Below are 144179 nucleotides of genomic sequence, written 5' to 3'. Positions count from 1 at the left end.
TTTAGGCCTTGCTAAACCCATAACACTCCACCCCTTATTCCATACCATATTATGTCACTCATATCTCAAATCTATCTATTCTCCGTACTTGAACAGTCCTTGTTCTTTTCAGAGCCGTCTTCCACCCATCCAGATTGTAGGCTTTAGTCCATTAGGATGGGGTGGATACTTCAGGCAGGAAAAGCAGTCAATCATTGTGCACCAACACCAGCTTAGCTGGTGTTATTTTTTTCCCCAAGGTTAAATCTCCTTGAGGTACACACTGGAATTGTCTCATCCCCTTCTCAGGGGTCTCCATACTCCTCACTGGGGTCTCCATCCCCTTCTCAGGGTTTTTCACAATAGCTAGCAAGCACATGTTTCACAATTGTGGATAACCTGGGAAATAGTGTCCATGATTAAATCTACCCCTCGGTCTCGTGCCCATCTATAGGGGGCATCATGAGACCTGAGGCATCATGGGCCCATCAGGCTAGGAACAACTCTCTCTTATATTGCTAGTCCAGGTGCGATGTTCCTCATTAGCTCGGTTTTTGGGCACAAGAGCATCTACATAGCGAATCTCCACAGATTCTACTCAAGCAGCAATCTCTTACCACATATCAGCAGCCCACATGGACCTCTTCACGCTTCCAATTAGTCTACTTCCATCAGTCTAGCCACCTCCACAGGGCATTGACTATCATCTACAAGTCAGTTTAGAGGTAAAGCCTTGGCCACCTCTCTGGTTCAGCAATGTCCAATAGACTCAGTTGTCCCTCTCTTCCTCCTGGCTGGAGGCAGGGCAGCTCTATTGCTGTTCTTGTTTTTTTTTCCAGGGTCTCTGCTTAAACTATGTGGACAGCCTTTTTACCAACTTTTGTCTGTTTTAATAGTCATACCCAGGCTTCAAGCTTAGAAGTAGATTCACCGTCCTGCCTCCTCATGTCTTCCCCCTGGTCACACAGGAAGAACCACAGTTCACCATGTGACCCACACTTGGAGTTTGCTCTCCATTGGGGTGGGGCAGGAGAGAAAGACTGGTCTCTTGGGCTGTACTCATATTCTCGGGGTCTTGACACAGGAAAGGTGTCTGAACTCAGAAAGACAGTCAAAAGAAGGGTTAACCCAAGTATCCAGCAGCGAGAAATCATTGTTTATGTTATGATTTCTCTGTGTACTCAAAACATACAGATATCCCAGGTATATTTACAAAACAATTCCTGGGAAACTCGCCAAGATCCTGGGAGACCTGCCAAGGTCCTTGGTCAAAACTGGGCAGAAATACCAAATTATCTCTGTGTTCGGCTGAGCTAGCAAAATGCCAAGTGCCAACCACAGAGTCAGAGCCCCCCCCCCAACTCTGAGGGAAAGGGAGGAAAAAACCCCTAAAACTAAAACTTCAAATGGCAAACCTTTTATATTTACACAGAAGAGAGAAAATTAAAAGCCAAATGCAATATATACAAAGATAGGAAGAACCAACAAATAACTCCACACTAAGTCACCCAAACAATAATACAGATTTCACCACCCAGACCCATAAAACACCCAAAAGACACCTCCCAAGAGACACCTGGCAAGAGAGGAGAAAAAACCAACAAAGAAAAAAAAGTTTTTACTTCCCAAACTAGAACAACTGCAAGTAGTGGTGAGGCCTATCGCTCCCAGCACAGTGATAGCAGGTCCACTCTGCACTCAGCCATAAAGGAAAAAGAGAAGTAGGCACCTCCTATACCTTCTTTTATACTTGATTTGACATCAAATGATATGAAATATCTATTTGTTTACTTAAGTCAGGTGATGCTTGTCCACTCTAATCTATGTAATACTATCTGGGCCTACTAAAATTAAGGCCTAATCTAGGCCTAGCTAAAACTGAGGCCAAAACTACCACAATCTGTTGTAGACTTAAGATCTTGTTCCTGAGTAAACATGAGCAGTTCCAAATCCAACCTATTATGTGTAAAGTTGGGAGTGTCTTTATATATATCACATTTATCTACATTGATCAATGGCAAGTTGAACACGAGTCAGCAGTGCCCTGGAAGCCAGGAGGGCCAGCTGTGTCCTGGGGTGCATCAGTGTGGTAGTTTTGGCTTTAGTTTCAGTTTAGGCCTTATTTAGGCCTCAGTTTTAGCAGGCCTTAAAGGATGTGACATAGTTTAGAAGGGACAAGCAACATCTGACTTAAGCAACCAAAGAGGTATTTCATATCATCTGACATCATTAAGAAGTGTCAAGGGGTATAAAAAGAGAGAGAGGAGGAGTTTCTGTCTCTTTTGGTCTCTGCCTCAGCCCCCTGGAGGACATGCTGCTCTGACTACTGAGATTAGGCCTTGCCGCCATCCGCACTGTGTTTATCTAGGAAGGTGAACATTTTCTTGTTAATTTTCTCTTTTCTCTTTCTGGAGAGGTTTCTCGGGATGAGTTTTTCGGAGGTTTTCTGGGGTTTGGGTGGTTGGAATCTGTATTATTAACTTGGACGACTCAGTGAAGGTGTTATTATTTCTTTTCACATTTGTATACATATGTATTATATCATATTCTGTTTTAAATTTTCTTTTCTTCTGTGTAGATATAAAACCTTGCCATTTCAAAGTTCCATTTCTAGGTTGTTTTTTTTTCCTCACTCCCTTTACCTGGGAGGGGATCCTTTGACTCTGTATTGGGCAGTTGGCATTTTGCCAAGCTAAACCATAACAATCAGACAAAGCATCTTGAATACTGTGTGCAGTTTTGGTCACTGCAACACAAGAAAGATATAAAGCTATTAGAGAACATCCAAAGGAGGGCAATGAGGATGGGGAAGGGCCTTGAGGGGAAGCCGTATGAGGAGTGACTGAGGTCACTTGGTCTGTTCAGCCTGAAGAAGAGGAGACTGAGAGGAGGCCTCATTGCAGTCTACAACTTCCTCATGAAGGGAAGAGGAGGTGTAGACACTAATCTCTTCTGTGGTGACCAGTAAAAGAACCTGAGGGAATGGCCTGAAGTTGTGTCAGGGGAGGTTTAGTTTAGATATTCGAAAAAGGTTCTTCACCCAGAGGGTGGTTGGGTACTGGAACAGGCTCCCCAGGGAAGTGATCACAGTCCCAAGCCTGCCAGAGTTCAAGAAGTGTTTGGAAAATGCTCTCAGTGTGACTCTTGGGGATGGTCCTGTGCAGGACTAAGGGTTGGACTCGACAAAACTTGTGGGTCGCTTCCACCTCGGCATATTCTGTGATTCTGTGATCTGCCACCTATACCTTCAATCACTGTCTCAAAGTCCTATTGTAAAGATAATAAGAGATTGTCTGTGACTGCCAGACATTGTTTATTTTAGCCTATGCTGTTAGTTTCCTTGAAATAACAAAACTTTGCCAAGTGGTAGCTTACAATTTCAAAAATTAATAATTAAACCCTAGGTATTCTTGTGAGATTTCCAGTACAGTAGTCTGACTTTGCTGATTAATCAATTAATTGTAAAGTAGTCCCATAGAAGCTTAGATTTCACCCTGTCACTGATTCTGTTTGGCTTCAACTCAATGACAAAGCCTTTGACATTCTGCTAATGCCTTAAGATTTTTTATATACTTGTAGATTTTAATATAGCTGTATAGTTTCTCACACTTGAGGTAGCAGCTAACAGTTTCTAAAACCCTTTCTCACGGTTTGTGTTACATTCCTGAATTTCTGTTTAACGGCCTTTTCAAGGAAAAAGGTTTCAACAAGGACATCTTGTTTGGGACACATGCACCTGGAAGATGTGATTGTAGTCAAAGCAAGATAGAGGGCCCAGAACCCTTGGAGATGTTGCCTCAAATCGAGCCAAAAAGCTTTCGAGACAATATTAGTATAGGGAAAGTAGAGAGCAGTTCTTTAATGAAAGCTTTCAGATGTATGAGGTATATAGGCGCATGTACAGTATAGGGTTCTTACAAATTTATAACTACTTAATTATCATATCTACTGTCTTTATCCAACCTGAGAACCTTTTACCCCTGGTACCACCCTGGTACCATCCTCAGAACTGCCCTGCTGGAGCGTCTCCAAGGGTTCTGGGCTTTCTATCTTGCTTTGCCTTGTTATTCTGGTCCAGGTGCATGCGTCCCAAACATGATGTCCTTGCTGCTATCTTGTCTATTGAAAAGACAGTTAAACAGAAATTTAGGAATGTGGCACAAACAGTGAGAAACTGTTAGCTGCTACCTCGAGTGTGAGAAACTATACAGCTATATAAAAATCTACAAATATATAAAAATCCTAAGGCATCATTTCCCCCTTAGAGACTTGACAAAAATTCTATCTTGTCCAGTCTCTACCACTTAACATCATAGCATAAAGATGAGAAACAACTATAACATCAAATCGCACAGCAAGCTATTATGCAAACAGTAATGATAAATATAACTAATATAAACAGTTGTTTTATCCAGGTCCAGTTTGGTAATGGAACACATACATTTTCAGGCTAGTGAACCAAAGACAAATTTGCAGGTGCAAGCTGCTGACATAAGAATGGAATTTGTCTACACACCTTGAGCTCATCACAGAAGCAAGAAAAGAAGCCTGCAAAGTCCCGCGGAGGAACACACTTAAGAACTCTTTTTATAAAGTTAAAAATATGATAATAAGACTGCTTGGATCCAGCAATTTTATAAAATATATATTACTTAATATTTAGCTATAGCTGTGTGATGTTAGATGGTTTGCATGATGTGTGTAGGTTTTAGAATTTTGTAACTGTGTGGAAATACAGTCCCATGTAAAGCTCTTCTTGTAGTTAGTGTATCCCTGCACAGAAGAAGATAAAAAGTGTTAATGTAAACATAGTTCAGCCTTCTGCCCTTTTGTCACCATTTCTCAAGTAACTGTAAACTATGACGAAGAGGACCACGAAATAAATGACCAAGGAAAACCTTAAAATTAGATGCAGTCAAGTGTTTTATTTAACAATAGAGGTAGAAGCCTCTTAAAGCCTCACTAAAGGAACACTGTAACCAAAGCCCAATGAGATATCTTCAAGAGTTACCTGATATAGAATTTGAGTTTGTTTCCAAATTTCAGTCAAATCCTTCAAAATTCTTCTGCTCTGATCTATGTAAGAACAACAATTGAGGGAGTTCATGATGGTGCACATGCCTCCTTGTGAGGTTAGAAAAAACTCAAGAGCCATTCTGTTTTGCAAAACCACCTCAGACAAGCCATGAACTTCTTCTTGTAAGGCCATGATTGCATCTAAAGTATGATTTTCATTATGTTCAATAATGGCTGAAATATTAATAATTGCTTGTAACCGAGGGAGACAGGTTTTTGACCTGCACAGACGACTCCACAGGAGTTAGCAGCAACAGGCAACTTTATTCATACGCGCATACACTTATATACACCTTTAAAACTGTATTCTGCGGCTGCTTGGCACTGATTATTGGCTAACAATGCTGTTTACATTACAAAACTTCTTGTAATTGGTTAATTATGTGCATCTGCTGAGAAAGTCAGCAGCAGCCATTTCTGATGTCCTTAATTAGTTTTTAAAGTTACATTACAATAATTTACATAGGCAGTTCAGCATGTAGCTTGCTTTTTAAGTGAAATACCATATGAAATATCAACAATTGCTTTCTCCAATTCAGTTACTCCTAAAGAAGGAAAAAGAGCCCTAATCACACTGTGAAAAGTCATTGGACGTTCAATAAGAGGTTTGCTGGATCTTTTTATCCTTCTTACATAAGTTCTTATTCACCCCCTTTGTTTTTCAATTTGATCAAATATTGTTATGTTTGGGATTACAGCCCCAAGAGCATAAGCCCAGTCTTTATCAAAGGGCAAAGCTTTCCATGCTTCATTTTTGCAAATCCAATACCATCCTGAACCCTGCAGGGGAATTATTCTCCAGGGTGTCTGTGCCAATTTTATTACCATTTTTGGTGTTAGCCTTATTTTAGATTCAGTTTTATGACAGTACAGATGGAGAATGATCTTTCCTGTGACATTAACAACCATGCAGGGTTGTGCATAACTTTCTTGGTCTGGAATTAAGCTGCTTAGGGCAATAGGCTTGTAGGCCTTAGTGACTCGTGTCCAACTTCCAGATACTAAAACACTTGAGTGATCATTGCATTTAGGGTCCTTATTAATGTTTGTCTTGTTCATTAAAACACCAATTAAAGGCCAGTTGTTATCTTCCTCAATTGTTGGCATTTGAGTATATATCCAACAGTCATTTTTGTGAAGAATTTTGGATACATTTTGAACCAGAGCCACATGGAAATTTCAGTTCCAAACCTGTATCATGTTTACCAGATGTGTACATAATTGTGCTGGTTTAAAGGCAAACTGGCAGGAGAAATGAACCCAACACAAAAGAGGTTATAAGTCAGAGTTACAATTTAATAACAATATTACAATAAATGCAGTGGCACAGAGATAAATTGGTTTTAACCCACAAAACCCAGAAGTATGACCCAGCACCCTGGGGCACAAACCCCATGTGGTTCCCCCAAGTCCAAAGTAAAAGGCGTTGAAAAACCTGTGCTCCCCCGAGGTCTTCAAACCCCCAGATTATGTACCCTCAGGTCCAGGTGGGAGCACTCAGTCCCTCCCCCAGGGCGGGGAGTCACACAATGGGTGATCTGACTCCGTGAGTCATGGGGTATTTTGGAATCGTTGATGGCCCATTAGCAGACCCGCCCCCTCAGGCTGGGTGTGAAGGTGCTAACTACTCCCTGGAGGGGAGTTATCGCAGCTCTTATCTCACAGGTGTCTTTCACACCCAGCTCACATCCCAAGGAGTCGAGTGTGCCCTGGGCAGCTGCTGCAAATGGTCCATTGTTCTTATGAAATGAATAGAGGGGGTAGAATACATAGCTTTGGTCACCCCCACACAATGATAAACTGGTCCCACCTGCTGAACTAGTACAATAACAAACACAGAAAGAATAGTCTAAATTATGGCATTGCTTTCAGAGTACGATGAGTGCGTTCCACAATGACTTGGCCCGTGGCAACATGAGGGATTACCAGTAACATGGGTGACTCTCTGACAGAGGTTGACCGAGGGATGGCTCCCCATTCACAGCCTCTTGGAGACCGGGCTGGATGGTGTGAGCCCTGATGCCGGTGGCAGAAACCACGATGCGATTACTCTGAGGGTGTAATGGTGAAAAGTACTTATTCAAATCGACAGAGGGTTTTTAAGGCTTCTAGGGGAGGGCCCCAGGAAGTGAGATGTGATTGGGTAAGGGCTTGAGTGGAAGGGAGTGGCTTGATTACTCGACTAGCCAATGGGGAAATGGAAGGATCAAAACCCAATAGGAAGCCAGGGATTGGGGAGGGACGGGTGAGTCAGCTAATGGGGGGTTAGGGGAGAGGTGGGGCTGGCTTTCTGGGCAGGATGGCATGGCGCTGACCAGGGAAGCCACGTGGGTACTGCATGTCGGGGAATAACAAAACTTAAGGGAAACCCATACAATAAAAATGCAAGTCCTGAACTTAAAACTTAAGCAGTCTTTAATTGGTCTGATCCTGAAGGGCTACTGTCATGGTGATCTCGTTTCTAAAGGTGTTCTTTCCACGATTTGTAGTTAGGGCTTTCTCTCACAACTCCCTATTCTTGCAAAAAACACAGCATCAAAGGGGCAGTGTAAGAAGGGCCATTATCTGTTTTGATGGACATTGGCATGCCCATGACTGCAAAAGCAGCGAGCCAGTTGCTATAAGCACCCTTAGCCTTTTCACCTCTTCTTGCAGATGCATGAACATAATCAGAAAAAGTCAACTGTAACATGTAAATATTTAAGAGTCCCAAAGGAGGGTACATGTGTGATGTGACAGCAGTTTGTCACAATTCATTACTTGAAAGGCCCAGCGGATTAATTCCTCTTGCTGTGGGTAATGAGGTAAGTAGCTGACAGTCAGGGCAGGCACAAACAATATCTCGTGCCTACGTTTTTGTTTAAAAAAAAGTATTTCTGTAAAGGCAAAGCATTTTGATGATAAAAGGAATGAGACAGATGTGCCTGTTTAAAAAGATTTGATACTACAACTGCCATGGTTAACTGATCAGAAACTGAATTTCCTTCTATGATTGGTCCTGGTAGGTTCATATGAGAGCAAATAGGGCAAACAAAATAAGCATGTTGATGAGAACATACCAAATAAGGCAGGCGCATAAACCAATCAAACAGCAATTTGTTAGAGAATTCTTTGATAAAAGAATCTCCAATCCAGGCGATGATACCTACTTCATATTGAGAATCACAGACAATATTTAAAGCTTGCTCACTAAAAAGCTCAAAGGCTTTGATGGCAGCAGAAAGCTCAACAATCTGAGTCGAGGCTGAAATCATAATTACTGCTGACTGCCAAGAAGGACAATTGTTAGGTTTCCACACTACAGCACCTTTTCCAGTTTTACCTGAACAATCAGTAAAAGCAGTGATGGCATTGGGTATTGGAGTCCTGGAGCAGAGGACTTGTGGTTGAAAAGGTAAATCAGACAGCAATTGCAAGTCTGTGGAAGCTGAAAAACAAGGTCTCCTAAAAAATCAGCAAAAGCAGTCTGCAAAGATAGAGATTGCAAAAGAAAGCCATGGAAAATATCCTTCTGGAAAAGCAAATAAATTACATCTGGATCCAAGCCAAGTAAATTCTGGCACCGCTGGTGAGCTTTATGCACTAAATAAGTTAGCATATCCACAGTTGTAGTTAGTGTTTTAGGAAATATGTGTGACAAAAAGACCCATTCTAGAATTATGACTTGTTTGTTTTCTGTAATCCACTGTTCTATTAGAGCACAGAATTGAAAAGAACTATGAATCACAAAAGAGGCAACTGGCACATTCAGGTGATGGCGTCCTGTAAAAGCAATATGTATTTTATGGATGACCAGTTGCAGTGCCTGCTGGCTTACTTCAGTGATTTGACAAGGAGATGATAAATCAGGATCACCATTAAGCAGATCAAAAAGAGGGGATAATTCTTCTGTAGTGATACCGAGCTGAATCCAATTAATGGTGTCTAACAATTTCTATAAATCATTGAGAGTTTGGACATAGGCCTGAAATTTTATAGAAGAGGGGAACGCTGTAGTTTCAAAAACATTCCAGCCTTAATATTTCCATGGGGATTCCCAGTGTACCCTTTCAGATGCAACTTGTAACCCATAAATTTGCAGTGATTGCTATACCACTGTAAAAATCTGCTCAACTGTTACTGAACTGGCTGCTGCTATTAAGAAATCATCCACGTAATGATATATGTGAGCTTTTGGGAATTGCTGTCTTGCTGGTTGTAAGGCAGAATCAACCACCATTTGACAAATTGTGGGGCTATTCATCATGCCTTGAGGTAAAACAACCTACTAGCAGTACTGTGATTAACATTATGGACAGAAAAAGCAAACCTTTCACTGTCTTTGTCATGCAGCAGGATGGTGAAAAAACAATCTTTTAAGTCAAGAATGATCATGTCCCAGGAGTCAGGGATAAGCATTGGTTTAGGAATACCTGGCGGCAAGGCTCCCATGGGTTGAAGGACCGCATTTACTGCCATTAAGTCTTGTAATAATCTCAATTTTCCTGACTTTTTTGGAATTACAAATAAAGGTGTGTTCCAAGGACTGGTGGATGTGATGCCTAAAACTTCTGGAAAAGACTCTCAAAACAACATTCATGGAGAAAGATAGAGAAGTACCTTTATTTAGAAGCTTCTAGGTGCATACCATGAGGCATGCGCACACATGGTCAGGGATGTTACATTTTTTATAAACTTCAGTAAGTAGTGTATATGTTATCTATAGCCAACCCAGGTATCCTAGTTACAGTGGCTAGGACCAGGTTATCACACAGCACCTTCAGGATGGACAAGGGATTAGATCCAGCCAGCATGAGTTTTGCAGGGGCAGGTCCTGTCTGACCAACCTGATCTCCTTTTACGATCAGGTGACCCACCAGGGGGATGAGGGTAAGGCCTAGGATGTGGTCTATCTAGACTTCAGCAAGGCCTTTGACACGGTCTCCCATAATATACTCCCGGAAAAGGTGGTAGTCCATGGCTTGGACAAGTGTACTCTCTGCTGGGTTAGGAGCTGGCTGGAGGGTCGGGCCCAGAGAGTGCTGGTGAGTGGAGCTGCATCCAGCTGGCGGCCGGTCACTAGTGGTGTTCCCCAGGGGTCTGTGTTGGGTCCAGTCCTGTTTAACATCTTTATTGATGATTTAGATGAGGGGATTGAGTCCATCATCAGCAAATTTGCTGATGACACCAAGTTGGGAGGGAGTGTCGACCTGCTGGAAGGCAGGAGGGCTCTGCAGAGGGATCTGGATAGACTTGAGAGATGGGCTGATTCCAACGGGATGAAGTTCAATAAGGCCAAGTGCCGGGTCCTGCACTTTGGCCACAACAACCCCATGTAGCGCTACAGGCTGGGCACAGAGTGGCTGGAGGGCAGCCAGGCACAAAGGGACGTTGGGGTACTAACAGACAGGAAGCTCAACATGAGCCAACAGTGTGCCCAGGTGACCAAGAAGGCCAATGGGATCCTGTCCTGTATCAAAAATGGCGTGGCCAGCAGGACCAGAGAAGTGATCCTTCCCCTGTGCTCTGCATTGGTGCAGCCACACCTTGAGTATTGTGTTCGGTTCTGGGCCCCTCAGTTCAGAAAGGATATTGAGGTGCTGGAGCGGGTCCAGAGAAGAGCAACAAGGCTGGTGAAGGGACTGGAGCATAGGTCCTATGGGGAGAGGCTGAGGGAGCTGGGGCTGTTTAGCCTGGAGAAGAGGAGGCTCAGAGGTGACCTCATCACTGTCTATAACTACCTGAAGGGAATTTCTAGCCAGGTGGCAGTTGTTCTCTTCTCCCAGGCACTCAGCAATAGGACAAGGGGGTACGGGCTTAAGCTCTGCAAGGGAAATTTAAGTTGGATATCAGAAAAAAATTCTTTACAGTGATGCCGTGAGTGCCCCCAAAAACAGGACTTCGAGCCACATTAGTGTAGGGTAAGATAAAAAGTAATGGTCCTTTAATATCACAGGCCTGTGGCCTGCAGGAGTACATGATGACATGCATGTGTCCCAGTTCTTGTTTCCATGGCTTTTATAATAAGATCCTTCCAATCATTGCTTTACACATTTCTCAGTCCAGCCTCAGTCCCACCCCTGTTCCACCCCCTAGAATTGGGTCTGGGGTCATTGAGACCCTCTGTCTTCATCAGCTCCTCTTCCTCAGGCACACAAAGGTCCTTTGGAGTTCATCCAGTTCTGACTTCTGGGTCACTCTTACCTGTGTTTATGTTTTGTTCTGTAGGCCTTCTGATATCCTTCAGCTTTACCTTGGTAAGGAGTCTAAACAAGATTAATTAACTAAAGGAATTTGAGCTCCCTGTTCTGGGACAGGGGTAGCGATAGAGAGGCATTAAACTGTTAGAAATATTAACCCTCTAAAAATCTACAACTACTGTGTTCCTAAAATCTACAAAATGTGAAAATCAGAACAAAAACCCCTTCGGCAACAACAGAGAGAGTAATCAGGCATTGGAATGGGCTGCCCAGGGAGGTGGTGGATTCACCATCCCTGGAGATTTTTAAACGCAGATTGGACATGGCACTGAGTGCCATGATCTAGTAAATGGACTGGAGTTGGACCAAGGGTTGGACTCAATGATCTCGGAGGTGTTTTCCAACCCAATCGATTCTATGATTCTATGATTTAATGACAGTATGATCAGGAGGTGGGACCTTTAATGAGGTAAACCCCCTCTTCTCTTTTGTTTATTTCCTTCCCCCAAATACTGACAAATTCTAAAGTTATGAGGAGTCTGAAAGAAGGAGGAAAAAGATGATAATTTTGTTTAAAAAATGAAGAACAATATAGAACAAACCAAAAACCAACAATAGCAGAAAAAATGTCACTTAGCCACTTCCCTCCCCCTTGGTTAAAAGGAGAAGAACTTGGAAGATTATTTCCTAGTTACAGTGGCCAGGACCAGTTTGTCACTGTGGGTGCAACCAAAACTATGATTTCTACACCCTCTATGTAATTTCTGTTGAACTGTTAATAATGGATTGTCTGCAGCAGCTGCCCAGGGCACACCTGACACCTCAGGCTACAAGCTGGGTGTTAAAGAACCCTGGGAGACAGAGGAGTGTTTCTGTCTTCACACCAGGGACTCTGTCATGATAACTCTCCTCCGTGTAGTCATTAGCACTTTCTCACCCAACCTGAGGGGTCATGTCTGCCGATGAGCCATCAAAGATTCCAAAAATATCCCATAACTCACAGAGTTAAATCACCCATTGTGAAACTCCTTGTTCTGGGGGAGGTACTGGGCATTCCCACATGAACCTAAGCATATATAATCTTGGGGTTTGGGGACTTCTGGTACCACTCATCAGGTCCAGAGGAGGGCCAGAACCTCAACAGGGCTGTGACTGCCACTCTTGACAAGACTGCGAGCATCATCCTCACCAACAGGTTTTCCTTTACACTTATGGGGCCCATGTGGCACTCAGCCACACTTATTTCTGCCCAGGGAAATGAGGCAGTTTGCACTGCACAAACCCCACTTCCCAGCACTAATGCCAAAACAGGTGTATTTATACAATTACAGTACATGATTACAACATTTTGCCATACATATTAATTTATTATATTATGTGATTAACATATTCATGCTTGGGTGGTACATGGGTGTGCCTTGAGGAGGAGTATTCGAAATCCTTCTCTTGGCATCAATTCTTGGGGTGTTCTTCCTGGTTTTTGGCCTCATCCTTTTCCTCAGTCTGAACTCAACTTTCTTTCATAAGTGGCCTCCGCACAGAGGAAGAGAGGGGAGGTGTCCCCAGTGCCCTCCAAAGCCACTTGATGAAATGAAAAAATTGAACAAGAAAATCTTCTTCATTTAGCTAAGGTGTTGGAATATGGAATTCTGCTTATAGCAAAAAGGGCTAGAATTCACAAACAGAAAGCCTCGGACAACAAAGACTGAAAGAAATTCTGTCACCAAGAACAGAGAATGCCTAGTGATGCTCAACTTGAAGAAAAAGCTGTCTCCTGCCTTGAGATAAGGATGAGCTCTGGAATGAATGTTATCAGACCATGTTGTAAACCTTTGCTCTCTTCCCCTCATGTAAATCCCTGGGATAATGAACAGTGACTGTCTGTGTAACTTGGCAAAGTATTGTCTAATTCTCTAATTAAAATAAGCCCTCCCTAGATTACCATAACCCTTCCTCCCTATTAGCATGTGCTGTCTCAGAGACCTTAAATTGAGTTTTGAGAGTGTACTAAAGCATTCCAGTTTCCATCCCCAGACTGGGATCATGTAGCTTATTGACCTTCACACTAAGCCACAAAATTATCCATCCCAAATTTTTTTATACCATCATGCTATATAGGATATGAACTTTCCAACAATACACATACATGCATTATTCCAATTATATAGACATTTACAAATATGTATGAATACAGTCACAGTGTTATAGATGGTTAGGTCCCCTTGAGGTATATATTGTGTTTTTCCATCTTTCTGCATCACCCACCAAGTGCAACATGATCTTTGGGCAAAAGTAATCCCACAAACAGGTTTGCCTTTTCTTGATGCAGGACTAATCCAAACCGTTTTTCCTAACATACCTCTCAGGTGCACTATGGGGACTTTATCTCCATCTATGGTGTGAGGAGACTCTGATTGGCAGAGTTGGCTTAGTTGGTAGAGCCTCTAGTGTTGACTGAGTAGCTGTCCTAGTTCAGCAGGAGGAACCAGCTAACCCTGTGTGGGGATGATCAAAGCTGTGTATTCTACCCCCTCTATTCATTCCCCAAGGTCAATGGGCCATTAGCAGCAGCTGCCCAGGGAGCCATTATCACCTTCACACCCAGCCTGAGGGGGGCGGAGCTGCTAATGGGCCATCAACAGTTCAACACCCCCTGGCTCCCAGAGTTAATCACCCATTGTGTGAGTCCCCGCCCAGGGGGAGGGACTGGGTGCTCCCTGAGGGTACATAAGTGGTGGGTAAGAAGACCTCGGGAACTTCTCATTGGATCCAGAGCAGCAGCAGGACCTTGACAGGAGGAGATCACCGCTCTCACCCAGACCACAGCCCTCGCCTGCACCAACAGGTTTTTCTTTTCCTTTTGCTCTGGACTTGGGGGAACCACAGGGGTCTCAGCACAAGGGCTAACAAACCCCCTTGGGTTTGTGCCCCAGGACACTGGGTTATATTGCTGGGGTTTTGTGAGTTGAAAGCAATTTCCCTTGTGTGTCAGTGTTGTTATTGTAATATTATTATTAAATTTTAGCTCTGACTTATAATCTCTCTCGTGGTGAGTTCCTTTCCCCTGCTGGTTCACCTTTAAACCAGCACAGTAGCCTTTGCTAAATGCTGATCCCAATGCTTGAAAGTCCCCCTACCCAATGCCTTCAAAGTAGTTTTCAACAGTTTGTTACATGGTTCAACCTTCCCAGCAGCTGGTGCATGATAGGGGATATGATATATCCATTCAATACAATGCTCTTTAGCCCAGGTGGTAACTAGGCTATTCTTGAAGTGAGTCCCATTGTCTGACTCAATTGGTTCTGGAGTGCCATGTCACCACAGGCCCAGCATGGTGTCCTGGGCAGTGGAGTGAGGCACAGAGTACGTTTCCAGCCATCCACTGGTTGCTTCCACCATGGTGAGCACATAGTGCTTACCTTGGGGAGTTTGCGGCAGTTTGATGTAATCAAACTGCCAGGCCTTTCCATATCTATACTTGGTCCATCGCTCACCATACCACAGAGGCTTTACTCTCTTAGCCTGCTTGATTGCAGCATGTCTCACAGTCGTGGATAATGTGGGAGATAGTGTCCATGGTTAAATCCACCCCTCGGTCTCATGCCCACCTATAGGTGGCAACTCTGTAAGGGTCAAAGAACGGACTTCATTCAGAGGGAAGAACAAAGACAATTTATTGTAAAAACTTTCAGTGTAATATAGGGTTATTATAAATAAGAGGCTGGTTTTATGTTAAACAGGGGAGGGTCCATACTAACTAAGGGATTACTGTTTATTTTATTCTGAGGAGAGCAGATATCCAAAGCTAATCCATTATTCATGAACACAAGGCAGAAAGGGACAATGGATGTTTCGAAACAGGTTTTTGTACAGAGCAAGGAACACACACAAACTACATTTCTTTTCAAATGCAAAAGACAGGTGTCTTGGGTTTAGCCCAGCTTTCTCCCGCCAAGCCCGGAATCCCCAGACTGGGGAAAAAATCCTGAAAAGACGGCAAGAACTCAAATGAAACCGGACTGAATTAATGCATATGTATATATTCTAACATTTATCACTACACATGTAATTGTACCCACCCAGGGGTCTCCAGGGAAGAGGGGAGAAAGGGAAAAGGGGAATGGGAATGAGAAGGGACAAAAACAAACACACAACAAACAGAATACAATCAAAGCTTTGAAAAAACCTGACAAGGATACAGTCTCACCACCCCAAGGGACAGAACCAAGCGAAACAAAAGATCTCCGTCTAGACCATCTTCTGCTTCCCCGTGCCTCCCTTGAAAGCAGCAAACCTAAAACTAAACTCCTCCCTCTTGTTACATGGAAAGCACGTGTGGAATACCTACATAATGCCCACTTCCCTAGTTACCACTGGTTACTAAGGAAGCCTGGATCAAACCCACCACATTCTCCACCCCTTATTCCACACGTCTTTCCCACACAACACTTGTATTCTCGTGTTTTGTTATTTCCCGTGCATATATACATATGTATGTATAGTTCTTATGTAGTCCTTCGAGGCAGATGTCTCATCGTCAGGGGTCGGCACCAGCATCAGTTCAATTGGATCCATTGCCTTTTGGTTACAGTCACTGTTCCGAGGTTAGGACTGGTTCACAGGTTTGGGCTGTCTTGTCGTTGGACATCATGGGATACCAGGATCAGCTTCGTTTGGGTCTTTCTCATCTAGTGTTCAGTTTCCTGCAAAACACAACTCGAAGCACATAATTAGTTTTTCCCCAAGGCTAGATTGCCTTGGGGCACACACTGGATCTCCCCATCTTTTCTCATCACCCATCAGGTATTTCCAGACCCTTGAGCAAAAACAATCCCACAAATGGATTTCTTTTGGCCCAAGGGAGAAGTAATCCAAACAGATTTCCCTAGCATGCCTCTCAAGTGAATCGCTGGAACTTTGTCTCCATCTACCATGTGGAGGGATTCTGCTTGGACAGGACCAGCTCGATTGACAGAGCCTCTGGTGTTAACCAACCAGGTGGCCTTGGCTAAATGCTTATCCCAATTCTTGCAAGTTCCTTCACCTAGCGCCTTTAGAGTTGTTTTTAACAGTCCATTGCACCTTTCAACTTTTCCAGCAGCAGGTGCATGATATGGAATGTGATATACCCATTCAATACCATGCTCCCGTGCCCAAGTGGCCACTAGATTGTTCTTGAAATGAGTCCCATTGTCCAACTCAATGCGATCTGGAGTACTATGCCTCTACAGGACCTGCTTCTCAAGGCCCAAAACAGTGTTCTGGCCTGTTGCATGTGATACCGAATATGTCTCTAAACATCTGGTGGTTGCTTTAACCATGGTAAGCACATAGCATTTACCTTGGCTAGTCTGTGGCAATGTGATATAGTCAACCTGCCAGGCCTCTCCATATTTATACTTGTCCCAGCGTCCACCATACCAGGGAAGCTTCAACCTTTTTGCCTGCTTAATGGCAGCACAGGTTTCACAATCGCAGATAACCTGGGAAATAATGTCCATGGTTAAATCTACCCCTCGGTCTCGTGCCCATTTATACGTTGCGTCCCGGCCTTGGTGGCCTGAAGCATCATGGGCCCATCGAGCTAGGAACAATTCTCCCTTCTGCTGCCAATCTAGGTCTACTTGTGACGCCTCAATCTGTGCAGCTCAGTCTGCCTGTCTGTTTGTCCTAGTTCAGCAGGAGGGACCAGCTAACCCTGTGTGGGGGTGATCAAAGCTGTGTATTCTACCCCCTCTATTCATTCCCCAAGGTCAATGGGCCATTAGCAGCAGCTGCCCAGGGAGCCATTATCACTTCACACCCAGCCTGAGGGGGGCGGAGCTGCTAATGGGCCATCAACAGTTCAACACCCCCTGGCTCCCAGAGTTAATCACCCATTGTGTGAGTCCCCGCCCAGGGGGAGGGACTGAGAGCTCCCTGAGGGTACATAAGGGGTGGGTAAGAAGACCTCGGGAACCTCTCGTCGGATCCAGAGCAGCAGCAGGACCTTGACAGGAGGAGATCCCCGCTCTCGCCCAGACCACAGCCCTCGCCTGCACCAACAGGTTTTTCTTTTCCTTTTGCTCTGGACTTGGGGGAACCACAGGGGTCTCAGCACAAGGGCAAACAAACCCCCTTGGGTTTGTGCCCCAGGACACTGGGTTATACTGCTGGGGTTTTGTGAGTTGAAAGCAATTTCCCTTGTGTGTCAGTGTTGTTATTGTAATATTATTATTAAATTTTAGGTCTGACTTATAATCTCTCTCGTGGTGAGTTCATTTCCCCTGCTGGTTCACCTTTAAACCAGCACACTGTTATTATCATGTTCCTCGTTAGCTCGACTTTTAGGCACATGGGCATCTACATGGCGGACTCTCACATTCAGTTTCTTTACTCTGCCAGCAATGTCTTGCCACAGATCAGCAGCCTAGATGGGTTTTCCACTACGCCTCCAATTCATTTTCTTCTGCCAGTCTAGCCATCCCCACAGAGCGTTCGCTATCATCCATGAGTCGGTGTACAAGTAGAGCTTTGGCCATGCTTCTCTTTCTGCAATGTCTAGGGCTAGTTGGACAGCCTTGAGTTCTGCAAACTGACTCGATTTGCCTTTCCCTTCGGTGGCTTCCGCCACCTGTCGGGTGGGACTCCACACAGCTGCTTTCCACTTCCGGCTCTTTCTTGCAATACGGCAAGAACCATCGGTGAAAAGGGCATAGTGTGTCTCTTCATCTGGCAGCTGATTATATGGTGGAGCTTCTTCAGCGCGACGTACTGACTCCTCTTCTTCCTCTGCCAGACTGAAGTCCCCACCTTCAGGCCAATTAGTTATGATTTCTAAAATTCCAGGGTGATTCGAGCTCCCAATTCTAACACGTTGCGTAATCAAAGCAATCCATTTGCTCCACGTAGCATCGGTGGCATGATGCATAGAGGGCACTTTTCCCTTGAACATCCAGCTTAGCACCGGTAGTCGAGGTGCCAGGAAAAGCTGTGCTTCGGTACCAATGACTTCTGAGGCTGCTCGTATGCCTTCATACGCCGCTAAGATTTCTTTCTCCATAGAGGTGTAATTGGCCTCAGAACCCTTGTAGCTTCAGCTCCAGAAACCAAGTGGTCGCCCTTGCGTCTCACCAGGCACTTTTTGCCAGAGGCTCCAGGAGGGACCTTTATCTTCAGCTGTGGAGTAAAGCACATTCTGTACATCTGGTCCCGTCCTGACAGGTCCAAGAGCCACGGCATGTGCAATTTCTTGCTTGATCTGCTTGAAAGCCTGTTGTTGTTCAGGACCCCACTGGAAATTGTTCTTTTTATGGGTCACAAAATAGAGAGGGCTCACAATCTGGCTATACTCGGGGATGTGCATTCGCCCAAAACCTATGGCTTCCAGAAAAGCTTGAGTCTCCTTCTTGCTAGTCAGTGGAGCAATTGCTACAATCTTATTGATGACGTTTGGAATCTGGCGACATCCATCCTGCCATTTCACCCCAAGGAACTGAATCTCTCTGGCAGGTCCCTTGACCTTACTCTTTTTGATGGCAAAACCAGCCTTGAGGAGAATCTGGATAATCTTTTCCTTTTTTGAAAACTTCTGCTGTGTCTCCCCATACAATGACGTCAACGATATACTGGATGTGTTCTGGGGCCTCACCCTTCTCTAGTGCAGCTTGAATCAGCCGATGACATCTGGTGTGACTGTGTTTCCACCCCTGGGGCAGTCGATTCCAGGTGTACTGCACGCCCCTCCAGGTAAAAGCAAACTGTGGCCTGCACTCTGCTGCCAAGGGAATGGAGAAAAACGCATTAGCGATGTCAACAGTGGCATACCACTTTGCTGCTTTGGTCTCCAGCTCTTACTGGAGCTCCAACATATCCAGCACAGCAGCACTCAATGGTGGCATGACTTCATTCAAGCCACGATAGTCCACAGTCAATCTCCATTCTCCATCAGATTTGCGTACAGCCCAGATGGGGCTGTTAAAGGTTGAGTGTGTTCTACTAACCACCCCTTGACTTTCCAGCTTCCTGATCATCTTATGGATGGGGATCACAGCATCGCGGTTTGTCCGATATTGTCGCCTATGTATGGTTGCAGTGGCCATCGGTACTTCTTGATCTTCGACTTGGAGTAGTCCCACAGCAATATGGTCTTCCGAGAGGCCAGGAAGGGTAGACAACTGTTTGGACTCCTCTTCAATCACCGTGGCTATGATGCCTTGGATCGCGTTTCCCTGTGAAAAGAGACACACTGAAGACAAGTTAATGGAGAAAGATATAGGATTTTATTAGAAGAAGCTTCCACGTTCAAACCCAGGGGGTTTGACCCTCAGGTCAGGAAGTTACAGGGTTTATATACCTGCTTTTAACATCCAATCAGAATTCTCATTTCTCTTTAATGCCCACACAAAAGTTCTGCCAATCTACCCCCTTCGTCATGGGGGGCATTTGGGCCTTCTCCTGTTGTTTGTCTTCTGTTATCTTGCAGGTGTCTGCTGGAAAACAGCTCGGCCTTGACAAGGCCTGCCAGCTCATGAGAAAGGCACTTTAATATTCAGACTTAAGATCAGAGCAACTCAGCAGAGACTATATGATTCTAAAACCTTCTAAAATTACATTAAATTCTTAGGCATCAGCTACACCAAAAGCCCACCGGTACCCCTTCAGGTCATTGAAGTGTCCTCTTTTCAAGTAGTCCATACCAAGGATGCAAGGGGCTTTTGGCCCTATCACAATGGAGTGCTTTTCCCATTGGTCTCCCATCAAGCTCATGTTGGCCTCTACTGCTGATAATTCTTGAGACCCCCCGGTTACTCCAGAAATAGAAACAGTCTCTGTACTCTCATGTTCTGATGGCATTAATGTACATTGGGCACCAGTATCTACCAAAGCTCGGTATTTCTGAGGATCCGATGTGCTAGGCCATCGAACCCACACAGCCCAGTAAACCCGATTATCATCTTGGTCCCTATGTAGTCAGGGTACAACTCATCGAGTGATGCTCTAACCTGGGTCACTTGCACCATCTCCTTCTTTTCTTTTGACACCCCTCTGCTAGCTTTTGGATGCACCCCTAGTTCTTTTGGACATGCCCCCAGTCCTTTTAGGTGTGCCCCGCCTCCCGTGACCACCTCTTCCTCCCTAGCAGCTGCTCCTTCCACTATTGTAACCACTCTTTCCTCCCTTGCCGTCGCTCCTTCCATTGTCATAGCCGTTTCTTCCTCTCTCGCAGTGGCTCCTTCATCCATTACCGCTCCTTCGTCCGCCACTGTTCCTTCGTCCGCTACTTCTTCTGTGGACAGAATGGGTTTTTCTTCTTCTTCCTCTTCTTCTTCATGTTTCAATCACGGGGATGGGTCTGTAGGTTCTGCAGTCTCCTTCATCCACGCCTTCTTCTTTATGGGAGCAATGGTAATCTTCGGTTTTGTAGCTCGAGTTTGAGTTCCCACAGAGCAAGCGGAAACTGTGCTGGCTTTGACTTGGATCTGGGTCTCAGAAACAGCATTGGCCTCATGCTGTGTTTGGACTCCGTCCTCTGTGGATGTGACGGGAACATCACTGGTCATAGTAGGGACGGCATTGACTTCCTGGTTTGTAGCGTGAGCCCCAGTTTCAGAAGCAGTATTATCTTTTTGCTGTGTTTGAACTCCACTTTCGGTAAACTGAACAGGAACATCATGAGTCTTGGACAGTGTATTTTCATTTCCTGTTTTGGCCTCATCCCTTTTAAAGTGGTCCATGGCAGATCAATAAGCACTAGCCAGGCCCCAACACAAGGCAGAGAATCGCATATACAGATCCTCTTAGGAAAAACACCCTTCTGATAAATGGTGGGCCAGCTCACCAGAACCACACACTTGTTTTGGCATGAATTCCCAGTTAATGGGAGGTGCCAAACGCCCTAACACTTTACCGAGATCCAACCAGGCCCCATCCCACCCAGGGACTGGCCTGTCCGAAGCTCTTCCCAAAGTCCCAGCGAGTCCCTTTGAGACATGACCTTTCTTAGATCTAAAACAGAGGAAGCCACAAAACACCAGCATCATTCTTCCAATTTTGAACAACAGTTTCATTACCTTCATAAACACTAGTGTTGTCACAACACGATTTAGGTAATAATTGGAACCAATTGTAACAACAGGAATCTCTTTTAACAGGCCTTTAATGTCACAATTTAGGGAAGACTCATATGGGTGACCTTCTTCATCTGGACCTGGACGCTTCCCTATGGGAGTTCCCAAAACAAGCACAAGTATTGCCAACATCAGCACACAAAAAGGTAGAATGACTCTTAACAGGAGGCCTTTCACTGTAAGAGGCCGTGGTGCCATGCCAACTTTGGGGTCATGGTTAGAGCGACCCCCTCTGATTCCCCTGAGGTAATTGCCAAAAAAGGTTTTAAGTGTTCTGCTCATTGTTTACTTTATCCTGACCCCTCTGTTCCCAAACAAAAACCCTTGTTTATATCAACAAAGTGCTCTTGGCTGCTTTCCCGGTGATTGTTTTGTAAACAAAATTTTAGTTGGCAGTTCTCCCTGGACTCTGGCAGCATTCCCAGATACTGTTCTGTAAACAATAGATTGTTTACAAGATGTAACCTGAGTTTGGCTGTATTCCCAGGAATTGTTTCCAAAAGGAAACCCAAACACCTGAAGAGCTTACCCCACTTCTGACACCAAGAAATTAGTGTCTTGGGTTTAGCCCAGCTTTCTCCCACCAAGCCCGGACTGCCCGGACTGGGGAAAAAAATCCTGAAAAGACGGCAAGAACTCAAATGAAACCGGACTGAATTAATGCATATATATATATATATTCTAACATTTATCACTACACATGTAATTGTACCCAGCCAGGGGTCCCCAGGGAAGAGGGGAGAAAGGGAAAAGGGGAATGGGAATGAGAAGGGACAAAAACAAACACACAACAAACAGAATACAATCAAAGCTTTGAAAAAACCTGACAAGGATACAGTCTCACCACCCCAAGGGACAGAACCAAGCGAAACAAAAGATCTCCGTCTAGGCCGTCTTCTGCTTCCCTGTGCCTCCCTCGAAAGCAGCAAACCTAAAACTAAACTCCTCCCTCCTGTTACATGGAAAACACGTGTGGAATACCTACGGAATGTCCACTTCCCTAGTTACCACTGGTTACTAAGGAAGCCTGGATCAAACCCACCACAACAGGAGATAAGCGACGTTTGCAAGCTGGATTAAGCCTTATCGTGTGGGCAGCTTTCCTGTGTTTTGGTGTTTTTCAGTTTTGTCTCTCAGCACAACTCTTCCCTGATGACCTGAGCATTCATGGGCCCATCAAGCAAGGGACATCTCGCTCTTGAGCTGCCAGTCTAGATCTACCTGCGACACTTTGGCAACTCTGTCTGCCTGTTCATTGTTGTAATGTTCTTCATTTGCTCAGCTTTTAGGTATATGTGCATCTACATGGCGGACTCTTATGATCAGCTTCTCTACCCGGGCAGCGATGCCTTGCCACATTTCGGAAGTCCAGATGGTCTTCCCTTTATGTTGCCAATTGGCCTTCTTCCATCTGTCCAGCCACCCTCATAGCATGTTGGCCACCATCCACAAGTCAGCGTAGAGGTAAAGTCTTGGCCACTTTTCTCATTCAGCAATATCCAAAGCCAGCTGGACGGCTCTGAGCTCTGCAACTTGACTTGACCCACCTTGTCCGTTGGTGGCTTCTGCAACTCGGTGTGTGGGGCTCTATATGGCTGCTTTCAATTTCCTGCTCATATCCACAATGTGACAGGAACCATCAGTGAAAAGGGCATAACACTTTTCAACCTTTGGTAGTTGATTGTATGGTAGAGCTTCCTCAGCATGTGCCACCTGTTCTTCTGCTTCATCTGCCAGGCCAAAATTCTCACCTCCAGGCCAATTTGTAATTATCTCCAAGATCCCAGGGCGATTAGGAATACCAGTTTGGGTGCCCTGCGTGATCAAGGCAATCCACTTACTCCATGTAGCGTCAGTGGAATGATGCGTGGAAGGAGCCTTTCCTTTGAACATCCAACCCAACACCGGTAGTCGGGATGCCAGGAGAAGCTATTCTTCCATGCCGATCACTTCTGAGGCAGTTTGAACTCCTTTATAGGCTGCTAGAATCTTCTTCTGCATTGGAATGTAGTTGGCTTCAGACTCTCTGTAGCTTCGGGTACAAGTGGCTGGTCTCAAGCCTCCCCAGGCACCATCTGCCAGAGGCTCCAGGAAGGACTATTGTCCCTGGCTGCAGAGTAGAGAACATTCTTCACCTCTGGTCCTTTCCTGACTGGCCCAAGGGCTACAGAGTGAGGAATCTCCTGCTTGATCTGGTTGAAGGCTCGTTGCTGTTCAGGGCCCTACTGGAATTTGTTCTTCTTGAGTGTTACTGTCCTAGTTACAGCAGCCGGGACCAGTTTATCACTGTGTGGGTGTAACCAAAACTGTGTATTTTACACCCTCTATGTCATTTCTGATGAACTGTTAGTAATGGATCATTTGCAGCAGCTGCCCAGGGCACACCTGACACCTCGGGCTACAAGCTGAGTGTTAAAAACCCCTGGGAGACAGGGGAGTGTTTCTTTGTTTTCTCACCAACGTGTGACAACTCCCCTCTGGGGAGGCATTAGCACCTTCACACACAACCTGAGGGGTCATGTCTGCTAATGGGCTATTAGGGACTGGTACAATAGGCAGCTGCAATGACCTAGACCATCAAAGATTCCAAAAATATCCCATTACTCACAGAGTTAAATCACCAATTGTGAAACTCCCCGCCCTGGGGGAGGTACTAGGCATTCCCACCTGAACCTGAGCATATATAATATTGGGGTTTGGGACTTCTGGTACCACTCGTCAGATCCAGAGGAGGGTCAGAACCTCAACAGGGCTGTGACTGCCACTCTCGACAAGACTGTGACCATCATCCTCACAAACAGGTTTTCCTTTACACTCAGTGGGACCACATGGCACTCAGCACAGGGGCTAAAAAACACCATTCTGTTTGTGCCCAAGGGTGCTGGGTCATACATCTGGGTTTTGTGGGTTAAAACCAATTTTTTTCTCTGTATTATCATATTTATTGTAATGTTTTAAAGTAAATTGCAACTCTGACTTGGAATCTCTTTTGAGTTGGGTTCATTTTTCCTGATGGTTTGCCTTTAAACCAGCACAGTTGCAAAGTATAGTGGGCTTACAATCTGGCTGTATTCCAGGATGTGCATCCTCCAGAAACCTACAGTGCCCTACGGATCAGTCCATGGCAGATAGTGGGGCTGTGTTTCCACCCCTGGGGCAGTTGGTTCCAGTTGTACTGGATGTCCCTCCAGGTGAAAGGAAACGGTGGCCTGCACTCTGCAATGTCAATGGTGGCACCACTTTGCTGCCTCAGACTCCAGTTCATACTGAAGCTTCAGTATGCCCGGCACAGCAGCACTCAACGATGGGGTAACTTCATTCAAGCCATGATAGTCCACAGTCAATCTCCATTCTTCATTGGACTTATGTACAGGCCAAATGGGGCTGTTGAAGGGTGAGTGAGTCTTGCAGACCACTCCTTGGCTCTCCAGCTTGCAGATCATCTTATGGATAGGGATCACGGAGTCTCAGTTTGTGCGTTATTGCCGACGATGCACTGTTGCAGTGGCAATTGGCAACTGCTGTTCCTCAGCCTTTAGCAGGCAACACATTCAAGTGTTTAATCCCTTCTGTCTCCACTGCAGGTATCTGAAAAGCCCGCTGATGCTGTAACAGGGGGGGTTCTAAGAGACACCAGGAAGTGAGACAAAAGCGCTGTTGAGAGGTTAGCAAAATAGTATCTTTATTACCAGAAGCGGCTAAGCAAGGGGAGTTTTGAGAAAAAAGAACGAGGGAGAGAGGAGTGAGACCAAGGCAGTAAGCCCAAACCTGTAAGCACCCCACTTACCAAGGGGCTATTCACGCAGGTTGCCTTACTGACCCAGAACACTTAAAATCTCTGGAGAAAGAAGCAGGGACTGCAGTCTCTAGGAGCCAGCTGGCTCACAGCAATAACAAGTGTCCCCGTTATTAAGAAACAAGGGCGCTTTGTGAAGCAAAACCAGCAAGCAACCAGAGCACAAGTCATCTGCTCTTAAAATACAGTCTGCAAGTGACATCTGACCGGGCAGGTGCGGCCAGCACCACCCAGTCAGAGGTCTCTGGCTCCACCTTCTTGTTATGTAAGGGTCCCCCATCTGCACATGTGTGCAGGCATTGGAATTCCCCCCGAGCATGTGTATAATCACTCTGAGGTCTCCAGAAAATGGGTCTGGGGGCAGTCTTCCTCTCCCTCCTCTTCACTTTCTCCTCCAAATATCCTCTAACCACTGTCAGTGAATCAGAGAAAACCAATTATCTTTAGTTTACAAAGAGCTCTGTCTTCAAGGGCAAAGCTTTCCTCTTATCAATGCTTGATACCAGTAGCTCGGTAGGAAAAACATAAACTTCTTCCAGGTGGCCGGCCAAAAACACAGACCAAAATGCTAACATTTTTAATTCCCGATACAGATGCCTCTTTGGATATTTGAAATACCCATTCTTTAGGTAATCAATACCCAGGATACATGGGGCATCTGGACCAGTCACAATGGGGGGTCTCTCCCACTCCTTTCCTATCAAGCTCACTTATGCTTCCACCACTGTCAGCTCTTGAGAACCTCCTGTCACTCCAACAATTGAAATAGACTCTTCCTCAACATGCCCCGATGGCATCAGAGTGCAGTGTGTACCAGTGTCAACCAAAGCTTTGTATTTTTGTGGGTCTAATATGCCAGGCCATTGAATCCACACAGTCCAATAGACACAGTTATCCTGTGCCTCTACCTGGCTAGAGGCAGGGCCCTGCTAATGCTGGTCTTGGTAATCACGGCTTTCTCCCTGTGAGTACATAGAGGAAGTCCCTTCCAAGAGATCAGACATGTTATTGTCCCTCCAGTTCTGTCTTGGGGTTTGCCCATGGGAGCCTGGGGCTACATCCAACCTTGTGGAATTGCTCTGGTCATTTTTCCTTTTAACTCCTGTGCCCGTGCTGATAAAGCTTAGGTGTGTTTTCTATCCCATTTACTCATGTCTTTCCCATGTTCACATGGGAAAACCCACAGGTTGCCCTGTGTGGTGTACCCCCTAGCCAGGGGATGCCTGTTCCGGATAGCAGGGGCTCCAGTTTGCACTGATGAGACATGGACAGTGCTCTCTTTAAACTCCTCTCTGAGTTTTTTGGGGTAATTTTTAACTTTCTCAGTTAGTGCCCGGAGGTCCTCAACTAATTTCTCTAAAGAAGAGATATGGGCCCATACTGGGGCATGGACAATCTCATTATATGTCCTGAGTTTACTCATCATAGCACCCACTGTTTCTTGGTTTTCCTTCCAATGTATTGTTGCCAGGAAATTAGTATGTATGGGTGTGTGGGGCGATGAGCTGATAAAGCCTGATGGGTTGAGGGAAACGCCTCAGCCCCCCTGGAAGGGTGCTCCCAGCAGAGAACAAAAGCTTTCAAACTGATGAGATTAACAAAGGGTGGAGTGTTAAGAAATAGCATGGCCTCCTTTTGCAATATCTTCTATGACCACTCAAAGGAGCCACCTCACCTCAGGGCATCTGCATTCATCCCCCCAATAGATTGACTATCAGTCACACAAACACCTGGATAAGAAAAAAAAAGATAGAAGTGCAGTTTAACTGCAACTTGGGGAGAAAAACTTTCCACCTCTGGGAGGGCAACCTGAGAGCTACCGTCTCCCCCATTCCATTAATATTGCAGGGGTAAGCCACAGAATTCTTACTTTACTTTTCTTATACCTTATTAGTTGTGATTTGCTATAGCTCCCTGGGTGTATGCGTGTTAATGGGAAGTGGCTATATTTTTCCTGTTGCTTTTTCTTTTGGGTTATTGTGTTTACTGGTGGTGTTGAACTGTTGTGTTTCTGTTTAATAATCTTGTTAGTTAAGTTTGCTATGGGAGTGATATACTGCTGGGGTGGCCCTTGAAATGTGTGTTGTGCTTATGTCTTTGGGGGGGTATTTTGTGCAATCCTGCAGCTAAATGTTATCACCAAGTAACCCATATAGTCATTGTCACATATTTGTATTAATAAATGTTATTTCGGGAGCTATCATGAGAAAGGTTCTTTTCTCTTGTTGCTATTAAGTGTGGTCCTCATAGGGGAGTCAAAATCTTTCCAGCCTGTGTTCTGTCCAGAGTTCGGTGGGCAGTGCTGGGTTCATAAAGTTTTGATTACTCCGAGGACGCTTATAGCCATAATTTCTCCCTGGCTGAAGTGTGGCTTCATATCAGAGGTCAGAACCCCTTCCAACCTGTGTGCTGTCAGTTAAAAGACAGTGTTGGGGTACATAAGGATTTGATTGTCTGGAAGCGCTTATAGCTAATAACTTTTAATTAATACAGTTAAGACTAGAAATCTTTGTATTTCTGTCTCCCTCCTCCCTTTCACGTGACAGGGTGGCTCAGCGTGTCCGAGGTTCTACCACATCTGTGATGTACATTTGACCTTGTCAGGGTCGCTATTGGATTGCATGTCCCTTATGAAAAGTATCTCTAACAGTACCATTTCTCTCAGGCGTTGGATTGCTTCTTCTTAAGATTATGCCCCTGCCGGTCGCCTCTGTAAACAAACCTGTCACGCTTCTTAAAATCTGTGTCCAGACGAGGTAAGATACACGTAGGTACCCCCAAAAACACCAGAGCAGGGGAAAGAATCCAAAACCATTTATTCTGAAGTTGAGAATGCTAAAAAACTTACAAAGGAACCTGAACCAGCAGCAAACAGCGCTGGGCCTGAGAAAGACATGCCTCCTCTTTTCTTCCAGGCCTCTTATCTTCTCTGTCCTCCCCCCTTCCAGGCCCTCTCCACTGTGCCTGCCTGTAACATCTGTTTATCTCTCTACACTCCAGAGAGAGAGACCGCATCTTTCTCTGGATTGCAAAAGGAGAAGGGAAAGAAAAACATCCAACTATTTTTGAGAAAAGGACTCTAAAGTAAACAAACTTTCGCGGAGAGAAAGGACTTCACCAACAAGCTTATGAAGTTTATAGTGAAGACCTTTTATTTCACACAGCACACGGTTTATATAGGGTTAGAGGTACATCTTATTGGCTAAAAAGGTCTCACCCCAACACCCTAGAACTTCTAACTGGTTAAAAGCCTATCTCTCACAAGTGCAGTGTTTGTATTATCTCATCCCGATGTTTTGAGGTCCATGTCCGGAGATCAGGAAGGCAGTTGAGACGTTCTCATGAAAACACTTGCAAGGAGTGACCTTTGCCTACCGGAGAAACAGCAGGTGTGTGTCCTTGCAGGCTGAAGTATCAGCATGATTCTCACGGAGCTAAAGCAGTTTGGATTGCTCAGAAATTAACTTTTTGCAAGCAATCTCACAACAAATCCCCTCTTTTTATTTTGAGCGATCCAAATCTGCTTTTACAGACTTGTGAACTATAATAATAAGACAAAGAAAAATATCAAGCAGGAAACCAAAGCAGCTACAAAAACTAGAAACATTAGGCCTTAAGCTAAAGGCTGTGCTGAAAACAAGGGAAAAATTCAGAAGAAAAACAACTCTATTTATCAATAATGTATGCCTAAAATACTTATCTAAATAAGTGGTAAGTTTCTTTATTATTCTTGAGATTATATTCAACTCGCTATTTAATATCTTGGTCCAAATATTCTGCTGAAGCTGAGTGTTAGCAGCAGAATGACTTGGTGCAATTCTAAAAACGTGTGAGAAACACTAACCCTTTTAGGCATTGCCTGTCGCTGTGGTATTGCGGTTCTGTTTCCACGGCTTGATCCATTGGGTCAGCACCCACCGAGTACCAGAATCTGTGAGTAAGCACACGTATCCACGACCAGTAAGTTTAACTTCTGCTGGACCTTCCCATAGTCCTGTCTGGGGATTTTTAAATTTAACCAAGATTTTCTCTTGAATGGTTAAATCTGAAACCAAGGATTTACCATAAATTAACATTGGAGGTTCTACTCTGTTACCTGTGAATCGCAAGTAGTTTAAAACATATAGGGCTTTATGAAGCCTTTCAGCAAGCATACTCCCCCGTTCCCCCCCCTTTTGTTTTAACAACAGGTCCTTTAGAGTACGGTGTGCACGTTCAATCATCGCCTGACCCGTGGGGTAGTGGGGTATGCCTCTAGTGTGCTGAATGCCCCATAAATTACAAAAATCAGCAAAGCGTTTGGAGCCATATGCTGGACCATTATCTGTCTTGATAGAGTGAGGAACCCCTAAAACAGCAAAACACATGTAAAGATGTTTGGTGACATGTCTTGTTCTTTCTCCTGTCTGTGCAGTAGCCCATATGGCCATGGAAAAGGTGTCAATACACACACGAAGTTATTTCAAACGGCCAAATTCTGGAAAGTGTGTCACATCCATCTGCCACAATTCTAAGGACTGTAGTCCTTTAGGATTAACTCCCACACCTAGGCCTAGATCTAATCTCCCACAATCAGGGCAAGATTTTACAATCCCTTGAGCATCATGCAAGGAAATGTGAAACTGTCGAGCTAACACCTTTGCAGACTGATGGAAAAAGGAATGGGATTGCCTTGCCTGGCCAAAACTGTCCAAGGGAGGACCAGTCCATGCTGGGGCCGCTACTAAAGCATCAGCTCTGTCGTTCCCTATAGCAAGACTCCCTTTCATTAAGTGGCTACGCAGGTGGTTAATAAAATAGGGTTCAGTTCTCTGGTTCAGCAATTGTAACAGATGTAGCAAAAGCCCATGCAATGTTGTGTTTTTCACCTCTCTAAGCATAGCTCGTTTCAGTCGTAGAACAACTCCTACCACATACAAGGAATCTGACACAATATTTACCGGTCTGTGGTGCCAAGTTTGAAAAGTCCACACTACAGCTTTAAGCTCCAATGTCTGTAAGGAATCCTGAGGCTGACCCTCAATGATGTTCTCATGCCACTGGCCATCAGCAGTTTGCCAAGTACTAACAGCTTTATGAGATTTCTTCCCTGCATCAGTGAAAACTGTTTCCCCTTCAACAGGAGCCTCAGATAATTTAGGAGCTTGCTCAAAAGCCTGATCTTGCAATAAAGCAAGCAGCTTGTGAGGAGGATAGTGATTTGTAATCACACTCCCAAAACCTCTGAGAGCCACCTGGAATGGAATTGAAAGTCACAGTAACCATTCCAAATAACTTTGCACAATGGGAACAATAATGGTCTGAGGATCTAGACCTGATATCTCCTGGCAGCGAGCTCGGCCCTTAACAATCAGCTGAGATAACAATTCAATCCGAGGCATAACTGTCTTTTTGGGCTGGATTGACAAAAATACCCACTCTAGCACCCTCAATGGATTAGAACTAGATTTCTGCCATTGCGTTATTAAGGCAAAAGGATGCTTTCTTGTCTCCAAACATTCCTCAGCATCTCGAACTTGTCCTGAGTTAATGACCATCAAAATGAAGGGACAGCCCTCTGCCATACGGGCAGCGTGGCAGTTCTGAATTTTTTCCTGAATCGTTTGAAGTGCTTGTTTCTGCCTGCGGCCCAAATATCTGAGATCCCCAGCCTGTGTAGAAGTACCAAGTAGGCGAACTAATGGCTCCAGATCATGACTGGTAATCCCACACAGAGTTCTGACCCACTGTATATCTCCTACCAATCTCTGAACATCAGTAAGAGTGCGAATTTCCATTGAAATGTGAATCTTTTGTGGCTTAATAGATGACCTTAATATCATCCATCCTAAATATTTCCAAGGCTCTGTTCACTGAATCTTCTCAGGTGCTATTGTCAGACCCCTGCGGCCTAACTGTTCTGTTACCACTTTCAAGACAAACTCCTTTCTAAGCTCCTTCCCTGAAATCAAAATATCATCTAGATATTGGTAGATCAACAAATCTTTAAACATTTTCCTAACAGGTTCAAGAGCCCATGCCACAAAGGTTTGGCACATGGCTGGAGAATTTCTCATGCCCTGAGGAAGAACAACCCAATGATATCTCTTAGCAGGCTCAGCTTTGTTAATAGAGGGGACTGAAAACGCAAACTTCTCAGCATCATCTGGATGCAAGGGTATGGTAAAGAAACAATCTTTTAAATCAATAATTAACAAGTCCCAACATTCAGGAATCATTACAGGTGAAGGCATTCCTGGCTGTAAGGACCCCATATCCTCCATTACTGCATTGACTGCTCTAAGGTCTTGAAGCAACCTCCATTTACCACTTTTCTTAGGGACAGTGAAAATTGGAGTGTTCCAGGAACTTGTTGATGGAACAATGTGACCTGCAGCCAGCTGTTCTTCCACTAACTCTTGAACCAAAGGATCATCGTCCTGCCTGGGTTTAGCACATTCCACATTCGCCAACTGTTGCCAATTCTTCATAAAGAGCAACAAATGTGAGGGAGACAAAATCAACTCCGCCAACTGCTGAGTATCCTGAGGGATCAAGACATCCCCTGTAAAAATATACCTAAGCATCTGCTGTGTCATTGGAGCCTTCAAACCATTCTGAATAACCGACTGCTGCGTCTTTTCTAACAATTCCCAATTAAAGGGCTCCCAACGCAACCCAGCCGGAGTTGCCACAACCAGGAAAGCAGGAGGGATCAACTGGCCCTCCAAAACTGCATCACGGATAACCCCTCTAAACTTCTGAGAGTGAGCAGCTGCCTCACCTGAGCCTTCCAGATTAACCAAATTACTAGGAATATCGGAAACCGAAAGCGGCGCGATACGGACAGAGGGAGGGGAGGGATGGGGGGGAAGGGGGAAATCCACCGCACGCGGAGCCGCGTCGGGAACCAGAAGTGGATTGGACAAACCCGGAGAGTGCAAAGCAAGGTCACCAAGTTTAGTAAGAACCTCTCCCAGAGCAGCGCTCCAGGGAGAATCTTGTGAAGGATCATCTTCCTCCGCGACGGAGTCCTCATCGTCGGAGCGAGGCAAAGGTGGAAACCTACAACGTGCCGACCTCAAAGAGCGGAGACGCGATGAACGGGCCATGGAGTCCGACGAGCGGGATCTGACCGCAGCTCGGCACGCGGGCTCACGAGGAACCCTCCATGAGGCCTCAGCAGCAGCGGGACCAAAAGGAAACCTAGCAGCGGCGGCACACGGGGCAGGATCGGGTCCGGCGTGACGGAACACAGTCCCAGCAGTAGCAACAGAAGCGGCAGGGGTGGCGGAATTGGCCGCGGTGGCGGGAGCGGCGGCGGTGGCGGCGGGAGCGGCGGCGGTGGGAGCGGGTGTGGCGGCAGCAGTCCCGGCAGTGACAGCTCCGGCAGCCGCTGCGCCTGACGCGGCGGGAGTCTCGGCAGAAGCGGCAGCCCCCGCCCCAGCAGCCACGGTCCCAGTCCCAGCGGGCAACATGGGGATGTCAAGCACCGTCCGGTCACGGAATAGCGCACCAGCAGCCGGCTGAGGTAAGGGAGCAGCGGGCAGATCCGGGGGGGCCGACGGAGACGGTACAGGGGTCCCGGCACTGGCAGCCGCCTGCGACGAACTGTCCGCTTGAGTAGCCTGTGGTGTAGACGCCGCAGTCTCACCCCCAGCTGTAGTCCCGGCCGGCAAACTCACGGGCAGCGCGGCACCGGAAACCGCTGAAGCCTGCCGGGCGCTGGTTCGAGCCCGAGTAGAAGGGACCGGCGCCAGGAGGGCAGGCGTGGGCAAACGGGTGGAAAAGAGTCCCGAAAAAACTGAGGAATTCAAACTGGAGGCGGACTCACCCGAGCCAGAAGCAGAGCCACCAGGCAATAGTGCCACAAACGCAGCGGCGGCCACTGTTCTCTCGAGCTTAATTTCGGACAGAGTGTCCCTCACCAACTTCCAAGTGGCAGCAAAACGGCCTGCCTCCTTCTATCCAGCCCCCTGTTCTTCCTAAAGGGTCTTGCCTATAGCGTCCCAAGTTTCAGGCTCAAATAAAGCGCTGGACTCGGGGAAAAAACCTTTTTGTTGAGCCCAAAGCAACAAATCTTTAAGATTCTTCGTATCGAAAGCATGTCCTGTCGTAGAAAGGAAATACTGGAAGACCTTAACTACTGCTGCCTCTTCTGATGACAGCGCAGACCCCATGTCTTCCCCCAGCCGCCCGCTCACCTTAAAAATGAAGCGGGATCCGTAGGCGACTCGTAGTCGGTCGCGAGGTGCGCACCTCTTTCCTCCTGGCTTCCGCGGGCTCGTCGCGGTCCTGCCAGACCACCGGGGCAGTGGTTACTGTCGGCCAGGCCTTCTCCACCGTCCTTCCGTGTCAATACTGCCTCTTCTTAAGGGAGCGGGGATCGGGTTAAGCAGCCATCACGGGAATTTCTTCCTCTTAGTCCGAGGGTATCAGTCAGCGTTCAGGGCGCCATTTAAAGTAAACAAACTTTCGCGGAGAGAAAGGACTTCACAAAAAAGCTTATGAAGTTTATAGTGAAGACCTTTTATTTCACACAGCACACGGTTTATATAGGGTTAGAGGTACATCTTATTGGCTAAAAAGGTCTCACCCCAACACCCTAGAACTTCTAACTGGTTAAAAGCCTATATCTCACAAGTCCGGTGTTTGTATTATCTCATCCCGATGTTTTGAGGTCCATGTCCGGAGATCAGGAAGGCAGTTGAGACATTCTCATGAAAACACTTGCAAGGAGTGACCTTTGCCTACCGGACAAACAGCAGGTGTGTGTCCTTGCAGGCTGAAGTATCAGCATGATTCTCACGGAGCTGAAGCAGTTTGGATTGCTCAGAAAATTCACTTTTTGCAAGCAATCTCACAACAGGACTCTTAGGCAGAAAATACTTCCTAAAGCAAAAACAAGTCCTAACTCCTCGTTACAAATTCTTCCGAAAGGGTATCTACTCTTACACCAGAAATGAAGGGGTTCTGACTCCCTTACAAACCCCTGGTTAATACCCACATTCTGAGAAGGGGATCCTAAATACCTTGCTTTGCTGCTGTCAAGCAGTGCATCTCTGCCCATAAGGTCCCAGACTCAAATTAGCCAGGTCGGAATGGGTTCGTCTGGTCGCCAAGTGATGTCTTTCTGAAGGTTGTGGAGATTATAAAATGAAAGGGATTCAGTGATTGTTTCTGGGTCTGCTGTTTGTGAGGGTCTCGCCTCCCCATTATCATCCACTGGGCAAACTGATTTGGTCTTTACTTTCTCTTTTGGATAGGGACAACTTCTGTTGGTTTGGGTTGTCCTGGTTTTGTTACATTCTGAGTGACCATGGTGTCAGGTGTTTTGTCCTCTTTCTTTTCCTCCTGTAGGTGCTGCATCAAAGTGAGCAGCTTTCAGTAGGCAGTGGCGAAAGCTCCGCGTGCAATCACAAGCTGCCCCTCCATAGATCTACCACATCACTTTTCCCTCACTGATCTCATCACCTTGACAGGGTCCTGCAGTTGTTCAAGGGTGAACTTCCAGGTCATTGGAGCAGAAACATTGTCCGAGAACTTGACCATGTCCTCCCACAATCCATGCCACTCAAAACTATCCATTTCTGGGGTGGTCTTCTAGACACATTCCTGACAGATCTTGGTCCTATCTTCATACATGAGAGAGAGATTAATAATGCAAACTGTTAAACATACAAAGAGTAAGGTATCTCTAACATCTAGAGGGAATTTAAACTCTTCAAAAACTGTTGTGGAGGACCTGAAGGAGAAATGGGTGAAGGAATGGGAAAAATGCTCCTCTGCCTTTCTCCCCAAAATTGTGTGCCATTATCACTAAATCTCCAAGGATAACAGCTTAGGTTAGGGTAAGAAAACAATCCTGAAAACACATTCCAAAGGAGACTTATAGGCATTGAATTTACAAGCCCACAAATCCAAGTTACGAACTGAAAATTAGCCACAGCTACCTTGGTTTTAGAACCCATTTTGAGATTAACACCTATGAATGGGAAACATGTATGCAGGAATACATGCCAAATAAACAGGAATAAATCAAACAACATGATGCTTTACAACTGTCTTGGTTTACTGACAATATGTCCCAGGAGGTGGGACCTCCGATGGAATAGAAACTCCTCACCCCTAAAATTACAAGGTGTTCAAGTGAAGTATGAAAATCAATAACGGTTTTACTAAAAAAAAAAAAAAGAACAAATCAGAACAGATCAAAACCTAAACAATTACAGAGAAAATATCAACTAAAACCACTCTTTCAGTCTATGCCACTGAGGTGGCAATGCAGTCTTGATGGAGGTCATGTGCAGAGCAAGGGTTGTGGTCGTGTTTCGCTATGGCGGACAAAAGGAGCACAGGTCGCAGGTGTCACACACACAATAGTTTATTATATCACACCAAAAAGAACATAAAGAAGGGAAAAAGAAAGAAAATAGAAGCCTCTCACTAACTACAAGTTACACAATATATATTGTAAAATCCCACCCATGGTCAGCTACCACAGGTTCCTGGCAATGTCCATAAACTTTATTACAGCTTCTAATTGGATGTTACTCACTGTCCAGATGTACTTTTGTTTAATGAGAAATTTCTCTCTCCACATTCCATTCCTATGCTTGCTTCTCTCAAATCCTCCTTACCTCACTTTGTTTTAGTTAGCTGCTAGTTTTCTCACAGAATTAATTATTCTTCGCTGGTCCCATCTGGTACCAAGAGGTACCAGCCTACCTTTAGGCCTGGAGAGCTGCCTGCAGCCCCAAACCCTTCCTAATTCAAAAAACCTTTATAATCCTCACAAGTGTGTGTGTGGGGGGGAAGTACTGGTACGTGGACTGGTGGTGAGGGATGAGCAACGGCGGTGGGCAGTGGTGGTGGGCAACAATGGCAACCATGAACAGCAATTACTCCAAGGTGGTAGGAGCAGGGCTTCAATTGGTGGGAAGCAGTGGCTTTTGGGCAGAGGCACCGGCAACATCAGTAGGAGCAGCACCGGCAGCAGCAACAGCAACAATGAATGAGAGAAATCCCACTTGGCATGGGAAGTGCGGAGCTGGGACACGGGCAAGTCTGAGCAGCAGGCCAGCAGCAAGGCAGGTGGTGTGGGGGGGGGGGCAGCAGTTAGGCAGTTCTGGGCAGTGAGCAACCAGCGAGTTCATCTGAACTACAGCCCCAGGAGCCAGAGACAGTTCTGATGGCACCAGCAATTTTATCCTTCCTAAGTTCTTGTGGCACTTCTCACGGAAACCCTCACCCCTCCTCGCCCCTCTCCCCACACAGGGGAAGAGAGGGGAGGGGTGCCCCGCACCCTCCAAAACTACTTGATGAAACAAAACAATTCAACAAGAAAATCTTCATTTATCTAAACCACAACAACCACCTAGATAGGAAACATGCACTAAAGGAACAGGGAAATACACAGAGAAGATGCTCTGCTATCAATTGACACAATTTAAAGCCACAAGTGTTCAGGCATTTGACACTGTTCTCAAAGCCTCAGCCCTGGAACAACGTCAAAATTAAATTAGGCTTTTCTTTGGAGGGGAAAGGGTTCTGAAATGTCAGCTCAACACACTCAAGTTGCCTAAAGGCAACTCAAAAATAATTTATACGCCTAGGTGTTTACATCAACTCTGATTTTTGATTATTTGGTGTAGGGGTAGATACTCTTTTTCCAGAAGATTTCACTATGAGGAGACAGTCACTTAGGAAAAGCTTTCCTGCCAAAAGAGAGACATCTTTCTCAAGACAGTTTTGATGTTCTCTCCCCCTGCATTCCAGAGAGGCTCTCAGATTCTCTGATATGTGAGGAGAGAGATAACGCTCACAGACATGTTACAGGGCCTCCATGGCCTGGAGAGGGTCGGAGTGGGCCAGCGATGATAAAGCCTGAGGAAGAACAGGTGGTTTGTTTTTTCCCAGGCTGTGCTTTGCAGCCTGGTGAAGTTTCCTTTTTAAGTTTTTAGCATTCTCAACTTAAGAATGAACTTTCTTGGATTCTTTCCACTGCCTTGGTTTTTTTGGGGGTACCCGTGTGTATCTTACTTCACACTTGGCTTTTGCAATACTATGAAAATCAAGCTCAGACAGAGCTAGTGTCAAGAGAGAGATCAGAACCCAAGCTCACAGAGCCATAGTCCAAACTTAAGGCACCAGTTATACACAGAGTTTTTCCAGCTTCACAATACAGATAAGCAGCTGGCTACCCATACTTAAAGCATCTCCACTCAAGTACTCCCTGCTTGGCAAGTATTTTATTTTACAAAACAGCCTCATTGAAAAAAAGATTCACTTTTCATTTGTACTTTGGACATCAGTACTTTGGCAGAAGAGAAGAGGGATGAAGTTACATTCCTCATGTAGCACAGGCATTCCGCATTAAGATGCTTGAGCAGGCACTGGTCAGATTTTGAAGAGCAGAACAGCAGTGGAATAAGTCAGAAAAGCACTGGATTAAGAAACAGGAGTAGGATAAGGTTACTCAAGAACTGACAAAGGCATTTAAATGAAATACAGGCAAGCAAATGTTTCAAATGCAGATAAATTCCCTTGTGCCACTAAGCTGTGGCTGAAACAGCAATTCCAGGAGACAATATTTTAGTAGTACTAACAGAAGTTAAAAAAAAGTGACATCTACACAGATTGAAATGGCCTTGCATGCAGGCAGCACCACAGGTCTACAGATGTCTGCAGCGTCCTTGTACACTTCTTGGAAGTTTGCACCAAAAAAGGGGTACAGTCAAGGTTATTAATTATAATTTTCAAGGCAAAGCAAGTAATATTGTCATAACTGAAAGAACACATACAGAAATCCATGGTAAGGGGACTACAGAATTAGGTCACCCAACTGGTTCAAGTTGCAACCTGCTCATAAATGCAATGGGAGACTTTCACCCAGACAAGTTGCTCTTATCTGTTTCACAGGTGAAAGTAAACATATGAGCTAGTAGAATGCAATTTGATAGTGGTAGGAAAAAGCAATTGCTTTAATTAACTTGATCTGGAGTAAAAGTCTGTATCACTAAACACACAGAGATCCAGAACGTTCACAACAGGTGTATGAGAAGGTGTTGTGGTTTCACCTGTCAAAATGCCAAGTATTCACCACAGGAAGGCAGCCTCCCCCCCCCTTCCAAGGGAAAGGGAGGAAAAAAAACCCTGAAATTGAAACTTAAAACAGAAAGGGTTTATGTATTTACAAAGAAAAGGGAAAATTAAAAGTAAAATGCAATATAACACATACACACAAAGGTAAGAGATAACAAACAATTCTCCACCTCTCCACTGAATAGCAAAACTGAACCACTCCGAACATCCCAATAAGGCTAACCTCTTGAGAGATACCCAAACAGAGAAAAAGCTAACAATGAAATGTTTACTTTCCTGAGATAAAGTAGCGATGGGGCGTCAGTGATGCCTAATCCTCCCAGAACAGCACAGCATGTCCACCCAGTACCACGGCCACGAGCAGAAGAAAGAAAAACTCCTACACTGTTGTTATACCCCAGTTTGCGTCATTTGGTATGAAATATTTCTTTGGTTGCTTAAGTCAGGTGACAACCTGTCCCTTCTAATCTACGTAGCACCTACCAAGGCCTACTAAAACTAAGGCCTGACTACGCCAAACTACCACAGGAGTGATTTTAACATCTAAACTACACCTTTCCAGCCACAACATGCAGGACACTTGTGCCATTTATTTCAGTGGATTAGAATGACTCCTAACCTTTAACAGAAAATATAGACAGCAATTAATAAAACAACCAACCATCATGAGAATTAAAAGTTTTATTAGTGTAATCGCATATTAGGCAAATGCAACACGCATGAAGCTTATTTCTTAGGTTCACAAGTTCTACCAATACATTAGTCTAGTGTAAAACTAGTATAAACTAGTAACTGCTTTGCCAATTTTTGAAAGGTGTCTGGTACACATTTCCAAGGCTTAATTTTTTGGTATTGCTTCTATGCCCTAGTCATTATGGCATAAAAATATCCATCACTATCATCAATTCAGCCAACAGATTAAAAGCTGTAACACTGGCCATATTTTTGTTCTCAAAGCTACCACTAGCTGTACTTACAAAGTGCAGTACTAGTGTAATGGACGAAACAATGAGAAAAACAGACAAAGGCAATCCCGCTACTGCCACAATAACAAAAGAATGACAGACAGCTAGATCACAAGCTTGCTAGTAAGGTGTATATTTTTCAAGTCAGAATAACCCTTCTATACATTTTCCTGATCTATCCCCAACCCAGACTTATTTGTAGACTATATTTCAGAATATTTTCAATATGGTACAGCTGTAGTGTCCAAGGGTTCACCATAACATGCACTGTCATGAAGAACCTAGAAGTCCTCCTTCGCTGGTCATACCTCTGCAACCACTATTCTAGAGGTTTTGCAGAAGCAACTACTTTTAATAACAAGACCCATTATGACATAATGAATGTGTATGATCTGGTATGCAAGTAAGCTATACAAAGCCATACAGATCAGAAATTTAAATTCTGTTACTGAAATATGTTAAGAAGCTGCATCTATTTAAAACCTATACGAAAGAGCAGTTTACCTTGGGAAAGGATTTTGCAAGGCATTTGGCTCCAACCTAATGATTTTTAGTAACATCTGTTAAATGAAAAAATATAGATGTAAGGGGTAAACCAATAACCTTGTGTACATAATCCAGTATCCAATGCTATGGTAAATTCTCATTCCATGAGAAAGAACACTGACTTCGATGATTCAAGGTACAAAAAAGTCCCAAATTACATCACTGCCAGCAATGCTTCTGGCATCAGATGCATCAACTCAGATAGGCATGGAAAAGTATATTCCTAGTCTGATGGATACTCGGAATTTATAATATGAATTGATTTTAGGCCCCGTTAAGTATATAAAGTGTCTTGAGATTCATCTGTGAAATCTTAAGACATTTCTTTCCCTTCCAATTGAGGGATTTTCTTTTTCCTTAAGAAGGTAGCAAAAAGTTGAGCTTTTCTACAAAGAAAGTCTGCTTTTTTTGTTTAGGACAACTCAAAAACCTTCTTATAGAAAAAATATAAAAGAATAAGGGAGTAGAGTCTTGGAATTTTATGAGAGATTTGCCCCAGTCAAAAAAACCCAAACAACTATTTATGGGAACTAAAATGTAGAACAGCACAATATTGATATTTGAGATCATGATACATTACCTGTACACACAGTTATTCATGTTATTGATAAACTATCAGGGCACTCAATTGTATACCCAATAAAAGACCATTAAGAGTCTTGAGAACAGTCCCATCTTCCTTCTGAATAAGACATTTCTATACACGAAATTTTCACCTAGTATCAGAGTACAGGAAACAGAATCCACAAGGTGCTTTATTTGATGAGACCTCAAGTGCTGTTTTAATTTTTTCTTTTTAAAAATATTTTTGGATAGTAAACAGTTCATGGGGACCTCACACAAGTACTATGACAGACGAACTGTTATATTAAGTCTGTTGATTGGATTCAATATTTAGCCCACTGGTAGCAGAGGAAGGAGTTTTACGACATGCTGGAGCAGCGTACTGAAGGGGAACCCATCTGAGTCAATACTTTGTCCAACCATTGTAGAGGTCCATTCAGATGAAGTTCAATCCAGCAAGGAGTGCTTGTTACTGTTTGCCGCCTAGAAAATAAAGAATAGGGAAGTCAGAAAGCAGCTTTAGCTGCTATAAAGTTCATCATATGATCAAATCTGTTTCCATCCATATCTCATACACAGAAAGATATAAATCCACAGCCATTACCGTAACTGTTACTAATTTTTTTCAGACACTCTTTGAAGAAAAAAATCCCCCAAAACACTCCACATCTGTAAGACACATCAATAATTACATACTTGTCTGTAATACATCGAAAATATTCCACTGGGTTTTTTTGGAGCAAATGACAAAATAAATGTATAAGTAAACTGCTAGATATTGTCAGAAACACTATGTCAAAACACAGTGTGTGTTTATACTATGCTGATGCTATCTCAAAGGAACACCAAACTTTATCTCTGATTTTCTGTAATCTTACACTTCTACCTGTGTTTTGTACTGTAACATCCTCACGCAAACAACTGAAGTAAAAATTTTGTTTCCCTTGTCTTCTATATAAACTTGCCTATAATTTTTCACAATAGAAGGTCTTAATTAAACACCATATAGCAAGTCTCAGTAAAGTTGAAGGGTTGATAATCAAAAAAGCTTCATTCCCTCTCCTATATATCCTTGTTTCAGAGACCTACTATTCAAAAATTTTCCTTTTCATCTCCAAAGTAAAAAAATCAGTATTGGACATACTCTGCTTGAGAAATCCTGTTATTTCACTGTACCCACTCCAGGCATGGGAGTTTTCCCAAACTAGACTAACAAGACTACTGTTGCTAAGCCAGTTTTTCCTAGTAATTCTAGCTATCCCAAAGTCAAAGCATGAAGGCATTAAGATTCAAAGGCAGCAGATTAGTCAGACACACCCAGTCCCTTCATTTTTATGGTTGGCACTACAATTCTTCGCTTTAAGGAAATCTGTTTATGTAAATGGAGAAACTGAAAAGGCAGAAAGATTAAGCCACTGAGAAGATGAATTTCCAAAGTTTTCTGTGGTTTCACATTTTCTACGAGAAGAAAGTAGCTGAGGTCTGTGCGCTCTCAGCACTCTAAAAAAACTGTTATCTTAGCCCTAAATGCCTATGCTGAAACAGTGATCCAATAGAATAACAATCTAAATCACAGGAAATATAATTCCATTTACTCTAGAATCCTTTCTCAAAGAAGGAAGTTCATTATTCCAATGCTGTTAACTCCCCTACAATGTGTTCCACAACACATTTCCTCAAAATTTTATAACTGGTTCTGTTCAACAACCCTGGCTTTGCACTACACTGTCAGAAGTTAATAAAATAGCGACAGTCGCTTAGAGGCTGTCTCAAAGCTAAAACTCAGCCTTTTTTACACACGGATTTCCAGTTCACATATCACTTATAAGCTTGGTAAATAAATAAAATGTACCACCTTGCCACACCTGTGCATTTACACACATACACATAGAATGTAAGTAATGCTTTGGCTTCGCCCAAGCCTGTTCTGTGAGAAACCTTTTGACATAATGATGAAGCACAAAAGTTTTAACAAGAATGATGGATTTTACAGTGCTTCCTGGTCTATTTTGACATTTCAGACTACATTAATTTAAATTCAAGGTTGTGTTTGCAGGAAACACATTCTATTTCTCAGGTTATCCATGACTGTGAAACATGTGCTGCAATTAAACAAGCAAAGAGAGTGAAGCCCATGTGGTATGGTGGACGCTGGGATAAGTATAAGTATGGGGAGGCTTGGCAAGTTGATTATATCACACTGCCACAGACTCACCCCGGTATCTCAACATCAAAGCAGCCAGGTAAGAATCTATTTTAATTCTCGTACCTGGGCTTTGAGCTTAGAAGTAGATTCACTGTCCCACTTCTTCATGTCTATTGGAGAACATACATTTTCACGCTAGCGACCCAAAGACAGATTCACAGGTGCCAGCTTCTAAGATAAGAATGGAATTTGTTTGGAGACCTTGGGCTCATGCAGAAGCAAGAGAAGAAGCCTGCTAAACTCCGCGGAGGAATACATCTAAAGAGCTCTGTTTCAAAGTTAAAAATAAGTTACATAAAGACTGCTTGGATCCAGCATTTTTATGAAATACATATTACTTAATATTTAGCTATAGCTGCGTGATGTTGGACAGTTTGTATGGTGTGTGTAAGTTTTAGAATTGTGTGTAACTGTGTGAGAAAATAGTTCTAGATATAGCCCTTCTTATAGCTAGTGAAATCCCTGCACAGGAATGGATAAAAATTGTTAATGTAAAACAGTTTGCCCCTTTTTTCCACGATTCCTCAAGTAGCTGTAACCCATGACGAAGAGGACTTTGAATAAACTACCAGAAAAATTATAATTAGATGCAGTCAAGGTGTTTTATTCAACAAATAGGGGCTGCTGCCTGTATCAGGAATTAAGAGTATTGACATTTTGGTCTGTGTTTTTTCTCATGCCACCTGTGAAAGATATATTCTTTTCCTGCCAAGTTCCAGAGAACAAAAGCTGATAAAGTGAAGGCTTCGTCCTTGAAGACAGTTTGCATAAACTAAAGGTAATTGAGTCTCTCCTATTGGTTGATGGCCTTTGGAGGACAGGTGAAGGAGAGAGCGAGGAAGAGAAAAGAGGGCAGAGCCTGAGACCTCTATCTGGGCGGTTCTGGCCACACCTCCCTAGGTAGATGTCATCGGCAGGCTCAATAAAGGTTGAGAGGACTCCTGCCGACACCTAGAAGATGTAGTCCCTGCCTTTGGGGGAGTGTCCTGAGTTAGTAAGACAACCTAGGTGAGTAATCCTCAGGTGAGCAAGGGATATTTACAAGTAGGGCTCCTGTTTTCCTCCTCTCTCTCCCTTTGAGTTCCCTGTATTTGGCCACCTCTGCTAATAAAGATACTGTTTCTGAACTCTAGATGGTGCTTAGTCTCACTTTTTCCAGCATCTTTAGAACCTACCATGTTACATTGCCACTCAGGCCCACTGAAAACTGTGTCTGTTAGAGACTCAGGCATCTCGACAAATAGCATGCTTGAACAGGGACCCCAGTTTAGATCTCTAATATTTAGAGATGGACTGAGGAGACCTCAGACTCAAAGGTTCCAGTAACAGGCCTGGAGCTTCAGTGACGCAGCACGATCAGGAGAAAGAGAAAGAAGGCGCCTCATTCCTGCTTTCTAAAAAAACAGGTGAGCTGATCGTGAAGGGGAGGAAAAAAAAAAAAGCTTGAAATGAAAGCTTAAAGAAAAATGGGGTTAAACATGTCCTCTGAGCAGAAAAATGTTTATGAAGTTATCAAACGCATACTCAAGGAGTACAGTTCTAGGCTGCAGGATCAGCTATTACAGAATCTCTTCCTTTGGGCTAAGAAATATCAGCCTAATTTGACTTTCTCTAATGTTTTTGACGTTGAGGAGTGGGTTAAAATCAGAACGGCCCACTGGTACGCGGGGACAAAGGGAAATGAGACAGTCGCCGGTAGTTTAAAACTGTAGTGCTCAGTATTTGGAACTCTTAAAGAGAGATCTTCTAAGCAAGCACCACTCCCAGAGCAAAAACAAACTGAGATTGCTATCTTACATAAAAAACAAACTTGCAAATTGAGAAGCGTGTCAGACAGGAAAACTCCGCCTTCGGGAGTGGGAGGGAAGAGCAACTTCAAAGATCACAGCCGTAGGTCAAGTTTTATTATCTCCATCTCTCCCTCTCCCTGTGCCAAGCCCTGAGCCAGCACCTGCAGCCGCTCTAGACCCGTTTCACTCCATTCCTCCCTCTGAGAGGTCCCTGGGACTCCCCGCACAGCCAGTTCAAGAATTTTTTGCTGTGTCATTTCAAGATGGCGCCAACCTCCTCCAAGAGGGGAGGAACAATCACACACCCAGAAGCTCACTCTCTAGTAAATCCGACTTCCTGTCACGTGCTTCCGTTCTCACAAAGCACTACTGGGAAATGAAGTCCAAATACATCAGACAAAACCAAAACCTAATTCCTGTTGACACAACAAAGAGCTGTACTAAATACAACACACAGCAGCCGAGACACATTCCCAGCACAGCACGGTGCAGCCACAAGCCTTATGACCAAAGCCCTTGTGGTAGTTTTGGCTTTAGTTTCAGCTAGGCCACAATTCAGTAGGCCCAAAGGATGTGACATAAATTAGAAGGGACAAGCATCACATGATTTAAGCAACCAAAGAGGTATTTCATATCATCTGACATCATCAAGAAACATCAAGAAGTATAAAAAGAGAGGGAGGTGTAGCTTCTGTCTATTTTGCTCTTCGCCTTGGACCTGTGAAGACGCACTGCCCTGCCTCTCCCAAGATTAGGCCTTGCCACCATCCCTGCTCTGTTATCTAGGGAAGTGAGCATTTTTCTTGTTAATTTTTCTCCTCTCTTTCTGGGAGTTTTCTCTGGAAGAGTTTTTGGGAGGTTTTCTGGGGTTTGAGTGGTTGGAATCTGTATTATTAGGTTGGGCGACTCAGTGAAGGTGTTATTATTTCTTTTCACATTTGTATATATATGTCTTATATTATATTCTGTTTTAAATTTTATTTTCTTCTGTGTAAATATGCAAACCAAGTTTGAGTTTCCAGTTTTTTCCCTTTCTCCTTTTTCTCGTCAGGGGGAGGGAGGCTGACGCTCTGTATTAGGCAGCTAGCATTTTGCCAGCTCAACCCAAGACAGCCTTGAAGTCGATCATGAAAATATGAAGTGGCCCCTGCCCAGAGCGAAGCAGAAAGCAACAAGAAAAGCCTGCATTTTGCACTCGCCGCCACAAGATGTCACACTTTACCAAGAAATGCCATTCTAAATCAATTCCCTTGCTCGATTTGGTTCTTGCTAAAAAGAAACTTAGCATTGCAAGCATTTAATAACTTGGGGAAAGGTTTTTGCTTTTGTCTCCACAGATTGAAGCCATCAATGGATACCTTCACAGTGCCTCTTGACTGAACCAGCCTAGTCAGCAGAACATTTGGGTGACACTTGCAAATGCAACAGAATCTTCCTTTTAATAGCCCTTAATAGATTGTTTTTATTTGTTGCGATGTTCTAACCTCCACAAGGCACAATTACTACAGTGTGCCAATGATCAAAGCTTTAAAAATAGCTTTCTTCAAATTTCAATAGAGCTTAAGAGATTAATGTAATGGGCAGCTTGACTGCACCTTTTTGCTTTCAATTTGATCCCTCAGATTCAAATCCAAATCATTTGGCAATTGATGTATCTCTGTCTGACACATATTAGAATGCTAGTTTTTGGTGCAAATCAAACACCTCTGTGACAGTCAAATCTGAAGTGATACCTCTTGGTTTACCTAAGGGTGTCTTTAATTTGTGGATCAAGAGTGTGGAAAGACATTCCCATTAGAGCAAAAGGAGGACTGTGTACATTGAGAAAATTAACTCCATTAATTCCTCTTAAATTATCAAAAGGTGCCCACATTCAGAAAAGACAGAAAAGATTCATGGAATGATATAACAAAAATTGTAATTTCAAGGTAGACATGTGGGGACCCACTGCAAGAGTCTTCTCTAGCATTATATCTGGAATTGGAACAGCTCAAGCATTGACCTCTAGACAGATTAGGTTGTTGGCTTGCCAAAGAAGACAATGCTACAATTGCAGTAATCCAAGCCTTGGTAACAGATATAAACTTAGTCAGAAAGGCCACATTACAAAATAGAGCAGCTATAGACTTTCTTCTTCTAGCTCATGGTCATGGCTGCAAAAAATTTGAAGGCATGTGTTGCATGAATCTCTGATCATTCAGAGACAGTTTACCAAAGCATTGCTCAGTTGAAAAATTTAACAGTACACCTTACAAGAAGTAAAGACCTGAGCTTGAACAATCTGTTTAGTTGAGTAGACATATTCAACCTTAGTCCAAGACTCAAGAGAATTGTTGTTTTACTCTTAACCGTGATCTGTGTGGTTTTTGCTGAGGTTTTAATGCTTCATTTAGAAAATAAAAAAGGGGAATTGTTGGAGAACATAACACATTTTCAGGCTAGCGACCCAAAGACAGATTCACAGGTGCCAGCTTCTAAGATAAGAATGAAATGTGTTTGGAGACCTTGGGCTCATGCAGAAGCAAGAGAAGATGCCTGCTAAACTCCACGAAAGAATACATCTAAAGAGCTCTTTTTCAAAGTTAAAAATAAGTTACATAAAGACTGTGTGGAACTAGCAATTTTATGAAATATATATTACTTAATATTTAGCTATAGCTGTGTGATATTGGATAGTTTGCATGGTGTAAGTTTTAGAATTGTGTGTAACTGTGTGAGAAAATAGTTCTAGATATAGCCTTTCTTGTAGCTAGTGAAATCCCTGCACAGGAATAGATATAAAGTGTTAATGTAAACATAGTTTGCCCCTTCTTTCCACAATTCCTCAAGTAGCTGTAACCCATGATGAAGAGGACTTTGAATAAACTACCAGAAAAATTATAATTAGATGCAGTCAAGGTGTTTTATTCAACAAATAGGGGTTGCTGCCTCTCAGGCCCACTGAAAACTGTGTCTGTGGAGAAACAGGCGTCGCGACAATGTCTTCCCCCTGGTCATGCAAAAAGGACCATAGTTCACTACGAGACTCACACTTGGGGTTTGCGCTCTGTCGGGGTGGGGCAGGAGAAGTAAGCCGGTTTCTTGGGCTATAGGACCTCTCTCTAATGTAGATACTCTCTGGAGTGTAGTCACACTGACGGTGGGTAAGATCGATAAAATTGGAGCTGTCTTCAACACAGAATTCAATTAAGAACTAGTCCCTCCGGTCATGCCACTTCACTGTCTTGGACTCCAGGTCATACTGGAGTTCTAACATATCTGGCACAGCGACACTCAGCGGTGGGGTAACTTCATTCAGGCCACGATAGCCCACAGTCAATCTTCCATCCTCCATCAGACTTATGCACAGGCCAGATGGGGCTGTTGAAGGGTGAGTGGGTCTTGCTGACCACCCCTTGACTGTACAGTTCACGGATCATTTTATGGATGGGGATCACAGTATATCTGTTTGTTCAGTATTGTTGTTGATGCACAGTTGTAGTGGCAATTGGCACTTGCTGATCTTTGACTCGCAACAATCCCACAACAGAGGGATCTTCTGAGAGGCCAGTCAGAGTAGATAATTAAGTCTCTCTGTAGCTACTGCAGCTACACCAAAAGCCCATCGATACCCCTTTGGATCTTTGAAGTATCCTCCTTTGAGGTAGTCCATGCCAAGGATACGAGGGGCATCTGGGCCAGTCACAATGGGATGCTTTTCCCATTTGTCTCCTGTTAAACTCCCTTCAGCTTCTAACACTGATAATTCCTGGCTTCCCCCTGTCACCCCAGAGATCCAGATGGGCTCTGTGCTTCTATGTCTCGATGGCATCAATGTGCATTGTGCACCTGTATCAACTAAAGCTCGGTATCCCTGTGCATCCGATGTGCCAGGCCATCAAATCCACATAGTCCAGTAAACCCGGTTATCCCTTTGCTCCTCCTGGCTGGAGGCAGGGCCGCCCTATTACTGTTCATGGTCAGAGTATTCACCATCTCACCTTAGTGATGTTCTGCCAGAGGCTCCTCCATCAGAATTGAAGGAGTTGGTCCTTTCGTGTCTTGGAGATTGCTGTCTCTTTTCCAGGGTCTCTGCCTCAACTATGTGGACAGCTGTCTGGGGTTTAAGTAGGTGTAGGCCTAAATTTAGGCTTTAGTTTCAGAGTAGGCCTTAGATTACCAGCTGACTCGAGCTGAGTTAGGCCAGCTGACAGCTGACTTCTACTGGCCAATGGTATTCCATACCATATTCTGACGTCACCTCAAGTATAAATACAGTAGAGTAAGGAGGAGTTCTCTCAGTTCCCATCATGGCCGAGATAGAGGCAGGACACGCTGCCGCTGTCCTGCTGTGGTGGGCCTTGCTGCTGCTACGCGGCTATGTCGCATTGTGTTTGAGTTTGGGGAAGTAAACATTTTATTGTTATTCTCTCTTTCTTTTCCTTGCTGGGTGTCTTTTGTGGTGCTTTATGGATCTGGAGGGACGGGATCTGTTTTCGGTGGGAGGTAGAGGATTGTTGTTATATCTAACTTGTGTAGGTGTGTGTTATATTGTAGTTTACTTTTAGTTTTCTCTTTTCTGTATAAATATATAAACCTGTTTTTTTTTCTCCCTTTTCTCAGTGTGGGGAGGGAGACTCACTCTGTGTTCGGCAGTTGGCATTTTGCCAGCTCAACCGAACACAACAGCCTTTTTACCAGCTTTCTTCCATTTATGCCCTGATTGGGCAGGGCCAGCTTGGTTAACAGAGCCTCTAGTGTTGACTAACCATGTAGCCTTTCCTGGGTGCTGATCCCAGTTCTTAAAAGTTCCCCCACCCAATGCCTTCAGAGTGGTTTTCAACAGTCCATTACACTGCTAAACCTTCCCAGCAGCTGCTGCATGGTATGGCATGTGATACACCCATTCAATGCCATGCTCCTTTTCCCAGGTGGTAACCAAACTGTTCTTAAAATGAGTCCCATTGTCTGACTCAATTCACTCTGGAGTGCCGTGCCACCATAGAATCCGCTTTTTAAGACCCAAGATGGTATTTTGGGCAGTGGCATGAGGCACTGGATATGTCTCTAGCCATCCAGTGGTTGCTTCCACCATGGTGATAAGGGGGCGAGAAGAATGTGTCTTCTTGCTTTAATCACAACTTCAGCACAACTTAAAAATTTTGTGCATCAGTAATTTATAAGCATCATCTTAAACAGAGATGCAAAGAAACTAGTTCAGCATTATGCCAGAAATCAGTTTCTGTGCTGTTCTGGCAGTGTTTGCACTGCAGCTTTTTCAATCCTATGATCTCTGAATGGTTTATAGACTACTAACAACCAACATTCTCCCTCCTTTGAAACAACTTTACCAAAAGGCTCCCCACTGTTTTAATTCAGCACTTAGACTCCATTCACTTCAAGTTGTCTTCATATAATCTGACTAAGCCTCTCTTCTTTTGTGATTTGAATATTGTATTTAATTATGTGTAAATGTATACATATTTCTTTTGAGCCAAATCCAAGAATTCTTTAAATTTGAGTCAGATTCTTTCTTGTGTACCTCTTGCTAACAAAGAGGTATTGATATGTCAGACTTCATTCTTTAAGTGGACAATTTCTAGAGAGGTTTAATGGATTTGTTGAAATAGAGAATACAATTGGAATCTATTCAAAAAGCAGATAAAAGGCTATTTTTTCCACTAAAAAAATTGGTCTTAGCAGTTTTACTACATAAACAGTCATCTTACTCCTGCAAAGTTTTTCCATTACAAGTTCCAAAATATTTGCCATCCCTTAAATGTATGTTCTCCAGCTGTTTCATTCTGCAGAATGCACTCCAAATTACTCCAATTCTTTCTGTCAGATACTATTAACTGCATCCCACACCACAACCTAATGAACTCGTCATACTCCATGCAGAACAGGACAGAGACCAAAATGACTAAACATCTAACAAACAGCAAATAATCTCACAGCACAAACTGTGAAACTTCTAGATGTTGTCAGTGATTTTGCCATATGTATTGGGTTTCTGTGGCCAGGTATTGGTAGTGGGGGGACTACAGGGGTGGCTTCTGTTAGAAGCTGCCAGAAGCTTCCCCTAAGTCTGGTGCAGCCAGCTCCAGGATGGGCTTACTGTCGCTGGCCAAGTTCGAGCCAATCAGGAATGATAGTAACGCCTCTGTGATAACATATTTAAGAAGGGGAAGAAAGTTATTGCACAGATGTAAATTGCAGCCAGGGAAGAGCAGCCAGAACACGTGAACAATGTGGACACCAAGATCAGTGCGGAAGCAGAGGAAGGACTCCTCTCCCTGACAGCAGCAAAACCAACAACTGACTGTGACCCCCATTCCCATCTCCCTGCACTGCTGGGGGGGAGGAGGCAGAACTTGGAAGGAAGGAGGAGTGGGGGGAACGTGTTTTTAAGATTGTTTTACTTCTCACTCTTTTGTTCTGATTCTGCCAGTAATAAATTAATTAATATCTCCACTTTGAGTCTGTTTTTCCCATGATGGTCATTAGTAAATGACCTCTCCCAGCTCTTAACTCACGAATCCTTCCTTGTATTTTCTCTCCTCTGTCCAGTTGCAGAGTGAAGGGAGAGAGCGGCTTTAGTGGGTACCTGGCATCTAGCCAGGGTCAACCCACTACACCATAATAAGCAAGCAGGACTAAGCAAGGAAACAGAATTTTGACAACATTCCTTGCTCAACAGTTGATTGCAATACTAAAATCAGTTTCTGCTCTTTATAACTTACAAGCTCCATAGCTGATGGGGAAGAAAAAGGAAAATATGGGTTCAACTTGCAGACAGCATATCTACAATAGCAGTAAGAAGCCTGTAGGTACAGCTTTCAAACCAGACAGAAATAGTGCATTAGTGAAAGAAGAAAAATTAACTCTAAAATGAAAAGTAAAAGTTTCTTACCTGTATTCAGCTCCCCATCCTTTAACAAAACTCATTCTTATTGTACACATTCTAGTAAGCTGATAAACTGCTTCAAAACCCTGATTCACAGATTGAGCCAGAAGAGCAGCAAATTCTTGGTTATTAAAGATTTTTAGATTGCATCCTATAAAGAAGTCCAAAGAGTAAAATCAATGAATACTTGTGTTTACTACAGAGAAGCCCAAAACTATGAAGAAACTATGAAAAGGAAAGCACATGTCCAGGGAATATATTCAGTGAATATTTTCCCATAAGGTAGGCTACTAACCTGGTGGAATTTTGCACACAGTTGCAGGATGCCAGCCATATCTTTGATTACAGTTAGGGCTCTGAACAAAAATTGCGCTATCGCTTAAGCACTCAGCAAAAACTTCTCCACCAATGTAATAGAGACGCACTCCCCTCCCTGTAGTGGAATTCCAAGGAACTCTAGTTATTATATGACCCAAGCAGATTAACAAACAAAAGAGTATTTTTTTTCAGAGAAGGCCAAGGTTTTTCTTTCTTTACAACAGAAATCAATTATCTACAGGACCACAAAGCTAGGCTGACACCTGTAGCAGGAGTAGAACACAATTAACTTCCAGTTTTCTCCCATGAACACACAATATTTGAAGAAGCAGAATAATTTTTGGTCAAGAGTGAGACAGAATTTTTTAGTCATGTAATGGCTTGTAACCAAATCTAAGTTAGAAAGCAATGTTCACTACCAAATAACTTTTTCACTTGAAGAAATACCAAAATTGAAATAAAAAGATTAGATTCAACAGAATTAAAACTTGTGCTAGTATTAAAGCATTGTATGTGAGGCAGCAGAGGCCACTATGGCAAAAAAGGAAAATACAGTGTACCACTTCAACACTCTGCTTACATGCACCCACAGTATTTCATAACCCACTGCATACCCCTTCTCTGTACTACTTTAACAAAACCAACAGGACTTCATTTAGCCCTATTACAACAAAATACCCATAAGAAACCTTATTGTTCACTTTTAAATTGTGATTTTGTTCTCTCTGTTTGAGTGGAAAAAACCTGTATGGGTTATTTCTAGCAGAAGATAAGTAATGTACAATTGATCTCTCAAAGAAAACTATTTATAATTAACAGGTCCTTTAAAGGTCATAGTTTCTATTCCCCTTTAAAACAATTTTTCAAACAAAATGTGAGCTGCCCTATTAAAACAAGTGAGAGCTCCTTACATTTTTGCTTTTCCTCATCATTGATCATTTTGATCAGTGAGCACAGGCATAGCCTGGGCTTTTGCACATCTAAAATTTTATTAGAAAAGCATTTGGATTTGGCATAGAGGGAATCAGAAAGTTCTACTAAAGAGGCTGAAATTTTTACTAAAAATAAAACCAAAAAGCCTTATGAATGTTGCTAAATAAAAGAATCCAGAAAAAAAAGGTAGTTTATTGAAGAACCTAAAGCCAAGACGCAGCATTGTGGAAAACAATATTCTTTACTAACCATTACAAAGAAAATCTTAATCATGTCAAAACAGCACGTTAACTCGACTGCAGCTTTTCCCATTTCACAAAAGCATTCAAGTACTACCAATGTCCATTTTGCATTTTATAAATTAGAATAAGCAACATGCTAATATTTTGTAATTAAAGCGTAAATTTCAATTATAAGCAACTCTGAATATAAATGCTACCTAGGGCAGAGCAGTCCAACAAGGAGCCTGAAAGCCAAAAACCTGCCCTTTGGGATACTTTGGTATGTCATCTTTTTCCAGAAGGCAGAGAACAGCAATTGAGCAACAGAAACAGTTGAGTGGCTTTCTCCTGTACCACTTCCAGCCTGACAGCTGTGTGACTGCTGATTGAGGAAAGAAAGGGAGCTCCTTTCAGCTTCAGCCATCACTACATCTCTTCCCAATTGCAACAGGCTGTGGTAAGAGAAGCTGCTATATTTCTCCCCAATTTCAGAAGCAGCAACCTCTCTGTCTTTCCACTTCTGTCCTTAGCAAGAGAGAGCAAGCTGTCCTTGGCAAGCTCCGAGAGAGAAGTTCTATGGCTGGCTGCACAAGGGTGAAAGGAACCCAACACACAGATCTGCCCATCTTACCAGGATCATTCCAGATAATTTAATGTCTAAAATGAAATTAAATATTTAAAGATCAGAGATCTTTACCTATGTGTCGCCTTGTCATTTCCACTGTAGCATTTCTGTTTACATTGGAAAGTAAACCTAGACAAAATCGTTCTGAATTTGATGGATCTGTAAAGCCATCTACAGTCAGGGAAGGCTGGGATGCATGGAAAGTTTCTCCCACTCTTTGATTCAATTCATAATATGCTATTGAACACCAAAATGCAGGCTCTGAGTAAGTAACTGGTTGCAAGTCTAAAAAAAAATATTAAAAAACAAACTTAATACAGAATTTGAGGCTGAAAATAAATCTATATGCCCTGCTATTTGTCTCTCCCAGAAATGACAGCAGTAGTCTCTTCAATTTATATTTTGCTTGCTGTCATTTTTATCTACCCCAGTAAACAGAATGGAATTCAATCTTTCACACAAGGGAAGGAGGAGGGGAAGAAGGGGTAATTTAATCTGACCACAGCTCATTTAATTCAGTACTTGCATTTTGCTCGGCAAAATGATAAAGCTAATGGTGCTGTGAGTGCCAGACGTTGTGACATTTCTGTTGCTTTTCTATAACTTGCAAACATTTAAACTATCAAACACTGAACCACATAAAGAAAAAAATATTAATATGAAAATGTTTCCTTGTATTACACTAGATCTTATACTGTCTCTTTATCTAAAAGCAGTTCTAAGCTCCTATTACTTTCCCCTATGAGAGTTCAGTATTTTCCCTGAGTATCTTCAGCTTTTTCTGAGCTGCTTCCTCTTTTTACCTACCCTAATTATTTAATCAGTGTTCTGAACAGCATTTTTCTGTCACCATTCCTTCAATAAAACTAACTAACATGGGAGCAACAATTGTATTGCGGTTACAGGTGAAACAGTACATGAGAAGAGCAGCAGAACACATACAAGGGAGTCAGCAAGTCTGGGCAGCACTATGGATTGGCTAACGTCCTTTAAACTATTTATTTTATAAATGCTAGTCCTGCACACACAACCATATTTTTCTTTCTCTTTGCTAGGAACTAAACAGTTACAGAAATAGAGTAACAGTTAACAAGTTATCAACCCAGTCCTATTATGTTTATCATCAGCAAGCCAACCCAACAGTCTCCTCCTAATACAGTTCTTAATTTTTTAAAGTACATTTTAATTTTTAATTATTTATATATATATAAAGAAGAGTCATCACACAGAGAAATAACTAAAAGTATTTCCAGCTTACCCAGGCTATGATTAACTGGAGAAAGAGTACTAGGAGACAGCTCTGCTGGAGATCCTGTTGAAGCAATACAGATTGTTTCAGATAGGTAGGTACAATCATTATCTAGATATAGTTTTACATTGAAATTCTTTGAAATAAGAAACCTCAGAAATCCTAACACCACTTTTCCAGCATATCACACACTTATTATGAATTAGGACTGCATTTAATTTTCCAGACTCATGGGAAGCTATCCCTCCTCATAAAGACTCAATTAACATCTTAGTGTGTATTTGGCAGAGCTTTCACTTCATGCATACTCTGTGAACATAACTTTATTTATGTGCTTGTCATAAAATCACAGAATGGTTTGGGTTGGAAAGGACCTTAAAGATCACCTGTTTCCAACCCCCCTGCCATAGGCAGGGATACCTTCCACTAGACCAGGTTGCTCCAAGCCCCTTCCAACCTGGCATTGAACACTGCCAGGGATGGGGCAGCCACAGCTTCTCTGGGCAACCTGGTCCAGTGCTTCACTACCCTCATAGGAAAGAATTTCTTTCTAATATCTAATCTAACCCTGCCCTCTGTCAGTTTGAAGCCATTCCCCCTTGTCCTATCGTTCCATGCCGTTGCCAAAAGTCCCTCTCCAGCTCTCTTGTAGCCCCTTTAGGTACTAGAAGGTGCTCTAAGGTCTCCCTGGAGCCTTCTTCTCTCCAGGCTGGACAACCCCAACTCTCTCAGCCTGTCTTCATAAGAGAGGTGCTTCAGCCCAGTGAGAAGGTAGTGACTTCTTCCCAAATTCAGTGGAATAAAGCTAAGAAAAAGTGGATGAGACAACCAAGATACTGCCTCTATTCTCAAAGGAGAGGGTTTATCTCTAGAAGAACAAGCTGGATTTCATCATTTGAGATTATCCTTTCCTGGAAGGAGGAAGGAAAATATTTAGAAAAACATGAACTCTCCAACACAAATTGCGCACTTGTAGACAAAATACAAAGAGGCTTTGCACAAAATCATTCCTACAATGATTGCTGATATCAGGTTTTTTAAATTAAGGTACCCATTGTCACATAGTGGGAAAATATTGCAGCTCTTACAGAAACTGATGCAGTTGATTCCAACTAACTGAAAAAGGTTGCTAACATTAGCTAACCAAACACACTCAAGTCTGTCAGCATATAGCAGAAGGTTCTTATCCAGCATATTAACTGTGCTTTGTCCAAGTCTAAAAACTCTTTCATACAAAGGCACAAATGCTTAATGTTTCTACTACTCCTTCCATAGAGCCTTCCATACAAAAATTGATTTGAAACATGGCAGAAGTGATAAGGTGCCAGATTTAAGAGACAGGTTCTCAAATGCAGCGTCTGTAACTTGTTTAGGCCAACAGACATTTTGCTTCAATGAACCTGTTTCCAGAAGGTAAAGTTGGAGATGGTAAAAACTATTAAAATCTGATAAAAACTTAATTAGACCTGTATGCTTTTGTTATGAAACATGTAATGTATTTAATATGGAACAGAATGTTTTAAAAGCATTCCCCTAGCAAAATGTTAATTCGTTCACTAAAGACTGAAAGTGATATTTTAAACAGAAACCACCAGGTTGTACAGAGGAAAACTGGGCTGAATTCATGCTGCTATGCAGAGGGACCACAGCTAGTTTTGAAAATACTGTTACCTGTATCCATGCTTTGGTTCAACTGCTGGTCATTCGTTTCTCCATCTTCACTGATATATCCTGGAGGTGGTGTTTCTGTCAAAACAAAAAATCCACCTATCGGTTCAATGACGGGAAATTTTTAAGATTTAGCATTAGGGGTTTTTGTTCTCAAGTCTTCATGAGCTCCATATGATACCTGAATACTTTATTAGAATGTCATTTTGCTGTCCATTTTTCCTTCCAGTAGGACTTCAAACACATTACCTGTTTTAATTGTCTATGTGAAATGCATCATCTCTTGTATGCCAGTCAACTGTTCAAATATGTTATATAATTAACAGATAATCTTTGTTTGTTCTATTTAAGGCAATTTCACTACAATGAGCAACAATTTTGCAATTGTGATCAATAGCTTTCACATTTAGTAGAATTAAAAATGAAAAAAAACAAAACTATCTGATGACTTCCAAAAAAAAATCATGTGAGCTGTCTTTATGTAGTGTAATCATCAGATCAGATATCCTCTCATAACTTATAGAAGTTGATAGATTTGAAGGTTACTTTTCAGTTCAGTCCCCACCCCAAATCCATTTTTCTTCAATATCTAACAGTTGATTTCAGTCAATAATAGCTATATTATTTAACTAGTTACACTGCACAAGCTCTATTATCATTATTACTTTCAAGCTTTATTAAAACAATTATCTATTCTTTTAAAGATGGAGTTTCACAGACCAAAGCAAACTCAGCAACAAGTTTGAAGCATTCTGATACTAGAAACTGTGTCTAATTCAACAGAAATATCTTCAAAACCCAGAAGAGTATGCATGTTCCTTTTCCCCATTCAAAAGGTACTTTGTAATTCAGATGAGTTAACCAACTGCCTTTTAGGAAATAATTTTCTTTGAACTGGGCAAATGTCTTTTCCTATATGGAGTTGGACTTCGATGACCCCTGTGGGCCCTTTCCAACTCAGGATACTCTATGATTCTATAAAAGGCAAAACCTGGTTTTCTTCAGTGAAAGTGTTTGAAGTTAACTATCTCTCCAATTGCCTTAGAAATGTCTCTGAGACATATTAGGGATAAAATACATTTAATTACATTATTATCAAACAGCAGAAATTTAAAGATAAATACTTTTGCTTAAGAATTAAAATCAAATTATATCAAATATCATGTCTGAGATTTAAAGAAATATAGTAAGATAAGAAGGAAGTCAGTGAGAAGAAACTAAATTAAGTCAGTTGATTAAATAAAAATTAACCAAAAGAATTACATCGTTGGTTGACTCTATAAAACTAGTGTGCTAAATATAGATGTGACAAAATTCAAATGAGCATTTAAAAGGACAATTAAGGGAAATCTTCACTATCAAGAAGTATGATAGCAAAAATCAGTATGATTTTGAAGATGCCAGGCTTCCTGCCAGGCTTTGTTTGCTGCTCCTTCAGCTATCAGCAGGCGACTCAGAGGGGAGTTGGAGGTGTGGCTTGCTCGTTAGCAGGAGAATGAGAAGGCTTTAAAAACATCTCTAGGGAGCGCAAGAGACCTGGAGCGCGGCAAACAGGGGCGTGGCACGTCAGTGAGGGCGTGGCACGGCAGTTTGCACAGCAGTTCGCACAGGCAGGGCGAACAGGCAGGGCATAAGCCTAGGTATTTCTGCGGCCTTTTTTGTTTTCGTTTGTTTGTTTGTTTCTCTTTTCTACCTTTCCCCACAACTCAAGGCAGTCATGCCTTCCAAAAAGTGAAAGCTGTTGCTCCTGTTGCCAGTAGAGGGGTGTAAATACAGATAGAACCCTCTAAAAAGGATGCAGCCACTCAGGCCTCTGGCTGCATAGACTGTTTGAGCCTGGACCTACTACCAGAGGACAGTGTGAGAAGTACCTGCATACGATGTGAGCAGGTGAACGATTTGCTGTGTCTGGTGGCAGAGCTAAAGGAAGAGGTGGATAGGCTCAGAAACATAAGGGAGAGTGAAAGGGAAATTGACTGATGGAGTCACACCCTTTCAACTCCTAAGGAAGCCCAGCAGGAGGTGGTGAAGCCCAGCTCCTCCTGCCATCAGGCAGACAGAACGGACCATATGGATGGGGACGAATGGAAACAGGTGCCTGGTCGTAGAGGCAAAAACACCCCCTCTCGACCCCTTTCACCTGCCAGGGTGCCCTTAAAAAACAGGTATATGGCCCTGGACTTGGACAGTCTGTCGGATGACAGTCAGGAGGAAGATCTATCTACAAGATCTTCTGGTTACCCCCAGTCTACCGGATGGGTTACAACTACAGGTAAGAGGAAAAAGAGAAGGGTTGTTGTAATCGGTGACTCCCTTCTGAGGGGAACTGAGGGCCCTCTATGTTGGCCAGACCCATCCCACAGGGAAGTTTGCTGCCTTCACGGGGCCAGGCTGAGGGATATTACCAAAAGACTTCCTAAGCTTGTTCAACCCTCAGACTATTACCTGCTGTTGGTTGTCCAGGTTGGAAGTGATGACATTAATAAAAGGAGTACCAGGGTAATTAAAAAAGATTTCAAGGCACTGACCCGATCACTTCATGGGACAGGAGCACAGGTAGTAATTGCCTCACTTCCTGTGCTAGCCGGGATGAATGAGGAGAGGTTTAGGAAAGCCCATTTTACCAATAGGTGGCTTAGGGGATGGTGCTATCGTCAAAATTTTGGGTTTTTTGATCATGGCGCAAACTCTGTGTTGCCCAGTCTCGTCAAAGCAGATGGGCTTCATTTATCTAGGAAGGGCAAAAGAACTGTAGCCCATAAGTTGGCAGGGTTGGTTAGGAGGGCTTTAAACTAGGTTTGAAGGGGGAAGGGACGGCAACTGGGCTCTCCAGAGATAAGCCTAAGGGCATAGAGCCTGAGTTGAGAATGAAATCAATGGCCCAGCTGAAGTGCATGTACACCAATGCATGCAGTATGGGAAACAAACAAGAGGAGCTGGAAGCCACAGTGCAGCAGGAAAACTATGACATAGTTGCTGTCACAGAAACGTGGTGGGATGACTCACATGACTGGAGTGCTGCTATAGGGGGCTACAAGCTCTTCAGAAAGGACAGGCAGGGAAGGAGAGGTGGAGGGGTGGCTTTATATGTTAGAGAGTCTCTTGACTCTGTTGGAGTTGAGGTCAACAGTGACAAGGTTGAGTGCCTGTGGGCCAGAATCAGGGGGAAGGCCAACAAGGCTGACACCCTTGTGGGAGTCTGTTACAGACCGCCCAACCAGGATGATGAAGGAGATGAATTATTCTACAAGCAGCTGGCGGATGTCTCAAAATCTCCAGCCCTTGTTCTTGTGGGTGACTTTAACCTGCCAGATATCTGCTGGGAGCTTCAAATTGCAGAGAAAAGGCAGTCAAGGAGGTTCCTGGAGTGTATTGAGGATAATTTCCTTCATCAACCGGTAAATGAGCCTACCAGGGGGAAGGCCCCGCTAGACCTACTGTTTACAAACAGAGAGGGGCTGGTAGATGATGTAGTGGTTGGAGGCAGCCTGGGGCATAGTGACCATGAAATAATAGAATTTTCAGTCCTCGGGGATGTAAGGAGAGCCACCATTAAAACCTCTACTCTGGACTTGCAGAGAGCAGATTTTGGCCTATTCAGAAAACTGATTCAGAGCATACCCTGGGAAACAACCCTTAAAGGCAAGGGGGTCCAGGAGGATTGGACATGTTTCAAGAAGGAAATTTTGAGTGCACAGCAACAGGCTATACCAGTGTGCCGAAAGGCCAGCCGGAGGGGAAGACGCCCAGGTTGGTTAAATAGGGAGATTCTGAAAGAAATCAGGGATAAAAAGAAAGTTTACAGACTATGGAAAAAAGGGCTGGCTACTTATGAAGAATTTACAAAGAGAGCTAGGTCATGCAGGAAAAAAATTAGGGAAAGAAAAGTGGAATTTGAAGTAAATTTGGCTATTTCGGTTAGGGATAACAAAAAGTCCTTTTATAAATACATTAATAACAAAAGGAGGGGCAAGGAAAACCTCCATTCTCTGTTGGACTTGAAGGGAAATATAGTTAAGGAAGATGAGGAGAAGGCTGAGGTACTTAACACCTACTTTGCCTCAGTTTTCACCAGTAAGACAGGTGGCCCTCAAGACAACTGGCCTCTGGAGCTGGTAGACAGGGAGAGGGAGCTGAACAGCCCTCCTGTATTCCAGGAGGATATAGTTACTGACTTACTGAGCCAGCTGGATCCTAACAAGTCTATGGGACCAGACGAGATCCATCCCAGGGTGATGAGGGAGCTGGCAGAAGAGCTTGCCAAACCGCTCTCCATCATCTTCCAACAGTCCTGACTCTCTGGGGAGGTCCCAGATGATTGGAGGTTGGCCAATGTCACCCCAATCCACAAAAAGGGCTGCAAGCAGGACCCTGGCAACTACAGACCTGTCAGTCTGACCTCCGTGCCTGGCAGGGTTATGGAGCAGTTCATCCTGAGTGCAATCACACAGCACCTTCAGGGTGGACAAGGGATTAGACCCAGCCAGCATGGGTTTAGGAGGGGCAGGTCCTGTCTGACCAACCCGATCTCTTTTTACGATCAGGTGACCCACCTGGTGGATGAGGGGAAGGCTGTGGATGTGGTCTATCTGTACTTCAGCAAGGCCTTTGACACTGTCTCCCATAATATACTCCTGGAAAAGCTGGTAGCCCACGGCCTGGACAAGTGTACCCTCTCCTGGGTTAGGAGCTGGCTGGAGGGTCGGGCCCAGAGAGTGCTGGTGAACGGAGCTGCATCCAGCTGGCGGCCAGTCACTAGTGGTGTTCCCCAGGGGTCTGTGTTGGGTCCAGTCCTGTTTAACATCTTTATTGATAATTTAGATGAGGGGATTGAGTCCATCATCAGCAAATTTGCTGATGACACCAAGTTGGGAGGGAGTGTCGACCTGCTGGAAGGCAGGAGGGCTCTGCAGAGGGATCTGGATAGACTTGAGAGATGGGCTGATTCCAATGGGATGAAGTTCAATAAGGCCAAGTGCCGGGTCCTGCACTTTGGCCACAACAACCCCATGCAGTGCTACAGGCTGGGCACAGAGTGGTTGGAAAGCAGCCAGGCAGAAAGGGACCTTGGGGTACTAATTGACAGGAAGCTCAACATGAGCCAACAGTGTGCCCAGCTGGCCAAGAAAGCCAATGGGATCCTGTCCTGTATCAAAAATAGCGTGGCCAGCAGGACCAGGGAAGTGATCTTTCCCCTGTACTCTGCGTTGGTGAGGCCACACCTTGAGTACTGTGTTCAGTTCTGGGCCCCTCAGTTCAGAAAGGATATTGAGGTGCTGGAGCAAGTCCAGAGAAGAGCAACAAGGCTGGTGAAGGGACTGGAGCACAAGCCCTATGGGGAGAGGATGAGGGAGCTGGGGTTGTTTAGCCTGGAGAAGAGGAGGCTCAGAGGTGACCTCATCACTGTCTATAACTACCTGAAGGGAAGTTATAGCCAGGTGGGGGCTGGTCTCTTCTCCCAGGCAGTCAGCAATAGGACAAGGGGGTACGGGCTTAAGCTCTGCCAGGGGAGATTTAAGTTGGATATCAGAAAAAAATTCTTTACAGAGAGAGTAATCAGGCATTGGAATGGGCTGCCCAGAGAGGTGGTGGATTCACCATCCCTAGAGATTTTTAAACGCAGATTGGACGTGGCGCTGAGTGCCATGATCTAGTAAATGGACTAGAGTTGGACCAAGGGTTGGACTCGATGATCTCGGAGGTCTTTTCCAACCCAATCGATTCTATGATTCTATTCTATGTTTATTGAATTCATTTTGATAAAGTGGACTACACCCTTCTCCAAATCATTCATTATAGTTAAGTCCATAGCCATGGTGAAAGGTCAGTAACCATTTCCAATCCAACCCATGCCTCCTGTTTCCAGTTGCTAATCTAGAGTCTTTGGCACAGATTATTTTCCCTAACTAATCTCTGTCTGAAGAGAGATTTCCTCCACCTAGTAATATTAATACTGTTTGGGTCAGAGGTTAAGCACCATCACAGCTGGAAATAAATGCTCAAGTACAGCATTAAAAATTCTTAGCAGTGTTTGAATGCTGCCACAAGTTTGTACAAAGCAGTTCAGCACATCCATAACCTGAAAGGGAACATACAGCCCCAGCAGCCATCCTGCACCTTCACAATTGCCATCTTCCCAGCTGTGAAACCAACCTCTCTGTAGACCATGTACTGAGGCAGTAAACGGTTCTCTGAAGCAGGCTGTCAAGACACACAAGACTTATCAGAACCTAGCTAAGTGTTCAAGATTAAGGCCTTGACGTTAAATAAAGTAAGATGCCATGAATACAACAGGAGGGTGTCAGTGACAAAGAGAAGGAGGTAAGGTGTAGTAAACATTTGAAGATCATGTGAATACTCACAATCACCTTGAACATACTTCCTGCAATTAACTAGCTCGTTGCTTTAGCTCATTCCCATAGCACTGGATTTGCAAATGGTGGCTTTCCAGCAAGTTGTTAGCAAATGCTATCAAAAGCCCTCAGACTGAGTCAAAAAAGCATACCTCAGTTAGGAAAGCAGCACCAACTTCTAGCCCCTTAAATTGCTCTTTAAAAATCTGCTGTCCCTGGGTGGCAACAAATGTGGCCCAGATAAAACAGATGAGAACAAATTATTGAATTTTTTAATGCCATTTCAATTCTTGGATACATTTAAAGAAAATACAAGCAACATCCTGTTTAAGACACATAGATACAATTTCTACATTGCACATATTTGAGTTTCAAGTAATTTTATTCTTCAAGAGAGTCCAGATCTGAATTTTCAGCTTGTTCGTAACATAGCTGCATTAAACATTTATGAGAAAACTTCAGCTTTACTTGGTTTTACACTCCAGGCAACTTCCTGAAGGGATAGGAAACACATAGTTGGGGCAGGAAACAAAGTTCACTGATTTTATGTTTCAATAAGGGTACCAGCTTTTGGGGTGCACTGTAGCAGGTTAGTCTTGAGGTGGAGAAGGGGCAAAGAAGGAATTCTTTGAATTCAATATTGTTAGGTCATTCTTTCATACTAAAAAGACAAAACCGTGCACACAATAGTAACAAATACACAAAGCAGACCTTGATCGATTGTGAACTACAGATCAAAATACCAAGTCACTGATTTGCAACTTAAAGTTTTCCCCACAGACTACATGTGGTGAGACTGAGCAGCAGTTTACTACTCAATCTCCAATACACAGCATTTGGCAACCCTTATATGTTTGTAAAATAGGCTGCAAGCATAAGGCAAAGGTCTATTTTTCCCTCATTAGCATTCTGAATCTTAAATAAGCTATTGAAACCAAGTAAGCAATATGCTTTCACACAGGATTGTGTTCTGCAAACAGCAGTGTTCAGGTATTTCCATTGTAATTAATACACATAATCAACTAGATCTAACTTATTGTCGCAGCTTGCAATTAATTTGATCACCTAGGAGGATAAAATTGCCATCTTTGTTCCAGAAGCACAATGTTAAATGTACTGTTTACAGTGAAAGTTAAGAAAATACCTGGTATGTAATTGCTTTGTGGTTCAATTCCAGCTGGAAAGTTAGTGTTTTCAGGAATGGAATGGGTATAGTCATCGAGAGGTGGCAGCTCTGTTAGAATCTCAGTGTGCCGTGGCACTAGTACAGGAGGCAAGACTAGAAAAGCAAAATTCAAAGCATTAGTAAGAACCTCAAAATACACGTTTCTGTGAGTTAAAAGGAAAAAAATATATCTAAATCATCTAACAATCTCTTCAGATGTTTTGAAATTTTCTGAATCTCAGTACTGATAATACTATGATTGCACTGCTAGTTAGTGGATGTATTGGGTTTCTGTGGCCAGGTTTTTGGTAGCAGGGGGGCTACAGGGGAGGTTTCTGCTAGATGCTGCTAGAAGCTTCCCCTGTTTGGTGGAGCCAATGCCAGTCAGCTCCAGACAGACTTCCTGCTGCTGGTCAAGGTCGAACCAATCACGAATGATAGTAACACCTCTATGATAACATACTTAAGAATGAAAAGAAAGTTATTGCACAGATGAAAATTGCAGCAAGAGAAGAGTGGAGTGAGAACATGTGAGCAATGTAGACACCAAGGTCAGCGGAGAAGGAGGGGGAGGAGCTGCTCCTGGTGCCGGAGCTGAGGCCCCTGTAGCCTGTGGTGTAGACCACAGTAAAGTAGGCTGTCCCCGTGCAGCCCATGGAGGACCATCAGGGTGCAGAGATTCATCTGCAGCCTGTGGAGGAGTCCACGTCGGAGCAGGTGGATGCGCAAAGGAGGCTGTGAACCCCTATGAGGCCCAAGATGGAGCAGGGTCCTGGCAGGAACCTGCAGCCCGAGGAGAGGAGCCCATGCTGAAGAAGGTTTCCTTGGTAGGACTTGTGGCCCTGTGGGGGACCCGGGCTGGAGCAGGACTGCACCCCATAGAGAAGTGACCCACGAGACAGAAGTTTGTGAAGAACTGTTGCATGTGGAATGGACTCACCCTGGAGAGGTTTGTGAAGGACTGTCTCCTGTAGGAGGGACCCCACAGGGAACAGAGAAAGGACTCCTCTGCCTGACAGCAGCAGAAACAAGAATTGACTGTGAGCCCCCATTCCCATCTCCCTGAAGCGCTGCGGGGGAGGAGGTAGAATTTGGAAGGAGGGAGGGGTGGGGGGAAGGTGTTTTTAAGATTATCTTACTTCTCACTCTTTTGCTCTAATCCTGTTAGTAATAAATTTAATTAATATCCCGACTTTGAGTCTGTTTTGCCTGTGATGGTGATCAGTAAGTGACCTCTCCCAGCTCTTATCTCAACTCAGGAATCCTTCATTGTTTTTTTTCTCTCCTCTGTCCAGTTGCAGAGGGGAGGGAGAGAGTGGATTTAGTGAGTACCTGGCATCTAGCCAGGGTTAACCCACTACAGTGGAAGAAAGAGATTTCCTGAAGTGCCGCTTAAATAAGATTATTCCACATTAGCAAAGGTAAATCATTTCTGTTCTCCTTTTCAATCCAGGTCCTATTTAGCCATCTGGAAACTGCTAGCAATCCTGGAAATGTTAATCAGGGGTAAAGGTATCTCCACATTCGTAAAGATTTTTCAGTAACTTTACTATTAAAAACTATCAGGGTGGTATTCTCAAAAGCTGTATCTCTAAGAATCTTGTACTTTTGGCAAGAGAAAGCATCGTCTTTTTCTTTTTCACTTATAACATTATGCTGATCAAGTATGTACAGATGCTATACAAAGTCAGAAGCAGTCTTCCTACCTGGTGTCTCCACTCTCTGGTAGTGGTAAGGGTTTACACATACTTCATCCTTTTTAAGATTAAAAGCATATTCACAGTTTTCAATTGCTTTAAGTTCATGGTGACTGTGAAGATCTGGCCAGCGCCACAAACGACAGTAAATAACATGTGGTAATCCTTTACGATGAGATACCTGTAGACGGCCATCGAGAGATCTAGAGGGGAAAGATGTTGAGAAGCATTTACAGACTGTATGCTGTCTCTTAATCACTCAAGCAACAGTGTACACACATCAGATGGGTAGTTTATTCATTCTCAGAATTCAGTGGATTGACACTGCTAGTGACATTTATAATCTTATTAAAAGGCTTCAAATGTGACAAAAACGATCATATAATTTCCTATTTTTGAGTTGCTCAAATTATTGCCAGTGAATTTAGAATTCATGAAAAGCCACTTTACATCTGACCAAGTATTTAGGATGAGTGCTTCATATATTTTTTTAAATGCAGAAGAGAATTGTTAAAAAAAAAATAAAATCACACACTTAATGGTCCCTTCTGCTATGACATCTCAAGGTTTTGCTATGGCATAGATGCTTTATGGCTTCAAGTATAAGAATTCCAACAGGACTGCAAATAGGCCTATAAGCAGTCAGCTGACCAAGTGATCCACATGGCAGTATAACTGTAATGCAAAAAGCATGAATGCACGTCTCGTAAGGGCTGTACAGTTTATCTTCTTCACTTCATCTGCCTTGCTACCAGCTGAAAACGTTTTGCTAGTTTTAAGACAGACTGCATATGCTTACACAAATGCAGATGTTTATGATTGTTATGGGATGGGAGACAAACCTCAATACACAAATCAAGTAATGTGACATGAAAAAATAAAGACCCTGTTTAGAATTTGCCCACCATTAACTACTGAAGAATTTACAAACAATTCTTTAGCAGCTCATATCTGAGCCAATTAGCAAGATTTAACTGAAAGCTTGTGGCATACAAAGCAGTTTAAACACTTTGTAAGATTAGGTCTAAAGAATCAAGTTTCCCAACTTTGTTAATATAAATACCAAATTATATTAGAGCTTGCATTTAACAAGAGTCTTCCCATTCTTTCACTAACACTGGCATGAAAAAATGAATATTGCAGAATTAGTTTCATTGGTCAAAACATCAGCTGATAACACTTGGATTTCTACACTGGCTAGCAAATACTTTAAAATGCTGTACCATGAGAGGCCTAGGAAGCATTTTAGTCTATTTTACAGCTAAAGCATCCCATTACAGACCCTCCAAAGCCAATCCCTCCCACAAGATTTCTGTGACACATGAGAGGGCAGAATATTCACCTGGTTTGTTCAGAGAAGCTGTAAAGGCCTGTTGTATCCCACTGATCTATCGTGTTTGGTGTACTCAGTCCCCAAATTTCAGAGCAAGTGCTGTGCATAAATTGAAAACAAAACAAAAACTTGATATGAATATGGAACATGGTTATTCTAAACATCATGATGTCAAACATGGGAAAACATACAAAATACTTCCTTTCACATAGAAGATAGAGCATTGTTAGACTTGCATTTAGACTGACATCTCATGCTATATTTTCTATATGAAGGAGGCTATCAAAATGGAACAAGTGATTCAAGGTAAATGATAAATGTTTTGAAAAGGTGAACAAGTTATCTGCTTTTAAGTAGTCAATACAGTTGTAATGTTACTTAAAACAGGCAAAACTTCTTCAGCCTAGCTCTTAACAAAATTTCATTTTAAAGGGTAGTTTCTGGGTTTGGTATTTTTGGGTTTTTTGTTTGTTTCTAAACATAAGCTTCCCTAAGACTTCAAAGAAATGCCATGTGTATCTTAAACTGAACATCACAATCTAACTTTCAGGTACCACCACTTAAGCATTAATTTCATTCTCCATGCACATATTAATTTGCTGCTTTTCCCAAAATAGGAAAATTCAGACTCTGAAGGAAAGCACATTGTAGCTAATACTTCTCACTGTTTTCTGTACTCTCCTTGATTAAAGAACTAAATATTCTTTCCCACAGTATACAAAACACAGAATGTTTAACACAGTTTTACAGTATTTTAGGATTCAACTATAGGATGACAAACCTTCAATTGCTAAATCAAGGAGGAGGAAAAGAGATAACTAATTCTTTAACAAACTGGTTTAAGGACAAGATCACAACAATAAAGAAAAAGAAGCCTTCAGTCATAGACACAAACTAAAAGTAGTGTCAGATTTAAACAAAGCATAAAAACTTCGCATCTCAGAAACAAAGATAATTTGGTTCACAAGCAACTTACATCTCCACTTCCTAATTACAGAGCCTGAAGTCTGACTGACTGCTACATTCCCTTTAAAAGTAATAGCCTCTGAAAAGTTGCAAGAGAAAGAAAAGAATCCAAATTCACCAAACTCCTGGTTTTAAATATAGGTGTTGTGATTTAAATTTAAACTACTAAGCTTAGTTTATATATTCATAAGTTTGGATTGAGTGCTTAAGGGAAGAGAAGTGAAGTAGGTATTTTTATTTCTCCTCCCTACACAGGGAAAATTCATTAGTGTTATGAAACGAGCAGAGAAACATAAGTGTGGGCTACCAATGAAGGGAATTAATGGTTCTTGTCCCCTTCTTGCCTGTTCCACAAATCTCATTTTAATGCCATTTTGAGGAGGCTGAAATGACCATACAATTGAGCAGCAACTGAAATCAATAAACTATCTGACCACAGAACATACATGGCGGAAAGTTTATGTTTTGAGAGTTACTTTTCATCCAGATCACTTCTATTCACTGTAGAGCTACATGAGCACTACAAAGGAGGAATGAGAATATAATTGTGGGCAGCAACCTGCATAGCCTGATACTTTACTGATTATGGACACAAGTAAAAATCTTGTACTAGAGAACTTTTTGTCTAGTAGAGAGCAGCAGAGTGTCAGACAAGAAGGCCCATTCTCTGATATAGATTGAGCTCTTCCAAGTTACATCCATATCAGACACAGGCAGCATCACAGCTCTCTAGAAAGAGTGGGCAAAGAGGGATCCTAACCATCACTGCATCAGCACAGCCTTCAGCCTCTCTTTTTCACATTCCTAAGACATCTCTAGGATGGTAGATTGCCAGATGCTGCATAAGGATGGAAATAGTTGCCCTGAAGACATATAGGCAGCCTGTGGGACACCAGGGAGCATCCCAACACTATACTGTGTCCTTAAATATGAACCATTACTGCTGGTAAGACAGACCATCAGGTATATTAAATTAGAAGAACAATCAACAGACACAAAGCCTGCTGCATATTAATTGACACAGTCAGCTCACTACCTTTGAGCAATGGATCCTTTATACAAAGCAGTGCTCCAAAGCTGACACTGTCACAGATTACACATTCCCAAAATTGTGGGGTGCATCACTGGTGTAAGCATGACATGCCATGCATTTGCTTCACAAGACTTAAGACAGCACATGCAAAAGTAAAATTTCACAGTCCTTGACAAAGCATGATGAACAGGAACAGCATTTCATATTGCTAACCTCTTTTCTCTATAAATATTCAAACTATCAAAGCTGACACCATACTTCATAACCTGCAGAAAGACAAACAGTATACTGAAGTGACCGTGCGACAGAGTCCTAGGTTGCAATGAAGCTCAGGACACAATGGAGGGAGGACAGGCCAGGAGGTACAGAAAAAGTGAACAGTTAGAGCAAAACTGCTCCAATATTCAGCAGCTTACATGATATGCTGTCTTCCAGGATGTATGTCTGCTTAGAGTTGAGATTAATATATATGTTTTACCAGGTCATCTACACTAGGACTATACTCAACTCCAGTAATCCACAATCAAACATAGAAGAGCCTGCAGGAAATCAACCCATATGATCAATAAAGTCAGCTCAAAATAGCTTTCACTGTTCACTGGAAGAAACATCTGAGGAAATGCTGCTTGCTGCTGTAGGAATAAAATTCATGCGGCCAAAGCTCAGCTGGAGTTGAAGCTGCCAGAAATGTGGGGGAAAATAAAAAGTTTTTTCAAATACATTAATGGCAATAGACAGTATAGAAATATCATCAGCCCGTTACAGGATGAGGATGGTCACCTCCCAAACAGGGACAGAGACAAGGCAGAGGTGTTTAACGCTTTCTTTGCCTCTGTCTTCAACATGGATGACAGACCAAGGGGGTCTCAGTGCCCTGAGCTGGAGGACCACAACTGTGAGAATGATCAACTCCCAGTCAACCCTGACATTGTATGGGATCTGCTGCTCCAGCTGGATCCCTACAAATCCATGGGGCCTGATGGGATTCAACCAAGAATCCTCAAAGAGCTGGCTGATGTCATCACAAAATCTTTCCTGATGATTTTTGAGTGATCTTGGGAATCCAGAGAGGTCCCAGTTGCCTGGAAGCTGATGAATGTTCTCCCAATTTTCAAGAAGGGCAAGAAGGAGGACCCCAGAAACTATAGGCCTGTCAGTCTCATCCCAGTGCCTGGTAAAGTTATGGAGAAAATTATTCTGGGAGGTATTGAAAAACACCTGAAAGACAAGGCAGTCACTGGTCACAGCCAGCATGGCTTCATGAGAGGAAAGTCCTGCTTATCAAACCTGATTTCCTTTTATAACAAGGTAACCCACCTAGTTGATCAAGGGAAGACAGATGATGTAATCATTTTGGATTTCAGTAAAGCTTTCAATACTATCTCTCACAGGATCCTTCTGGACAAAACGTCCAGCACAGAGCAGGATAAACACATCATAGGATAGGTGAGCAATTGGCTCAGGGTCGAGCACAGAGGGTAATAGTGAATGAGATGACATCAAAGTGGCAACCTGTCACTAGTGGGGTTCTGCAGGGCTCCATCTTGGGCCCTGTGCTCTTCAACATCTTCATAAATTACTTGGACGCAGGACTGGAAGGGATGCTAAGCAAGTTTGCAGATGATACAAAACTGGGAGGAGCTGTTGACTCCCTTGATGGCAGGGAGGCCCTGCAGAGACACCTTGACAAATTAGAGGACTGAGCAATCACCAATCATATGAAGTTCAACAAGGGCAAGTGATGGATTGTGCATCTGGGACAGGGTAACCTTGGCTGTACATACAGACTGTAGAATGAGATGCTGGAAAGCAGTGCCACAGAAAGGAACCTGGGGGTCCTGGTCTACAGCAAGTGGAAGATGGTAAAGGGCCTTGAGGGGAAGCCGTATGAGGAGCAGCTGAGAGCACTTGGTCTGTTCAGCATGGAGGAGGCTGAGGAGAGACCTCATTGCAGTTACTGTGGGGGTTAACTCAGCAGGTCTGCAGACCCCCTAATGTTTGAGGAATTGATATGGAGCAGGTCAGAGTGTATTCTTGAATGAAAGCAGTTTGCAGTGCACCCCTAAAGGGGAAGAAACCACCTGCAGAATGCAGGAGACCTTTTGGCCAGTAGAATTCTTCCATGTATGTTTGGCTGAGCTGACTGACCAATTATGGGATGACACAGTGTGGGAGAAAGTAGATAAAAGTAAAGTTGTAACTAAGAATAAAGTCCTTTTATCCTCGGTGTAAGCTTTCTGATCTAACTGCAGCCTGAGTTGTCTCTGCCTCCTCGACCACCACTAATTTACCTCACTTTAAGAAAGGGTGACCCCCACAACTGGTGACCCCTAATGTGCCCGATCTGAGGACCTGCATGATTTACGACAGGGATTACTCATCTGTCAGGCGGTTTTCCCAAAGAAGCAGTTTTCGCTGTTGGGGGTGTCACAATACATTAAACAGTCCAGACTTCGACAGAGAACACCTGGAAGGAAGACTTCAGGTGAGCCTTTGGGAATAATCATAATTGATGGACATTTATCCAAGGAGGAGGTTCTGGTTTTATCTTCATGGAAAAAAATGTTACAAATGCAAGGCCTTTCGGTGTCTGAACTATGGGTCAGACAGATGCTTTTATGGGGTCACAAGCATGGGTTAGAGCCTAGTACAGTCACTGCGTTTGGCATGAACACTTGGGAAGCCCTGGGTATGCAGCTTTTTGAAGAGGCTACAAATGGGGCTAGGGAGGCCACTGATTTATTGACAACATGGAAGACTTTAAGGGATGCTTTGAAGGTGCAGTTAAATAGACAAGAAACTGATAAGAAAAATAATGAGTTAGAAGTGCAGGATCAAAGTAACTTAAAGGAAAGTGCTACAGCAAGAATTGAAAGTAAAAATGAAATTGAGAGTAACTTGAAAGAAGTTCTTAAAGTTGAAGGTGCTACGAATTCTGAGGCTGTGTCAGCTGATAATCCCTTGCTCCCCCCCAGTTGTTAGACCCAAGGATAGAAGAAGGCAAATGGGGAGGAATCCTTTTATTGATGTGGACTCTGATGATGAAAACAACCTTAGATGCTTTTCACCCAGACCCAGATCATGATCCCAGTATGTTTTGCCTTGGGACCAATTACAGCCCCCCCCCCCCCCCCCCGCTGGGGGTCCTTCAGGGTGTTAAGCCTCCTGTACCAGGAGTGATTTGGGTGGCTGAGCCTTCAGTTACCCCCTCCGTTCCCTCTCTCCTGGATTCGGACAGCGAGAATGAGCTGCCTGATGAACTGCCTCGTAAAATGCAGTCCTTGATGGTATCACGAGAAAAGTGTTCACAAGGGAAAGAAAAGCCTGAGTTATCATGGGCAGTACCAGACGATGTCACAGTAACAGTTCAGCCACGAGATGCTCTCTCTTTTTGGCAAAAAAATAAGAGACATGGCTGCAACACAGGGAAATTGGGGACATTCCACTCAGTTCCCAGGCAGTAGGAGGACCACAGGCTTTCCCTGTTGTCTGGGGTGATGCAGCAGCAGGCCAGGCAAATGAACATATACCTTATGCCTGGAAAGTGATCCAAGACCTTCAGAGAGCTGTCACGCAGTATGGGGTTAATTCTCCTGCGTGTATGCAGCTACTGAGACTGCTTACCCTAGAGACTATGGTTCCCAGGGATATAAATCATCTGGCTCAAATTCTTTTTAGATGGGTTCAGTTATCCATGTTTAATGATATGTGGCAGCAGGTCTGTGAGAAGCAAGACCTTAAAAATTTATGGTATCCTCCTGATGACCCTCGTTATGGTAACGGTGCAGATGTGTTAATGGGGCGCAGGAACTTTCCGAATCCCCAGCAGCAGGCACAGTGGCCCCCATTAGTGCTGGAACAGGTCAAGGCACTGGGTATGCAAGCGACCATAAGAACAGCTCAGCTTGCCAAACCAAAAAAGAGATATATAACTGTTAAACAAGAGCCTATAGTGAGAGGACAAGAGGAAATGGCCTTTAGCTGAGACTTGGAGATTGAGATTAGATATTAGAAAAAAATTTTCACTCTTAGGGTGGTCAGACATTGGACTAGGTTGCCCAGGGAGGTGGTGGAGTCACCATCCCCGGAGGTGTTCAAGGGGCATCTGGATACAGCACTGGGTGATATGGTTTAGGGGTTACAGTGGTCGTGCTAGGTGGTGAAAGGACTTAAAGAGCAAAGTTGCCGGACTGAAACACTGTCAAGGCCGCAGAAGGAACTTGCAATAAACCACTATAAAGTGATAATGCGGAGGATCAAAGGACATCACACTTTGAACCAATATGATTTTAGGCAGAATGCCCTTTCATAGAATCGATTGGGTTGGAAAAGACCTCCGAGATCATCAAGTCCAACCCTTGGTCCAACTCTATTGGGGTCACCATTTATTGGGGTAATGCAGATGAGCTTAGCGGCAGTCAGAGGAGGCAGAGACAACTCAGACTGCAGTGTGATCAGAAGGCTCACTGAACACAAAGGACTTTATTTTTAGTAACAGCTTCACTTTTATCTACTCCTGTATACAACATGCCAGTACACTATTGGTCAGTAGTTCACCTAACATATATGGAAAGATTCTACTGGTTACAAGGCATCCACATTCTACAGGTGGTTCTCTGGTCCTTAAGGATGCATTCATCAATCACCTCAGACCTTAAGAGATCCACACACACACTGTCACCCCCACACAACTCCAGTCCATTTACTAGATCATGGCAATCAGTGCCATGTCCAATCTCAGTTTAAAAACCTCCAGGGATAGTGAATCCAACACCTCTCTGGGCAGCCCATTCCAATGCCTGATTACTCTCTCTATAAAGAATTTCTTTCTGATATCCAACTTAAATTTCCCCTGACAGAGCTTGAGCCTGTGCCCCCTTGTCCTATTGCTGACTGCCTGGGAGAAGGGACCAGCCCCCACCTGGCTATAACTTCCCTTCAGGAAGTTACAGACAGTGATGAGGTCACCTCTAAGCCTCCTCTTCCCCAGACTAAACAACCCTCAGCTCCCTATGCCTCTCCCCATGGGACTTGTGCTCCAGTCCCTTCACCAGCCTTGTTGCTCTTCTCTGGACCCGCTCCAGCACCTCAATATCTTTCCTGAACTGAGGGGCCCAGAACTGAACGCAATACTCAAGGTGTGGCCTCACCTATGCAGAGCACAGGGAAAGGATCACTTCTCTGGTCCTGCTGGCCACGCTATTTTTCACAAGAGTCAAGAGACTCTCTAACATATAAAGCTGCTCCTCCACCTCTCCTACCCTGCCTGTCCTTTCTGAAGAGCTTGTAGTCCCCCATAGCAGCATTCCAGTCATGCGAGTTGTCCCCCCATGTTTCTGTGATAGCAACTACGTCATAGTTTTCCTGCTGCACTATGGCTTCCAGCTCCTCTTGTTTGTTGCCCATACTGCATGCATTAGTGTACATGCACTTCAGCTGGGCCACTGATTTTACTCTCAACTCAGGCTCTACACCCTTAGGCTTATCTCTGGAGAGCCCAGTTTCAGTCCCTTCCCCCTTCAAACCTAGTTTAAAGCCCTCCTAACCAGCCCTGCCAACTTATGGGCTACAGTTCTTTTGCCCTTCCTAGATAGATGAAGCCCATCTGGTTTGAGGAGACTAGGCAACATGGAGTTTGCCCCATGATCAAAAACCCCAAAATTTTGACGGTAGCACCAGTCTCTAAGCCACCTATTGGTAAGCTGGGCTTTCCTATACCTCTCATTTATGTCCTCATTCATCCTGGCTAGCACAGGAACTGAGGCAATTACTACCTGTGCTCCTGTCCCCATGAAGTGATCGGGCCAACGCCTTAAAATCTTTTTTAATTACCCTGCTACTTCTTTCACTGATGTCATCACTTCCAGCCTGGACAACTAACAGCAGGTAATTATTGGGGTCACCCTTTATTGGGGTAATGTAGATTAGTTTAGCGGTAGTTGAGGAGGCAGAGACAACTCAGGCTGCAGTGTGATCAGTAGGCTCACTGAAGAGAATGCACTTTATTTTTAGTAACAGCTGCACTTCTATCTACTCCTGTATATAACATGCCAGTACACTATTGGTCAGTCACCCCCACAATTCCCCCTCTCTGTAATTGTGCTACAAAAATGGCAGCAGTATTCTGCAGGCCCCTTAACAGAAGACCAGCTGCACCTGATGTTAACAGCCACACAACTGTCACAATCACAAAAATCCACAATCTAGTCTTCACCATAGATAAAAACCCATCCAGTTATAATCCATGTATAGTCCATCTTGAAGCAATTTGTTTAGCTACCTTCATTCATCGTTCACTTTTTCATTCACTCTCTCACTCTCAATGTCTCCTCTTTTTTTTTCTCAATTCATACAACACATGCTTTCAAAATCCTTACATTCATTACCTTTAACCAGTGACAGAAACTTAATTGCTGCTCTATTCTGTAATGTAGCATACCTAACTATTTACTAACTGTATCTGTTAACAGTGCACTGAAAACTATAGATGTAGCATTACTGTTTTAGTTAACTAGTATCTTAACCTTCTCCCAAATTAACATCACCCTGCTAACTCAACACCTTAGCTTTTTACTAAAGTAACGTTACTCTGCTTACTTAACATCCTATTTTTTCTTAACTTTTTACTAAATTGACATTACTCTGCTTACTTCTTAACTTTTTAACAAATTAAAAACCTTATTCTATTTACTTAACATCTTAATTTTCTTAACAAATTAAAAACATTCCTGTAGGCAACGCTACAGGTGCATAACAACACCAAATAATATGATTTCTATAAACTAGTTATGTTGCATTAACATTCTTCATCTATAAGAACAAACCTTAACCATTCTAACTCTGTCTTGGGTTGAGCTGGCAAACTGCCAACTGTCCAAGTACAAAGTTAGAGCCTCCCTCCCCTCACTGAGAAAAGGGAGGAAAAGAGAAAAAAACCTTCAAACTAAGTTTATGCTAAAACCACATGTATTTTTACAGAAAAAGACAAAATACAAAACTACAATATACACTCACACAAGTTAAAAACAGCAAGAAATAATTTCTCACTCCCCAGTGAACACACAAATCCTACCATTCTAACCATAAATCACTTCAAAAGACTTAGTCCCCAGAGAGACAGACTGAAGCAGAAAGAAAAGAACTAGAACAAAACATTTTACTTTCCTAAGATAACTGGTGAGCCGGTGCTGGGCCTGGTCCTCCCCATCCCTCCAGGGATAGCAGTGCGTCCTCCCAGCAGGGATGCTGTGAAGTGACTGACTAAGCCACTCCCACACTGGCTCTTACCCCTTTGGAGATGATGTCGTAATATGGTATGAAATACAATGCTATCGGCTAAAAGAAGTCAGCTGTTAGCTCAGCCCAGCTCAAGTCAGCCAACAGCTTCAGGCCTACCCTGAAATTTAAAGCCTAAATTTAAGCCTACCTAGGTAAACCCATAACACTCTTGTAGTTCTTGTGTTACTTGTGGTAAATATGCATAGATTTGGTCCCAGTCGTTTACATTATTAACAGTGAGGGATTCTAATAATATGCATAACACCCCACTTGTCCAAAAAATTTTTGTTCCTTCTGCTATATAAGAAGGACCAACATCCATTTTAATTTGATTTAGTCCTCTTAAAACTGCAAAAGCTCTTTGAAAATGCCTAATAGCATCAGATAGAGATACATCAATTGCCCATTGGTGTTATGGATTTGAATCTCAGGGATAAAATGGAAAGCCTAATTTCCTGAACTCTACTGAAATTTTAGGAAAACTTGTTTGATTTGCAAATGTCACTCAAATGTTCTGCTGACCAATCTTATTCAGTCAGAGGAACTGCTGTTCATGTCCATCACCAATTTCAACCTGTGAAGACAAAAATAGAGACTTTTCTACAAATTATTAAATGCTCACACAGCTCTATATATTTTTAACAAGAGTCCAATTAATAGAGGAATTAAATCAGAATGGGATTTTTTGTAGGCTTCTCTGTTGCTCTCTGCATTGCTCTGAGGGAGATGCTGCAGTCTTGTCTTTTCATAATTTATTTCAAAACTTTGATCTCAGGGCTCAAGGTGGCTGCATTCTGCTGTGCTGAAGACAAGCTTCAGCTGCTGTGTGTTAAAGTCAGTCCGTTCAGCTGTTTGCTTTTGCTACACTGATAACCTTTGAGTCCGTCCGATGTTCATTTGGACTTCCATACCCAGACATGCCTTGCGAGAACTGAAGCATGTGACAGGAAGTTTGATGACGTGCTGCAAAGCTCTCGGCGCATGGTTGTTGCCCTCCCTTGGAGGGGGTGCCCGCCATTTTGAAATTGCGCAGCAAAAATTTCTCTCGTATCGGCAAAGTTGCAAACCACCTGTAAATAAACTTTTGCAGTCCCTCAGAGTGAAAAAACTGAGTAACACAGAACCAAAAGAGCAGTTTTCTGCAGCTTAGGGCTTTTTGCAGGCTTAGAAGGTAATAAATCTGTCCCTCTTCCCACGCTTTGTTTTCTTATTCGTTTAACTGTCAGAGTTTTAGTGCTAATTAGTACAAGTCCAACTACTAGTGCTAATTTATTGTTGCAGAACAAAAAGCTGTTTCAAAGTTAACTCCTCCTGCTTTCTCCAAAGTGGAGTGAGTTTTCTTAAGCAAAAAAAAATTCCCAGCAATCTTCACATCGTTAAGATATCTGTGGCTTTTCAACCCTTTAAAACTTCCAGAGTTTGTCAAGTCTCTACCTTAAAATTGCTTATATAAAAGCATTTGTCTGTGCACTTTAAGCATTCTTTTTTCATGAAGATAACTAAGAATTTCTCCCTTATGTTCCTCTATCCCAAGGTCTGACGATTGGGAGGGAGCAGGGGATTAGTGGCTGACACATCAGCAGTAAATCAAGTTGCAGGTTCGACTTTAAGAGTTTTTCCAAGTTACTTTTAGTTTCATCTTTAGCAATTTCTTTTGAGTTACTTTCAGTTCCAGCTTTATCAATTTAAGTTACTTTGGTCCTGTACTTCTGACTCATTATTTCTCTTATCAGTCTATAACTGCACTGTCAAAGCATCTCCTAAAATCCTTCATGTCGTCAATAAATCAAAGGCCTTTTTCAAGCTTTTAGTAGCTTAAACTCAGTTCCATATCTTGCTTATTTACTACTAGTTCACACACTGTGAGGCGTTGCATTCTAACTCTTTTTTTCCTCTTTTCCATGAAGACAAAACTAGAACCTCCTCTTTGGATATCTTTCAATCATTGATTATTCTCAAAGGCTCACCTCTAAGTCCTCCATCCTTGCAGGTGTTCTCTGTCGAGGTCCGAACTTTTTAAAATTATATCGCGACATCCCACACCGTGCGACCTTTTCTGTGATAACATCACAGCGAAAACTGCTACTTTAGGAAAACCGCCTGACAGATAATTAATCTCTGTTGTAAATCACACAGATCGTCGTTCGCCGGTTCATCAGCACATCGAGGGGTCACCATTTATTGGTCCGTCGGGCTCACCATTTACTGGGGTCACCCCTTACTGGGGTAATGTAGACTAGGTTAGCATCGGTCGAGGAGGCAGAGACAACTCAGGCTGCAGTGTGATCAGAAGGCTCACTGAAGACAAAGCACTCTATTTTTAGTAACAGCTTCACTTCTATCTACTCCTGTATATAACATGCCAGCACACTATTGGTCAGTAGTTCACCTAACATACATGGAAACATCTATCTGGTTACAAGGCATTTCACATTCTACAAGTGCCTCTCTGGTCCTTAAGGATACATTCATCAATCACCTCAGACCTTAAGAGATCCACATGCACACTGTCACCCCCACAGGTAATAGTCTGAGGGCTGAATTAGCTTAGGAAGTCTCTTAGTAATATCCCTTACCCTGGCCCCGGGAAGGCAGCAAACCTCCCTGTGGGATGGGTCTGTCCAACATATAGGGCACTCAGTTCCTCTCAAAAGGGAGTCACCAATTACAACAACCCTTCTCTTTTTTCCTCGTATCTGTAGTTGTAATCCATCTGGCAGATGTGGACTAACCAGAAGACCTTGTAGACAGATCTTCCTCCTGACTCTCCTCCATCAGACTTTCTGAGTCCAGGCCCATATACCTGGTTTTTAAGGGCACCCCAGTAGGTGAAAGGGGTCAAGAGGGTTTTTTTTTTGCCTCTACAACCAGGTACCTGTTTCCATTCCTCCTCATCCATATGATCTGTTCTATCTGCCTGATGGCAGGAGGGGCAGGGCTTCACTGCCTCCTGCTGGGCTTCCTTAGGAGTTGAAAGGGTGTGACTCCATCAGTCAATTTCCCTTTCACTCTCCCTTATGCTTCTGAGCCTTTCCACCTCTTCCTTTAGCTCTGCCACCAGACACAGCAAATCGTTCACCTGCTCTCATCGTATGCAGGTGCTTCTCACACTGTTCTCTGGTAGCAGTTCCAGGCTCAAACAGTCTGTGCAGCCAGAGGGCTGAGTGGCTGCATCCTTTTTAGAAGGTTCTGTCTGTGTTGACACCCCTCTACTAGTAACAACAGCAACAGCTTTCATTTTTTTGGAAACCATGACTGCCTGGAGTTGTGGGCGGAAAATAAAAAAAACCACAAAAAAACAAACCAAAACAAGAAAAAAACAACAAAAAAACCCCAAACAACCAAAACAAAAAACCACCTAGTCTTGTGCCCTGCCTGCTTGCTCTGCCTGTGCAAATTGCGCTGCCACACCCTCACTGGCATGCCACGGCCCTGTTCACTGCACTCCAGGTTGCTCGAGCTCCCCAGAGATGTTTTTAAAGCCTTCTCAAACCCCTGCTAAGGAGCAAACCCAACCTCTCACTCACCTGAAAACAGTTGGAGGAGAAGTAGCCAAATCCCAGCAGGAAATAAGCAGAGCACCTCCCTTCCTCCCTAATAAAGCCTTCTCAAACCCCTGCTAACAAGCAAGCCCTGCCTCTCACTCACCTGAAAACAGTTGGAGGAGAAGCAGCCAAACCCCAGCAGGATATTATTGATACACTGCAAGCAGTTTATATAGGGTCAAAGCTACGTGCTAATTGGCTATAGTAATTTTCACACCATAATGCAACATTTCTTATTGGTTATATTCCATATCTCACAAGTCCAGTGTTTTGATAAAACATCCTAACAGTTCCCAGGTGAATCTCAAGAGTTCTGTGAGAAACTTTCAAGAGTTCTTGTGTGAAAGTCTGGGGAGTTGCTGTGTGAACTCCTGGGGAGTGATTTCTTCTTTACCACTCAGCAGCAGCTGTGCCTTTGTTTGTTCTTTGCTGGTAGCTGCTTCAGTCTCACAGAGTCCATACAGTCTGGATCGCTCACATGGCCATTTTCTGTAAGAAATCCCTCTACACCACTACAGTGGGAACGTGAAGGGAGGGGATTGTGACAGGAAGGCACTAATTCCGGGCCTGGCAAAGGTGAGATTTCGTTAGCACATCATGGTTAACGCATCCAGACAAAAATTCCCATTGTGGCAAACTGTGAGAAAGGAAACAACTGATCATACATACACATATCACCCCAATATATGGGAATGGCATCTGCAACCACCCCATGAATACTTGGAACTTGGATTGTATAAAGGTGGTACCCCCAGAAAAATGACTCCAGGATCCCCGCCACCAAGAAGCCCAGGGCGAAGAAAGGACCAACAGGATGCTGCTGGATCCATGGATGGTGACTATTTTCTACTTGATCTCTCTCTCTCCTCCCTCTTTTCTAGTTCTTTCTGTCTCTCTACCTCACATTCATTGTTAAATAAAATCCATATTACTGACTTTGGTATACAGTCTCATTTGCACTTTAATTCAGGCAGAGGCATCTCACTAATCAGATCCTAACATGAAATTGGTGTCATGGACAGGATACTATTCTCTGATCTAAAGTGCAGATTGACAATAGTACAGATCTCTCTGAGGGAAATTGTGTGGTTCCCTCTGTGGGAACTTTTAGAAATTTTGCCACAGATTGTGGGTCCTTCTGTGGGAAATTTTGGTTCCCACTAAGGGAACTTTTAGGGAAATCAGCTGTCCAGGGTGGCCAGTGTAAAGAAAACATTTTGTTGTCCTTCCTTGAAAAATTTTTTCGTTGTCCGTCTCCCCCAGAGGTGGAGTAGGCACAAGAAAATGGGGATAATGAGCAGGCAATAGCGGACCGCATGACTAGTTTGTGAGCCAAAAGAGGGTTATGACCAAGAAAAGGTAAATCAGTTGTATGTGCCTTCTTGGGTACTGCCTTTAAAGCAGCACAAAAGGAGTCATTAGTTACTCAGAAATCTGAAGATGAAATACTATCTTTACACGATCTGGTGAAAGAATTGCACTCAGTTAAATGAGAGAAAGAAGAAGAGGCTGCAGGCAGAGGAATTGTTTGTTGAGAGGATGCAGACAGAGGGGCTGCTTGCTGCTGACTGTGATTGCGAAAGAAAGAGCAGGCTGCAGGCAGAGGTATTGCTTGTTGCCCAGCTCAAAAAGAGGCTGCAGGTGGAGGCATTGCTTGCTACTAAAGCATGACCATGTTGGAAAACTTCAGGCAGAGCTTTGAGATGTGTATGAGAGAGAGAATCTTACAGGAAGAATTGCAGGATGTATGTATCGGTTAGAGGGGAAAAAAAACACTAAAATGTTTACCCACAAGCACGGGAGGGGGCTTCCTCCACAATAATTACGTCACTCTTTATAAAATTTAAGGAAAAAAGGAATTTAATATAAGAAGGATAACTGTTCTTAACTGCTATATATAAACAGACTAGTGCAAAGCGCTTCCCCAACACCACAAGAGAAAGAAAAAAAAAAAAACAACAACAAAACCCAGCAGGTTTTCCTCCAGGAGGAAAGTTATACTTAAGCAGTGTCAAATGTCACAGTCCGGCTGGCTGCGGAGTGAGTTCCTAGTAGTTCCCAGTCCCTCTCCAGCGAGACAGACGAGTGGTAAGCTCCCAGATGAACTCTGTGTCTTTTGTCCCAGATGAAGGAAAAAGAAAGCTGAAAGTGGGGAACCACCACGTGTCCTGCAAAAGCAGCTGCACACCTCTCTCTCCCAGGTCACTGCCCCAGCCGGGGCGGGCAGGCCGTGAAGGTGCAAGCGGTGGTGGCTGCAACAGAGGCCGGGATCCCAGATGCAGGAACCAGGAGAAACAGCCGGGGCAAGGAGAAAAACAGCATCCCAGCCAGAAGCCCCAGCAGTGCCAGCAGAGCAGCTTCCCTCCTCAGCCGCCACCGCTCCCCCGTTCCACCGAGCTAAGAAGGGAAAGATGTCCCCCAAAACAAAAAAGACAAACCTGCCCCCATCCAAGTGATCAGCAGTTAACTACTTCTTTTGTTAACTACTGGCATGGGCAGTTAGTGGCAGGGGAGAGAATTTACATAATAATCCCAAACTACAACAATGTAGAACCCATACATTTTCAGAAACACAGCTTTGTAACTCAGATTGATTGTGTCCAGTGAAGGAGTTGGGAGATGGTGAATGGGTCTGTTGTTCTGATAAAAAGACGATATTTGCATTTACATCTGATGATGAGGAAATAACATTACAACCCCTAATTAAAACTGAAACAACAGGTGATTGTCAGGGTCAGCAAACTGCTACTAAAATGGTGCCATATATGGCTACCGAGATATCAAAGTTCAGCCATAAATCAGGTGAGACGGAAATCCAGCAAGTAGAATCCTAGCAATGCATCCCATACATCTGGATTCCAGTTGGTTCTCATCAACAATGAATAAAAATTCTATTAGATACGGGAATGCAACATTCAATATTAATGAAGTGGGACGTCGAGAAGCTGGGTGTACGACCCAGACAGCAGAATTAAAATCACTGCAGTAAACGAAGCAAGCATTATCTGCCAAACTGCTGAGGTTAATTTATGGCTCCTGAGAAACAGAAGTCTGCTAATCTTAACCCTAAAAGAAATACTGAGACTGCAGTGTGCTCACTCTGCACGGCACCTGCACTCCCTAATTCAAGGATTGCTAGTGTATCACAGTGCTGGATTGTTGTTGCAGCACAAAATGGAATTTCTGAAGTTATAGCTGATTTGGCTCCACTAACATCTGTAGTACCCAATGTTGCAAATTTAACAGCCACAATACAAGCACCTGCATGCTTCAGCATTGATGGGATGGTTTTACACTCCCCTTCTAATTTTCCTGTCTGGCCAGTGAAAGTGCCAAACAGACAGTCATGGCTTACAGTTTATTACAGGCAATTGACTGCCAATACTGTGCCTTTAACCACTGCTGTGCTAAATTTTGTGGAACTAGTAACTCAAATTCATAGAGCATCCCACTCGTGGATAGCAACACTAGAAGTAAAAGATGTATGTATGGCCAAACTTCGCGAACGAAGATTTGGGAAGGGCTCTCCCCAGGTGGGGGTGTGCCCTTCGAGCCTGCGTAGTGGATTTTTTAGGTGAGGCACAGCGTGCGCAGAACTGGCCCCACTGTTTAAGTCCTGAGGCCCATCTGCCACGGCCGAGCGAGCTTGGACAGTGACAGTGAAGTCCTCAGGACTGTCTACAGCACACCCGGTACTAACCGGGGCTGACCCTGCTAAGCATCTGAGATCTGACGGGATCGGATGGCAGGGAGGCATTTAACTGCCCGGTACGGTCCCCACTGAGACTCGAACTCACGACCTTGTGATCCAGAGTCCAGAGTGCTCACCATTACACCATGGGACTGAAGTAAGTAAAAGATATGTCTTTTATTATTCCATGCTGGAAATATGACAAGGCTCAATTTGTGCTTACCTTGAAGGGACCCACGCAGGGGGTGCTTGTTGAAGTTTTATAAACAGTCTCACTCCCTCTGGACATGAAATTAATCGGAGGAGACATCCCCTGAAAAGGTAGGGGAAGCAACAATAGCAGTGGGGCAAGCACCTCATGAAACAGAGGTTGAGGTTCCACCTGAGAAATATCAAGTCCAAGCTGTTAAACAACTTGAGCTACTAAGGGGTAACCTGTCTGGACTAACCCCTCCCAGACTTATTTGCTTTCTTTTCCAGGAACGATGCCAGCACATCCCCCCTGATGATCAAAGGACGCGAGTCACCCTCTAGGGGTGACTTCCCTCAGGAGTCCAACACTTTGGTCCCCTCAGCCCCTCCAGAAGCCAGACTAGCTGGTTTAACCAGTTCAGAGTGAGGGACCAGCCCGTGGCTTTACATAACAAAGCTCACAGAAAACAGGCAGGGATATATGATAATCACTTTTCCCTTAGGTCCTTTTAACTTTTTGGTTATTTGTGTGTTAAGATACAGGAACCAAAACAACACTTGATGGATTGTTCCTTCTTATTAAGAATTGGTCCACTGTAGGCCAAATTTTCTTTTTTCTTTTTATTGGAAACTGCTAACAGATGAGATTGAGCTGCATGGAACTGTTGAAACTTCTAACTGCCCCCACAATTGCTTGCATTTTCAGTTTATTAATTTTTAGTGATTTGTGTTTTTATTGTGAGCAACTTGTTAGGAGACCAAATATTAGTAGGATTATATAAGACAGACCACTTTATGTATTGTTAGTTTGATTTTTTGCTAACTTTATTTTGCCTTTTTACTTTTATCTTATATAACTTTGTCTCAACCAATTGAGAATCAGGGAATTCAACTAAATTTAGCCTGGGAGTTGGTACAAGAATTTATGCATATTTGGAATCAAGAAATATGTATTAACCCTCCCAGTTCTGCCTCAGAAGACTTTAGATTTACGATGATTTGGCTAAATGTTTTGGAGATATTAACAAGTGAACTAAATAAAAGAAAATGTTACATGGGAAATGGCTGAGTCCCCCCTTCCAATTCCTGTTTGTGGATCCTCTGATGTCTGAGGTAATTGATGAGAGAATTGATCTTGAGGAGTTCAGAGTGTATCTTTGAGAGAAAAGCAGTTTGGAGTGTACCCTTAAGGAGGAGGGAGCCACCTGTAGAATGTGGGATACCTTGTAGCCACTAGAATGTTTTCATGAATGCTTAGCTGAACTGACTAGCCAATAGTGTGATGACATGCTATATACAAGAGTAGATAAAAGGTGAAGCTGTAACTAAAGTTCTAAGCTCTTTTTTCTAAGTTCAAGCCTTCTGATGCTGCTGTGCCTGAACCTCTTCTGACCGCCATAACTCACCCCCCCATACCCCGACAAATGGTGACCTCGACTGAACCAAGGGTTGGCGTGATTTACAACGAAGACGAATTCCTAACAGGCCTGCTGTGGAAGAATCGGCAGTAGATGGTAGTGACTCGGTGAAGCAGTGTTTTGGCTGTGATATTCACAGAAAAGTCACGGGAAGAGTGGAAACATAAGTCCAGACACAGACACCTGGACCCCAGGTAAGCCACTGAGGGACGTAATGAGAGGGCATCTCTCTAAAGAAGAGGTCTTAGAAATATCTTCATGGAAAAGAATGGTTAAAATGCAAAGACAAGTGCTTTTATATAAGGTGCTTTTAGTTTAAAGACTTGAGAGTCCCTTGAAGCTGTTAAGGGGTTAAAAAAGCCACTGAATTGTTAACGACATGAAGATTGCTAAGAAACACTTTAAGGAACATGATGGCACAGCAGAATAAACAGGAGTTTATGATACAGAGTGATAGGTAAAGTAATGAGTTAGAAGTTAAAGAACAAAGTAAATCAAAAGAAAAATGTTGATGCATGCTTGAAGAGCATAATTCTGAGTTGCAAAATCAGCTGCTACAGAATTTTCTCTGTCGAGCTAAGAAATATCAGCTTAATTTGTCTTTTCATAATGTTTTTGATGGTGAAGAAGGAGTTAATTTTGAAATGGCTTTCTGGGACCGGCAATAAAAATAAATCAAGCAGCCCACCAGTAACTTAGATTGTGGTAATGAGCACTTAAAATTGTAAAAGACTGATCTGATAAGCGAATACCTCTTGGCTTAAGAAAACAAATTCTACCTTCGGGAGCAGGAGAAGCAAACAGCTTTAAATTACCGCTATAAAACAGTCGCTAGGCAAGTTTTTATTACCTCCCAAACCCGTGCAAAAAGCTCTAAGTAACAACAAACAGCTGTTTTAGTTCTGTTTTGCTCCATTTTTTTCTCTCTGGGAAGCTGCAGAAATTTATTTACAGCTTATTTACAACTTTTGCCAATTCTTGCTGCCTATTCCAAGATGGCAATGACTCCCTCGGGGAGGGGAGTGGCGGGGCAGGGCACCCTCACACCGAGAAGCTCACTGCACGTCATTTAACTTCCTGTCACATGCTTCTGTTTTCACAAGGCATCTCTGGGAATCGAAGTCCAAATAAACATCAGACTAAATCAAAGCTTAACTCTTATCAATGCAACGAACAGGTACACTAAATACAACACACAGCAGCTGAGTCTCATCTTCAGCACAGCACAACACAGCCACCTCAAGTCCTAAGATCAGAGCTCTGAAATCAATCATGAAAAGACAGTCTGTAGCCTCCCTCAGAGCAAGGCAAAAGGCAACAAGGAAAGCCTGCAAGAAATGCCATTCTAAATCAATTCTTTTGCTAACTTGACTCTTGTAAAAAAGACATATAGCATTGTGAGCATTTAATAACATGGAGAAAAGTTTCTGGTTTTGTCTCCACAGGTTGAAGTCATCAAGGACCTGTTCCTATGGATGCATGCTTGTTCTTTAATTATACTTAGAAGACTCATAGGCAAAGACAGAATATTAATGCAACATAACCAGTTTATAGAAATGCTACTGCTTGGTGTGTGTCCTAATTCAGCAGGAGGGACCAGCTAACCCTGTGTGAGGGTGATCAAACCTGTGTATTCTACCCCCTCTATTCATTCCCCAAGGTCAATGGGCCATTAGCAGCAGCTGCCCAGGGAGCCATTATCACTTCACACCCAGCCTGAGGGGGGCGGAGCTGCTAATGGGCCATCAACAGTTCAACACCCCCTGGCTCCCAGAGTTAATCACCCATTGTGTGAGTCCCCGCCCAGGGGGAGGGACTGAGAGCTCCCTGAGGGTACATAAGGGGTGGGTAAGAAGACCTTGGGAACCTCTCGTCGGATCCAGAGCAGCAGCAGGACCTCGACAGGAGGAGATCACCGCTCTCGCCCAGACCACAGCCCTCGCCTGCACCAACAGGTTTTTCTTTTCCTTTTGCTCTGGACTTGGGGGAACCACAGGGGTCTCAGCACAAGGGCAAACAAACCCCCTTGGGTTTGTGCCCCAGGACACTGGGTTATACTGCTGGGGTTTTGTGAGTTGAAAGCAATCTCCCTTGTGTGTCAGTGTTGTTATTGTAATATTATTATTAAATTTTAGGTCTGACTTATAATCTCTCTCGTGGTGAGTTCATTTCCCCTGCTGGTTCACCTTTAAACCAGCACAGTGTGGTTATACTTCTGTTAAAATTTCTAGGTCTCTTAATGCACCTGTGACATTGCCTACAGGAATATTTTTAATTTGTTAGAAAATTGGAATATTAGTTAAGTAGACAGAGTAATGCTACATCAATAGCTTTGAGTGCACTGCTAACTAACGCAAATAGTGTTAGACTTGCTACATTACAAAATAGAGCAGCAATTAAGTTTCTGTTACTGGCTCAAGATAATGAGTGTGAAGATTTTCAAAGCATGTGTTGTATGAACTTATCTGAAAAAAAAAGAGTGAAAGAATTGAGAGTGAATGATGGATGGGGTAGCTAAACAAATTGCTTCAAGGGTGGGGTATAACTGGGTGGCTATTATTTATGGTGAAGACTGGATTGCTGATTTTTGTGGTCATGATCTGATGTGCCAGGCCATTGAATCCACACAGTCCAGTATACCCAGTCATCCCTTTCCTCCACCTGGCAAAAGGCAGGGACCCTCTATTCCTGTTCCTAGTCATAGTATTCACTGTCTGACCTATAAATTGCCAGATCAGACATACCCTCACCAGGATCAAAGGTGTGGGGGGTGACAGTGTGTGTGTGGATCTCCTAATGTCTGAAGTAATTGATGACTGCACCCTTAAGGACCAGAGAGGCACCAGCAGAATGTGTGATAGCTTATAACCAGTAAGATATTTCCATGTATGCTTAGTGAACTAACTAACCAATAGTGTGCTAGCATGTTATATAGAAGAGTAGATAAAAGTAAAGCTGGAACTAAAAATAAAGTCCTTTGTCTTTGGTGTAAGCCTTCTGATCTAACTGCTGCCTGAGTTTGTCTCTTCCTCCTCTGACCGCCGCAAATCTACCTTACCCAGACACAAAGGAGGTGATTTCAGCTCTTCTATGTCTGAGAAATCACTGGTTGCCTTCTTGGATCTCTGCAGCAACTACAGTGAGAGCCTTTTTGGGTGGCCCCTTCTGAACAGCTCTCTTCCCTCTCAGGGCTTCCAGCTCAAAGGTGGGTTCACCATGCCACTTCCTCATGTCTTCCCCCTGGTCACGCAGAAAGAACGAGAGTTCACCACGGGGCCTGCGCTTGGGGCTTCCTTTTCCTCTGACCGGGGCAGGAGAGGACGAATCTCTTGCACTGACCCTGAGAGCTGAGGTGCTGGCCCATGGAATGGGGAAGTACCTAGAGTTTCTTTTACATGTTGGAGCCAGAAGGATGCCCCCTCTACAGCTGGTGTATCCACTTGCAGGTAGTATAATACTACCAGGCTGTTGGAATATGATGCAGGGGTGCTTTGAACCACCTTCCTCCACATGGCCATTGTGCAAGGAACATCCTCTGGATCTTTAGGGACATTATGGGACTGAAACTGGGCTCTCCAGAGATAAGCCTAAGGGTGTAGAGCCTGAGTTGAGAGTAAAATCAATGGCCCAGCTGAAGTGCATGTACACTAATGCACGCAGTATGGGAAACAAACAAGAGGAGCTGGAAGCCATAGTGCAGCAGGAAAACTATGACAGTTGCTATCACAGACACATGGTGGGATGACTCACATGATTAGAATGCTGCTGTGGGGGGCTACAAGCTCTTCAGAAAGGATAGGCAGGGAAGGAGAGGTGGAGGGGTGGCTTTATATGTTAGTCTCTTGACTCTGTTGAACTTGAGGTCAGCAGTGACAAGGTTGAGTGCCTGTGGACCAGAATTGGGGGGAAGGCCAACAAGGCTGACACACTTGTGGGTGTCTGTTACAGACCACCCAACCAGGAGGATGGAGGTGAATTATTCTACAAGCAGCTGGCGGATGTCTCAAAATCTCCAGCCCTTGTTCTTGTGGGTGACTTTAACCTGCCAGATATCTGCTGGGAGCTTAATACTGCAGAGAAGAGGCAGTCTAGGAGGTTCTTGGAGTGTATTGAGGATAATTTCCTTCATCATCCGGTAAATGAGGCTACTAGGGGTAAGGCCCCGCTAGACCTACTGTTTACAAACAGAGAGGGGCTGGTGGGAGATGTAGTGGTTGGAGGCCACCTGGGGCATAGCAACCATGAAATAATAGAATTTTCAATACTCAGAGATGTAAGGAGAGCCATCATTAAAACCTCTACACTGGACTTCCGAAGGGCAGGTCTTGGCCTATTCAAAACACTAATTCAGAGCATACCCTGGGAAACAACCCTTAAAAACAAGGGGGACCAGGAGGGATGGACATGTTTCAAGCAGGAAATTTTGAGTGCACAGCAACAGGCTATACCATTGTGCTGAAAGGCCAGCCGGAGGGGAAGACGGCCAGTTTGGTTAAATAGGGGGATTCTGAAAGAAATCAGGGATAAAAAGAAAGTTTACAGACTGTGGAAAAAAGGGCTGGCTACTTCTGAAGAATTTATGAAGAGAGCTAGGTCATGCAGAAAAAAAATCAGGGAAAGAAAAGTGCAATTTGAAGTTAATTTGGCTAATTCTTTTAGGGATAATTCATTAATAACAAAAGGAGGAGCAAAGAAAACCTCCATTCTCTGCTGGACTTGGAGGGAAATATAGTTAACAAAGATGAGGAGAAGGTTGAGGTACTTAACACCTACTTTGCCTCAGTTTTTACCAGTAAGACAGGTGGCCCTCAAGACAACTGGCCTCTGGAGGTAGTAGACAGAGGGAGCTGAATAGCCCCCCTGTATTCCAGGCGGAAATAGTGACTTACTGAGCCAGCTGGATCCTCATAAGTCTATGGGACCAGACGGGATCCATCTCAGGGTGATGAGGGAGCTGGCAGAAGAGCTTGCCAAACCGCTCTCCATCATCTTCCAACAGTCCTGGCTCTCTGGGGAGGTCCCAAATGATTGGAAGTTGGTGAATGTCACCCCAATCCACAAAAAGGGCTGCAAGCAGGACCCTGGCAACTGCAGGCCTGTCAGCCTGACCTCGGTCCCCGGCAGGGTTATGGAGCAGATCATCCTGAGTGCAGTCACACAGCACCTTCAGGATGGACAAGGGATTAGACCCAGCCAGCATGGGTTTTGGAGGGGCAGGTCCTGTCTGACCAACTTGATCTTTTTTTACAGTCAGGTGACCCACCTTGTGGATGAGGGTAAGGCTGTGGATGTGGTCTATCTGGACTTCAGCAAGGCCTTTGATACTGTCTCCCATAATATACTCCTGGAAAAGCTGGTAGCCCATGGCTTGGACAAGTGTACCCTCTGCTGGGTTAGGAGCTGGCTGGAGGGCCGGGCCCAGAGAGTGCTGGTGAACGGAGCTGCATCCAGCTGGCGGCCGGTCACTAGTGGTGTTCCCCAGGAGTCTGTGTTGGGTCCAGTCCTGTTTAACATCTTTATTGATGATTTAGATGAGGGGATTGAGTCCATCATCAGCAAATTTGCTGATGACACCAAGTTCGGAGGGAGTGTCGACCTGCTGGAAGGCAGGAGGGCTCTGCAGAGGGATCTGGATAAACTTGAGAGATGGGCTAATTCCAATGGGATGAAGTTCAATAAGGCCAAGTGCCAGCTCCTGCACTTTGGCCACAAAAACTCCATGCAGTGCTACAGGCTGGGCACAGAGTGGCTGGAGAGCAGCCAGGCAGAAAGGGACCTTGGGGTTTGGATTCACAGGAGGCTGAATATGAGCCAACAGTGTGCCCAGGTGGCTAAGAAGGCCAATGGGGTCCTGGCCTGTATCAAAAATAGTGTGGCTAGCAGGACCAGGGAAGTGATCCTTCCCCTGTACTCTGCGTTGGTGTGGCCACACCTTGAGTACTGTGTTCAGTTCTGGGCCCCTCAGTTCAGGAAAGGATATTGAGGTGCTGGAGCAGGTCCAGAGAAGAGCAACAAGGCTGGTGAAGGGACTGGAGCACAAGCCCTGTGGGGAGAGGCTGAGGGAGCTGGGGTTGTTTAGCCTGGAGAGGAGGAGGCTCAGAGGTGACCTCATCACTGTCTATACCTGAAGGGAAGTTATAGCCAGGTGGGGGTTGGTCTCTTTTCCCAAGCAGTCAGCAATAGGACAAGGGGGCACAGGCTCAAGCTCTGCCAGAGAAAATTTAAGTTGGATATCAGAAAAAAATTCTTTACAGAGAGAGTAATCAGGCATTGGAATGTCCTGCCCAGAGAGATGGTGGATTCACCATCCCTGGAGGTTTTTTGACTGAGATTGGACGTGACACTGAGTGCCATGATCTAGTAAATGGACTGGAGTTGGACCAAGGGTTGGACTTGATGATCCCGGAGGTCTTTTCCAACCCAATCAATTCTATGATTATCACTTTTTAGATTTCAATAGATTACTTTCATCACTTCTAATTCTCTCAGGTACTAGATACCTTTTGCCTGCAGTGGTCCACTTTCCTGGGGAGTTCACATGATCTTCTTTAAACTAATATCTTGTCTTCACACTTGAAAGGAGCCATCTCCAGAGACTGCAAATTGCTCCTTCTTTTCCCATTCTTCTTTCAATTCTCTGATCTCTAGCACGGGATCCCAGCTGTCAGGCTTCATGACCTTCCAATTGCTGACTTTTAGCCCTGTTATTCCAGCATTGGAGCAGCCAGGTAGAAATCAACTCACCTGGCTGGTGGTTGTAATCTTTACACAAGTCTCCAAGTTCTGATGAGGTCAAGAACTGGGTAACTTCGGTTTCCAGTTCGATTTTTCTTACTCCTTTCAATGTCTTTATTGAAGGACTGGCTTCTTGATCTGACCCCTCCCCTCATGATTCTCCTCCTCCTCCTCCTCCCTTACTAATTGATGATATGGACCTGGAGCACACCTTATCCGTTTTTTCTTTTTCACTACTGGGGCAATTACTGTAGTTGTTGTGATTTGAGTCCCTATCTCAGCCACAGTGTCCTCCAGAGCAGTTTGGGTCTCTGTCTCCACTATAGTCCTCGGAGAATACTGAACTGTGGCTCAATAGGCATAGGCCAGGCCCCAATACAGGGAGAAAAGCTGCTGGTTTTCATTGGGGTGGGCAAGGCACCCTTCCATCAGGTGACGCATCAGTTTGCCCATTCAGGTGTGAAGTCCCAGGTAAGGGAAGGTGTTAACCACCCTAAGAACCTGCCCAAATCCTTCCACACACCCTGCCACCCCTCAGGGCACATTTCAATATCTCCTAATCTAAAGTTTGTTTTTTCTTACACCAGGATGAGACCAGATTCCATAAACACCATGGTATGCTAACACTTTTAATTTATAGCATTAAACAGCTCACATAAGGATGAACAAGGACCATGGGAATCTGCATTATAAAACCAAACACATCAATCCGATGTAGGGAGAGGGAGATGCATTCACTTATCTTCCCCAGAAGATGCTCCCCCAGCATAACAAGGCCATCAGTGTAAGGGCAAAGCACAGAGCCATTGTTTATATTAGTATGTTCCCAAACTCAGCAAAATAAAAGATAAGCAGTGCAGCTGACAAATTCTGTGTCCCGCAGAGGAGCTTGCTACTCCATAACTACCATTACTACAGTATGGGATATAGATATATATATATACACACACACACACATACGTAAACTGCCTTTGTCTTGCCCCACATTGGGCACCAGAAAGGACTGTGGTGGGTTGACCTTAGCTGGATGCCAGGTGCCCACCAAGCTGCTCTATCACTCCCTCTTCCCAGCTGGACAGAAGAGAAGAAATAACATGGAAAATGACTCGTAGGTTGAGATAAGGCAGTTTACTAAAGCAAAAGCGCAAGTTTGCGCATGCACAAGCAAAGAGCAAAAAAAAATTTATTCTCTACTTCCCATCAACAAGCAATGTCTGGACACTTTCCGGGAAGCAGGGCTTCAAGCACACAGAGCAGTTGCTCTGGAAGGCATAGACTGCAAATAACAAATGCCCCTCTTCCTTTCCTTAGCTTTTATATCTGAGCTATCATCATATGGTATGGAATATCCCTTTGGTTCATTTGGGTCAGCTGGTCTACTTGTGTCCCCTCCCAGGATCTTGCCCACCCCCAGCCTACTGATGGGGGGGGAATGTTGGGGAGACAGCACTGATGCTTTGCCAGCACTGCTCAGCAGTAGCCAAAACACTGGTGTATTATCAACACCTTTCTAGCTACCAATCCAAAGCACAGCACCATAAGGGCTGCTATGGGGAAATGAACTCCACCAGACCCAATACAGGTTAAGTAAAATAATTTTTCTCAAATAGTCATCCTCCAAGTGGATGAGCAGCTGTTGCTGCCACATGCATGGGCTGCTTTGCAACTGATCAACAGCTGAAAAAACATGACATTTTAGCTCTGCAAGATACTTGCTTTGTCCACATTCTCTGAAAAATATGCTAACTGGCAAAATGATAACTCTTGGAACAATAGTTACAAGATCTTTCAATACCTCAGTTCAAGCTGAAGCTGCCTCTGGACAGCTTCCCCTACAAATTATACACCCACCTCAAGAAACCCAGGAAGGCAAATAAACACGCAATATATAATGTAAAGTGCTCACTGCAGGGAAGCCATTACACCCAGAATGACCCCTGCTACTGCCGAAGCCACATACACCTAGCAGAAAATTGGTTAAACAATACACTGAACTTGATCTATGTTCCAAACAAGAGACTATCCCTAAAATTGAGGAATATGAAAATTCAAAGAAACATCAAGTAATATATAACTAAGTCATTTAGTGTTTCCTATAAAGTATTTCAGATGAAGTTAAGGTTTGAACCATAGAGGAAGCTTTCCCAAGCAATAAACTGGGGAAGAGAACTGAATGGTAGTGGTGCCATCATTGTTATAACATTTTGCTAAAATTAAATACAAAATTAAGCCAGACAATGATGTTACCAACATTCACAGCAATGTCCATATTTTATGATAAATAAAGAAAATTCACAACTAGCAAGGAAGCTATAAAAAGGCTTGAAGAATTTCATTGTTCTGATACAAGAAAGCAGTATTTTATTTTTATAAAATGAATTCAGCATATTTGCTGAGATATTACATTGCCTTACTTGCTTTTGCTAAGGTAAAAATCAAAAAAGCAACTTAATAGCCAAGGTGCCTAACTTCAAGCCCCTGCTGTCCTCAGGCCCAAAACAGAACACAGAACCCCATATTAGATACTGTTGACAGAAAATCTGAGTATGCAGGGGATACCCTTAGAATAAAAAAATCAAAATCTGTTTCCCGAGCTTCACTGCCTAGAGGTAGACAGAAAGGATACGTTAAGATAATAGACAGGTCCTGAAGCATTCAAGCATCTTGCTCATGATCCACACCCAGTACACACATCTCAAAACAATACCCACAAGTGCTCTTGCCTCACATGCAAGTGCTCAACCATTAAAGCAATTTCCCAGGACATCCAACAGTTTCTTTTCCTCACTCCACCTACAAGGAGTCAACCATGTTCTACCATCATCTGCCCTCTGCTGAGGTGGCAGTTACCCTGCTCTCCCTCTGTCCTATTGCAGCCAAAAAAGATGGGAGTTTCAAAGGTTCGAGGAACACTGGCATTCAAGTGAACAGTCATGTGGTTTCTTGCTGGAAGGAGAGCTGTTTAAATCCTTATTGGAATGTCTGTGGGTTTTGGTCAAAACACTGATGAAAGACACACTGACACCGGGCTCCAATAAAAATTTCTTCCTAGCATTTAACAGACTATTACAGCATTTTTAAAATGGCCGCCACCAATGCAGCTTGCAACAGGTACAAGGCCTTCTGTTCTCTTATTATATTCACCTAATTGAGATGCATAGGTGACAGCAAAACATCTATTTTTGGTTACTAACTGTGCTTAGACAAGGCATCAATCTGCAAGACCGGTACATGGGACAAGCAGAACATTAGACACTCAAAATTTAAATACAAAGGAACTAAAAAGGTATTTTCATTATTAACTTTGTGTAATTCATCAGTACTGACACACTTGATTTCTTTCCCCGATATGACTGTTAAGTTCGTATTTCAGTTCCCCCCACTATAACAGAAGGGGATATTTATTACAGAAAGACAGTAAAGAACTATCAATAAGCTTTGGTGATTTGAGGCTGCCCTGATGTAGGTTTACACTAACACAGCAAGGTTAAGAAGCCAATCTTGGAAAATGTAGTTGGAGCCCATGAAATCAACATTTGAGTTATCTATTAAACAGAAAAGACTTCAACCTGAGAGTCAAACACTGTTCCAAACATGGCTTTCCATGCCACAAAGCTGCAAGATTCCATATCAATTGTCATCAGCCTTTCTTCATGTTCAAAATTGCAAAACTACAGCATGAGGTACAATTATGTCAAATATCAGAGGAACCTGACTTGTAGCCTCCCACAAAGCTAAGAGGAAGTAAATAACAGCTCCGGGATGTAAATTACCAATTCAACCGAACAGCAACTTTGAAATTTCACATTTAAACAAAAATCAGAGTATGCTTCTTTTGCATCAGGCTTTTCTCCATCCAGTATCCAAGAGAAGACAACCCAAGCATCCAAAGAAATGGTTAGTTTATCTACAATTATGGGCAAAGATTCTAAGTGAAAACTTTCAATTCTTGACCTACTAAAACTTGCTTGTACATTTCTGAATAAAAAGCCACAATTTGGGGAATCTTTTCTGAACAAATGCTGAAGTCAGACTACTGTGCAGCACTTCCTGCTCGAGGGGATTTTCCCAACCTCATTGTTCTTTGCAAATTTTGAAGCATATGCAGCAAGATGTGAACTTACTCCAGCTCCAGATTGTATCCTGCCAGTCAGTTTTAAATAATGCAGCATGCCAGAAGCCAAAGAAAGCTGTTCATTATGAGACTACAGAATTTTATACAGTAAATTTTAGTTTTCCACCAATTGGTACTGCAATCAAGTCAGAGTAAGTGAAAAAAAAAAGGAGTAAATAAATAAGACATGGGAAGCTACTTTTATTAAATTATCAAGTGTAGATTACAAGCAGAATTAAATCAGTAGGGCGCATATTAACTAGCTAGTTGTGTTCAAAGCTGCAGCAGTAAAAGAACTGCAGTATGCTGTTTATCCTAGAAATTCTTTGAAGGCTAACTGCCTGAGCAACACAATCAGGATGTTTTCTGTAATTGTTCTAATTGTCATAAAACATCCACACTAGTAAAAACAGCACTCAAGGATTTTGATACAGTACCAAGAAAACTAAATTGGCTGACTTCTACAGAAGAAGAATGCAATCAGGAGAAGAATCTTTGTCACACTGAATAGCTGGTCTGATATAAATTACCACAGTAAGCCAGGCAATAGTTTAGAATTGACTGAAGTCAACTAAAACCTCAATTACTATATTAGAGGGAAAATAAGTACTATTTATGAGAAAATTTGGGGCTCAGTATTGACAATAAAGCAGTCAACCTTTATTTTGAGTGACCAATATGTCTAATTGGCAGCATGAAGTGTCAGATACAGATATTATTCTTCCTAGTTAGAGCTTTATACCAGAATTCATTGAGCAAGTAAGTCATTAAAGTAATCACAAGTAGCTCTTTTCATTTGCTTAAAACTCAACAGCCCTAGCATCAGTTGTTAACCTGACAAACAATAAATGGCATATAAAAATCAAGCAAGCTTTAACACTTATTTTTGATTCTGACTCTTCCTGCTTCTTATCATTAAGGCAATCCTAATGAGGAGCAACAGTAACTTGAACTTGCATAAATGCCAAGAACTCATTTTTTCACCCATACGTTTGTTTTCTACATCACTGATACTCCAATGGGAACAATACCTTAAACTTACTCCCTAAAGAAATAATACAGCTTATACCACTGAGGTGAAGAAGTAGCATTATCATACACTTTACAAAAATCATCTCCATTTATAGACTGAAAAATGACAGCAAATTAAAAACTTGTACAAGTACCTGAGAAAAAGCAGCAGAGACAAGGCCAGAATCCATCCACATCCCTCAAGCCTTTATCCAGTGCTCCAGTTAGTATACAATATAGTCCCCAAAATTCAATGTTTTTTTCCTCCTGACTCGAGAGACAAGCTCCTTTGAACTACATCTTCTAAAGAATGACTGACTTGCAAGGCCCCAACTACTGTAATACAGTGTCTGGCCAGTGCCCTACTGATGCACATACATTCTTCTGTATACAGATATCAGAATGGTATGGATTAAAAGGGACCTTAAAAACCATCTAGTGCCAACTCCCCTGCCATGGGCAGGGACACCTTAGACTAGACCAGGTTGCTCAAAGCCCCATCCAACCTGGCATTGAGCACTGCCAGGGATGGGGCATCCACAGCTTTTCTGGGCAACCTGTGCCAGTGCCTCACCACCCTCACAATAAAGAATTTCTTCCTAATATCTAAATCTGCCCTCTGTCACTTTAAAGCCATTCTCCATTGACCTATCACTCCATTTGTTTGTCACAAGTCCCTCTCCAGCTCTCTTGTAGCCCATTTAGGTACTGGAAAGATGCTATAATGTCTCCCCAGAGAGAGGGGGATATACCAGGACTAGTGTCCTGCTGCTAATCAGCCACTCAAGTAGGAAGTGTTGGTAGAAGAAAAATATGCTATTAGAAATCCTCCATCCTACTCTACATATGAAATACACTGACACTATGAATCAAATAGGAGAAAGCAAACAATTTAACTTTAGGCTATAATGTGGAAGTTATGTAGAAAGGATCAAGGGAACAACAGTATTTAACTTGTTAGCTTACTCTGCTTTGACCATTCACTGCACTGTGTCACTCTCCCATCCATGATGGCTCCTCTTAATTAACAAGGACCTCAAGAGTGTTGACCAGTTCACAAAACATTTTTACTAAAAAACGCTTTTTACTAAGAAATTACTGTTTCCACAAAAGACTTCAAAAGGGCATTTATTTTAAGTCAGTTTCTGAAGACAAGCACCACAGACATCATAGAGTTATCCAGCTCCTTCCCGGTAAGCATTAAAAAAAATCATATGAAAAAGGAATATTAATGCTGGACAAGCTGATATTTCCATGTGGTCTGAACAGACTTTTCTTTCACCAGCTTAAAAGAAACTGAGAAATTTGTGAGTGACCACCAGTTATCTCATTTTTAAGTTTAATTTTGTGATAAAACATGAGCTAAATTGATTTTAAAGATAGTTTTGTAGGGAGATTGTCTTGGAAAACCAGGTGCCAGCTTCTGCCACCCCAGCTCTGAGAAAGGCTCCAAGAAAATTGGTAGAATCTCTCAAAGCACTCTTGTTCTCTCTACACACTAATCCAGGCTGCACAACACAGCACTACAGAATGTGGACCAGTTGAAATCAGTCATCATAAAGTTATTGAAAGAAACTCTCAACATAGATTAAAAGACACTGCAAAGAAACACACCTCTAAAGTCAAGTGCTCCGCACTCGCCACTTTCAGAAACAACAGACTGTTTCTCTCACAGGATCATCTTTACAGATTTTATGTTCAGGCAATGCAGGTGTGTTGGAAGAAATTTGAACTTAGAAGTTTTTGTGCACAGCCCAGGCCATGGAGAGGGAAACGGGGCCTCTGTATCCTTGAGCCTGCTTCAAGAAGAGCAGTAAACAATAGAAAGAATGCGGCAGCTGCCAGGAAAAGCAGGTAAACACATTGATACAGAAAGGCATAGTTTTGAGAAAAGCACGAATCCAGCTGGTAGCACGCCCTAGCCATAGACCAATGATATTCCTGTACTATTCGTAGACTGAGAGAATATGCGATATGTGTGTGTGTAATGTAAACAATAAATCAGAACACTGATCATACTCCTATGGAGGTTACATCGTGATTCTCGCGCCGGAACCTGGGGAGCTCAAAAAAACGACATTTCTTACTTTACAGGTGGACACTATTCACCAGACAAGCAGCTGCCTGGCTGTTTTCTAGGCTGGAAATTAAGGCTGCACAACACCATTTACTAAGAGGAAGTCAGGAAGTTATACAGAAAGCTGCTGGAGGAGCGCATACGCACAAGGCCAACTCCAAGATGAAGAAATGTCACACACAAAAGGAAGCCACTGCAAAGCACACCATTGCTCTGTCCTTACTGTCCTGTGAAGGCCAGAGCCTGGTGTGACACACTTAGAACTTAGCCTTTTACAGAGAACATAGAGACAACATTCAACTCTCACCATAATTACAGAACTGAGAAGAGGAAGGGAATTTGATTCTCCTGCTATACATTTCCAGTTAACACATTCAAAGAGGATGAGGAGATTTTGAAGCTAATCTTGGCCAACACTCCCCAAAATCTCAACTATGTCTTGCCATATTTCCAGGAAATATCTCTCTGGCTTTCTTCTAAAGCATTATTTTAATTGCAAGTCTAACAAGAGAAAAATCAGAGGGGGCTCTGCTTCATTCTCAATAATCCTGTCATGAGAAAAGGGAGTCAGTTTATTAATGAAAATTTACAAGCACACTCTTCCTGTAACCTCAGCAATAAAAATAGTACTTTACTGTATTCTGATGCACTGTTTAAATATCTATACTTACTTTAGAAAGCTCAAGATGTTCAACTATAGTCTTCAAACATTCATAGAACCAGTTTACAGCTCAGTGAATGTATCCAGACTGAGATATGGCATAGCTTGGTTAAATAGGGAGATTCTGCAAGAAATCAGGGATAAAAAGAAAGTTTACAGACTATGGAAAAAAGGGCTGGCTACTTACGAAGAATTTACAGATAGAGCTAGGTCATGCAGGAAAAAAATTAGGGAAAGAAAAGTGGAATTTGAAGTAAATTTGGCTATTTCAGTTAGGGATAACAAAAAGTCCTTTTATAAATACATTAATAACAAAAAGAGGGGCAAGGAAAACCTCCATTCTCTGTTGGACTTGGAGGGAAATATAGTTAAGGAAGATGAGGAGAAGGCTGAGGTACTTAACACCTACTTTGCCTCAGTTTTCACCAGTAAGACAGGTGGCCCTCAAGACAACTGGCCTCTGGAGCTGGTAGACAGGGAGAGGGAGCTGAATACCCCTCCTGTATTCCAGGAGGAAATAGTGACCGACTTACTGAGCCAGCTGGATCCTAACAAGTCTATGGGACCAGATGGGATCCATCCCAGGGTGATGAAGGAGCTGGCAGAAGAGCTTGCCAAACCGCTCTCCATCATCTTCCAACAGTCCTGGCTCTCTGGGGAGGTCCCAGATGATTGGAGGTTGGCGAATGTCACCCCAATCCACAAAAAGGGCTGCAAGCAGGACCCTGGCAACTACAGGCCTGTCAGCCTGACCTCTGTGCCTGGCAGGGTTATGGAGCAGTTCATCCTGAGTGCAATCACACAGCACCTTCAGGGTGGACAAGGGATTAGACCCAGCCAGCATGGGTTTAGGAGGGGCAGGTCCTGTCTGACCAACCTGATCTCTTTCTACGATCAGGTGACCCACCTGGTGGATGAGGGGAAGGCTGTGGATGTGGTCTATCTGGACTTCAGCAAGGCCTTTGATACTGTCTCCCATAATATACTCCTGAAAAAGCTGGTAGCCCATGGCTTAGACAAGTGTAGCCTCTCCTGGATTAAGAGCTGGCTGGAGGGTCGGGCCCAGAGAGTGCTGGTGAACGGAGCTGCATCCAGCTGGCGGCCAGTCACTAGTGGTGTTCCCCAGGGGTCTGTGTTGGGTCCAGTCCTGTTTAACATCTTTATTGATGATTTAGATGAGGGGATTGAGTCCATCATCAGCAAATTTGCTGATGACACCAAGTTGGGAGGGAGTGTCGACCTGCTGGAAGGCAGGAGGGCTCTGCAGAGGGATCTGGATAGACTTGAGAGATGGGCTGATTCCAATGGGATGAAGTTCAACAAGGCCAAGTGCCGGGTCCTGCACTTTGGCCACAACAACCCCCTGCAGCGCTACAGGCTGGGCACAGAGTGGCTGGAGAGCAGCCAGGCAGAAAAGGACCTTGGAGTACTAATTGACAGGAAGCTCAACATGAGTCAACAGTGTGCCCAGGTGGCCAAGAAGGCCAATGGGATCCTGTCCTGTATCAAAAATAGCGTGGCCAGCAGGACCAGGGAAGTGATCCTTCCCCTGTACTCTGCATTGGTGAGGCCACACCTTGAGTACTGTGTTCAGTTCTGGGCCCCTCAGTTCAGAAAGGATATTGAGATGCTGGAGCGGGTCCAGAGAAGAGCAACAAGGCTGGTGAAGGGACTGGAGCACAAGTCCTATGGGGAGAGGCTGAGGGAGCTGGGGTTGTTTAGCCTGGAGAAGAGGAGGCTCAGAGGTGACCTCATCACTGTCTATAACTACCTGAAGGGAAGTTATAGCCAGGTGGGGGCTGGTCTCTTCTCCCAGGCACTCAGCAATAGAACAAGGGGGCATGGGCTTAAGCTCTGCCAGGGGAAATTTAAGTTGGATATCAGAAAAAAATTTTTTACAGAGAGAGTAATCAGGCATTGGAATGGGCTGCCCGGAGAGGTGGTGGATTCACCATCCCTAGAGATCTTTAAATGCAGATTGGACGTGGCGCTGGGTGCCATGATCTAGTAAATGAGCTAGAGTTGGACCAAGGGTTGGACTCGATGATCTTGGAGGTCTTTTCCAACCCAATCGATTCTATGATTCTATGATTCTATATGCCATGAGGACATTCTTTATGCATAGCAGCTCTCAATTTGTGAGCTATGATTAAGAATCTATGTCCATCTCCAACTTGAATAGTGAATTATCCCAGCTCTGCTACAAACTAGCAGACAGTGCCAAGTTCTGCTTTTGAGAAAACAGACTTCACCTCTGTCTAGAACAGTAATGTTATTTTAGGATCTACTGTGTCAATCCAACTGCCTGCTGTTGTCCTCTTAGCTAACTCACTCGTAGCTTAGCAGCACATGCTGGGAACTCTCCTAAAACAGTTTCCAGAGGAACTTTCCCTCCCCCCCCCAGTGTAATTGTTGAAACCACCCATTTCCTATGGCTTTAACCTGAGAAGGAACAAAGGTATTTCTGTATTGATATACTCTGAAGTAACCTATTTTGGGGAAAGATCTTAAAGTTTAAAAACAAACTATTCTAAAGGCCACATTAGCTTGACAACTGCTCCACTGGTGATCAAGAGCATCCTTAAAACTAGGTTATTGCACACAGCTAATGTGATCACTTTCCTGACAAATATTCCCAAGGAATTCAAGAAAACATGCTAACTAGTAGCATAGGTTATATGCAAGAAAAATTGTGCCCTTTACACCTAAATTAGAAATTACGTTTCCTCAGTTGTGTGAAGAAAAAGGCATCAAAGTGTCATAATTTAAAAAGATTTGTTTGTTCTCAAACAGCAGTTCCAAGCCATTATCCCATCTTTAAACAGGACATTTCTTTGCCCAGTTTACATCTGCTGTTAAATCCTTTGCAGACACTGATCAGCACTAAAGTTCCATGTATGGAGGCTCATATTAACTAATTAAGAGAGGCAGTCTTCAGAAAACAATTTTAACATGTGCTCTAAGCTATGCCTAGGCTGCCTATCTTACCCATAGTGCTAACTCACTGCAGGGAATGAAAAAAGGGCTGCAGGACAAGCAAGCAAAGGAATAACAATAGTATAACAGAGAAATTCATAATTTCTTTAGAGAATTTTAACCACGTCAAATGGTCTCGCTTTCACATGTTTGAGGAACTTTCATCAGATTCTGCAGTTTTAGTAGTAATACTTCAAATAAAATAAAGCCCTAATACCAGTTGTCACATTACACAAATGTTTGCATGGCAGCAGAATTCAACACGTGATATTGATGTACCCAGTTACAGCTCAGGAAGGACATGGTCAGTTCTGCATAAGGTTTCAGATATGTATGCTCTAGAGGAACAGGACATCATGGAGTCTAAACTCAATGCTTCCCTTCCCCTAGCTTTTTTTTCATTTTAAAAAATATAGGAGCTACAACAGTCCAGGCCAACATTATCCCAAACCTGTTCCAACTAAACTCTGTTATGAGTTGTACATTATCAGACATTTTACAAAAGCAACTGCATTTGGTAATTTTTATTTAAAAGAAGTAAGAAGAAAGCATGAACCACACAGCTGATCGCACCAAAATACTGGGAAGGTGAAACTAGTTACTTATTTCCCTGCTTTGGATTCCAATACTCTGTACTGTCACCACTGAAACAACTTTTTAAATAATGAAGACAGACTATGAATATGCCATTTGACTATTCACTATGTGACATGGTTTGGTTTGTTAAAGGCTTGGATTTTAGATACCACTAGTTACAAAGTATTTATGGACAAGGCTTTGAGCAACCTTGTTTAGTTAGTGGAAGGTGTCCCTGCCCATGGCAGGGAGGTTGGAACTAGCTGATGATCTTTAAGGTCCCTTCCAACCCAAACCGTTCTACGATTCTATTTCAACAGAATAATACATGATAAGAAACTGCTCCAATAGAAGACATAAATGGATGCTCATGCTCTGTTACTTCACTGACTGCTTCTTGTGCCCCATTTGTCAAACTGCAAAGGAGAGCATAAAGGAAGGATCTTAAATTCTACCTAATTCATTATGTGTTTTAGAAAAGTGAACTCACATGTCAACATTTAGTTTCAAGATACACAGGGATTATGTTATTAGAATCCCACTGGCTTGCTGGGAGGATTCAGCAATGTAACTACAAATTACTTAGAGGGCTGGCGTCAAAAGGACCTCTGTACTTATTTAGCCTCTGCTCTAGATTACTGACCCACTTATGAAGAGCTAAGCATCTCTGCTGTGCAATGCCAACACCCACTCCACCTGTTTGCTTCTGCTTTCTCAGAACCTCTATTAGTCTGAGTAAAAAGTTCTGTTAATTACCACCTGAGGAGCTTTTGCATAGCACATACAGGATCAGCCTCACAGTATGTAGTCACCTTGACAAACAGCATAGAAACAGAGCAATCCTAATCCAACAGGCTTATCAATGACATATAGTAATATATAATATGCAGATTTTTGAAGAAGCAATTTAATACAACTTTTGTCCAAGCTGCTCTCAATTTTGAGAAAAGCTTGGAGGCGTTTAGTTGCTTTAGGTTTCAATGATGAAAAAGTATACTAGAGTTAAGTACTGTATCAAACTCTGGAAATCTCCAAGGGGACCAGAAATTTGTGAAACCACAATCAAAACTTCTGTTGAGGTAATAACTCAACAGTGGCAAACAGAAGCATCCCACAACACTTGTCAATATCTACACTGAGTATTAGTAAGTAAATCTAAAGCAAGTTAAAAATCTGACATGTTACACAGAAAACATAGAAATGTAATAAATAATATTCCACCATTGTTCCTCTGTCAAAAACATCCCGTGGAAGAATTTTCTGTCAGCAGTTTGCCAGAAAGCCAGAATTCTCTTACAAACATCCTGCCAAAGGCTTTCACCAGGCTTCCTGCTAAAACCATACAATTTCCTGCCATTGTGAGGTCTTCAAAACTTCTGAATAAACTACATGCCAGAAGGACCATACACAAGCTTTTTTGAATACTATAAAATTCAGAGAAGACATCTTGAGAATTCAGAGAAGGAAAAGGAAAGAAAGAAAACCGTTTACCATAACAGAAAATCTCTCCCTACTTCCCCCCTTCTCTCACCTCTTCATATCCTCTCTCGCTTCTTCATTTCTTCTCACCGCCAACCAAGCTGCCTGTTGCCGCCAAGACCAAAGCTCTGCCAACCTGAACAGTACTGAAAGCAGTCCAAGTTCATCGCCAGCAAGGGCTTCCCCTGACACTATCACTATCTACGTGGCAGCAACTGCACCTGGACCAGCATAGTCAGAAAGCATTGAAACCTGACTTTGCTCAGCCCAGGGAAAGCCTGTGACACAGCTTCACGTGAGCAACAGATCCACTGACTGCATTCCAGAGAACAAGGACCAGCCGCATTACACGTGTGAGTCGCAAAACGCCCTGTCCCTGCATCCTGAGAGCCAAGGCCTGTGCCTGCCAAGACAAGAGGTGTAGCTTTGCACTGCCCAGGGACTGCCAGACTGCTAGAGACCAGAGGTAGAGACCCAACATCACATCTGCATTTTGAAGACTGTATTCCAGACCCCTTCCTGAAGTGACAGAGATAACATCAAAAGCAAAAGAGAAACAGAGAAAAAAAAAGGGTAAAAACTGCTTCACACACACACACACACACACACACACTAAATTGGCAACAAAAGGTAGTTTTTTGGTGGTAAAATTTTCTTTGCTTCTAAAAGTAATCTTAGCATTTTTCTAACCTGTTCTTATTTCCCTTCTCTTTCTCTGCATGTCTTCGCAATAAGTTAATTAATAATAATAAATCAGTTTTTTAAAATCAACAGATAACTTAGTTTGAGTTTTAATTTTGTTGGGGAAAATATTTGAATCTTAGTTCTTTCTGCAATAATTAAGCAGATTGTAACACCACACAAAACCAAACACAAAGATCCTCCCCAAGCAGAACAAGGTTTGGAAAGTTAGCCCAGCTACCACATCAGAACTACATCTCAGCATCTTGGCACCTTAAACTTCCTGCTGACTAGGAAGTAAAAAAGTTTCAAATTCAGCATTTTATTATTTATCCCTGCTGATCTGCAGATCTTTAAGACATTCATTTACTAAATCCAAGAACAAGAATCTCCAGAAGTCATTACAGTACCGAGTTGACATTTGTTATTTTTTGGGAACCCAGACTACTGCTGTCAAAGTGAAATAATACCAACAGTCCAAAAGCCAATTCTGAAACTCAAGAACTCTGGCAACACTGATATCATCTCACCCCTTAATACAAAAGCCATTTCTTAGTTTAAATTGAAACCTTGTACAATAGCCAACATCAATTCAAGAGCTCTCTTGCTACTGGCTTGCTCCTAAGGTCGTCAAGAAAAGTGAAACCTAGGTCCAGTCCTTTTTACCGCTCACTGGAGGATAGAGGAGAACAGTATATCATAGCCCAACAAGAACTGCTGGTCACAACATGGAGGCTTTACAGAGTATCACAGAGCTTTGTATTCTGTTATTATTTACTATGTCACACCAAAGGTCATGCAAGCAGGAGGACATACCCAAAGTAGACTAGGAAAACAATGATTATATTAGCATACTGTTTGTATTTTCTAAAAAAATATTAGACAACTATTCTTCTGAAATAGCAATATTTACTGCCCCAGTAACCTTGCAGAAGAGTTCTAGAAAGTCTAAGAGCTCTAGAAGATAGATACACGTTTTATATCAAGTGAATCTATATATGGCATATTTAGCTTCTATCATATGAAACACCTCCCAATTAAGCATTTCATCTTTGTCATTATAAAGACTTGCTAAATACATAAAGTCATCTTATGCCAAGTCAAGAAATACATATCTCTACAGGTTCCAATCTTAGTCTACTGATATACACTAAGACATGAAAGGGCTAATATTTCTGATTGTTTTCCAGACAGCAAAAGGAAGAAAGCAGAAGGGAAACTAAGAGAATTTTGGGACTGGTCTAGGGAAGAAAATACAAGCAGAGGGCAGCATTAGAAACAAAAGGTGAATAGGAAAAAGGAAACACAATTAAAGTAGTCATTTATTTAGAGCACACTCATGGTTTTCCTAGACAGCTGTATCAAATCTAAAAGAGAGTTCCAAAACCACTATCAGATAACAGCTATAACACATTTGATACATGGAAATGATTACTGACAGTCAAATCTAGTTTGCACTATGATTAATACAAAGTTTAAAAGTAGTTTAGATGAATGTGCTAATACAGAAATTAAGGTTATAAACCAGATGAAGTTTCTCTTCCCTAGAAATTATTTTAAGTGTCAAGGCACTAAGTACCCAAAATATTCCCATGCCACCAGACCCCCTTTTCATAGAAAAATATACGTGTGAAGTAATTTGATACTTATGTTGCACATAATGAGCTTGCACAGGCACCTTAGTGGGATTTCTGTACAAAATGAAACAAAACCAGCCTGCAATGTACTTACAAACATAACCCTTGCCCCTCACACAGCAGTTGCTATGAATTAAGTTGAGAAAGTCAAAGGGGTAGAATGCAAGCCATTCACCTAAATGTATATACATACCAGGAGCGGAAGAGCAGTTCTAGAAATACTCCAAGTTACTAAATAAAAAAAAAATTACATTAACCAATAGCAAATAATTAAAATGGCCTTCAGACAGTCTGCCTCCAAAGACAAAACTTCATTTTTGTCCTAGTTTAGAAGGAAACTAGATGTCTGTTTGGACTAGGCAGGGAGCCTCTCTCCCAAAAAAGCACCACAACCTTTGAAATGAATATACTTTAATCAGAAAAATGTATGGAAAAAGGATAACAGTCTGTTAAGGGTTTAGCTAGGTAGGCCTAAATTTAGGCTTTACATTTCAGGGTAGGCCTAGGACTGTTGGCTGACTTGAGCTGGGTTGAGCTAGCTGACAGCTGACTTCTTCTAGCCAATAGTATTCCATACCATATTCCGACATCATCTCAAAGGGTAAGAGCCAATGTGGGAGTGGCTTAGTCAATCACTTCACAGCATCCCTCCTGGGAGGACGCACTGTGCTGTCCCAGGAGGGATGGGAGGCCCAGGCCCAGCACCGGCTCACCACCATGTTATCTTAGGGAAGTAAAATGTTTGTTCTTAGTTTTTCTCTCTGTTTAAGTCTGTCTCTGAGGAACTGACTCCTCTAGAGTGATTTGTAGTTAAAACAGTAAGATTTGTGTTTGATGGGGAGTGGGGAGTTATTTCTTGTTATTTCTAATTTGTGTAAGTATGTATTATATTGTAGTTTCTTTTAATTTTCTCTTTTCTGTATAAATATATATAGTTAGTTTAAGCATAAACCTAGTTTGAAGTTTTTTTCCTTTCCTCCCTTTTCTCGGGGGGGGGGGGGGGGGAAGACTAACATTCTGTGTTGGGCAGTTGGCATTTTGCCAGCTCAACCCAAGACACAGTCCTTAACTATAACTATATACATAACCAAAACCAGAACAGAACAAACTGTAACACCATAACCAAAACCTTCAAACTAATTGAGTTTTATCTTTGTTCCTTTCGGTGCAATTATATTTATGGACAGCAGGGGACGATGCTGCACCTCGGCTGGCCACTGCCACGGGTTTTCCACCAAAGCGAAGACAAAGGGGCAGGGAGAGATGCTGGCTCCCCCTCCGGTGACTCGCGTGAGGATGGCAGCTGCAAAGGGATGGGGCGGAACCCTCTCCGTGAGCAATGCAGAGATCTCTCCTCATCCTCTGTTTGAAGACAAAAATCGCTGGGGATATGGGATGGTGGTGATGGTATTCACCCACTCCTCTGCAGATGAAAAACTGGCCCTCAGGAAAATCCGCAGCAAATCCAAGGCAGTGGCGACAGCTCTCTCTGACAGGCAGCACAGAGCACACAGAGCTAGGGGCTGCACCAGGGCAGCTCCCTCCAAATGCCTCCACGAGCCCAGCAAAACGGTGGCTTCCACTCACAGCAGCCACCAAAAAGGAGTCCAGCACACCAGAAGAAACCTCTCTCCGGCCAGCACTGCACTAGGTACAAAGAGCTGATGGGGGCCCAAACCAGCAAACGGGGCTCTGGCCCACACCGCAGCCAAAAGCCATGTAGTGTGTCCAGCAAGAGGAAAAAACCCTCTCCCCCTCCCCCCCGCAGTCATTAAGTAGGAATGCAGAGCAACCACCCACCCCTTTTGTTAGCGCGGGAGGGGGGGGGGGGGAGGCGGAATTGGTAGGGAGAGAAAATTCCATGACAGGTTCTGAAACTATAACAACTTTAAAAGGGAGAACAGATGCAGCTTGTACAATTGAAATGAAACTACCAGATACAACTGAAAATAATTAGAGAACTGAAGTGTTGACCAAGGAAAAACTTGTCTTTTATTTTTAAAGTAAAAATGTAGGTTCAAGTATGCCCCTCTTATTATAGACAGGGTTATGAAATAAAAGGATAAGGCAGTGCTACAAATGAAGAGCTGTTCCAGGCACCACCAGAATACATACAAATTGGAATCTACGTAGTAATGAAAATGTATGAATTTGTAACTTTACAAAGCATCTGGATTCAGTTGTAAGCAAGCACTATATAAAACCAAAATAGGTTTTAAAGATTTTGTAAAGAATCAAAGCATGCAACTGATTTTTTAAATCATTTGTTCAGATAGCCTAAACATCCATTTAGTTATTTTTTAAGTGGCTGTAACAATTTCAAACACAACAGCACTTACCTTGGTATGGTCACACATTTTGTACTGCAATTCTGAGTGGTAATTGCCTTCTCAAGCTCATCCAGCTGTCCTGTTTTCTTTAGCTTCTTGACCAAGCTTTTCACTGCTTTTTCACACCACTTTTCATCCTGACCATTCTGCTCACTACCAGCAGCCCCTCCAGAGCCACCAGCAGACTTTTTCCACCCCAGAAGTCTCTTCACAACTGGTGGAGTGAATGGCAATATGGATGACATGACTTTCACCAGACAGAACACTCAGCAAGCAATAATTTAGAGATTCCTGTCTGATCCCTAAAAACACAAACCAAAACAGACACATTAGCACTGAGGTTTCACATGAAACAAATACCTTCTTAGGACTTTTCATTACCAAATGCCATAGGACACTGCATCCTAAAACAAGTCAGTTAACAGTTCAGATAAGTCTGCATCATGGTTAGATACTTAAACAATAAATTTCATATGCAAGTTCGCTGCAGACTCTAACAGCACAGACTAAGGTTACTGTTGGGTTAGACATTTAATTTTTCCTCAAGTCTTTCCTAGCTAAATCAACTCCAGAAAAATACTCAAGTTAACATTAGTCTAGCTTTGCAACTAGGCTGGCTGGGTCTATTCATTTATTAAAATTTTCCACAAGTGACTAACAAATTGTATACACACACATGCACGTTCTACCCATGTCCAAATTAATTTAGCAAGCAAAATTATGTTTGGAATGTCATTTAGTCGTGACAGCTTGACAGAAGTCTTCCAACAGCCAGCCATTTCACAAGCTACTTGTCATTGTTTGTCATGCTTTAAATTACCAGTTTTTGTTCCACTGGGGACATCAATTTGAAATTTACTCAAATTTGGTAATAAGCTTATTCCCATGTTTAAATCTAGAGTGTAATGGCCTACAGATAATGAATCTTCTCAACCGGCAGTGCTCAAAATCATCAAGTCTTTCAAAATTCATTAAAGTTAAAAACTACCTGATCAGGATGTTTATATAAAATGAAATATTAGAAGAGATGTTGAAACTTGGGCTATCTTTAACATTCACTGCAATTTGCACTTCAAATAATTCAAAAGAAAAAATTATAGGCATTTAGAAAAAAAACATCTTGTTTTTGCAGCTTTTATTAGGCTACTTTTAGGTATTAAAATATAAGCCCCAAAGCAACCATATTATTTAATGCAGACAGCTGTTAGAATTGAGGTCCTATAGATAGAAGTATGGCATTGAAGTAAAAAACTATCTTATTTCCAGGCAACAAATGGGTATTTGAACTCCAGAAAGTTACCTTATTTCCAAGCTGTATAAGTTAGTTCAATCAGCGGAAAAAAAACTTGTTTTAGCTAAAAGCTAACACTAGCTTCAGTCTACTCAATTTGAGCTTTCAAGGCAGCTTACATGTCTCTCCATCCTGTACAGGTACATTCCTCGCTTCTATCTGAAATACACCCACTTAATCTTACTGAAGTTTCCCATCTGCAAAACAGCACAGGTGATTCGGGATACTTCAGGCTACAGCATTCATGGCTAATTTATGCCTTGTCACATCTTTGCAGTTTCAGTGAGAACCAAGTCAACAGACACTAGATTATATTCTGCAGGTAACTTTCAATCATAACTTTTCAACTTCCACAAAACAGAATATTCAGTAGGCATGACATTTCAGTTTCAACTAAATTATACCTCCATAAACCAGCTTGAGAGTACCTAAAAAATACAGCTGAAGTAAGAAATTTAGTTTTCTGGGATCAAGAAGACAGAGGTTCCAATTAACAGGGACTCAAGATTAATACTGGTAACTTTATGCAACCCATTCAAAATAATCTATCCTAAACCAGAGAATCATAGAAATTTTCAAATTAAACACTGAATATGGCACTCAGGGTACAGTTTCATAGGGAGGCAAGCCAACACAACAGCTTCCTGCCACAGGAAGCACAGCCCTCCTTCCTTTCTTCCCTGTGGCACCACCACCACCCCAGCACCAGTGGTAATACCTTTCCAGAAAGGTAGATAACCAAGTAAAACCTGATCCATTTAAAATTAAGCAGTCTTACACTCCCTTTTTCACATGTTCTGAACTGTTTGCTAGCCTGGAAGTGAAACACATTAGACCCCAATACAGTACACTGAGTAACTACAGAGATGAAACAGAAGGCTTGCATGGCCTTTGCTGTTTTAAGAAACACTCACACTAAGTTTCTGAAACAGGGAAAAGCAGTCCCTCTGAGCTTTATAAAAAGACTTCAATATTAGATGGCTCAGAGGCATATGCAAGAAATTGAAAAAGACCAAACCAAAGAAGATAGTCTCTTTTGCTTTAAGGATCCCATTTTAAACACTAGCAATTGATGGTATAATACTTGAACGTTAAATTCAGTGTTGAAAGATGTGGGCAACCAAGTAACACTATCACTGTTTATCCACACCAATTCTCCCCATTTATGAAGTTCACTGACACATAATATACATATTTCCTGTTCTTTAGCTTCAAATTTGACACCTTTCAATGCCCCAGAATATTCCTTTGATTGTCAGCCTTATATAAAACACACACTTCAGTAGGATTTCATTTACCACCAAGGTAAATTGCCTATTCTTCCAGGCTTTCCAAACATTTAAGTCTTGCAGCAGGAAAGAATTTAGAAGCTCCATTTCAGTTTTTCTTTATATTTGAACTCTCGTACTATTTTGACATAAAGAGGAAAAAAAATAAGTCTTTTCCCATTTCCAAAAGACTCTAAGCTCAGACCTAACTAATCAGAATTTTCCAGATACTATATTTAGTTTTAACCAGTTCCCTTACAGGCGTGTGCTCATCCAGCTTCTCTAGAAGCTGTCAGAAAGCACCAGTTGATCTGTCACCCCAGTGAAAAGTAGCTTTAAAAAAACAAACAAACACAAAGGGACACACTTAAAGAGCCCATTATTACAATGACTATTAAAACTTAGCAGCTATTAAAAAAACCCAAAACATACACCAAAGCTGCAGACTAAGTCTGTGAGGCTTAAATTAACTTCTTCCTTCTAGCTATTGTTTTGCCATGTCAGGGATTTGCCAGTGTGGAATAATTGATAGGGTTAAGAATTAAAGGAGAATAAGAATTAAAGGGTAAAATGCAGCTGCCGCTTCCCGGATGGAACACAGTCAACATGCCCTACGAAAGTTCCCCAAACAATGATAAGCACCTGCTACAGGGGACGCAGTGGAGAGGGAAGTGGTGTGAAGGTGCTGCAGCCTCCCCCCATAAACATCCTGCAGGGAGGGGAACATGGTGACACTCTGTTGTTCAAAGACCTTACTGTATCTGTCCATTGAGGGAGACAGATGCCAAGGACGACTACCCAATTAAGTACTTATGACTAAAGTCACTCAAGCTCTACCTAAACCTAAAGAAATAATATAAAAGTAAGCTGGAAATAGGGAGAAATTGGAGGAAGACTCCACCAAAACTGCTGGGCTGAACCTGTCTTCCCTCCCATAGGGACACCTACTGGGTAAGAAACTTATTCTATGCATGCTAAATGCTGCTTTCAGGACTAGAGCTTGTGTTAGCCTCATAGTATATTAACAGATTGCTTTATATTAGAGTTTGTGTTTGTGATTGCTTTATAGTGCTTTAAATACATTTTTGCAGTCAGACACTACCACCCATGACCTACGAATCTGTCACAATTTGTATTAATAAACAGTGTTATTCTGTAAACTGTTAGAGTGAGTCCTTTATAAGGTGTCGACAGTTTGCTGGCAGTGGAATAACATGTTGGAAGGCCCACTAAGGGGTTTCCCTTATGCTGTTGGGTCAGCCCCCCGATCCTATGAATTTGTTCGGTGAACGATCCCCCTTACAGGACACCTGACAGACTGGTTCAGACATAAAGGGTTTTGCTTTCCCTGGGGCACTGACAGACAAATATATCACTGAGGGTCGAGAAAAATCTCCCCTCTTTAAGAGTCAGGCAAATCCCCCTCCCTTTCATGTGACAGCCAGGAGTATCAATACGAATTTGACTAAGTTATTCCAGTAGTGGCCCTGTACCTTTCAAAGGGTGAGCAGAGAGAATGGGGCACAAGTAGGACAGGACTTCATTCATCTTAATACTTCAGCTGATTGTGATGACTACTCACAGAAGAGTGGCACTCTGCTCCAAGCCTAGAGGCAGTGCAAAGTACAAGGCATGGTTAGGTTGAATTATGAGCAATTTGGATAAATGCAAATTATGCAAGGAAAAAGTAGCAATAAAGAAATTAATAAGAAATGCCCTACTCTGTCAGGAATGGTGCATCTGGCCTAGTGCTCCATCTCCAAAGGTGGCAAAAGGACATGCTACTCAAGGAAAGCACAAGAACTTGCCTGTTTTCTGAACCCATTCTCCTCATAATTCTTCAGCATCTTAAACTTTTACAGTAGGAAATTAAAGGCTACATTCCTACCTATTCCCTTTAGCAGCCATTTATGGACCTGCTGTTGACAAATTCATCTAACCACTTTTTGAATCTGCCTCCACAACCTCTTGTGGCAGACTCCATCAGAATTTAACTGCCCACTATTTTAAATAACTACTTTTAGCTATTTTCTTTATCTCCCTAGTTTCAAAAAGTGTCTCTTGTTCTACTGTTGCAAGATGTGGAATATGTGAAATTTTCTTAAGAAAGGACGTTCTGTGATGTTTGATCTTTATAAACTTTCAAGGCTAATCAACAAGAAAGGAGATTTAATCCATGAAACGGATATCAGCCAACAAGCACTAAGTGATGTCCAGGTGTTAGAAAGACAAATTATTTGTCGGTAGAATTGCCTTGTTAAAGTTTAGGGCTTGACATATTTCAATCATCTCGGAACTAGGGGAAGTTAAAGCTTGGGAAGAAGGATGTACCACTGATAGTGGACACAAAGAACGCAGAATTTATGGGCCACAAGGATATCTGGCAGAACTCTCAAGATAAGGAAGAAACTAATAAAGATAACCCTGTAACTGTGCTGAATCAGCTCCAATTGGGTAAAAGGTAATTCCAGCAGGGGAAGATCATGACAACCGAGTCACGGACCACCAACCCAAGAAACCCACTGACCAAAAAGGAGAGAAAAACTAAGCATGCAGACTAAATAGCATGAGAAGTGAGAGAATCATTAACCCATAGAAGATACAATATGTTGTAGTTTGGGATTATTATGTAAATTCTCTCCCCTGCCACTTAACTGCCCAGGCCAGCGGTTAACAAAAGAAGCAGTTAACTGTTGATCGCTCGGGTGGGGGCAGGTTTGTCTCTTTTGGTTTTTTTTTTTGGATATTCTTCGCAGTCTTGGGTCGGCGGAACGCGGGAGTGGGGGCTCCAAGGAGGCAGGCTGCCCTGCTGGTTACTGCTGGGGTTTTTTCCTGGCTGTCTCGCTGCTGCCTACTCCGGACTACTTTTTTCGTGCCGCGCTGCTGCTGCTGCCTGCCTTGGATTTGCTTCTGGTTGCTCGTACCTTTCTGCTTCTTGGACGGGGAACACAGGGGGAAGAGACTGAGTCCATCTGAAAGCTCACTGCTCGTCTGTCTCACTGGAGAGGGACTGAAACTCACTCTGCAGCCAGCCGGGTTGTGACATGGACACTTAAGTATAACCTTTTCTCCCAGAGGAAAACCGGCTGGGTTTTGTTGTTGTTTTGGTTTTTTTTTCTTTCTCTTGTGGTGTTGGGGAAGTGGGTTGTACTAGTCTGTTTACATATATATATATATATATATATATATAGCAGTTATCCTTCTTGTATTAAACTTCTCTTTCTTAAATTTGATAAAGAGTGGTGTGATTATCGTGGAGGAGGCCCCTCCCCTGCTTGTGGGTAAAACATTTTGGTTTTTTCCCCTCAAACCGAGACATTTCTTGGCGCCCAACGTTTGGGGCTTGTAAACAAAGAAGGATAACTGCTATTTTGTGGCACCATGTGGGTCTTGAGTTTAGGGTTCATCAGGACCATCCTGTATAATATATTGGCTTTTTGTTGGTACAAATTCATGCCAAAAGGAGCAGCAGGTTTAAGTCTTATCAACAAATCAATGAGTAAAACTCAAATAGCCGCAATTATTATTGAGTTCTTACTCTGGATTTATGGTGCCATGAATTCGATGCCTTTGGATGTCATGTGGGTGGTGTTCTCCAGACTGTTTTCCTGCCGCAACCTAAGTTGCTACCTCTGGGGATTCAGTGATAATAGTACGGACCCTTGGGAAGGAACAAAGGGGAATCTTTTCTCCCAACCCTTTGTCCATTCCCCATTCAAGTCTGCTACAACAGCTTTTGAGATGTTTAAATTCTCCCTGGATGCCAGAGATATCTTGCTCTTTATGGTTTTTCTGCAAGGTTGTATCCCTGCGGCTTACAGAATGTTTGAAGGTAGGGCCAGGTTTTTTTCGAGAATGCATTCAGAAGCCCAGCCCAGTGAAGGGGGAAAAGCAAGAGAATAAAACCCCTGATGCCACAGTGAAGGGGGAAAAGGAAGAGAATAAAACCCCCGACGTTACAGTGAAGAGGGAGAAGGAAGAGGGTAAAACCCCTGACGTTACAGTGATGCAGGATGGGGCTAAAAAAAGGGAAGAGGGTAAAACCTCTGATGTTACAGTGATGCAGGACGAGGCTAAACCAGGAGGACAGGCCAAGCCTATGGAAGTTGCCCCTATCCAGAAAAGGAAATATAAGACCAAATTAGACCATCCAGCGGACGATGAGGGGGCTGCTGCACCTCCACAGCAAGCAGACCCAGAGCCTGAGATCATCACTGAGTCATTGTCATTTGATAATCTCCGTAGTTTGCGGAAAGACATTGCTCGACACCCAGGTGAGCCCATCCTGACTTGGTTGATCCGAGTTTGGGACCTTATGGGTGAAACCTTACAACTAGATGGTGCTGAAGCCAGGTTTTTGGGGGCTCTGGCCCAGGATGTGGCTATTGAACAGGTGTTCGTGAGGGAATCAAAGCCCCTTTCACTCTGGGCACGACTTCTAATGAGTGTAAGAGAGAAGTTTGTTTATAGAGAAATCCTGCAGGAACATCATATTAGGAAGACTTGGAAGACGATGGAAGAAGGAATTTTACGTCTGAGGGAGATGGCAATGATGGACGTGCTTTTTGGAAGGGGTGGGCAAACCAATAATGACCCTGACAAGGTCAGATGCACACCACATATGTGGTGGAACCTTTCACACTCAGGGCCAGCTGAATACACCGATTTCCTGGCATCCATGTATAGGGAAGAGAACCAAGAAACAGTGGGCGCTGTAGCAAATAAGCTCCAGATATATGAAGGTGTTGGAATTTTATATAGTATTTCACCTAGAAAGCAAGCCATATGCTGAACTGCCTATGTAAATAAGTGCTGTAGCCTTAAGAACTAATTAATGAGATCAGAAATGGCTGCTGCCGACTTTCTCAGCAGATGTGCATGGTCAGCCAATTATGAGAAGCTTCATAATATAAACAACATTGTTAGCCAATAATGAGTGCCAAAGTGTCAAGCACCTGCGGAAGGTTACAGTCCTAAAGAAGTATTTAAGTGTGTGTGCGGATGAATAAAGGAGCCTGTTGCTGCTAACTTCTGTGAAGTCGTCTCTCAGGTCCAAAAACCCGCCTCCCTACGGTTACATGAAGGCATGACCCACAGACCAATGCAGGCCCGTATTTCTGCTGTAGAGACATTGGTTGAGAGTCTCAAGACGCTGCCTGCAGAGGTAAAAGCGATCAGAGAGGAAATTAGGGAAAGTCTCCAAGTGGCACCAGTGCGAATGAGAACCTCTGAAGTCAGAGCCAGACGCCCCCCAGCCAGAGGAAGTGGACAGACCCCACGAACTGAGATGTGGTACTTGCTGGCCAAACATGGAGAAGACATGGGACGGTAGGATGGGAAACCCACCCGTGCCCTTGCAGCCCGAGTACAAGAACTGAAGGAGAATGGAAGAAGGTCAGTGAGAGTAAGTGCAGTCCCCGTTTCCCACGGGCAAGAATCTGACCCACAGGAGGGCACCTCCCAGGTGTACTCATCAAGAAAATGTTCTGACCGCTATGACCAGGATCAGTGTTAGAGGGGCCCTGCCTCTAGCCAGGTAGAGGCACGGGACAACCGTGTCTATTGGACTGTGTGGATTCGATGGCCTGGTACATCAGACCCACAAAAGTATAAGGCTTTGGTTGATACTGGCGCTCAATGCACATTAATGCCATCAGGACATGTGGGCTCAGAAACTATTTCTATTTCTGGGGTGACAGGGGGATCTCAAGAGTTGACTGTGCTAGAAGCTGAAGTGAGCTTGACAGGGAGAGATTGGCAGAAACACCCCATTGTGACTGGTCCAGCTGCCCCATGTATCCTGGGCATTGACTATCTCAGGAATGGATATTTTAAGGACCCAAAGGGGCATAGATGGGCTTTTGGAATAGCCACTGTACAGACAGAAGGGATTGAACAATTGAACTCATTGCCAGGTCTCTCAGAAAGTCCTTCTGCTGTTGGACTGTTGAAAGTTGAGGAACAGCAAGTGCCAATTGCCACCACGACAGCGCACCGTCGGCAATACCGAACGAACCGCGATGCTGTGATCCCCATCCATAAGATGATCCGTGAACTGGAGAGCCAAGGGGTGGTCAGCAAAACCCACTCACCCTTCAACAGCCCCATCTGGCCTGTGCGTAAGTCTGATGGAGAATGGAGATTGACTGTGGACTATCGTGGCTTGAATGAAGTTACCCCACCGCTGAGTGCCGCTGTGCCGGACATGCTGGAGCTCCAGTATGAACTGGAGTCCAGGGCAGCAAAGTGGTATGCCACTATTGACATTGCTAATGCGTTCTTCTCCATTCCTCTGGCACCAGAGTGCAGGCCACAGTTTGCTTTTACGTGGAGGGGCGTGCAGTACACCTGGAACCGACTACCCCAGGGGTGGAAACACAGTCCCACCATCTGTCATGGACTGATCCAGACTGCACTGGAGAAGGGTGAGGCTCCAGAACACCTGCAATACATTGATGACATCATTGTGTGGGGGGACACAGCAGAAGAGGTTTTTGAGAAAGGAAAGAAAATCATCCAGATTCTTCTGCGAGCTGGCTTTGCCATCAAACGGAGTAAGGTTAAGGGAACAGCCCAAGAGATCCAGTTCCTGGGAGTGAAGTGGCAGGATGGACGCCGTCAGATTCCAACAGAAGTCATCAATAAGATTAAAGCAATGTCTCCACCTACCAGCAAAAAGGAAACACAAGCCTTCCTGGGTGCCATAGGATTCTGGAGGATGCATATCCCAGCATTCAGTCAGATCGTAAGCCCTCTCTACTTGGTAACCCGTAAGAAGAATGATTTCCACTGGGGCCCTGAGCAGCAACAAGCCTTTGACCAGATCAAGCATGAGATTGCTCATGCTGTAGCCCTTGGACCAGTCAGGACAGGACCAGACATACAGAACATGCTCTACTCCACCGCCGGGAATAATGGCCTGTCTTGGAGCCTTTGGCAGAAGGTGCCTGGTGAGACTCGAGGCCGACCACTTGGATTCTGGAGCCGAGGCTACAGAGGATCCGGAGCCAACTATACCCCCACAGAGAAAGAGATCCTAGCCGCCTATGAAGGAGTTCAAGCCGCCTCAGAGGTGATTGGCACAGAAGCACAGCTCTTTCTGGCACCTCGACTACCAGTGCTGAAGTGGATGTTGTCAGGACAGGCTGCCTCTACACATCACGCCACTGATGCCACCTGGAGCAAGTGGATTGCCCTGATTACGCAGCGCGCCCGTATAGGAAAATCAAATCGCCCTGGGATCCTGGAAATCATCACAAACTGGCCTGAAGGTGAAAATTTTTGTCTAGCAGATGAAGAGGAAGAGCAGGTGACACGTGAGGAAGAAGCTCCACCATACAATCAATTGCCAGAAGAAGAAATATGCTACGCCCTCTTCACTGATGGCTCCTGTCACATTGTAGGGACTAATTGCAAATGGAAAGCAGCTGTATGGAGTCCCACCCAACAAGTTGCAGAAGCTACTGAAGGAGAAGGTGGGTCGAGTCAGTTTGCAGAGCTCAAAGCCGTGCAGTTGGCCCTGGACATTGCTGAACGAGAGAAATTGCCAAAGCTTTACCTCTACACCGACTCATGGATGGTGGCCAATGCTCTCTGGGGATGGTTAGACCGATGGAAGAAAACCCATTGGAAACGCAGAGGGAAACCCATCTCAGCTGCCGATATATGGCAAGATATTGCCACCCGAGTAGAGAAGCTGATTGTGAGAGTCCGCCACGTAGACGCACACGTGCCCAAAAATCGGGCCAATGAGGAACATCTCAACAACCAACAGGCAGACCGAGCTGCGCAAGTGAAAGTATCACAGACAGATCTGGACTGGCAGCACAAGGGAGAGCTGTTCTTGGCTCGATGGGCCCATGATGCCTCGGGCCATCAGGGCAGAGATGCCACTTATAAATGGGCACGAGACCGAGGGGTGGATTTAACCATGGACATTATCTCTCAGGTTATCCATGACTGCGAGACATGTGCTGCCATTAAGCAGGCTAAGAGAGTGAAGCCCCTGTGGAATGGTGGACGCTGGGATAAGTGTAAGTACGGGGAGGCCTGGCAGGTTGACTACATCACACTGCCACAGATCCGCCAAGGCAAGCGCTATGTGCTCACCATGGTGGAAGCAACCACAGGGTGGCTGGAGACACACCCACTGCCTCACGCCACTGCTCGGAACACCATCCTAGGCCTGGAAAAACAAGTGCTGTGGCGACATGGCACCCCAGAACGAACCGAGTTGGATAACGGAACTCATTTCAAGAACAGCTTAGTTGCTACCTGGGCAAGAGAGCACGGCATTGAGTGGGTGTATCATATCCCCTATCATGCACCAGCTGCCGGGAAAGTTGAACGGTGTAATGGACTGTTGAAAACCACTTTGAAGGCATTGGGTGGAGGGACTTTCAAACACTGGGATCAACACTTAGCAAAGGCTACATGGCTAGTCAACACTAGAGGCTCTGTCAATCGAGCCGGTCCTGCCCAATCAGAACCCCTTCACACTGTAGATGGAGACAAAGTCCCTGTAATACACCTGAGAGGTATGCTAGGGAAAACAGTCTGGATCAACCCTGCCTCAGGCAAAGGCAAACCCATTCGTGGGGTTGTCTTTGCTCAAGGATCTGATTCCACTTGTGGGTGATGCAGGAAGATGGAGAGACACGATGTGTACCTCAAGGGGAACTTATCTCTGGGTAAACGACTCATATTACTTTATTTGTAAACACTTAATTATTTGAAAGAAAATTTAAGTTTAATGTAGAGTATCGGCATGGAAGAGAATTTAGGGGTGGATAATGTTGTAGTTTGGGATTATTATGTAAATTCTCTCCCCTGCCACTTAACTGCCCAGGCCAGCGGTTAACAAAAGAAGCAGTTAACTGTTGATCGCTCGGGTGGGGGCAGGTTTGTCTCTTTTGGTTTTTTTTTTTGGATATTCTTCGCAGTCTTGGGTCGGCGGAACGCGGGAGTGGGGGCTCCAAGGAGGCAGGCTGCCCTGCTGGTTACTGCTGGGGTTTTTTCCTGGCTGTCTTGCTGCTGCCTACTCCGGACTACTTTTTCGTGCCACGCTGCTGCTGCTGCCTGCCTTGGATTTGCTTCTGCTTGCTCGTACCTTTCTGCTTCTTGGACGGGGAACACAGGGGGAAGAGACTGAGTCCATCTGAAAGCTCACTGCTCGTCTGTCTCGCTGGAGAGGGACTGAAACTCACTCTGCAGCCAGACGGGTTGTGACATGGACACTTAAGTATAACCTTTTCTCCCGGAGGAAAACCTGCTGGGTTTTGTTGTTGTTTTGTTTTTTTTTCTTTCTCTTGTGGTGTTGGGGAAGTGGGTTGTACTAGTCTGTTTACTTATATATATATATATATATAGCAGTTATCCTTCTTGTATTAAAATTCTTTTTCTTAAATTTGATAAAGAGTGGTGTGATTATCGTGGAGGAGGCCCCTCCCCTGCTTGTGGGTAAAACATTTTGGTTTTTCCCCCTCAAACCAAGACACAATACTAATTAATAAGAGAACTATGTAACTTGTAGCCAATGAACATTAATGCCTTTGTTCGCTAAAATGTATAAATAGTAAAAGGTTTTGATAGTTGGTGAGCTTGATCTGTGGAATACCACCAAGCACCCAGGCTTGTGCAACTCTGAAATAATCAATGTCTCTCTCAAGTGTGTAATTATTGGCTTGTTGCACACCAGGTAACAAATCCAAATTTGTGGACAACACTACCATTTGAAACTTTGCTGAAGAACTGTTAGTATTCATCTTGCCTGAAAGCTTCATGATTCTGTACATTTGAATCACATCCCTCCCTCAAACAGAGGGCTACCATCAGTTTTTTGTCACAAAGAAAGTATCTGAACACAGCTTATACAGTTTGGGATGCTCCTCTGGACAGATGCCAAGCCTGAAAACTATATTACAGCAATTAAATTACAAGTACTCAAAGACATTGCCTAAGGACTGATCTAAAGACCACATAAAAATTGTATCAGTCTATGGTTATCTTCTCACTTATCTCTTTGGTTATATTATCCTAAAGCTCTCAACATTATAATTTAAATAAAAAGTATAAAGACAAATCTACACCTCATGAGCAATCTGGACATAGAAGGCAGAGTGCACGTCTTCTGTTGAACATCTGGCAGGAGTTCAAATAAAAATGAGGAGCTCCACACCCACATTGGATTGTAACTGTATCCACCCAGTCTCAGACACCATGTTTATTTATAGTAATGGGTTTAGGAGTCACTTCTGCAGCTCTTTTTTGACCAGCAAATCCCATTTCAATTAATCTACTCTAACTTTTGCCTTCAAATTGATAAAGTAATGTAAGTTTTGATCTTTGTTCCTAAAGAATCATCCTCATGCACTGTCACTGTTGACACTAGCCTCTCGGTAAAAACATTTCTCTAGTCTTTTGCCTTGTACACTTTCTTCATCCACAAAAAAATATAAAATGATTTTTCCCTAAATGCACCTGGAAAACAATCTTTGCCAACACTGCAAGAAACATTTCCACATTGCTAAAATGGCTGCAATTTAAATACACGCTAAATATGTAATATCTCCTCTTCCTTGCAGTATGGTTTTTGTGATTTCCTTGTAGTCTGCAGCCCACCATCTTAAAAAAACCTGGGTACTCATTTACAGCCTTTGCTTTTAAGGACTTTGTGTGCTTCACAATTTCTTATTCTTTTCACTGTCTCTTCCTTTGCTCTCTCTCTTCTACTGAGGCCCAACACCACAGCCCAAATCTGATTATTTTCTTCCCACGTACTATTTTCATTTTCCACTACAACACATCAACATATAGGGACTCTGTGAGTAACTGCAGGGAGATTTTCAGGATCCCTTTCTCAGCTCAACTATAGGTGAACTATTAGTATCAAGGCAGCAGTGCAATACATAGCAGAAAACGTCTACTATTTTATCCCTTTCCATGTTCTCCGGATTGTGCTTTAAAACTGAAGCTTTGAATGCTCACTGTTGCCGAGAGGGACAAGAGTTTCTTTAGATTGCTGGAACACAGGGAGCACATGCTGTTATTCCCAACAGATTAATACTGGAAAAGTTACAAACTGCCTAAATCTGGTAATATTTATTTCATCTCTACCCCCATAGCATAGCTCTGCTTCCTGATACACACGTTTTTATAGTTGGTCAAACAGTGTCACAGTTGGCAGCTTCTAAAGTCACAGATAGTTCCACTCTACTGTGGTTCTCTGGAACAAGTATTAAATATTGAGCCCATTATCCCAGCAATAACTAAGCATAAAATACAAAGTAATCTCAGGGGCAGCATGCTAGCAGACTAAGATCTTCAAAAGCAATTTTTCTTTCCTGAGCGTCTGGAACATACTATAAACACACTGGTGCTACCAAAAACATCAAGTGCTTTCTGGCTAATTTATTCTAAAACCTTATGCAACATATTTCATATCAGTCTGCTTATTCATCTTAAACTTGAAAATAAAGAAATCTGATCTCTCCTAGTTTTACTAGAAGTATTCTGGCTTAGAGGAATTTAATTTGCAAGAGCTGTTCTGGAATAAAGAGGACAGAAGTTAAGCTCCTGAGGAAAGAAGATTGAGAAAAATAATTTATGGTATTTGAGAGGACAAAAGCTCATTTCCTCCTGATTTTAGTCACATTTTTGAGATTTTTTTTAAGGCAATGTTTTTTTCATTACTCCTGGAATTTGGACAAGATTCTTTATCAATTTCACCAACTGCACAATGTTTCAGATCTTTCAGAAGATGAGGGAATATCTGCCCTTTCCCTTCACATATGCCCCTGTAATATTACTGGCTTCACAATAAGGTGATATTAATTGAAGCATAGCCTATTTAAGGCAGCATCAAGACCTTATGTTAGGTTAAACAATACTGGGAGCTGAAGTTTTAAAAGGCATAGTTTATGCAGTACTGCACGTCTCCTATATTAAGTCAAAGTCATTAGGACTTAGAAAAACAGTAAAACAACAAGTATTCAATCTTGCATTGAACACAAGGAAAAAAACAAACTAATTTATTGTCTGCTTCTGGATCCTTCAGGCTGTGTTATTCCATACAAGGAGACAGTTTATTCTCAGTGGAATCTGAGAAAGTTCACCTCCATGTTAATGATCTCAACTTGCCAGAAACCTGAATTCTGTATGAACTCCAAACTAAAATCAAAGCCTATCTTTCCCCTTTCAGATAGAACACACTCTAGTTAAATTACTCAGTGGAACAGACAAGGGAAAACATTTCGCTTCTATTGCACTCACAATCCCTCCAAAACCTGCCTTTTGTAATTCCATAAAGGTTAATTCTTTCTCTACAAATGAATATTAGACACCTGGTTTTGTCATACTGGAGAAGCTCAAACCTACTGTCACATACATACTTTTCTGAAAAACAACAACCCAAGAAAGTAAGATGGTGCTCATCTTCTCTCCTCATATTTCAGTCAGAGTAGGACAGCTTCAAGTATTCCCTTACTGTATTCTGGGTGTTAGGGAGTTTTTTTGCTTTGGAGGAAAGAAAATGCAGCCCCACTGAACAATGCCCACAAATTCACCTCCCAGTTCAGCTTTTCAGTCTATTAGCCCAGCAGTGGAGAGTGGCTCTGAAGAGCTCCTTCCCATGGGGCTCCATCTGGCCAGCTCACAGCCCAAAGCTACAAGGAGTAAAGCCAAGGTCCTGATTCAGCTTTGACATGAGGCAATGAGGCATGCTGCTTGTGATCTGGGGGGACAGAAGCAAAGAAAATTCTTGCTCTGGGTCAGCCTTAGAATGAGAATTTGAAACATGCCTATATAGAGACTCGATATACACAATTTTTAAATATACTATGCTCTAGTATTGCAATGGACCTTGAAACTCTTCATAACTCTATTACCTTTATATAGCTCACTGAAAACAGGATTACCTATCTACTTCAAAAGTAGACTTTTTTTCTCTCACTCACTTCATGAAATTTGATTATGAATCAAATAAGAAAACTCATATTTCTCATACACAGAACTAAAATAAGGACAATCATGATGTTATTAAAGCTTCAGAAGATGGAATTTTCTTCAATTACTAAGGACTCCTTAAAACTAAAAGGCCACAAAAGCACCAAAGAAGCTCTCCAAACCACAGCAGTTTAAAACCTTCTCATCTAATTAATTTTGACTAAAAGTTTCCATGCGTAACTGACAAGCGTCAGCTTCATTATTTTAGAAAATAAATACTCCTGGGCTAAATTTGACAGGAATATTCACAGAACTGATTATCAAGTACCTAGGTACCTGTTTCAGTTTTTAATCTGTATAGCTGTTATGGGTTCACCTAGGTGGGCCTAGATTTGGGCTCTGAAGTTTGGACTAGGCCGAAGCTGTCAGCTGACTTTAGCTGGGCTGAGCTAACAGCTGACCTCTTCTAGCCAGTAATTTTGTATTCCATACCACATTATGACATCATCTCCAGGGAAGTAGGAACCAGTGTGGGAGTGGTTAAGGCAGTCACTTCTCAGCCCTCCTCTTAGGAGGACGCACAATGCTGTCCCAGGGGGGATGGAGAGGACCAGGCCCACCACTGGCTCACAGGGTATCTCAGGAAAGTAAAATGTGTTGTTCTGGGTCTCTCCTTTCTGCTTGAGTTTGTCTCCCTGGGGAATAAGTCTTTTCTTAAGTAATGTGTAGTTAAGACAGTAGAATTTGTGTGTTCGTTAAGAAGTTGAGGTGGGGAACTTGTTGTTGCAGACTTGTGTGAGTGTATATTTGTACTCTCTTCTAATTGTCTCTTTCTTTCTGTAAAAATATATGTAGTTTTAGTATAAACGCGGTTTGAAGTGGTTTTTTCCTTTCCCCTGTCTTTTCCTCCCTTTCCCTGGTGTTAGGAGGGGGGCTTTTCTCTCTGTGCTTGGGGGGGTTGGCAGTTGCTTATCTCAAACCAAGACAATAGCTTAGCAGCTTCTCCACTTCACTAAACCCCAATCAATTGCATTTAACAATTAGTTAATGCAAGATCACTTTCAATACAACTCTAACATAAATGTTCCTCAAGCAATCCCCCTTGATAAGCAGAGCTCACTTTGCATAAGTTAGTATTGCTCCAGTGTAATTAAATCTAGTTTGAGTTCCAGACTAAACTGATAGGAGACCCAGAAACTACTATCTCTTCTTGGTCTTACTTGACACTTATGGCTCATGCTCACATTATGGCTGTCATTCCTCATAATAAAAAGTCATCTGGAACAAAGCCTTACTGTTTTTAACAGTTTCTCTACTGAAAGCAGAGAGGAATGTTTAGGAAGGTTTTCCGCAGTAGCCAATTTCTTTTAACCTAGAGCTTATTGAACACATGGCTGCCTGTACTCCCCATTGTATTACAAGAAATCTAATTCCATCATGTGACCTGCAGCAATTCAGTTTAACAAATCAACAATTACAAAATTTTGGCAAAGTAAGTTTAGGTATTGTTTGCCTCTCGGCACAGTTCACAACCAGTTTATGGCTTTATGATAAAAGTCATTAAATCCAATCTGAAAAGCAGAATTTACAGCTCACTCAGAAACTCAGGCCCATAAATGGATTGCTTTCAATTACAGGGCATTTATATGCACAATCATTAAGGCAGCAGTTAATACATTTGAAAGCTCTAGAATACTTTCTATAATAATTAAAACTTTGTGCACTGTTCTTTGTGCAAAGAAAACATAGGAATTTCCTACAGTCTCAAGAAGAGATCAGTCATTGTTATCCAGAACCTACTACAAATCCTGTTCTCCCAGTACTTTTGTGGGAAAGGGATTAGAGAGGTGGAAATAAGTTTTGATTTTTTAAGTTAAGCTTAGTAGTAGCAGAGATTTTTTTTTAGCTCACATAAACTTAATTATATCAACTGGTGCTCAACACTTCTGAAAGATCAAGGAGAACAGGAAAATGGAGGAGGACCCAGGAGGGCCTTTCATTTGGAGATTCACTGTATAATTCAAACTTATTTGATTTTGTTCATGAATCTAGCTTCTGGGTGGAAGAAAAGATCAGTTAAGAGACCAATGTTTTTAATCACATTTTTTCAATTGTGGTGTTTTTATCATCAAACAGAACCTCAAGAAAGTTGACCAAGTCTGACCCACACAACTGCAAAATGACAAGCAACTACCAGGTTATTCTAATAAACATCCCAATATGCTCTTAAATATGTGCTTAGACTCATCTTTGAGTTAAGTTTAAACCACCTTAAATGAGAGCCTCCCCTTTCTCTTTTTAAGGGCATTTGTAACTAATGCTATCTTTCATCATGGTAGTGACAGGGGAAGGGACTTCAAAAACCTCCCCTTTACTTACATTCTCATTTTCCTCTAATTCACTAGAACTTGTAAACATTAAAGTTTTAAAGCTATTCCTCAGAACAAACACACAATTTACTCACTAACCATGCAAGCTCCAACACTGTGATAAAGCATAGGAAAGGCTAAACAGCAACCTTGTTCTAAGAAAAGCCTTTCACTTTAGCAAGAGGGGGTTTTGTTGGTTTGGTGGGGTTTTTTCCAGTTTGGAGAACAGAGCAAAGACTAATCAGTCTCTCACTAGAGTTCAGTCCCCACAGAAATAATGTCACAAATCAGTCTGAAAATACAGCTCTCCACTTAAAAAAAGACAAACCTGCTGTTATGTGTGGTCTCCCAATAAGCTGTTATTATAAATTTCTTGCTACACATAGAATCCAAGTCATTTATAACCATGAACTGTGATAACGTGAGCCCTACATGGAATATACACAGATTGCAGCATTCACTAACACTATTTTCAGAAATACTTGATGGTAAATCCAGTAAGCAAAACATTTTATTAATGCTATCCACTTGTTATTAAAGGATTTGAAAAGAGCACAACACACCCGATAAGGTATTTTTAGTCAAAAACTGACAGACAACCAAAGAGACATGAGACTAAGGTGCAGTCTGAATTCCAGCTGTTCAATTCAACAGCTCTCCAAGACAATGACAAGAGCTCTTTGCTCACCCACTTTTTAGCCTTCTTTTATTTCCCCAGAATGAAGACTAAAAGACTTCACACTTTTTCTCGCCTCCACCACACACAAAAAATTACAAATAGGAACTCTACAGTAACACCAATTATCATTTATCACAACACAACTTCTACCATATACTTATCTAGGTAGATGACACACTTAACAGATTATGTTTGTTTACATCTTACAATGCACGGATAGCCACAGCATAAAAAACAATGCCATGAAAAAAACTACTAATCAATTTGCATGTACATGTCTAATGTAGGCTGTGTGTATTTCACAACCATGGCTCTGGAACAGACAAGAACACTAGCTGAAGCGCAGCCTTGCAATTCTAAACATTCTTTGCAACTTGCTGTAAAAAAAAAAAAAAGGCCAAGAAGGAGGAGAGAAAAAAAGAGTATAATTTCTTTTTTTCCCCTCCTCCGGTCCCCTCACTACACACACACACACACACACTGGGAGCACAGACAAACCCTTCCCACCTTTCAACACCCCGCGTCAGGGGCTATTCTAGCATGGGTGACAGCGACCCACCCCGCTCGCTCCTACTTTCCTTAACGCAGACCCTGCGAACGGCCAGTAGGAGCCGCCTCCCCCACCCCCCGTGGCCGTTTCCTCCCGCCCAAGCCCCGGGCCCGCGCCGCCGGGGACCACCGCGCCCGTTTGCCACCCTCAGCGCCCCACCACAACAAAGGGGGAAGAAATGCGAGGGGAAGAGGGCGCGGGGAGGCGCCCTCCTCCCCCGCCGGGACCAGACCGGATCAGACCAGGCCGGACCGGACCAGGCAAGGCCAGGCCGGGCCGGGCCGAGCCGGGCTGGGCCGGGCCAGACTCCCCCAGCCTGTACACTACCAGCGGGGAATTCCTTCCCGCGGCGCGGCCAAGCGACTCACCAAAATCAACCTTCGCCTAAGAAAGCAGCTCAGCCGCCCTGGTCCCTCAGCGCTGCTTTCCTCTGCGCGCCCGCCCTCCCCACACCCATTGGCTCCTGCCCTGCCCCTCCTCCAGCGGTGGGTGAGGAGGTGGCGCATTGGCTCGTTCATCTGTCACTTGAGAAAGAGCGAGCGAGAATTGGGCAACGCGTGCTGCCCGGCCCAAGCCGCCGATTGTCGGATTGAGCCGCCAATCGAATGCACGCGGAGGAAAAAAATAAGGAAATAGAAATATAAAAAAGACGCGAGGCGAAGAGAGACGAAGTCAGCTGAGTGGGGCGGTATACTCAGCGCGGTGCGGCGCTTCATGGTCACTCTTTGTTCCACGAGCCCGCTAGGGGTGGTTGATCAAAAAAGGACAATCAGAGCGGATGTTTGAATTACCGCAGATGCGTACCGTACCGAGGATGAGCGCGCGCTGCTGCCGGGCGCGGGTGGGAGCTGAGAAAAAGTAGTGCGCTGCTTCCCACCAGAAATTACGTGAGACCGCGGCGGGCCCGGCACAAGGACACCCCGTCCTTCGGACCACCTGCCCTCGAGCGGCAAATAGAGCTGTAACGAAACAGAGGTTTAAATACTCCTTGGACAAGGGAGGGCAAAACCTCTTCCTTCAGAGTGCTGGTGCCGGCAGGAGCCATGGTTACCCCTCAGGGGCACAATACTACATGGTCCCCGCAGCTATGGTAAGGGCAGTATGGCCTGCTCCCCAGCCCTTTTTTCCCCTGATCGCATCCTGAACCTTTTGGTCGACATCGGCCAAACATGAACCAGCATTGTGCCCAGGTGGCCAAGAAAGCCAAAGGCATCCTGGTTTGTATTAACAACAGTGCGGCCAGCAAGACCAGGGCAGTGATCATCCCCCTGTACTGGTGAGGCTGCACCTCGAGTCCTCAGTTCATTTTTGGGCCCCTCACTCCAAGAAAGACATTGAGGTGCTGGAGCATGTCCAGAGAAGGACAATGGAGTTCAGGGAAGGGGCTGGAACATAAATCCTATGAGGAGTGGCTGAGGGAGCTGGAGTTGTTTAGCCTGAAGAAAAGGAAGTTGGGGGGACCTTCTCACTCTCTACAACTACCTGAAAGGAGGTTGTAGCCAGGTGGGGGTCAGTCTCTTCTCAGAAGTAACAAGTGATGGGACAAGAGGAAATGGCCCCAAGCTGTGCCAGAGGAGGTTCAGATTGGACATTAGGAAAAATTTCTTTACCAAAAGGTTGTCAAGCACTGGAACAAGCTGCCCAGGGCAGTGGTGGAGTCCCTATCCCTGGAGGGATTTAAAAGACGTGTAGATGTGGCACTTAGGGATATGGTTTACTGGTGGGCTTCGAAGTGCTGGGTTAAGGGTTGGACTCAGAGATCTTTTTCAACTTTAATGATTCTAAACAGATTTAAACTGTCCAAGGCTTCATCTCCTGCAATGGCATAATAGCTCCAGGATAGGATGGGCCCTGTGGAGCTGCTGCAATCCTGACAGTTCCAAGATGTGGTGCTAAGATAAGGCAGCCCTGAGGTCTTCCTGGACTCCCTCTGCCTGCTGCTGCCTGGACCTGCCTCAGGGCTGCTCCCCTCATATTCAGTGGCTCTTAAGAGAGCAGTTTCACCCTCATATTTTTTTTTTGTTTTTAGGAGTTTTTCAGTTGTTGCCTAAAATGGAAGAAAAGAACTTTCTAGGCAATATTAGTATAGATAAATAGAGAGGAGGTCCTTTTAATGAAAGTGCTTTCAGGTGCAACAAAATACATATGTACACACCCAGTATGGGGTTCTTACAAATTTATAACACTAATTAATTATCATATCTAATGGATACATCCAACCTGAGAATTGTCCGTTCCCAGAACCATCCTTGGGTCTGCCCCTTTGGAGTTTCTCCAAGGGTTTTGGGCCTTCTATCTTGCTTTGACTACAACATATCTTCCAGGTGCATGTGTCCCAAGCAAGATGTCCTTGCTAAAATCTTTTTCCTTGAAAAGAATGTTAAACAGAATTTCAAGAATGTGGCACAAACCACGAGAAGAGGTTTAGTAACTGCTAAATACTATTCTAAAGTGTTAGAAACTATACAGCTATATTAAAATCTACAAATATATAAAAGTCTTAAGGCATCATTGAGCCTGCCTTAAAGTAGACTCTTCACAGCTTTAACCACCTGTGGTGTGGTAATGATGTAATATAACTGAATTCCTGCACCTAAGTAAATGACCAGGCTCACTACAAGTAAATTAGAGCCTGTTTCCTGCAACTGCACGGCCAAGGACCTGTTGGTATGTGTAATGGTTTGACCCATGGCTTCCCCAGTAACCATTGTATCTAAGGAAGTTACAAGTATTCCACACGTGTCTTCCACGTAGCAGGGGAGGAGGGGTTTAGGATTGTTTTCTGTCCTTCCTTGGTCGGGGAGCTCGTGGGTGGTGGTTGCAGCCTGATCCCTCCGGTTGTTGGTGGTTCTCCTGTCCTGGGTGAGATTGTTTCATTCTTGTTCCCCTTCCTTGAGGTTTTTAATTGTGTTTGTTTTGATTCATTCAGTTTCTTTAGATTGGGTTGGTGTCTTCCCTATTTTCTGGCTAATCAATCCCCTTTTCTCCCTTCCCCTCTCCCCTGGGGGTGGGATCCTATGTACTGTGTATACAGTGTGGTTTGTGAATGTTAGAAAATATAATTTATTCTTTTTATTCAGTTCAGTTTCTCTAGAGTGCGTTTTTCAGTGTTTTTTTTTTCTTTCCTTTGCTGGGAAAGTTCTGGGAGGGGAAAGGGGGAGGGCCAGTCCAGGGTTGGCAACAGCTAGGCCAAACCTGCGACAGTATGTAAAACCCATCACTGCTTTATCTGCAGAGGTCCTTGCAGTGATGTCCAGCAGGTCCCCTGAAGCATGAGTGGAAAGACACAAGATGGGATTTTAATGGGGTTCCACTGGATGAAAAGGTCTGTTCCTGCTTTGCTGTAAGTCTGTTTGAGATGGTGTTTTTCTGCTTCCACTTTTTGATACTTTTCCTTTTTCCTCCCTCCACATATCTCAACTGCAGACCACTTCTTTTATACCTGAGATCACATCTCACCGACATAATGGTTGGCTTTCCAGAGACATGCTCCTCTTCCAGACCAAAACAGTTTCTGCACTCAGTGCCGTAGGTGTTATGATTCAGCGTTTTAGGCGTGTATCCCATCTCAACAGGCTTGGTATTCCCAGGAGCCAGGTGAGACACCTCTCCCATCATTTTGTCCTTCTGACAGAATGATGTGGACTCACAGAAGTTTCTTTCTTGACTGCTTGAAGCAGATGTGGCTTAATCATATTTTGTTGTATTTTCCCCCAGTTCTATCAGAATGAGATTCAAGCCAGTCATGAAATAAACACAAAAGTAAAATGGAGAAGATCCCCACTGCAGACAATGCAGAGCTGCTAACAGATTACCATCATGTTTTTGAAAGATAAGGAGGTGTTTCAGGCATGCTGTACCTGGAAACAGATGCAGGGTATTCAGCCAGCACAGCACTTACTTTGGGGAGGTTTCACAGCAGAGAGAATTTCCTGTCCATCAGGACCCTTCATGTTCTGAAGCCAGACATAGTCCCATGATCAGAAACCATGGGAGTCAATAAATCCATGTCAGTCACTACTAAGAGAATAGACAGAGCCCCACCATCTCATGATGGCAGAAACCGTGCTAGTATGCACTCCCCAGGCTTCTGGTGATAAGTGCCTAGAGAACTGCCACAACTCTTTTGGGGTGTAAGCCCATGTGGCAGATTCTACCACCCCCCAACCTGTAGTAGGGGTCAGGCTGCTATTGGCCCAGCAGCTCAAATGCAACCCTGGAGTCCGTGGACCCGATGCAAATACTTCCATCCCACCACACATCCATACCATGTCCCATCCTGCCTCCTGGGATCCCTTGAGAGATCCTTAATAAGGGCACAAATCTGGAAAGGTGAGACCTTACCTTTACCCTGCCCCTGCTGCAGTTTATCAGCAATATGCACCACCAAGAATTCTATGACACATTGCAGTCTCTGGCAGTGCTCTTCTTGAGCAGCAAACAGTGCCTGTTCCAAGCTCCATGTACATTTCAGGTCACCAATCTGCTCTTCCAGGGCTGCCACCTGGTCCTGCAAAACCATAACTTCCTGGTCAAGAGTCTTAAGTCCAGTGAGCACAAACCAGCCAACCCTGCCTGCTAGCTGTGGAGAATTAGAACAAAGGCAAGATGGAGGAGGATCAGAAGACATTGGTGCCACGTGGCTGGAGCTGGGAGGTGGCCAGTATCACAAGCTGGGCGTGTGGACAGTGCATGATGGGAGATGATTGGTGGGAGGAAAACGCACAGCTCGTGATTGGGAAAGGTGTGTTACATATCGCATACTGGTTGGAAGGTTGTTAAGAGAAACCGAAAGTAAAAAAGTATAAAAGGGCATGTCTGTCTGCCATTAAAGTGATTTTTCATTTAACCATACAAGAGGTCTGTGTCTCATCTGTTACAAATGGCGTACCTGTGTCAGGGACATTAGAAGACATCAGAAAGAGACGTGAACCAGTAACAGACCCCAGCCAAACCAAGGAAAAGGAGGAATTCCTCTGGAGTAACATGTGAACCTTTGGGAGAAGAAGGTGAGAGGCTGGGGAATGGGAGGTAATATATCCCAGGAACAAGAGCAGAGCCTAGGGGCTCTCCGCCGCTTAATGCACAGGCAGAATCAAGAAATATCTGAAATGAAATTGCTGGCACTTTTAGACTGGATTACTTTGCACGTGCCTGGATTCCTGCTGGACGGGACCCTCAGGGTAAACGTTTGGCATAATATCGGGTAGAAACTTTTTGAAAAAACTGAAGCTGAGGACCCCAAGGCGTGCAAACATCTGACGATATGGGGAGAAGTGATGGCCAAGTTAAAGGCAGCTCGAGAGAACCAGATTCCTGCTGCAGCTGTGGACCCTATTCCTCCTGTCCCCCCTGAAATGGTGGACGAGGATCAGAGCGTGGGAGAGCTCTCTGACCAGATGGAGGAGGGGGAGTGGGACAGCATGCCACCCAAAAGGCCACAATTTTGTTCTCGCCATGTGCGAGCTGTGGGGGCTCAGCCTCCACCACCGTGCTCTTTCGTATCTCCAACCGGGGACTCTTATGGTAAGCGTAACGATCCCTTAGACAATGGTTTTGTGGTCGGCCCGGGGCAGGAGTCGGTCATCTTCCCTCCCACCGATGACCAATGGTTGCACAATGGAGTTTCTGTGGACAAGTAGGAGAAATGTTGGGAGGAGGCTGTGCTAGGTTGAGCTGGCAAAATGCCAACTGCCCAACAGTGAGAGAGGAAACCCCCCCAACCCTAAGGAAAAAAACTAGAACTAACACTTAAAATAGCGAGCTTTTTATATTTTTCATAGAAGAGAGAAAATTAAAAACAGAATATGATATAACACATATATATACAAATGTGGGAAAAAACAACAACCACAACAACAACCACCAAGTCACCCATCCAATAATATAGATTCAACCACCCCAGCCGAGAAACACCCAGCAAGAGAGGAGGAAAAACAAACAACAAAGAAATGTTTACTTCCCGAACCAAACAGCTGTGAAGTGGTGGCAAGGTCTAACACTTTCAGCAATGGTGATAGCAGGTCTGCTCAGCACCCGGCCATGAAGGGAACAGAGGGCTAGGCACCTCCTATACCTTCTTTTATACTTGATTTGATGTCAAATGATATGAAATATCTCTTTGGTTGCTTAAGTCAGGTGATGCTTTTCCCCTCTAATCTACATAGCATTTTCAGGGTCTACTAAACTGAGACCTACAAAAATTAAGGCCTAAACTACCACAGAGGTGTTACGTGCACATGACTGGTAGTTCATGACTGCATGTCCTGTTATCTATTGGCCTTGATGGCCCACCAATATCAGAGTTTGTCTTATGAAGGGATAAAGGAATTGCAACAGCTAGTGAAAGTGGTATCTTACCCCCATGTATTTTCCTTTTTAGAGATGCTGAGTATCTCTTATATTTTTACACCACATGATTGGAAGTCTTTGTTGAAAATGGTTTTAACAACAACACAGTACTCTGTGTGATTGTCCGATTTTCGCGAAAGTTGTGCTGCACAGGCTGCATGGTAATCTACAACAAGGTATTAGCTATGCCCATCTGACAGGGGAAGGCGAGTATGTGACACCCGGAGCCCAGTCAGATTACCCCAGGGAAATTTATGACTCGATTGCCAAACTTGCTTTACAGGCAATCCGAAAGCTCCCTAGCACAGACAGAGACACGAGCTTATCCTTTGCCAAGGTCTTACAAGGACCTACAGAGCTGTTTGCGCAGTTTTTAGATCAGTTACAGGCTTCTTTTGGACGGCACGTAGAGAGCGATGACACAAGACAATTGCTTTTTAGGCAGTTGGCTTTTGAAAATGCAAATGGTAACTACAAGCGAGCGCTGCAAACCATTCCTAAGTGAGAAACGCACTGTTGCTGAGATGGTGTGAGCCTGTCAAAATATAGGTTCTATTGATCATCATACAGTTTCACTTGCCGCGGCACTAGCCACGCAGTTGCGTGTTTCTGGGGAGGGGGGAAGAAAGGAAGGGTGCTTCCAATGTGGGGTGGCTGACCATTTCAAAAGACATTGCCCTAGTAAGCTCCCTCCAAAAGACTGCCCGAGATGTGGCAGGGGCAGGCACTGGGCTAGTAAATGTCAATTGCAATTTAACCATAAAGGGGAGCCAACACCACAGGGAAACGGACGCCCCAGAAAATCAAACAAATGCGAGTCCAAACAGTTGGTCAGCGAGCTTATCCCAGCCATCGCCAGGAACGTGGGGCTGGACCTGGTTGCCAGTGAATCAATAACTGTGTCATCTACTGCCGTGGCACTCATACCCACTAGGGTGTGGGGACCACTGGGGGTTGGTATTCATGCCCTTTTAATTGGCCGGTCCTCAACAACTAAATTGTGTCTGTTTGTTTTACTTGGAGTATACTGAATGGCCCTCTGATTGGGTCATGGTATCCCCTGCGTTGACCATTGTAGGGGTTGGTGAGATGCAAAGACCTTGACAAAGCGCACATTTGCGTACTGTGGTAGGGCTAGAGGGGCAAATTGCGCACATAGCTCCTTTCATAGCACCGATACCATATACATTATGGGGACAGGATGTCCTGGGTCAGTTTGGTACAATCATCCAAATCATGCCAGGGAAAACATAGGCTTTTTCCTGGGCGTCATTGATCAGCAGTTCCAGGAAGCTATTGAGTTCTTTGTTCTTTTTGGGTATCTTACTAGCAAAATTACAAAGAGGAGGAATTGGGCTAGGAGGGGGAGCTAACTTTGAGCCCCGGTCTATTTCCTCATCCTGGTGGGCAAATGGGTGTTTTGCCTGGTAGAGGGACACATGGTCCCTTGTGACTTCAAAAAAGGCAGGGCAGGGGCAGTGGAATCTATCACTGTGGTACCTCAGGAGGTTTTCCTGGCTGGGTACAGCCGGGAGGAAGAGGGGGAGGGGATGCCCTTCCACCTTGGAATAGTCTGCCCTGGCCTGAAGTTGTAAAACCTGTTGGTGGTCCTGAGTACCACGGGTTTGAATCCTTGGGAATGGAGGATATGGACTGTAGCCCAGAGAAGGCTCTGGAGAAGAGCCCGTTACAGCTAATGGCTGATGATGTCTATGACATCTCTACTGTCCTGGGCTGAGTTCTGATGCAGCTCAGCACTGGGCCCCATTTCATCGCTGCCCGAGGCCAGCTGCAGTACAAGATCTTGCGAGTTTTGGAAATCTTAGAGGTGCTTGTGACCAAGAGGCAGCTGCAGCAAGAGCAGGATCAGTCTCACTCACCTGTTGGCCACTCCCCTGTGCTGAGCCCTCTGCTGCTGAGAGCGGAGCAGGTGCTGACTCCACTGCCCCAGGCCGTCCAGCAGCTGCAGTAGCGGAAAGGGGGGCTAAGAGTGCTTTAGCGGAGACTGCAGGAGAAGAACCGAGGGATGAAAAAGAGGCAGGAAAAGCTGCACGGGGTGTGAGTGGAACTGAAAGAGGGAGAGGTGCCTCTTCCACTAATGGCACCATCCCCGAGACAACCCCTGATAAGAACAATGCCTCTGCCCAGCATCCAAGTTTCCCTATATCGGAGGGGGGAGAAATGCAAGCGGCAGCCAGCACCGACACTGTGCGGAAAGGCGGAAAGGGGGAGACAGCGCCGTCCCTTCCCCCATCTCCTGCCTCTGCCGTTTGTGACTATGCAAGGACGGGGACAGGCAGCGTGGCCAGCTCCGCGCCTGCCCGGCAGCCAGCATGTCCAGTACAGAGAGGCAGGGTGGCGAGAGCTGCGTCTGACACCAAGATTGCAGAAAGCAGAGGAGCAGAGAGACACGGTCTCCTTCCTGCTTTCCCTTCCCCTGTTCGTGGTGGGGAGAGAGAAAAACCACTGCTAGTTTGCCTTTTGTCTGTGGTTGGAGAAGAAGCTTTGTGTCACCTTTATAATGCAGAGCAAAGGGCAAGGTTGGGCCGGAGTGGGCCCGGCAGGAAGAAGGCAGCTTCATCTTTGCCTCCTCCTGGGAAAGCAAAGAAAAGAAAGTTTTCCTTGTGCTCCCTCACTAGAGGTGGAGCAGAGCGTTGCTATTGAAACTCCTTGTAAACAAAGCATGAGTAGCTTTTGGGGAGGGGTAGAACTAGAACACTGTCCAGAACCCCCGATCCTGGGCAGGGCCATCCCCTTTGGGATGGCAAGGTGCCCAGTGACAGCTTCGGCTTCCCCCGGGGCACCTAGGATAAGCGCATGTGCAGCGCCAGCAGTCCATGCTAGAGCAGCAAGGCTTGGCATGGCGGTCGTGCAAGGACAGCTGAGAGCAGGAACAGCACATGCAGCCAAGACCTTGTCCCGACTGACAGCGGGGGGAGGCTGTGGGTGATCCTTTCCCCTCTAACCCTGTTTCTTATAGTCCGTACCTGCCTCACCGAGCAGGCAGAAGATTTAAACACCTTGTCCTGGTATGCAGGACTCCCCACCAAGCAAGCAAACAGTGGAGTCATCCCAACTACCCTGCCCTGGTGTACAAGATCTCCAATTGCAGGAAAAGGGGGGGCAGTGTTCCTCCACCCCCAAGAGCGTTCCCAGCCTTTGCCCCTGCCCCTCTTACCAAGATCAGAAAGGGGGGGCGAAAAGAGTCAATTGCTATGCTACAAGTTGCCTGGAGAAAGACAGTTCGTTCCAACTTAGATGAATGTTAAAGCACTAACTTAAGGTCCTTTATCCTGCTTAAGTGTAATTCACTAGAGTATAAAGGTTCTGTCTGTGTTTACATTTTCTCATTTCCACTTTTAGAGAAGCCTCAACATCTGATACACTGAGACAGATTGGCAAAGCAAAAGACTTTCTGTGTTAGTCTCTGTGTTCTGGGTTTGCTCTAAAGTGCTCCAGCTCATAGCATGTCTGTGTCTCAGTTTAGCTCTGAGAACCAAGACCAGGGTTATACTGATGCAAGAAGTTGTCACCTATGTATTTTTGCCTTGAAGTGAACTAACCATCTGCTATTAGAATATGACTATTTGCAGATAACCAAAGAAGTCTGTCACCACTAGACCTGAAGGACATGCCTCTCAAGAATCCAAACTAAAAGTAAAGTTGATGAAAGAAGCCTTGCCTATAGCTAAGGCAGAGAGACAACAGTTTCATTGATTCCTCATATTCACATAAAAGAAATTTGGTTTGCAAAATTATTAAATAGTCTAGGGTTTATTTTACTTTGCAGAAACTGCAGAAGCCCATAAAATTGGACATTCCTGTTCCAGACTGGGAACTGCTGAAAGATGGGACACTGACTCCTGCATGCTAACTAGAGAGAGTCATCTCAAGTACTGTCAACTGACTACACCATAGTCAAAAAGACAGAACTGTACCTCTGTGATTCACACTCCAGGACTACTTAGAAGATCAAAAACTTGATGTCATCCTAAGCAACAAAATAGACTGTTTTCTTTGCATAGCAGGTTTCCTGGACTTACTACAGGACAAAAGTCCTCTGCCCCTGGAACAAGGGCAACCAACAGAAACTATTATTTTTTTTTAAAATTACTTTTTGTATGTACTGTTTGCATTGCTACTAACCATGAATTAAGTTTGGAACCAGAATTTGCAGTTGCATTTGGCTTTAGTCAAAACGCCAAAATGATTGTTAAATTTGCATTATAAATTTAGCTAAAATTTGGAATCAAAATCTGCATGTGACCCTAGTCACATATCTAAAATCCTTTACAAAACTGACTGTTGGATTTGTACTCAAATGCCAGCAATTAATGAGAAAAGCAATTGGCCCTAATTAGCGTTCTGATGAATGAGACAAACTTTGGAGAGTCCTATGGAATCCCAGAGACCTGGAGATCCCATCTCTAAAAGTAAGGCAATTGGAAAAACACTGTCATTGAAATAATTCAAAATCAGACCTCAGATGCTATTGCAGCTTCACAAAAAGTCCATAGTTTGTCTCATGTAGTACTACAAAATCAAATAGCCCTCAGTTTCTTACTAGCCTCACAGAGAGGTGTGTGTAAAGTCATCAACAGTAGTTGCTGTTCTTACATAAACCAAACTGAAAAAAAAATCAATAAAGTTTGGCTGCAATTCAGAAGCAAACCAAAATTCTAAATCAAGTAACTCTTGAAAATGTCTCCACAAACCTACTTCATGGTTACTGAACCTAGATAAAACAACTGTTTAGTTATGTTTATCATTAGTTGTTGCAGCCTCTAATTCAGGTAGGTCCAAAGGACCACCTTACAGGTTTCGTTTTCACCATAAGAGGACATGTTCCCACCCTCAACCAATTGGAGTCAGACCACCGCACCTAGGGCGGGGTCACTTGAGGTCATATATTACCTGTGTTGTTGAATAAACTTGGGATTTGCTTAAACATCATATTGGTGTGTGCAGTCTCACTAGGACCTGGTCTGCAACAATTGGTGGACCCTCGACGTGATTTAGGGACATGGAAGCCATCTGCAGACCTGCCTAGAACCTTAAGTGGCAGCCCCTGAGAGCTGCTATGCCCCAGTTTTTTGGGTGCTTTGTGGAGAAGCCTCCGAGAGCTTCTGTCTCCCGTAAACTTGGGAGTTTTTTGTAGTGGCCTTGAGAGCTGCTGGAAGAACGTGGACTGAAAGAACCAAAACCTTCGAACCCGTGAGTTAAAGAAACATGGGAAATTCCAACTCGACTAAAATGAACTTATTGCTTGATAAATTTGAAAAACTAGCTCGTGTTACAAAAACAAACATTGAAAGACAAGCATTACAAAAAATTTTGGACTGGTGCTTCATTCGAGGGCACTTAACAGATGCCAATTCCACGCTTTCCATAGAATTATGGGAAAAAATTAGGGCAGATTTGTGGAATTTAGCGCAAACTGCACCCGAAGAATTTTTGCCGCTCATTCCGTCACATGCACCTATAAGGAAAATGCTGTTAGAGGTAGAACGAGCCCGTAAAAACCTCGAGCTACCGGAGAGAAAGTAAAAAAAGCCTGCTTCTGCAGGGCAGCTTTCCCCTGAGCATCCTTCTGCACCGCCATGGGCACCGCCGCTCGCGGAAATGCCGCCGCGGTACCCTTCTCCGCCCATACCGCCCGTCGGACTCGTGCCGCGGTACCCACACGTGGCACCGTCCGCTCCCGCTCTGGAAAACCCGGCGGAATCCACGCCGTCCGTCACCGCAAGAAGCCAAGAAGTCGTCTTTGCACCGCCTTACAGCTACCAAGAAACAGCCTATGCACAACAAATGAGACCACCGGCTGCCACTGTAGGAGCGGCCGGACCTCAGCAGCAACCTTGGAACCCCACGACACACCCCGCAGAAAACATCCAGCCATGCCAAACCGTGAGTGACTTTTATTTTTGTCCTCAATCCGAGAAGGCACGATGGGGGGTGCCCTCAGCCGAGAGAGAGATGAGGGAAGGCAGCCTTCCCCCTGTCCATCCACCTTCGGCGCCGCCGCCAATGCCCTGCGGGTACCTTGGGGCTGGGGTGCCTCCGCCACGCTCCCCGCCGCCCCGCGGGTACGCCGGAGTCGCTCCATTGCGGCAGAAGACTGCCGCGGGAGACATTCCAAAAGGGCTGCAGCCGCCCGCCATAACCGCGTGTAACCATGGGAGACGGGTTTTTGGACCTGAGAGATGACTCCACAGGAGTTAGCAGCAACAGGCCCCTTTATTCATACGCACACACACTTATATATATCTTTAAGACTGTAACCTTCCGCAGGTGATGACACTTTGGCACTGATTATTGGCTAACAATGTTTATATTACGAAGTCCCTCATAATTGGCTGACCATGCACATCTGCTGAGAAAGTCGGCAGCAGCCATTTCTGATTTCATTAATTAGTTCTTAAGGCTACAGCACTAATTTACATAGGCAGTTCAGCATATGGCTTGCTTTTTAGGTGAAATACCATCTGAAATTGCAACAACCGCGTGGCCAGGAAAACAAAGAGACCACGTGATTGCAAAGCCCGCGAAATCAAAGGAATTGCGCGCCCTTACCATGAGGCACCAGGATCGCCCAACCCCCCTCCCTACTGCCTGCCAATCAAGGCGCATGTGCCAGGCGCAAGTCCCCCGCAGCCCGCAGGGGCTGGGGTTGGCTCCGAATTCGCCCGCCCTTGGGGCGGATCAGTTCCTGCGCCACCCCCACCACCTCCTGCATGGATTGACTGCGTCATGGGGAGGGGAGAGACTCCTCCCCAGTGGAGTGGAGCCAGCAGAGCTCCCCCTGGGCGTTCCCTTCACTGCGTGCCGTTCACAGCGCAAGCGTCCCGGGAATGAGTTCCCACAGCACCGGTTGTGCAGGACCCAAGCTCTGCAGCACCAGCGGGCACCCTCTCCCCAATAGCCGCGCGCTGCCCGCAGCTGCCAACACCGGCACTGGAACCCCCTGCGCCAGCAACCTGGTACCTGCAGCCTCCATCACTGACAGCCACACCCACCGGCTGTATTCCAGAATGGAGAGCAACAGCACAGCTGTTTAAAGGCACGGCACCGAAAGACAAAGAAGCCTCTGTTTGGAACAGGGTGGGGGGAGCTGGGAATCGCAATGCTGCTAACTTCATTTCAAAGCTTTCTGATACCCAGGTACCAGATTCTGCAGATGGAGTCACAAAGCCACCTCGCGACCTCACATTTAATACCCAGCAAAGGTACAAAGAGTTAGTATCCATAGCTGCAGAAGTAGGTACACCCTCACCTTCCCTGCAACCCCTGGTTTCTGCGCCTGTGATTAACACTACACAAGGCTTAAAATGGGAGCCACTTGATTGGAAAATTGCACAAAAAATACACAGTGTAGTCTTTCAATACGGCTATGACAATGCCTTGGTAAAAAACCAAATCACAGCCTTCATAAAATACAATAACCTAATCCCAGCAGACACTAAGGTTTTAATGGAGTTTATTCTACCTTATACTGCTTATATGATATTTCTACAGAAATGGAAAGAGCAGTTAACGGAGGAACAGGCAAAAAATATACACTTAGAAACCGGACATCCCTTAAGATTAGCATCTTTAGACCAGCTAATGGGATCAGGAGCGTATGAAGACCCACAAACACAAGCTGCATTACATTTTCATATTTTGCAACAGTCAAAGAATGCTGCTTTGACTGCATTCTCTAATCTGCCTAAGAAGGGAAAACCTTCTCTACCTTATATGCAAGTAATGCAGAAACCTGGCCAGACATTCATGGAATTTGTAGATAAAGTAACAGAAGCTTTGGATGCTGCTCCAAATATTACCCCTGACATGAAACCAGCCTTATTGAAAGATCTGGTAATTAATAATGCCAATCCTCAATGCAAACAGCTCATAGCCTCTCTACCAGCTACAGCTACTTTGGTACAGTTAATAGAAGCCTGTGCCAGATTGCCCTGGGTAGAAGAGGAGGAAAAAGCAAAGCTACATGCTTCTGCTCTAGCCACAGCTCTTAGCAAACAATCCACCCAAAAAAGGGGGAAAATACCCTGGAATTTAACAACAAAATCTGTCCAGCACAACCAAAATATAGCAGAACTCAAAGCTTCACGGGAAAATGTAACCGTTGTCACAGGCTTGGTCACAAGGCCCAGGATTGTCATTCTAAATATAAAAAGGATGATACTCCTCTAACAAACATGGGGTGGGAAGCTAGGCCTCCAGAAAACCAGAGGGGCTGCAGGCCATGGGGCGCAGCCAGTCAAATAGCTCATGGAAACTGGAGCCAAGCTGCCTTCCCCATATGGCAACCACAACCACAAGCAGTAGTAGCCTAGGACTAGTCATTAACTGTCCAATCAAACAAGAACACTCCAGTTCAAGAGCATGTTATTTAGCCTGTACTTTGAAATTCTGTTAATTTTCAGTTAAAGTGCAGTTTTAAGCTTATTGCACTGCCAAGTTGCCCAGCAGGCTGTAGGGGTAAGGACACTTGTCCCCTCAGCTGCTGAACATTTTCTGCAGAATGTAAGTAGTTATGTTTAGTCTTTGTGAATTTTCTCTGTGAATTCACACTTGTTTCCTGCTTTACCAGGAGTGTATAAAGTGACTAAAAATCAAAGCTTCATTCTCAGGCCTCTGTGATGGCCACACAGAAGTTCTGAGAATGGACCTTGAACTATAGCATAAGGAGATTTAGCTCAGCTGGACTGAACTTACTTCTTTGCTAAGTGAAGTCACTCTGCACTCTTGAACACTTTGCACAAAATTTAATAAAATTTGTAGTTTGTTTACAGTGGTTTGTGCGGTGACGACTGCACAAAAAGCCCACAATTTCACGCGTGAAAGAAAAGTTTCTTGTTTTGCACTAGTTCTACGTTTGCAAATTCTAAACATACATGTCTTAGTCATGTATTGGTTTGTGTGAGTTTACAAAGGTTACTGTACCTCCTTCCAAAGGTCTATTTTGAAAAGAGACGGGGAGGTAGGGATGTGTAACCCGCAAAATACCCTGTTAAGTTTTGAATTAGAAAAATTTAGGATTTTCAAAATGTTATTTCTCAATTTTCAAAATTTTCAGCCTTTCTGTTCAAGTTGCAATATGCATGATCCTAATGGTAACAATTTCCCCATTGGATAAGTTAGCTAAGGAGTTATGTGTATTATGTTGTTTGCATTTTTGCTTTGTTCTTTGAAACAAAAGGGGGAGATGTTGCAGCCTCTAATTCAGGTAGGTCCAAAGGACCACCTTACACGTTTCCTTTTCACCTTAAAAGGACATGTTTCCAGCCTCAACCAATTGGAGTCAGACCACCGCACCTAGGGCGGGGTCACTTGAGGTCATATATTACCTGTGTTGTTGAATAAACTTGGGATTTGCTTGAACATCATATTGGTGTGTGCAGTCTCACTAGGACCTGGTCTGCAACAATTAGTGTTTTGCATAATAGCTAGCTGTAAGATTTAATGCTATAGGTTTTGTTTATCTTTTTACTGTAATGCTAAGTGTAAGTAGTAGAAGCTGGACAAATTTTTTGAGTTTTGTCCATTTTAAAAGGGGGGACTGTGGCTATGGTGTTTTTGATTTTT

At 43.6% G+C, this 144179-nt stretch overlaps 1 protein-coding gene and 1 long non-coding RNA gene across 3 annotated transcripts; one reads left to right on the top strand and one right to left on the bottom strand.

Moving 5' to 3' along the window:
- Positions 1-38885: 38885 nt before the first annotated feature.
- Positions 38886-128689, bottom strand: LOC139683013 (mothers against decapentaplegic homolog 2-like). Of its 2 annotated transcripts, XM_071577712.1 has the most exons (11): positions 128609-128689; positions 109151-109443; positions 66751-66840; positions 65418-65611; positions 63691-63825; positions 56197-56271; positions 54535-54588; positions 53349-53561; positions 51475-51612; positions 51186-51330; positions 38886-40780 (listed from the first exon to the last, which is right to left on the bottom strand). In XM_071577712.1, exons 2-11 carry the CDS (start codon positions 109384-109386, stop codon positions 40657-40659), a joined length of 1404 nt encoding a protein of 467 aa, XP_071433813.1. In that variant the 5' UTR covers positions 109387-109443; positions 128609-128689; the 3' UTR covers positions 38886-40656. The 2 variants fall into 2 exon arrangements, with proteins under 2 accessions (XP_071433813.1, XP_071433814.1); XM_071577713.1 differs by lacking the exons at positions 109151-109443; positions 128609-128689 and adding an exon at positions 104546-104746.
- Positions 128690-131007: 2318 nt separating this feature from the next.
- LOC139683025 (uncharacterized) lies at positions 131008-133091 on the top strand. The gene is made up of 4 exons (XR_011699733.1): positions 131008-131102; positions 131476-131565; positions 131667-131837; positions 132736-133091. It is a non-coding gene; the product is annotated as an uncharacterized lncRNA (long non-coding RNA).
- The last annotated feature ends 11088 nt before the right edge of the window (positions 133092-144179 follow it).

Source organism: Pithys albifrons, chromosome 26 (genome assembly GCF_047495875.1).
Source record: "Pithys albifrons albifrons isolate INPA30051 chromosome 26, PitAlb_v1, whole genome shotgun sequence".
NCBI lineage: Eukaryota > Metazoa > Chordata > Aves > Passeriformes > Thamnophilidae > Pithys > Pithys albifrons.
This window is presented reverse-complemented; position numbering and strand designations above follow the sequence as displayed.

Coding starts and splice junctions, on each gene's coding strand:
- LOC139683013 (XM_071577712.1), bottom strand. CDS start 109,386: ATGTCATCCATATTGCCATTCACTCCACCAGTTGTGAAGAGACTTCTG. Junction 65,612..66,750: donor AGCTTCTCTGAACAAACCAG/GTGAATATTCTG, acceptor TTTCCCCTCTAG/ATCTCTCGATGGCCGTCTAC. Junction 56,272..63,690: donor ACAAAGCAATTACATACCAG/GTATTTTCTTAA, acceptor TTGTTTTGACAG/AAACACCACCTCCAGGATAT.